Below are 144,179 nucleotides of genomic sequence, written 5' to 3'. Positions count from 1 at the left end.
TCCGGGTCCTGCGTTATCATTATCAGTTAATTCCATACAGAAAATTCTATAAATTAATAATTGGCGAAAGACAGCGTTAACATTTTTCCAGACATACACTTTTCAGTGGGAAAAAAAATAAGAATGTATCGAAGGGTTATAATTTTACGTCTGATGACTGATGCCATGTTAATCTCTAATTTGCGACCAATATGGGTCATGTGCAGCAATTTGATGAGTTTGGGACAGGCGATTGTACGGCATAAATGAAAGTTCCATTTTATTGGTGTATCACCTTAGTTAGCAACACTAGCAGGTCGAAATTTTGTCAAGTGGGGCACGGGCCCATCCGACTCCTTGGTTTCGGCGCCCATGCACACAACCTGAAACGCGCACATCACCACGCCTGTTCCAAGAACTCAGATTTCTTCTTTTAGAATGACTTTTTTACGAGAGTCGATAAAAGGTTTGCAGAAATCTTAACGGTAACTTAAGACCTCGCCACGTCGCTACGTAGATTTCTTCATGCCAGAGAACTCAATACCAAAGCGCGGGAAAATCCACGTCTGGTTTCCATAGAAACTGACGCAACGCGCATGCGCGTACTAGAATGAACAAAGGACAGGGGGTGGGGCGAGCGTAGTAAACGATGACATCCTTGCGTTCCGACATCAGACGAGGAATGCCTACGTTGTTAGGTTTGGTTCTCTTAGCAAAAATACACTGTAAATGTATTATTTATGCTAAGCATTTAGCCAAATAATGAAAGTATACCCCGGTGGGTGACGTCAGAAGGAAAGGTTGTCCTCGCGTTGTGCGATAAGGGAGACCCAGTAAAACAGCACTTTATCTTTTCCGCCTTTTTCGACCAACGTTGCAAATCGGCTTCGTGTTTTTCATTCTCTGATAGGTTACTCGAGATTATTTTGGTCGGTCTCTGTGCCGGAGTGGCAGGCCCGTAGCTAGAGGGGGGCAACTGCTTTGCCCCCCTGTGAAAACTACAGAACACATTCCTACCTGGAATTCTCACTAATCTTTACAATTATATCATGTGCTACTCTAGCAACATAACAAGGACACTTATTGATTTTGTGATTTATTAGGGTGTATGGGATTCCGTATAATGTCGTATCAGGTTGAGAGAAAAATTCCCTTCTGGATTCAGACTTCGGGAAATGATTTCGCAATTTTCAGTATCTAGAACAGTTGTGACATTTTGAGTAGTCTTGTATTAAAGGTGCCTAATGTGTTCGGAAGTTTGTTGCTATGAACTTGGAACTGATTAAATTTTTGTTTCCCAAGTCTACCTTTTGGTAATACTGATTCATGTGGTAGAGAGAGGGAGTGGATATTTGATTTTTGTTACTTAGCGTTGCTTTTCTGCCACTTCTAGCTAATCGCAACAATGAGTGATGACGTGAAATTGATGAAGAGACACTCATAAACAGTGCCGCAACCACAGGGAGGCAAGGGGCATTGTCCCCCCGACCTAGACAGAAGTCCATTCTAGGGAAGCAAACATCGAAGTAAAAAAAACAAGACTAGGAGAATCGAAGAATAGCAGGACAATTGGATACTCATGATGGAATTAGTTTTCAAGTGTTCCTTGCATTTTTCTTCCAGACGGCCAAGGGCACTTGCAAGAGGCACAGAGGGGGCAATTGCGCCCCTCGATTTCAAATTTTATACAAATAAAAATATATTTCGTGAAATGTTCTTGCTCGCTCGCAATATCTGCTGTTCTTATAGTCCAAGTTCAGAGCCATACCTATGGGGCGGCGGGAGTCGGCCCTGGGAGCCAAACGATCTATATGAAAAAAAAATAAAGAGAATACCATAGCGCCCCGTAAAATTATTTGCGCCCTATTAAAACAATTTCTTTCTATGAAACGTAATATGAAATATTAATGATGACACTGTAATCCAAGAAGTCATTGATCAATCAAGGGGTTCCTAATTGATTGTCAGGTGTCAAACACATGTATTTCACCTATAATTCACACAATATTTTGCAAAATGGTTAACGTAACCAGTACGCAAACATTGTCTGTTGTGATGCAAGAGTCCCATCTCCCCTTTGAAGGATATACAGTCCGTGGTGGACTAATCTTTTAGCAAGTACAAAAAAAATGTATTACAATTTTTTACACAATTCATCAAAGTGTAGATAATATGTAACCGTTATTATTTAATTAATTCGATATTTCTTGCATAACACAACACAATGGTGTTGTTGGATTCTCGTTAGATTCCTTTGTGCGTAAAAATCTTGCATACTGGAAACTAGAGGGAAGAAGCATGATTTATAAAGGGCTCCCTTAATCAGTTCTACAGAGAGGCCCAAAGCTGGTGGTACAAATTAATCGTCTATCAACATTATCGACCTGTAAATATCAAGTAGATACAATCCCTATTAGCCTATTTATGTTAAACTTTATATTCTTTGGCAAACTGGAAATGTCACTATCGAAATATTGCTATTTGATGTTGCTCGAAGTTCTTTTTTTGTTCGTTGGAGTTTTAAGATATCATACCTTTTCTGTTACTTATCTCTTTTGGGGGAGGGAGCAAGTGCCTCTGTGTACCTCTAGGATTGACTTCGCCCCCACCCCTACAAAGAATTCCTGGCTACGGGCCTGAGTGGTTGGCACCAAGACCGCCCGCAAGATTTTTTCCAGAGGGGCAACAGTTCTTAAAGGGGGGAAATGTGGAGTGATGCTTTCCTGAGTTAACAGAATTCTCATAATGCATCCGCAGCACTAGGTTAATTTGCACATACTCTTAATCTGCTGTTTTCACTCTACAATTTCACAGTTTGAATTACATTAATTCTTTCCAGATATCTCAACGGGGATTCAAGTGTTCCCTTGGCCCCCTCTGCGCCAGAGGCCTGCACGAGACCCGGAAGAAACCCGTCTACAATCCATCAGCTTCCACCTCTTCCACCACAAACAGGGGCTGGTGCAAGCTGTGGATTTTTGGAATTGTGGGTAATTGTAGTCTGCTAACGATGAACTACAATGGCCTCGATGAGAACGATGGAAGTGAATTACAGAATCTACAGAATAAATGTGTGTGTTCTGCCATTGCACTTGTAAGTAGAAATAAATCTTCCTCTTCCTTCGTACTATTCTTAGTAGTTCTTTTAAATTAATTCAACAACAGTGTTTCCATAAAAACCGAAGCAACAGCCGAAACTGAAGAGAAAAGAGCAACTGTAGCCTCCATTTTGAAACAGTTTGAATTGAAAATTCGAACGTTAAGTGGTGGAATAGGCGATGACGTCAACTGAAGCTTCAGCGCTGAAAATCCGAAGGTACTGAATGTGTCGCGCTTAAAATAATATGCAACACACACGTACGTCTGGCCAGGCAGGGACGTCGGAACTTATTTCGGAGTGGGGGGGGGCAAGTTCTTAAATCCACCAACACTTTTTTCTAAATATATATATATATATATATATATATATATATATATATATATATATATATATATATATACACACACACACATACATATATACACATACATACATATATATATAACTAATTAATATAAATTATATTAATAATTATATATTTTATTTTTTTATATATTCATGTAATTTATATTGCATTTCATATGAAATTAGAGATGCTGCTCCCATCTTCCTCTCTGCTCTATGTAATTTAATTGCACAAACAAGCAGTGATAAATACATTAACCAGTCAATCGATACTCTTGACGTATTGAATTGCATTTATTCTTACTGTTAGCTAAACTGTGATAGTATGTATACATTGGGGCAATATCAGCTTCATTAAGGTCACATCACACGATCTAGAAGAGGTGCTCCTTAATATATAAAAGTTCGTAATTGTTCAAGACTTATTTTTAATCATATCATTTAAATATAGAAAATTACCAATGGCTAGAACAAAGTTAGAAGAACGTAATGACTGAGAATAGAAATAGACCTTTTGAGAAGCCCTTGCATTGCGGGTTTGCGGAGTCCTTATAAAATATTGATTTCTGATTTCGGAAAGGTGCAAGACCGTACTTGAAGCGAGCATCCTCCGAGTATGGTCTTGGAGTGCGGTCTTCAAGTCGTGGACTGGAAGTACAAGTCTTTCGAATTGCACTTCGACTGCAGCGCCAAATACGATCAGTAGATAAAACTGAGTACTCGTTGTTTTCGTCGCGTTTTAAGCACTTATTTTTCACCATAGAAACCACATAGCATTTTCAATGTTCGTACACATACATTTCCACAGATTAGAAGGACTATAACCAACAACTTGCTGGCCCATAACGTATATCTACCTGTGTCGTTGGCTTTCTACCTCCGTGATTATAAACAAACGAACAACGAATGTGGAAACCACGTGACCTAGTGTGTGACCTGCACTGCGAGGTGTGCACTTGCATGCTTCTGTTCTTGGCGCTTTCGAACTGTACTAGGTGACGTCACTTCCGCCAAGACCATACTTCAAGTCTGTACTTTGTACCTTTCGGACAGAGCCTAAGACCGATAAAACTTTCTTAGAATCTCCATGCCATTGCTAAAAGCTGAAGCACACGTAAGAACAAACATAATCCCACAGAGGATTATACTGGCTGTAGGTCCAGGCACCAGAGCCCTGATGGGAAACGTACAGTACACTGTAGAACCACAGGCAAAAGAGCCTGCGCAGACCCGAGTCTTGTGCATCGTACTCCCGTAATGTAATTAATTTTTATTATGAATAATTAATTACAACTAATTAATTAAAACAAGGTAAGGGACATTGTATCTCGTAAACATTTTATGTTGTAACACTAGTATATGTGCAACGGGGAACAAAAAATCTCGAGGTCGCAGATTCAAACCTAGTAACCAGCCATCCTATCACATTTTCTAGAGTTCTTATTCCTGTAAGGTTAGTGCTGATGTTGCACCTTTAATAATTAATAGACATTGAAAACTCCAGTAGTAAATAACCTGGTAGTGACATTTTGTCTGTAAAAGAGAAATTTGCATATTATGCAGGAATATGAACTACGTAAAATTGGAATCTCCACCCTCAAAATAGTCTCGCTCGTCTTCTATCACCTCCTCACTCGTATTGGAGTGCTTTCCAATCATCGTTGCGTTTAATCTAACTTTATAAAATTTTTAGATCCAAAGTTTTGCAAACTGAAAACAATATCGATTTAATATGGCACAAAAAATTTCATGGAGCACCATGGCATTCTCTTTTACAATTTTCTTCATTTAGTTCGTTCGGCGCCCAGGGCCAACTCCCGCCGCCCCCTAGCTACAGCTCTGAACTTGACAAGACTGTAAGATAAGCAGTGACTGCGAAAGAAGCGAGCAAGAAAATTTTACGAAATGTATTTTTATTTGTATAAAATTTGATATCGAAGGGGCAATTTTCCTTTGTACCACCCTGCAGGTGCTCTCGCCCGTCTGGAAGAAATAATGCAACAAAGACGTGAAAATTAATTCCATGTTGAGTGTCCTTTTGTCCTGCTACTCTTATATTTTATTAGTCTTGTTTTTCTTAACCCATTATTTGCCCTCCTGCCCCCTAGAAGTGATTTCCGTCCAATGTTGGCCATTGCCCCCCCCCCCCCCCGTGGTTGCGCTACTGCACCTTCTTCCCTCGTAGTTGCCCACCCAGCGTCGAATAACATGGGTACCTGGGGGAAACCCTGGGGGGTAAAGGCGGTCAGGGGCGTGATGCTGATCACATCACCCCCACTCACGACCGGATCAAGAAAGTGTGGGGCGTTACCCCCACACCCCCTATACGCCTTCGTGGCGTGGTGCTAAGCACAGGGGAGCACTTTACCTTTACCTTTTTATTTGTTTTTAGGATAACGTGTAATTTTGGGAAGATGTAATTTTGTGAGAAAGACGTCTGTGTCGGAATTAGAGAAGTCAGCGTGAAGTCTGCCTGGGTATTCGTGCCCCATGACAACAGGAGTGACCGAGGAGTTCGCAGAGTTATCCTGTCTTCAGCCGGCGCCCTCCTCTCCCTAGCACCCCGCCTCAGCCAACATCGGAAAAAGAAAGGGGAAAGCTAGTTCACGGGCCGCTTGCTTTATTGCACATGATGGAAACCCCCAGGCCTCCCAGTGCTCATTACTTATGCCAGCCCGATCGCTTTGGGTGTTCCATCCAACTTCCCCTGTTGATTCAGCCCATAGCCGCCCCTTGCCTAGCGTTTCCCGACTCTTCAGCGGGATGCAACCTCAAGGGCCGCGGACAGTGTAATTTTGTGGGTTCTTAGAGAGATAGCAAAGTAGATCTGGGATACCAACTCCAGGTTCCTCCGACGTATGTCCCTCCAATCACCCGGGGTGCTTCCGAGTCAGGTCATAGCTCGGCGTAGGGCGACAAGGACCTCCTCGATCGGGGTCCTTTTCAGGAACTTAAGACCTCCTCAGTTAGGCCTTAGCAAGATGACAAGTGTTGGTTTAGCTTCCCCCCAGGCTCCCAGAAGGACCGACCTCGGACAATCTTCCTCTGTGCGGCCCTTTTAAGGACCACCAACGCTCCCCGCCAGGACTGCAGCCCGGGGTACTCCGCCGATCCCCATCACCCGGTGTCATTCTGTATCAGAGTCGGTCATACTCAACTCGGGGTCCAGTCCCGAGCGGTTCCCCTACTCGTCAGCTTCCCTAGTCGGGAGTGGTCATTCAGCAATGAGCCCCAAGCCAGCGCACTGGAAAGTTTCCGGGGTTTCATCGACGAACGTGCAGGTTTGGTATAACACCACAAGGTATCCACCTGCACGTTTGGTCTCCACTCCATAGCGTCCCCTTGCGAGCTGCGAGGTTGCCCCTCCTATCTGCCTGGCAGTGGCGCAGGAACGGGGAGGTACAGGGGTACATTGTACCCCCTCAAATTTTTGAAGGAGGGTACTGTACCCCCTAAATCCGTAAATCGAGTTGTACCCCCTGTACCCCCCCCCTTTGGTAATTTGACAGCAGACGTAAGGTGCTACTGTTAAAGGAACTATTTTAAATTCGCCCAATAAAAAAGTGAATATTTTTTATAACTTATAAGCATTATCTTCCTTACCACAGAAATTCAAACCATTGTAAACTTATTCTACTACATTGCTCTTGATACTAGTTAGTTCATTGACCTATGTTCTTGAAAACATCTTTAAGGAGATGAAAATTGTTTAAAATGTGTGTGGAACGATGGAATCAGATTTGCTCTCAGAAAATCACGTTGCGGACGAATGCTCCTTTGCGTAAGGGGGGTACACTTTTCTAAATAGGTGGTCGCGTCGATTCGAAGATAAGATACAAATCTTCATCTGAAGAGTGTATGACTGACCCCATTTTCTTTTGAATATTTAAAATGGAATTTTCCGAAACAATGTACTTACTGCTACTGTACCTCACCCATATTTTTCATAACTTTGCAATAGGGTGTTCAGAAAAATATACTTAAACCTATATACTGTGTTAAGAGATTTTTTATAAAATAGAGTCCCTAGGCTATCTGAGCATGAAATGGATCAAGAATGTGTTTTTAATAACTTCAGAGTGGAAACCGAAAGAAAAATAAACACAAACAAGAACGAGAAGGACCTCACCACACATGAGAGGCTGTGACAATTGTACACTCATTGCATCGGGATATCATTCCTAGGTGAAATGAATTTTTCCCTAGACATTTATACAGGGTGCAATCTGCGATTTTATCAGAGGGGGGGACTTATGTTTACCTATGTATTAGTTATATTAATAATATAACAGTTGGGCTGAAAAGTTCGTAGGCTGACTCATAGATGGCGTTACTAGAATTAAATCCATGTGATTTTTACTTAGTACTAACCTTCAAAAGATACGTGTATAAATTTCACAGCTGCCGGATAATTAGTTCGTGAGATATAGCATTGTGAGTGAAGCAGCTTTTGTTATTGTGAAAAAATGGATAAAAACAGAATTTCGTGTGTTAATAAAGCATTGCTTTTTGGCGAAAAAAAATACTGTTGAAGCCAAGGCTTGGCTTGATAAACATTATTCGGACTCTGCACCAGGAAAATCAACCGTTGAGAAGTGGTTTGCTAAATTTAAACGAGGAGAAATGAGCATCGAAGACGATGCACGCAGTGGACGCCCCAAAGAGGCTGTTACCGACGAAAACATCAAAGAAGTCCACAAAATAATTTTAAATGATCGTAAAGTGAAGTTGATCGAGATAGCTGAGATTATTACATAGCGTTGTTGGAGCGTTTAAAGGATGAAATAACGAAAAAACGGCCCCATTTGAAGAAGAAAAAAGTGCTGTTTCATCAAGACAATGCACCGTGTCACAAATCAATGAAAACGATGGCAAAATTATATGAATTAGACTACGAATTGCTTCCCCATCCACCATATTCTCCAGATCTGGCCCCCAGTGACTTTTCCTGTTTGCAGACCTTAAAAGAATGCTCGCTGGAAAGAAATTTAGCACTGATGAAGAGGTAATCGCCGAAACTGAGGCCTATTTTGAGGCTAAAGAGAAATCGTACTATAAAAATGGCATCGAAAAATTGTATGACCGCTATAATCGTTGTATCGCAACTATATTGAATAATAAAATCGAATTTTGTCAAAAAAATATTTTTTACTATGTTAGCCTACGAACTTTTCAGCCCAACTGTTAATTGGACATTAATTGCTTAAAATCTGATTTTGGTATCGAATGCAACGCAAACACAACGCCATTTTAAGTTAAACCCTAAAGTCAAACTGTAAGAAAATTTCGTTAGTCAGATGAATGCACGAGATAAATGAGACACTGCAGGTTCTATTGGTAGATTTTGGATTGGATTCACAAAGTCATTGAGTGAGATGGGAATGTTTGATTGATACATTTGGTTTATTTTACTTCGCATTTCTGCCACTTTTAGCTAATCGCGAAGATGAGGATGAGTGATGATATGATGGACACTCACAAATAACATCCACGCTCAGGCTGGGATTCGAACCCGTGACCCCTGGCGTCATAGCGCGCTATGCTAACCCTTCCGTCACGGAGGCCGGCGAGGCGGATATGTGTTTTGGATTTTCTTTGTAGATTCAAAAATCTTTAACTGTGACGTGCATGCTTTAGTTTACATTAAAGTTTACATTTTCACATGCACTAGCAATTGACATGTTACCCTAAAACACACGCATGTATCTGCATTTAATACCACTCCATACGAAAAGAAGCCTTGGCCGGCTCTTCATATTGTCCACCAAATATTGATTGATTGATAAAAAAAAACTTTTGAGCGTATGGCTTTCATTGCTTTCTCAGAGATCTGAAGGATTTAGGTTTTGTATATGTAATGATAGTACTTTCAGTGCTTGAAGAGTGTCATTAGGTACAGCTAAATATATAACAAATAAATGCTTTGGCAAATGTTTCACAAATATTTCAAAGTTAGACTTCTTACGAGTTGATCGGGAACCATCTCAACTCAGTTTTTTTTCTTTTTCTAATACAACGCCCTATAGATGTCTGAGGAAATACGAAATACATGGCTTCTAAAGGGCATTGGATGTGGTACACATCTGCCATAAATTGTTTAAATATATTTTTATGCGTACCTATGGGACTTTAATATTAGAATGAACTGAACTGAAGTTTCAATAATGTGGTTTCTATATCCAGTGGGTGGAAGATGATTATTCCTGGTTGGGGTGGCTCAAGATCTTCCTCACTCCCTTTAATCTCAACATGCATTAAAATTAATAGATGTATCTTTTGTTCGCAATTTTCACATTTCGAACTCCTGATTTTCCGTTCCGTTAAATCCAAATAAGCCCAGAAAGAGGTGCAGAGCTTTATATGTTTCAGAATTGTTATCAGGTTTTAAAATCTATTATAAAAAAACAAACAAAAAAACATAAATTCCAGGAAAAACAAAGAAGTAATATATTTATGCAAATTTTGCATTAAATAAGAGGACATTCGTGTGTGTTGTTCTAAAATAGAATGTTTCCCATGGCTTCACATTATACCTAGGTATCAAGGATGTATTTGGGGGGGGGGTCCAAGGGATCTTACTCGAAATACTTACCAAGTAGTAAAAGTAAATAATCAAAATGTAATTGTTTAGCATTAGATATATAATCGATGATTATTTCCGCTGAACTTATTGGAAGGCAAGGGAATTGACTCATACGGCTTTGAATGGTTCCAAATATTTATGCACAGTACTACTGATAATATCCATAAAATATTGATCAGCAACTTTACTTTTCATTAATTAGATCTAACTCCGTTTTTGTTATTCAATAAATATTCAATTATTTTTCTATTTGACATGAAATCCTTGCCAGGGCAATTGTTTTTATGCAAATCTTGGTGATCTTAACTACACGAAAGCTAGATAATGAGTACGTGCTGTTCTGTATATCTATTATTTTACTATCTTTTACCTATTCATGTAATAATAAAAATGCAACATTAATTAATTTACATATTTAATTAATATTTTAATTGAATTAAATATAATTATTCTAATTATTATTATGTATTATTATTATTATTATTATTATTATTATTGCGACACTTTGTTGGACCCCCGAAATGTATTTCTACATACGTGCCTGCTAGGTATAGTAGTAGTAGGTTTGTGTGTGTGTGTGTGTGTGTGTGTGTATATATGGGAGGCATATATATATGGGAGGCTGAATTTTGTACCCCCCCAAATGAAAAACGTTCCTGCGCCACTGCTGCCTGGTCTGGCTAAGCAGCTCGTTGTCTTCTCGGTCTCGTATCCTGGGTGTCCGTGGTCCGTCCTTGATCTCGCCAGACTGCCATCCAGCCCTTGTGATGATCGCCGAAGATAAATCCACTGCTTACATCCCACGGACCTGGTGAAGAGAGTTGAGATCGTTCCGCTTTGCCATGTTGTCTGGTGCTCGTTCGGTCATGTTCCCTAGACAACCGTCTCATGAGAGACAGTTGCCGTAGACTATCGTACTTTCCAATATGGCGCCAGGCGTTCCGAGAAGAACACCCGGCCAGACCAGATGCTCTGAGAAGAACACCCAGTCAGACATTTTGTTCCTTAAGAATAGGAAACAGCGCATGCAGGCACGTATCCAGGAATTCCTTTCGGGGGGGGGCTCAACACCAATTTTTAAGGGTATAGTAAGAACCTCACAATTGTATGTTCAAGACCAGTGTTGGCAATTGGGTTCCAAAACCGGGGGGGGGGGGGGGGGTGCGGAGGGCGTTGCAAGGAAAGTTTACTTTCTCTTGGTAGACAAGGCTTAACATTGAGAGGCCATAATGTTGAGGCAAGAAAATAAAAAATTGGGAGCAACTATCCCTTAAATCGTCGACACTGTAAGGCTGTCATTTTAATCAGAACATGAAATCGGGACATTTTGTACCACTCGACTCTTCTGTTTCCATGCATTAACGTTGTGTGCCGGAACCATCTCAGTATGTATGTTTGTCCATTTCTTCTCATCAGGCATCAAAACATCTATGTACCAGAAGTGTTTTTACGAAGCTGTTACACATGCACGGGATGGACAATCCACTCGACAACGCGAGATTCAAATTCTGGGCTGCAAACTGGACGCAGACAGCTCTCGAATATTCCTCTCTGATTCGAGCCTGAACACCACTAACGTGTCTTGTCCTTCCATGTTTGCAGCTCTTATAAAAGCCGAAACCCACCAAATTGTTCAGATTCAGGCCTTAGCACTCACAAGTGTTAAAAAATGCCTGTCACAGCTTCTGCTGTCTTGTCATATATCGGCACGAAACAAAATAAATCTTCTCGAATACATGTGGATCACGAAACAATTAATGCACAGTGAAAACCCTTCCGTTCCCAACACATTTAATGTTTCGTCTCCCAGTATGATCAAATGCTTACTCATTTATCTCCAGTGACGTGCCCAAGGGAGGGTTGGTGAGGTCATAACCCCATTTGACCCAGTATTCTTTTTTTTTTTTAAAAAAAAAAAAGAGGAACGTCAAAGACAGGAAAAAAATCAAAATCAGGACTGACCACCAAAAATAGTATGCGTAACCCCTCTCCCTTCCGAAAATCCTGGACACGCCTCTCTTTATCTCGGACACATTTTTTAAAATCAACTCACCAGAAGTTTTTATTATTCCGTATTGGAGATTGAAGTAAGATGTGGTTTGGATATGATCCTTTAGGGTGCTGTCTGTCGTCTGCCTGCCTTCACACCTAACCTTAATAAGGCACTAATTTTACATCCTTGTGACTTAGGAAGGTTTCAGACCGAAGGGACATGCGATACATGACGATTGGAATGGGCCAATCAACAGCAACGTTTCACACCGTAGCGACACAAAAGGCCGCACAAACCTAATCTTTAGGCAACACGGTGTGAAATCTCCCTTATTAGACCACTGTCATTGTCACCTCGAAGTAATAGCTCTTGTTGACCACAGAAAAAAATTCTCCTCAACCGGTGGGAATGCTCCTCAGTTTTCTTCTCTCTCCTATATTTTCTGTGCTTGTTTACTATACAGGCAACACCTTACGATTTGATATACACAGGACATGTACTATATGTAGACATTTTAACGAATAATCGGCTGAAGTCAAGGATGGCTAGGTGGCTCAGTTGGTAGAGCCTGAACTTTCCGCCTAAAATGTCTACATATGCAACATCTTCTTGCTTTCTCTTCTCGACATTCATAAAATTTTCGGCTGTCTCTTTATGGTAGTTAAGTGTTTGAATGTGTTTCGAACCCAGTAGGCTTAAACAAAAGTATTTTTTTATACCATGAAATTCTCGGACTGCATATACGAAATTTGGTTCTAGCAAAACTAAATCATCACTCAAAACTTTGATTTTCAGTTGATCTATGCAGCTTATTTCTGTTTTAATAAACCACTCCAATTCTGGTACTGCTGAAATATTCACTTTAGAGAGAGAGAGAGAGGCCTTGATCTCTTCGGCCCTCGAACCGAACTAGCACTACACTGAGGCCCCGGAAGTTCTGCTGTCGTCAATGTCTTCATTTTCGAATCACTATATCTTATAAAGCAACCATGGGACGCTGACTGATCTGATCACCAATCGACTGTATGAATTGTCACACTTACCTCTGAAATCTCATTAACCGATTCTTTGTACAGATCAACCGAAAAATTGAATCCGCGTATTTATATCCTCATTATATTCAAGAACGTTCCACAGATAAAACGATTCGTTAATATTGCCAGTAGTTGACTCCTTCTCTCATTCAAGAACGTCTCTCTCCCGGCTTCCCGAGATTAGAAATTACAACGAATCGCCCTACGTGTGGTGCTACCTTTGTTGTGCAGCTTCCAAATGCTGACAAGTCTCTACATAGTGCTCAAGTGCGCTGCGTCAACACTGAAAGCGCAAGAAAAGTTTACGTGCAATATTATCAACAACAGGGTTATAGAACATTCTCCGTCTTGCCTCGATAATTGTCTATCTCCTTAAATCATCGTCACATTATTCAAAAAGCCAAAAAAAAATTTTATCTAGTGTAAAATAAAAAAAATCTGGGGGGGGGGCCCTCGAGCCACCTCAACCCCACCTTGGATACGTGCTATTAACAATAACAGGATTATAGAACACTCTCCGTCTTGTCTCGATAATTATTTCTATCAGATTTACAAATTTATTATCTTCACATTATTCAAGACGCCAAAAATCTAATTTTATCTAGTGTAAATTTTAAAAAATTCCTGAAGGGGGTGGGACTCGAGTCACCTCATCCCCACCTTGGATACGTGCTATTAACAATAACAGGGATACAAAACATGTTCCGTCTTGCCTCGTTAATTATTTCTCTCCTTATATTATTTTCACATTGTTCAAGAAGCCAAAAAACTAATTTTATCTAACGTAAACTGAAAAAATTCCTGGGGAGAGGGTCGAGACACCTGTGCCCCATCTTGGATACGTGCTATTATCAATAACAGGGTTACGGAACATTCTTCGTCTTGCCTCGATAATTATTTCTCTTCTTAAATTATTGTCACATTATTTTATTTCACACCACACGAAACCAAAAACCTAATTTTATCTAGTGTAAATCTAAAACTTTCTGGGGGGGCTCAAGCCCCCTAAGCCCCCCCTCTGAATACGTGCCTGAGCGCATGCTTGTAGCTAGTATGTCACAGTTTTTTGTGCGAAGCGAGTCCGAAAGCCCTTGATCCAAGCCATAAGTCTTTCTGCTTCCTCTAGCCACCGTCGAACACAGCGCCATTTTGATGTGAAGCTGTGTGCATTTCACAATTGTGTTCATGCCGCCCATTCGATGCAAGTTACTCAGATAGAAAAGCTAATGTAAGGAAGTAAATGGAAGGTTATGTGGCCCAGGAACATTTGCTGTTTTCAACAAATGGCTTTCAATTAATAAATATAATAAAAATAAATTACAACCTTTGTCAGAAAAGTTCCACGACTGAGCTCGTAAAAAATCATTTATTCAACTTAGGAACTAATGGTCCTAGGTTTTGTCAAAATAGTCCCCTCGGCTATCTATACACAGCTGCCACCGTTTCTGGAGGTCATGGAAGCAAGCAGGGAAAGCTTCGTCTAACACGCTTCTCAGCACATCTGTCACAAAACCGTTTGGATTGCTACCAATATCTTCATGACGCTTCCCCTTCAGTGGTGTTTGCACTCAGGGAGACAAAAAATAATTACACGGTAACTGGTCGGGTAAATATGGGGGAAGTGGTAGAGCAGAGATATGATGCTTAGCCACATATTCCTGGACTGACAAAGCAGTATGTTACCTTGCATTGTCGTGCAATAAGAACCACAGCCCAGATGCCAACAAATCAGGAAGGCTCCACAGAAATGCTTGATGCAAATGTTTCAGGACGTCAATATAAAGTTTTTTTTTTTTATCGTTTGTCCTTCAGGCAGATGATATTCATGGTGCACCAAACCTTTAGCATGAAAAAATGGGATCAACATTGTCTTTGGACCATCTTGCACTGAATCTCTGCTCTTCCAAAACTTTTTGTGCCATTCAAAGATACGGCTTCTCGATAATGCCTTGTCACCAAATGCTTGCTGTATCATATTCCATGTTTCACTAGGGGTTTCCCAGCTTAACACAAAACTTAATGTTAACTCTCTGCTTGGAATGCACGTCCATCATGACAATTGTGTAACTTCCAACTAAATGCACCAACAAGCCAAACAGTGGGGTGCTAAGCACAGCCCTGCCACCTAGTGTGTTTACATGAAACACTTCCAAGACCATTTCTATTCAGAACACGTATCAGGTGACTGAATAACACCCATTTCTTGTGTTCGAATATCACAGGTAAATAATAAAAAAATCAGTCCTGGAACTTTTCTGACAAAGGTTGTACATTGCACATTTATTTGGGTGTGCAAGTGCGAGTGCGCAAATAGGCAGCAGCCGCTACTGCCCCAATTTCAAATTGATAAAACGTGATGAACATTTCAAGTGCTCCTTTATTAGTTGGTTGGCAACAGTGACCACATGACACACGTATCTGGATATGGTGCATAACCAGAATGGGCATTGAAAATAAAACATTTTTGATGTACTATACAATTGTAACTTAAAATATTTCTTAGTCTCTGTAGCTGTATTTTGGCATTTTTTAAATTATAGTTTGCAAAATATCAGCTGTCATGTTTATTTACACTTTAATGATAATGACACTATTTGCAGTTTAATATGAATAGTATTTTGTATATTATTCTACACAAAATGTTTGCTATTTTTGACTATAAATATTATTGAATTCTAAATCAAGATAAATTTAAGTGTGTTTACAGTTTACACATTACATTTCCTTTCCTTTGACCTTCACCCCATCAGTACATATACAGGGTGTATCAAAAGTAATAGCTCAAACTGACACAGTTGAAAGTACACGATAATAGAAGCAAAAAAGTCTCAGTAAACATGGGTTCGCAAACGAGCCGTTTGAGATAATTGCGAATGTGTGGTTACAAGCTGCCACTGACTTCATTGTTTGTAAGTGCCCGTTTCAAGGGTTTCTCAGTATACTTTGATGAGCAAGGAATTTCAGAGAACAAATGGGAGGATGAAGCATCTGCTTCTAGTCTTCTTAAGGACTTGTTATTAATAAAATTGACTCGACACATGCGATGAAATTTTTCAGCAGATAAATCATGCATCTTTATTCTCAATCAAAATTTCTGCTCATGGCAGCACTGTACAAATCTGTCTGTCTTTTGGTGAATGCATTTTCCCCATTTTCTTCTGAACACTCCCAAATGTTAATCTCATTTCCACGTACTTTACCTCAGCAACTGCAGTCTTGGAGACCAACGAGGCTCTGGTGTCTGAACCTACGGCCAGCACAGTGGCGTATGCTGGGTTTAAAACCTGGGCTCTCTCTTTTTATCATAATGTTCAAATGGGATGCTCTTCTTCGTTCAATTTCTTGGATTTTAAGATGATGTTACATTGTGATTAAAATACATACATTACAATTTACTAATAATTAGGGCTAGGATTTTGATGAAATTGCATCTTTTTTTCTGGTCAATAAGAAACCCAAATCTTTTAATATTTATATGTTTCATGTCGTGCTGAAACTTTTAAGCACTATTTGTTGGGGCATTTTTTTGCACATTTTGCCATTATGGGTTGTATAAGTCATTTTTTTATTTTCTTAGTTTTCCAGAGCACTTGTACGCTGCGAGTGCATGGGCAGCATTAACGTGAAAGGATTAAGATGAATAAATATCCTATTTTTTCATATCTTTCCTAGACAATTTAAAATATATGAAACCGCAGCTACCTTCCATCCGTCTCAGAAGAAAATAAACAACATGAATATAACGATTTCCTTACAATGAAATTCAATTGTTAGAAGTTCAAAACAGCTCGCAATTTTGCCCCAGGAGAAGAAAGTCGTTGCCCTGCCTAATCTTATCTTCTAATCTGCTCAGACCAATTGTTGTGTTCCTTGAAAGTGAATGGATGGAACGTGTGATCTGGCCATTGTCGAAGTTCCTGTTCGTTACACACTGCAACTCAAAACTGAACAGTAACCTCTCATAATTTGTTAAAAGTTGCATACTAGAGTTGCTGTAATTTGAAGTGCAAATAACATTTTACTTTGGAATTTTTAACGGTTTTTAGGTCATTTTTAAAGTCATTTTTTTGGCAATTTTTAGGTCATAAATGCATCTTTTTAAGGGCATTTTTTACGAATTTTTAGGTCATCAAAATCCTAGCCCTACTAATAATTATAAAAATAACACTGTTTCATTAATATAAAAACAATAAGGAAAACATTTCAAATATTTCATGGTTATTTATAAAATATAGAGGCCCATATTGTGAAATATTTATGTAGGCCTACGTGCGAGAATAAAATATACGCGTATAATAAACTTCTTACCTTGAATATTTAATTTGGACAGGAACTCTATTCTTCTCTTGGCAACCTCTGTGGTAAAATGGTTATTAGCACAGTGCACTATGACACTAGGGGTCCCGGGCTCAAATCCAGGTATGGACATGGGTATTCTTTGTGAATGACCCTTCATGAATTTCATCGTATCGTCACTCATTCTCATCGTCGCGATTAGCTAAAGTGGCAAAAGAGCAACGCAAAATAACAAATCAAATCCATTATTCTCTTCTTTGCGATGCCAGAGGCCTGCATACCTTCACGATTTGAAGTTAATCCTCATGCAAAAGCAGAGTAAATTGTTTCGGCAATAGTTCGTTATTATGTCATTCATATTCGTTCACTACACGATGTAGCACAGATCATTCAAAACCTATATACGTAATTCACTAACTCAATACACTTAAGAAAATCCACACAGTAAGAAACCTAATTTTCTTAAACTTCCTTCAACGCGATTTCCACTCGCAAAATGCCCTTTGTCATCTCCGGCCAGTCAGTCTACCCCAGCCAGTCATAAACAAAGCAGCAGAGGGGTTGAAAACATCGTATAAAGCATGTTTGGTTGAAGGTCAACGGCCTGTGAGTTCTGCATGTGTTCGATGGGACAGTGTTGTTTTGGCCTAGAGGACAAACTCCCTATCACATGCCAGCCACTCTTTTCTCGTTTCTGTAATAGTAGTTTAGTTTCAAAATTTCCCTTACCTGAGAAAATCCCATGCTGGTTAAGGCATTGGCATCGCTGTAAGGTTTTACCACCGTTGTAAAACGAAGAGTTCCCTGTCTAAGAAGCCACTACAAATACGTCACCGACCGCCTCCAGGTGCTGGTCGGGGAAGAATTTAACCGCTGAAGCCTGGTGGCAGTTTTAACGGAAAGGAGTCCATCCCTGTGTATAGAGCGAGAACAAGGAAAACAAACCATGGACGAAAAATCCCGGAGCAGCCTTTTCTTCCGTTGAAAGAAGCATACGGAAGCATGATCTACAGGAGTCGCAGGTTTTATACTATCACTTATTCCCGCGGTCGTTGTTTGAGAGTGAAGCATCAGTCACATTTGATAGTCGATTAATTTCTGTATTTAATCTGGGCTTCGGCGATAGCCTAGGTAGCCTAGGATATACGTGCCTGGGCCAGCACAATCCTTTGTAGCATTGTTTGACTTGAGACTTTCTTTTTAAGTACACTTTATACAGACAGAAAAATCCAGAGTGGACCTACAGTTTAAAGTGGGATCCGAAGCACTTTGTGCCTCCACAGGGTATCGAACCCGGGTCCCCTTGACCACAAGGCGACTACGTTACACTAAGCCATTGAGGAGGCTACCTTTGTATGGTTGTATGTATGGTTTCCTGTGTATTGCTCATAGGAATACGAGATGTGCTGAGTACTCCAGTACCGCCTCGGTTTTTACCCTGGGTAAGGAGATTTTACACACATGCATGGTGATTTTTTATACATTATAAGGGGCTTGGCCTCATATAATATGATGGGTGAAAATAGCCTAAGTGCTGATGCATACAAAATTTTAATTTCAATCAATCAATAACATTCTTCCATGAACCTTGGTAACAATTAAACAACATTAATGGCTAGTTAATACTACAACAAAAACAACTATTATTATTATTATTATTAATAATAACAATACTAATATCAATTATTATGATTATTATTAAATGTTATTGCATGTATATAACAATACTATACTGTTCAATGGTCAATACCAGTTACAATATGTGTAATTAAATAGGACTAAGGACACATGCTGCTAGAAGAATTCGATGCACACACTACATAATTAATTTGTTTTATATGAATTCTAAGGTGAAAACCAACAAGTGTAATATGTCAAATTAAAGATAATCGTTTACGCTACAATGTTTGTTTGGAACATTTTTTTCTCAGATGCCTAGATTTTTAACAAATTAATGATAAATATAAAAACACAATTTTTTTTACTAATCCGTGATTAACTACTAAGCGGTTGCTCCTATCGAAAAAATAAAGATAACATTAAATATAGAACGTATATTAAGCTTTCATAAAAAAAAAGTTCGTTGAGATCGGGCCGTTGGTTTCAGAGATAGACCTGCAAATATTCACAGCACTCCCAACTCCACCATTTCAACTAAAATAGACAACCTCCAGTTGAGGCTGGTGGACCCTGTACTAAAATTGATGCAGAGCTTAAAAGTTCTGTTGCAAAAGTATGAGGACATTGCTTCCATGCACTTCCTGCAAAAAAGTATACTTTGGCAGTGTTTAGGACATCCATTAATCTGTGCCCTCAAGTATTCGGATAATATCATATGAATACTTGAAGAATTGTTTCAATAGCTGACCAATAGCTGTGTATACGCAGGAGGGATTTACTTTATAAACAGATAATAATCTTTAGTGGATGAGAGGCCTAAATTTAGACCACAATTCCACGTAGCAGAAATAAACACATCATTTCTACAAAACTACACACAATAATTCAGCAGTCTTTTTTGTTAATTTGTTCACATATCAGACTATTACATACTCAAATCACAAAACAATATATTATTACTGTTTTTAACAAATGCACTTTTTAAAATGTCAAATTTTTCCGTCCAAAAATTGTTACATAATTTATGAATGTCAGTAGCGTACGCAGGATTTCGTCAAAGGGGGGGGGGGGTTATTTCTAAAACTTTCTCCAAATTCACATTACCTTTTATTTATTATACTTTAATTAAATAATAATAATCACAATTAATTAATAATACTTATAATTAATTAATTAGCTGAATTACTACTAATAATACTACTAATACCACTACTACTATTATGTAGTTGAGATCTACATAAATATACCATTTATGAAAACAATAGAAAGAAATTACTTTCTAATCATTCAATTTTCATCAAATCCTGGGAGCATTTTTTTGTTTTTGTTTTTTGTCTGGTCAACGAGGTGAGACATTTTAGGGTGAAGAAAATCCATAAAACACGAAAATATATTAAAATAAATTGAAAAAATTAAAGTATGGAACTAATCCAAGAAGCTGCAGTGGTCTGGTCGGTAGAGTGCATGGGCGTCCGGAAGGGGGGGCAAGGGGGGGCCGTGGCCCCCCCCCCTGGAAAATGAAAGTCAACCAAAAATTACATATTTCACACATATAATTTAATTTCAGCCACAATAATGTGTGTTACTTATTGCACGAACATGATAAATTCAAATTTAAGCAATGTTTTTTGAAGGATGAACACTATTATTGTGGAAAATATGCCATGTTGGCCCCCCCCCTGGAAAAAAAATACCTTCCTTGCCCCTCCCTGGAAAAAATCCTGCGGACGCCCATGGTAGAGTGTCTGACAATCACGCGGGAGATCCGGATTCGATTCTCGAAATTGGTTGGAATTTTTCTGGCTTCTTCCACGCATAAATGTCCCCGATAATTCACATCTGGATTGTCTCACTGTTCTTACCAACAAAACATTTTCCAATAGTTAAGCTTATTGTCGTTTGAATAATTGTCTAGTCAACAAGGTGAGACATTTTAAAGAGAGACATTCAAACGTGCTGCGGTAAATAATACAATGGGAAGGCAGACTGGTGACTGTATTCTTGTCCGCCTAGCCTTTGTCTATACATTAGCCTCTTACAACGAACCAAGAACTTTCTTTAGTTAATTCTCATTGTTCACACAAAAAAAATACATGTTCGTTGAACACTGGCGTACGTAGAGGGGTGGCCGATGGTTAGAGGCACATACTTTTGGTAAATAAAAAAGCAAAATTTCAGTATAAAAACAGAGTCAATTTCGGGTTCAAAAGCTGTAAATGAAATGAAATTTCGCTGTTATAGCGGTGAAAAAGCGGTATATAAAATTACATTTTGGTTTTAAAAATGTGAATATAATCGCACTATTACACAAAATAAACATATCCCTTCTAGTAGCACATTAAATCATTACCAGAATATTAAGTTTATTCCTGTATAGAGGAGTCCATTTTTGTTTTTCAAATATTTACAGCAAAATTAATCAATTTTCCTTGAATTGCATAATACACAGGATACTTCAGACTTCAGAAAGTGTCGCGTCGGTATATAAACGGTAAATTTCGTGTTTAAGAGTCTATTTCGCATTTTGCAGTTCATTTCGCATCATTTCGTGACAAAACAGGGTAGGAAAATGCACCTCACACCTTTCAGAAACCTTAAAAATTAACATTGCAATGTGTTATTTCAAATTTCGTTTTCTTTTTGTCAAAAACGAAATATGCATGCCTCTACCGATGATGCTACAGCCCCTACCAAAATTTTGAGAAAATCAGAATTTTCAAATAAAAATCCGTTAAGAACTTTAAAAAATCAAAATGTGTAAATAGTAAACCTCTTTTAAAGTGAGTCCCGATTACCATTTTTGTCTTTGAATACAATTTTAATAGACTGAAAAGCTCCAAAAATACGAAATATTTTATTATGCATCCTGCCCTCCAAAACGAAGCCATGTGTTATCCACATTTACTATTGCGGCCCCTCCCCCCCCAAAAAAAACTGCGTATGCCAGAGTATTGAACATTGTTGCAACTGAAATACAAAACATTTTATTTCTTTTTTAAATCATAGTTACCCTCATATTTCACTTTCAAGAACTTGTGCTTATTTTCAAGGCATCACTCTGAAAGATGCGTGTGATTGGAATGCTGTGCTTTTCTCCATGCAACATGGAAATAATAATTCAAATTATTATTATTATTATTATTAGTGGTAGTAGTAGTAGATGTAGTAATAGTAATAATATTGTCCCAGATCTTTGACTGTGGTAAAATGGCCATTTAAATTTTTTTCCACAGCATTTTTCATAATATTTTACAAGCTCAAGGGGGGGGGGTTAAACCCCGTAACCGCCCCTTCCCCCCTTGCGTACGCCACTGATGAATGTGTATTAGTCCTAAATCACAGATTTTTTGCTGATAGGTTTTACTTTTACATATAATTATGAAAAAGAAATCTTGTTCAGAACATGTGGAAATTACAGGTCCAGCAAGAGACATTAATTTATAAAATTACGGTTTCCTAAAATTTTGATTTCTTAATTTTTTAAAAACATTTGGGGGATGGGGATTATATATTCTCAAAGTGTGGTCTTTTGTCATGCCTCCCTGCAAATTTGGTCCATACAGTGTCCATATGGATGATGCTAGTAGCGATTTTTCAGGCTTTTTAATGTAAGATGGCAACACTGTTTTCCTTATACATTATTATTTTCCCCCTCCTATTTCAACATGACTTTGCATGTTCTCTGAATATACCACTACTGCATACTACATATTTACCTTCACTTTGGTTTACTATGGGGCATGTTGAACAAATTTTTGTGTAAAATTTTGATTTTACACTTTTTCATTTAATTTTCCTTGTTGGGAGCTAAAATGTACAGGGTGTACACAAATGTCTTGACACATTTTAAATATTAATAAATCAGGAATTAATGACGATACAAATAAACTAGTGGCAATGATACATAGATAAGCTCAAAAAGTTTTATGTCCTATATCAGTACACTTCTATATGTACTCCTTTTGTCACACGAAGAATGTCAAGACGATAATAGATTTCTTCCCAAGTTTGGGTCAGCATGCCAACATCCACAATGGCTATTCCATTGTTTATTCTGGCTTTCAGTTCATTAATGTTCATCACTTTTGTAAGGTTCGTCATCGTTTCTCGTCGTAGTTTGAACGAACACTTTCCGGGAAGATGAATTGGACTTGGTGATCCGATTCCTTGGCCCCCGACGTCACTTGACACAACCCCATTGGACTATTTTTCTCTGGGTATATGTGGCACAAAAGTGATGAATACATATATGAACTGAAAGCCAGAATAAACAATGAGATAGCAACCATGGATGTCGGCATGCTGACCCGAATGTGGATTATCGTCTTGACATTCTCTGTGCAACAAAAGGAGCACGTATAGAAATGTACTGATACAGGACATAAAACTTCTTGAGTTTATCTATCTATCAATGCCACCAGTTTATTTGTTTCTTTGTTAGTCTATGATTTATTAATAATTGAAATGTGTCAGACACTTCGTGTACAACCAGTGTAAATTTCATTTCCGATTATAGTTCTGTCATTCCAGAGTGAAAAAAATGATCTCTATATGACAATTATTTCTCTTGATTAGATTTTTTTTTAGATTGTAGCAAGTTTGAAAAGCTTGCACGTAATAACTTCACACCTGAAGAAGCTAACATGAGAGGGGTATTCATCTGCTAAAGGTTAATTTTTTTTATCCTTTTCATATGATGACTACTCTCTTATTAATTAATTGTCGGACTGTGTGAATTATCTTGATTGCTTGGTTTGTTCAGAAATTATACTCAATAAATTGTCCATTCCAGTTTATGTTAACTAGACCCACTTCAACAGGTTGTACAAATGCATATAGTTAGATGATTATTCAATAAATTTTCTTGTGTCCGTGATATTTCATTGGTAGACACAAATTTTTAATCAAAGTCAGAAATAATTAACTATTAAAGGATTAGATCACATTTTCCAAGATTAGGTTACAGTATCAAGAATATCTGGCATTATTAGTGTTTTTTAGCTTCCTTAAATGGATCACATCACACATGAACAATGCATTCCACAATGGATCGCACTAAACATTGGCGTATTTATTTTTTGTTTTAGTTGCAGGCCTGGATTGGTATTCTTTCTATTATATCAAATAATACACAATGTTTCAAAATGATTTGAACAATTCCAACATGTTATATTTTATTCATAAATTGCCAAAATAAGATGCAATTTCACACATATGTAATGTAACTGTCCAAGTTTAAGTGCCAATGGTTATCGCGAAGACAACTCACAAATGCTCAATGTGAGCACCCTTCGTTACTCTGCACATGTCAATACAGTAATTGTTAGCTGTACACCCAATTCATTGATATGATGTAACAATCTCTCATTAAGGAACTTCCTTACATTAGGGTGGAAGTGGCATTGGGCTACATTGAGCTGATAGATAAAAGTCTGCAGTGTCATGTGTCAGCTGTGGCATAAGCCACATAGTCTGCATGTTCAAGAATGTTTCGCCAGTTATGACAGCCATTTTACAACTGGTCAGCCTGACACCTGGCGGCAGAATTTAGAACTACTGGAACCATTAGAAAAACATAAGGATGTCTTGAAGTGCATTTCACAGCATACTTGATTGGTGATTATGTTGTATTACTCATGGAACATGTTTTAATCGTTCAAATCATTTTGAACACATCCTGTATATACAATAAATAAGAATTGTTGCAGTAAATTAGATCAAATTGACACTATTTTTTCACTGATCTACTTCCTGTTTCTTCTGCCATGATTACAATCTTACGCTCCACCGTTATTAATGAATCACATGATCTGAGGTTTCCCAGTGAACAAATGTGAAGTAAGCCCAGCTTTCTGCTCCTTTTACAATGGTACAGCACTGATGCTTGCCCTGCAGTACACACATGCATATGAGAGAAATCTTCCAAAAATATGGCAGATTGATTAAACTTGGTATGTACAAGGGTTGATCAAATGAAAAGGTACGAAACGTCGTAACAACGGAATCGTATATATAATACCGATGCCGCGATGGGAGAACGTAGCGTGATATGTAGGGGTGGAATTGGAGTCACCACGCGGCATCGGAGCATGCAGGGGAATGCACATGCGCAGGAGAGAGCAGAGGCTCCGATACAGAGCACCGTCCAAGTGACGCGGCACTGCGTGTTCGGACAGGATGGCGTTAACATTGGCAAATTCGACTGTTGAGGAGCAGCGAGGCGTTATCCATTTTCTGACAGCAGAAGGTGTTAAACCGGCCGATATTCATCGCCGGATGGTGAACGTTTCCGGGGAAGACAAACGACCGGGGCTGCTCACGGAGGGTGTGGTTCTGCTCCATGATAACGCACGTCCACACGTCTCCAGGGTCACACACGCGGAACTGGCCAGGTTCAAGTGGGAGCAGCTAGTCCATCCGCCCTACAGTCCAGACTTATCCCCCTGTAACTTCCATGTGTTTGGTCCCCTGAAAAAGAATCTCAAAGGAAAGCGCTTCTCCTCGGACGATGAACTCAAGGACGCTGTGAAGGACTGGGTCGCGTCACGGCCAAAGGAATTCTGGGAAAAAGGAATCATTCGGCTCGTTCATCAATGGGATCAATGTGCTCAGGCCTATGGAGGATACTTTGAATAAAGTATTCATTTACACCGACAGTGTCGTTTTGTACCTTTTCATTTGATCAACCCTTGTACATTTTGTGTATGCACAAAGCACCCCAAAAATTGGTATGTGGGCTTTGCAACAAATGAAATAGGTGTGTGGAATGTTAAGTTTTACCAAATAATCAATGTACACTTCATAAATATAGCTAAAGTGAATAATATTCAACAATCAGTACAAAACAATTGTATAACAGTAACAAATACATGTATAACAAAATATTTTTTCAAAAGGCAACATAGTAACATGTACAATTTTAACTACATATTTACAAATACCCACAATTAGCATTAAACTCCCCCCTGTATTGTACAATTACTGTTAAACTTTCCCATGTTGCTACATCTTATGAAACACTTTATGGAAAGGCACTGAGGAGACTATAGTAAGTACAATAACATCATTAAAAATATACATATATACACGTTAGTAGAGTTCGGATGCTCCATTTTCTGCAATATCCAAACTGAAAATAAAAATGCACATTATATTAACGATAGCACTGAAACATTATCCTGGCATTTGATAACTAGGGAAAGGATTTTAAGGTGCAAAATCATGGTTAGGAAAGGGGGGGGTCTGAAAATGTTTTAAAAAAGGTGCTAATAAAATGTCTTTATTCAATACTCTCTTTTTCTGCACCTTCTGTATAATATGCGTGGACCGAATAGAGAACTGTGGCTCTGCCAAAGAGGTTTTGTTAAAGTTCGTGTTTTCTTTTGCAGGTTTTGCTACATTATCTTGGGAACTATTGGGACTGCAATGATTATGCTATACCATTTTATAGCCCTCGTTCTGCTCTACAAAATGAGACTACAGGATTTTATGTAGCTGATCAAGAGTGAAAATAATTTATTTTTCTGTCCATGTTTTTAACAAAACATAAAGAAAAGGAAGAGAAAAGGTGCTGAAGCATCAAAGAGGGGGTAAAAAGGGGATAAATGCACAAATCTCACAAAAAAAGTGGAAAAAAGGTGCAACAAAGTGTGTTCATTTTACTTGATTTCATGTCCTAAAATACATATCTCAAACGATCAGCATGAAAACAGCTATATTTATGGAATGGTGCTGCACCTTAAAATCCATTCTCTATTGACAACTGACACATACCAGTTGCATGTTACAGTAAAAAAAATTACGGGACATAAAATTCGCATTATGTATGTGGGTGTATATGTACATATGGGATTCCTCCTGTTAGGCTTGCCAACTTCAAAGAATAAATTCTGGGAGATTTCTTTTCCATTTAAATTAAAATGTTCTGGAAAACTAATGTCCTAAAATCAACTGTTGTCTGACAACTGCAACATACTATGAATTAAACCTGCATCATTAAGCAAAATTGGGTGTAAGGAAATAAAGAAGTCTCGAGACTTTGATGCAACAATGCCTTTCTTTTTGTTTTCTGCAGCTCGTGTAGACAATTTGGTGCAAAAATGTATTTAAACGTTGTCTCCTCCCACTTAATTCAACAATGACTCATTATTCACAATTACAAGTCTTCAAAATATTATTGTGAGGTTTAATTGTTTGGTTTCAAATAACTTTTTTTTTTCGCTTGGCAAATGCATACCAGATGAAACTGAAAAGATAATATTACAAAATATAATAATATAATTGAATCTCGTAATTCTGAGAGATAACAAAGTTTGTCCGAGAGACTGGGTTTGATTTTGGGAGACTCCCAGCCATTCCAGGAGGCTTGGAAAGCCTACTCTGATGCTGGTCATACTGGAATTTTTCAACTACTTGCCAGGAATGAAAATGCAAGCCCACTTGAACCAAATGTGAGACATCGACCCATTTACTAAGCAGATACAGTGAAACCCTAATTTATGTTACTGTATTTTACATTTTCCTGCATTATACGTGGGTCGTTCAATATATACGTTTCCGTATGCTGTAAAAAAATTTATTTTTAAGATACATTAGAAAACTATACATACATGTGTAGGAGGATCCTTCCTCACTTCTCCACATAATCCTCATAGAGATTCAGGCATTTGTCACACCGTTGCACCAATTTGTCCATCCCCTTTGCAAGAAAATCAGGGCTCTGGCTATTGAGCACTATTCTCACATTACGCTTCACTTCTTCATCTGTTTCGAAACGGTAACCTTGCAATTCAGACTTTAACACCGGAAAAAGATGGAAATCACTGGGTGCTAAATTGGGGCTGTATGGAGGGTGGGGGCGAGCATTATCGTCAAGAAGAAGGACACCAGCTGACAGACCTGGTCGCTTATGTCGAATTGCGTTTTTCAGTTTATCCAATGTTTGACAATAACAGTCAGCATTAATTGTTCTTCCTCACTCCAAAAGTTCCATAAGCAGACTTAGCATCCATGCTTCTGAACTCCTTACGACGCGAGCCCGCGTTTTCCGAACAAGCATTTACTTTTCGCCCTTGAGCGCATGCGCCTTCACGTCTGATAACGAATCAATTATTGTTCCTTGTAGACGAAGGATGACGCTTGTCAACCATGTGCTTCATCTTAACAGCATTGCTTTATACAATATTTTATAGCACAGGGAAACATATATATTGAACGTCCCTAGTACATTCAATCTTGATACTCCCAACATAGCCAAATGTTATCAAACTTACTTCAATTTTACACTTTCCTGCATTTTAATTTTTTTTTCATTTTGGTCCCCTGAAAAATGTAAAATCGAGGTTCCACTATACAGGGTACCCGAGACGTCCTCATCCACCCAGATTACATTACATAGCACATATTATATATAAAGGACTTATTTATTACAACAAATTTTTTCCATCATAACATACTTAACTTGACGTTACAGTACATTTTCCCCATGTGTCATTGTTCGTGCACCCACCCAAATGTCACTAGCCGATCCTCAGCACTCTAACTAGGTCTGCTCACATCAGACATGGTGCAACAAGTGACATGAATTTGAGCGAGCGTTCCACGTGGCCTTCAAAGCAGGGATACAAAACATGAAAACGAAATCATTTCCAAGCAACCGAATACCTGCCAATTTTCAACACAGTTGAAACAGGATGCATGCAAGTAGGGGTATGGGGACTTCTCAGACATACTGTATACTCGAACCTTGATGCTATATTTCTCAGATACTTTTAGACTATCCGTCCACACTGTGACCGTGAGGTCTAAGGTGTTGGGCTCCGGCTAAGGGACGTGAGCAGGTTTGAGTATCCTGAGGGAAGCATAACAACTTTTCTCCTGAGATTTCAGCCTGCGTATGGGACCAGTGACCACCCACCACCGTGAGGAAATTGGGTAGCTACGAATGAGAAGTATAACCCAGTCTTGAAAACCTACAACGATGACTAGGGGCTCGTAGTGCTGATCACATGTCAGTGAGTGAGTAGAATCAGGTGGGAGTGAGGACGGCAGTCAGTAGGTTATGGACTGTTGTGCCACAGTTATTATTCATTTAGACTGTACCTATATTTTTTAATGTGTTGTGCAGGTCCCTTTACAACTTGCATTTTTAACGATTCTTAAGGGATTCTTTACATTCCTTTTTTAATTTTAAGGTGAGGATTTTAGATAAGAGATTTTTCCCCGTATACATTAAGGGGTGCAAAAGAGCCACACAAGCAATTTTCTTTAATCAATCAACCAACTAACCAGTCAAAAACTTAAAATGTGAGAAAATTTAAAAGTTCTAGAAATTTTATAATGTTCTGGTCCATTGGGACGATGAAAATTGAATGTAAAGTGTGATTCAGGAAGAACACCTCATTTTAATTGATGACGAACAATTTATTACAACAGCTGATTGAAATTTACAAATATAACATTGTCAGGCAGTCTTGGGAATTTGACTGAGTATATTTGGACATGATCTTGCACACTCCACCTCTCTATGGCAACTGAAGTAGCCAATAGATAGGGTTGTCTTTATGAATCACCTTATACATTGCAGGAAAATGTAAAATCAGGTTTCCACTATACACACAGAGGATGACACAGTATTTGCCATGACTAGACCTCGGAGCTTTAAGTTCTAAAAAGCAGGCTCCTAGGTTCCTAAAATAGGCTATAAAAATCCTAAAATAGGCTCGAAAAATATTGAAGTAGGTTCGAAATAACTTAAAATAGTTCAAAATTCCTGAAACATGCTGATTAGGTATAATAACCGGCAATGAAAATGGGACACCTATATCCTGAAATACGCACTATCTTGTGTTGTGTGTGTTGCCTAACCCTACGGCGATGGCAGAACTTAACATTGAAATTTTGCTATTAAAATCCACTCTTCGCCGTATAGTTAGGCAACAATCTTTTTTAATGTTATCCACAGTCAAACTCCGCAATTTTGTCTTATATGCTGAAAATAATATTTCAACAAAAGCATAGTCAGTGGTGCAAACTTCAACGTTGGAATGTTAGTTTGCAAGGTGTGAATGCCACAAAGCACCGAGGTGACACGAAAGTGAGCAAGACCACACAGATCAGACCACATTGGATTATACAGGCAACAGTGGCACCAGACAATTTGCTTCGTTTAGAGCTTTGAAATATCACCATGGACTTGGAGGAAGGGAAATCGACAGAGAGTACGTTTCAAACACGTTCGTCATTGAACTTTTTCGTGACCAAACAAATCAAATGTCTCTGTGCGACGTAAAAATCTGGTAAAAACTTTAAAAATATATAAAAACTTTAAAAAAAAGGCTTGATTTAGGCGCATAAACCTAAACTAGGTTCTAAGAAGCAAAATAGGTATTTTTAGGCACTATAAAACTTCATCAGTTGTTGCATTTTTTAACGAAACACTGACGAAACTTATTATTTCTTGCATACCTGTAAAGGAAAAAATAGGTTAAAAACATAAAATCCGACGTCTAGTCATGACACATGCTTTCTTTTATGTTACTTTAGGCTAATCCCAACAATTAGAATGAATGCATACTGATTAAATGGATGAACTAGCAATCACAAAAATACATGAACCAACACAGAACACTAGGAATTATACTGACAACGGAGACTCCCTGGTCTGCAAGAATGCATTTTTCAGGGTGTAATAAGTGGAAGAGCGGTTGATAGTTGAGCCTTCTGAACAAGATTGCTTCCAATTGATAACAAGGGACAAAACATTTGTTACAGTTGAAGTTTTCTTTATGCACAGAAAGACAATCAGAACTGTATAGTTTCAAGAGGGATGTGAACAAACAAAATACGCCTAGGAATTTTGGATTACGAAGTGATAATAGCAATGCTATAAAGAAGATGAGAAAATTACAATGTGAAGATGATTTTACCTTCATTTTCAATGGACTGCTTGACCTGGTTTATTTTACTTTGCCTTTGTGACAATTTTGGCTAATCGTGAAGATAAGCGAGTAATAATATGATGAAATTGATGAAGGAACACTCGCAAAGAACACATACCCAGGTTTTGAACCTGGGACCTTTGGTGTCGTGGCATGCTGTGCTAACCACTCCACCACAGAGGTCAGACCCCTCATTTTTAAGTGTGTTACCCTTTTTTTTTTTTTATAAACAAGGGAGTAAATGACTAGAAATCATGCATGCATACTCATCAATGTTATACAAAGTCAAAAATAACTTGATCAAAAAGTGATCATAAGATTTAAATTACTTACCTAGCATTTTCTATGCACAGAACTTTTCTCTTGTTACAAAAGATGTTCATACCGGAAAGTAAGTAGCTTCATACCTACAAAAAATAATTGTAACATGTTAGATATTACTACCCTTCTTATTGAACCATCAAAAAATGAACCTGATGGAACTATAAGGGGTTTAAGGTTGAATTATTCCTTTAACCTTTCTATTAACATCTTCATATCTCAAGAGTCATAAGCTGTGTGTAACATAAGGCTACAAGATGCCCTAATTTAGTTGGGACAATCCTCCTTTTAATCTCTGTTCTCGAGTATGTTTGAGCTTGAGTTTTTGTATCAATTCCACTTCATGCACAGATAGGCTAATCGAGACTGGACCTTTGGTTTAGAGTGGGATCTGAACCACTAAGTACCTGCATGAGGTATCAAACCTGGGACCCTTCGATCATGAGGCGACAATGTTACCACCCTGCAATCAAGGAGACTCTTAAGGAGATTTCTGACCAAAGTGAGAAGTGACAAATGTTGCTTGGAAGCGAACCCTCAGTGACCATTGAAACTTTTCAAATCGAAGAGATACAACAAGTTGCATGTGTTGCTTGTATCTTGCATGTCGTTTTTGTATGCAGGGTGAATATTTTGCTTTAGACTGAAGGGGCTCAGGTTGCTTGTTGCTTCGGTTTGAAAGCTCACTTAATCTCTGTTCGAACGTGTTTCTGACTACAGTAGGGACATGAAAATCCTCCACTTTTATTTTCAGTTTGGATACTGTGAAGAATGAAGCATCCAAACTGTAACATGTATAATTGTTTTCTAAATTAATGTCATTGTATTTATTATGAGTCACCTTAGTGCCTTTCCATAAATTGATCCATGAGATGTAGCAACGTGACCTAGTTTTTCGGTAACACGATGTCTAAAATTTCGTAAAAACAAAATTCCCTGACTTTTCCAGACCAAGGAGTGTACGAAGATCACTATACAGGTCATAACCAGGTTTTAGAATATTGACTTCATCCAATTTCCTAGAGTATTAACTACAAAATTTCTACTCTTATCAGTGGTACTCAGTAAATCAAACTGAAGCATAGTTTGCCCTCAACAAATTTGCAACATAGGTTCTATAGTTATAAAGCCAACCTCCATAGATGAGTGGTTAGCACAGTGTGCTACGATGATAGAGGTACTGGGTTTGAATCCCGCCATGGCCATAGGTGTTCTTTGAGAATGTCCCTTCATCAATTTCATAATATCATCATTCATCCTCATTGTTGCAATTAGCCAAAAGTGGCAGAAAAGGAACGCTACATAACAAAAATAAAATATCATAGTTATAGAAAATTTCTCACTGTTACAGGAATAAAAAGTAAAATGGCCAAAACATTATTAATTAAGAACTAAGGCTTCACAGTAATCTAAATCCAGTATATTTTGCAGGGTTCAAACCTGGTGATAAGCCAAGGTTCGGCAGTAAGATAACACTTGCTGTAGTCAGAGACCTCTTGTTTAATGCTAGGTGGTAGAGCAGAACCTCGTTCTGTAGTAAATAAAAATAAATTTCTAATCTATTCTATTCCAATGTGGATACCAGAAAACACATATTTCATATGTAAGAAACACCACTCCTTTCAGCTGTTCCTCATTTGATACATAACAACTGCTGTAGTGAATTTATCAATTGTTGCTACAGACTTTTAAGCATCCATTATTATGAGGGTTCTCACACTACAGAAACAATGACTTTTCCATGATTTATCGAGAAAAGTGCAATTCCCTGACTATTTCAGGATTTCCAGACTGGTAGACATTTGGAGTAATTGTACAAAATGGGAGGAGTTTGTAGTTTGTTAAAATAATTTGAATTCCCTATTTCGTTTCTCTGATGGTGTAGTGGTAATGTTGTCACCTTGTAACCAAGAGGTCCCAGGTTTGATAGCAGGTGGAGGGACTTCTTTGATGCAGTACAATTTGGAGTAAATTCGGATTATTGCTATATTTCAATTATTGCAAAAAGTTGAAGAGTACTTCTAGAATTTTTCTGACTGTTCGACCAATACATAATGTATGAATATGCAATACTTATTGTTTCTACTAATCAAAAGAGCTAGAATCTTCTAGTTATGCAATGTAATACATTCTTAATAAGTACACATGTATTAAATTTTGAATGAACTAAAGTTAATGTTTCTTATTATTATTATACAAAGTAACCAAAAAAGTTCTTGCACTTTGTGATGTCCCATTAATCATGCGCTCACAGAGAGGAAACGAAATGACGCACATGCCAGCCAAGCGATCGGGAGTTAGTCTGATCATCAACTGTCAGTAATACAGGCACGTTGCGCACACAGAGCAGTCATAGCTCGTCCAGTGTCGAAGAGAAATGGAGGTATCGAAGCAGCTTGTTCGCGTGTGTTTGTTGTATGACTTTAAAGTGGGCCCGTCAGCTGCCGCATTTACCAGGCATTGGGGAGAATGCCGTGAATGAACACACTGTCAGGCATTGGTTCCAGAAATTCCGTTCTGGAGATGTGAGCCTTTCGGATGAACCTCGCAGTGGACGACCACATGTGTTGGATGACGATGCCCTGAAAGCAGCCATCGAGGAGGACAGTGGTCTAACGTGTGATGAACTTGCAGAAAGGTTCCATGTTTCTGCTGAAACAGTCAGACTGCACCTGCATGGGATAGGGAAGTCATACAAGTTAAGCAAGTGGGTACCCCACACATTGTCGGCAGCCAACAAGGAACAACGAGTGACAGCCTTTTTGCCCTTGCTCACTTGGCACCTGAACACACCCATATTTGATCGCTTGCTCACTGGTGACGAAAAGTGGGTCCTCTATGACACTCCCAAGCGTACCAGACATTGGTTGTCGCCACGTGACCCTGTTCCTCACACCCCAAGACCACCTCTGCACCCACGAAAGGTTATGCTCTCTGTATGGTGGAATTGTCGGCAAGTGGTGCATTACGAGCTCCTTCCACCTGGTCAGACCATCACTGCTGACCTCTACTCTCAGCAGTTGCAAAGGGTGCACCATGCATTGCGGCAGAAGGAACCGGCATTGGTGAATCGCAAGGGTGTGCTGTTCCTGCATGACAATGCCACGCCACATGTGGCAAAGAGAACCCGGGAGACCCTTCAGCAACTTGGCTGGGAGACAGTGCCATCCACCATATTCACCGGACCTTGCACCAACAGATTACCACCTGTTTCATTCCCTCGACAACTACCTTGTTTTATGTCCATTATAGGCCCTTTTTGTTTGCGTGCCTTTCTGCCTGTCTATTTTGGCTGCTTTTAGTGTCTAAAACTCCAGGCTCTAAAGATAAGATGTTATCACAGGAACCTATTATCAGTGTCCCATCATCATATCGTCACTCATCCTCATAATGAAGAGTAGCCAATTGGCAGAAAAGCGACATAAAATAACTTAATTCAATCGATCAATTATAATGACTGCATAGTTGTAATTTCAAACTAAAAATTTCAGTCACATTTTGAAATTTATGACTGCTAATTATGAAATAATAATGCTGCATATATGCCTAATTACAAAGAAACAGCTGAAACAATTGAAAAAACATTCTCCCTCAATTTTTCAAAAATAGTTCTTCAGGGATGGAGTAGTATGTTAACAATGTAAAGTCATAAATGTGCTTCCTCTTTAACCTATTAATCCTTGTTTAAAAGTCTAGGGCTACTACAACAGAAATACAGTGGAACCTCGATTTTACGTTTTCCCGCATTTTAAGCTTTTTGTCTTGGTCCCCTGAAAAACGTAACATCGAGGTTCCACTGTAGACACTTTCAATGTTTTATAAATCAAAAACTATTCGTAATATCGACATGAATTTTTTGCTGGTAGGTTGAGGAACTGTGGAAGTTTCGATAGAACACATTGTTGGTGTTTGTTGTTGCGCTGAGTGTTGTTCTGGTGCAACGATTGCTAAGATGGCTGAAAATGCTTTTTAAATTTCATATTGTGTTCTTGAACTAGCCAAAACAAGCTCCGTTACTGTCGTACAACATTTTCGAACATGATTCAGAAAACCAGCACCTACTAGACAGTCGATCTATGATTGATACAGAAAATTTGAAAGAACAGTGTGTTTATGTAAAGGCAAAAGTTCGGAAAGACCCACCGCGTCAGAAGAATAAGTGGATCGTGTCCATGCTGTTTTCCAGCAAAGTCCACAGCAAGGGCGAGTTTGGAACTACAAATACCACCACAAATTATTATCTAGGTATGTGTGCTCAACATTCAGATAACGTTTTATTTTATTTATTTTATTCCACAACCTTCCAACATTGTAGACGCAGGTATCTTACACCAGGTTTGAGATAAATTTGATTATCATCTTGATGTGTGCATTGTGACACAAGGAGCACATATTGAACATCTGTGAGTTCCCGAAACAAAACTTAAAGAATTACTTTATAACACACTGAAAATGTTTCCTGATAACATAAATAGTTTTTTTATTTATAAAGCACTGAAAGTGTCTATTTCTTTTGTAGTAGCCCTGTGTTATCTTCTAATATGGGTAACTCTTAACTTGTTCTTCCACTCTTGAGGAACCCAGTAGTTTTTTGAAAATCCAAGCAAATATCTTTCAGGCATGCATCTAGTTTATTCATAAAAAAAATAAATAAAGATACTTATAGCACAGACGTGTAAGTCCGAATGAAGTTAAATATCTGGATACACTTCATCAGTACAAGCATACACACACTCTGGAAGAAATCAAATTCATTTTATGTCCACTTTATTTACGGTCATTAGCAGTGCTCGAAAATACTTCTTCAGAGCTTGGCGCCAGCTCTGAAAATCAGGAGCCAGGAAACCACCTACTAGCAATTGTACATACTATAAGAAGGTGAGCCGGCCCTAGTGGCGAAGTGGTTAGCACATTGCGCTAACCTGGCATGATGCCAGGGGTCCCAGGTTTAAATCCCGCCCTGAGCATGGATGTTTGTGTGTTCATTCATCATATCATCACTCATCCCCATCTTCGCAAATAAGTCAAAAGTGGCAAAAAAAGCAAAGTAAAATAAAGCAAATCAATCAATCTATAAGAAGCTGAGCATCACTGTATTCAAAACATCGCTAAATCATGTGAGAAAGCGGGAAATGGGGGGGGGGGGGGGGACAAAGAACCTGGCGAACTGGCGACTATAATTTTTCCTGGTCATTACACTAATTGGGAATAGAACTTACTTTAAAGTTAATTCCAAACCAAGAATCATACCACAACCCCCTTATTGCAAGCTGACAACTTTAGTCAGAATGTTCTTCATGTTGGGCAGGTAAAAAAAAAAAAAAAGATTACAGTCTTCAAAGCTAGTTTTAACTTAGCAAACTAAAATGCAAGCTCTAAATAAGAGCATGCATGTTACTGTACTGCTAACTACATTTGACATGTGTTTCCAAGCAGTCTACTCAACATAAAAGAACTACAGAACATTGACATTACCACTGAATCAGTTATATAATAAATACCAGTAAGCAAACCGGAATCTACTACTTTGATTCACTGTCTATACATATGAAGAAAAATAAAAATGCTAACTAATGCAGTATACTTTAAAATCATGTTGCCAATCTTTACAAATGCACATTGCGTGACGAACAAAGAAAAATGCTTTTTACCATCTGAATAAGGACCTCAATGAATCATATGAACTTCTAACTGGATAAATCTCATAACTGGGAACACACTCCAAAGTTTTCATTCTAGAAAGTGAAACACTGATATGTTTTAGATTATCTTGAAACTGACCAGTTGATATGATAGGATGATAAAGCCACTGTACAACAATTCAGAATCAATGTACTTCAGTGCACTCCCAGTTCTGAATATACAAAATAAGGCAAGAAATCGTTTTGACGTTTAACTGAACTGGCCAACCAAGAATATTTATGTATTACGTTAAGTTCACATTGTACAGGGTGAGCCAAAAGTCATGATCAGATATTGATGTAATCTTATTATTGTGAAAGAACATGTGGTCATCAATGCAGAAACTTTTTCATGTCAATTTTTCTTGTGAATAATACATTCTTACACTATAAATAGTATTCAATCATGACTTTTGACCCATAATGTACATGTCTTTCATGTACCATCAAATTACATATTTATACAGTACGTTTATTTTAAAATTGGCCTGAGGTACATATTTGTTTGCCCATTTTCCACCTTCATTGTTTTGTCAGTCTTGTATGTACGTATACTTGTAGCAGGGAGTGAGGGAATCCAAAGAATCCTGGGGGAGGGGGAGGCAGCCAGAGTATGGTGCTGATCACATCACGTCAAAAAATGGCCAAGATTGAGATTGTGGAGGGCCCTACCCCCCACATCCTCTAAATGTGCCTTCATGGCAAGGTGCTAAATGCATGGTGAATTTTTAACTTTTTCATTTTAACATTACATGAAAAAATCACTTTTGAATGTAAGATATCACACCTCATATATAGCAGAAAAATCATGTTTTAAATGTCTCTGACTTACCCACAAGCTATTGCATCATATAACCATGAAAATTCAATTACTCATGACGCACTTTAAAGTCTATGTATCAATACAATCATAAATCTCCAGAACAATAACTGATTCAGGCCTCCCCGATGGCGCAGTGGTAGCGCCATTGCCTTGTAATCAAGGGGTCCTGAGTTCGAACCCGGTGGAGGCACATAGTGGTTCGGATCCCACTTTAAACTGTAGGCCCAGTCCCGATTAGACTTACTGTGCATAAAGTGGACTTAAAACACCAAATCAATCAATCAATCAATCAATAATTGAATCATACAGGATGCAGCAGAAATATTGAAACAATTTTAAAATCAGGCCACCAGAATCTCTCAACAGATGGAGCACAAATTTATGTGTCCTTGTGTACAGCAGTGCATAGCCTTCAGTAGCCATGGAGTGTTGGTCGAGTGAGCATCGTGCATTAGCAGTTGAATGTTACTTTAAGAATAACGATTCTGCCACTATAACGCAACGTAAGTTCAGGTGCCAGTTCAACGTTGGGAGAAATGGGGAAGTGATGACACGACAGACAATTCTGAATTGGATAAGAAACTTCAGAATGACTATATCAGCCAAAATCAAGGAGAGTCCAGGACGTCCACGAACTGTTGAACTCCGGAAGCTGTGGGGAGTGTCAGGAAAACTTTGCTGCACAGAGATTTGTTTGAGGGAGAATGGTGTCCAACTGACTGACATTATTTTCAAGGCATAGTAATCATATGAAATGCTTTTGTATGTACCTTCCAGTTATGTAAGTGTTTTCATTATTATTCTGAAGTATAATATAGATTTTGCAAATTGAAATTGTCTCAATATTCCTGCCGCACCCTGTAGTATGTTCCAAAAGTCAACTTTAACCTTTAGGGGTAGGAAGCTTCTCCAGATGGGAACTTTTCAAACTTGTGATGTGCAAAAAAAATTGTAGCAAGAGAACCAATTATTACAGAGAAGTGAAATCTTCCTGCCCGAATACAGGATTCTTAGCAGAGGTGATAGATTTTACCTCGCAATAAAGAAGGAAGAAGAAAATAAGAATTGCATTCAGCAACCCTCTTTTGCCAACACAAGATACCAAAGTGAACGAAAAAAATGTAGTATGTGGCAGCAGTACATTCCTACAACCAAGCCAAGTCACACTGTAAATAGGTAGATACTTCTTGGAAAAAAATTATAACAATGTATAAGAAAAGCAGTGTTGCCATCTATCTCATATACATATATTACTTTCTTAGTATATTCTTACCTTTTTAATGTGTTGTGCTTGTCATGTGCAGGTCCCTTTACAACTTTTAACTTTTACCAAGAGGCTTTTTACATACCTTTTTAAACTCTTAGGTAAGAATTTTAGATAAAGGGCTATTTCCCCGCATACACTGAAGCGTGCAATATGGCTTTATTTGCCGAAGCACTCAAGAATTCTAATTCATTCATTCATTCCTTTCTAATAGCAGATTTATGTGGTTATCAGAGTATTAAGTTTATTTCTGTGTAAAGAAATTAATTTTCACTTCTCAAATTTTTATAGCACAATTAATTTTTTTTCTGTGATTTTGATAACTCATAGGATAATCGAGACTTCACAAAGTGTTGTGTTGGCAAGCGAACTCTAAACTTTATAATTCTTGAAGCTTTCCTGGCGGCGAATAATGAAGAGGGATGGATTGAAGATGAGAGTGACGTTAGCTCTCGAAAGCTCAGAAGCCTATTCGGAAATCTAAACTTCACGTTTAAGACTTCATTTCACATTTTGCAGTTTCTTTCACATGACAAAGGTTGTTAGGAAAACATACTTCACATGTGAAAAATAAACATTACAGCATGGTATTCCACATTTCATGTTTCTAAACAAAATATGCATGCTTCTAGACATGGCACATGAAACAAATTTTAGAAGCAAAATCAATCCAAACAAAACCAGTATAAGTCTTATGAGGGAAGGGTGTTGCGATATGACACTAACATCACCATTTCAATCCATGGCCAAGATCAAGATTGTGCAAAGCTAAACCCAAGCATCTTTCTTACATGGTTTCATAAGCAGCATTAAGCAAAGAAGCTGAGAAAGCATTTCATGTGACCCAATGCTAATTCCTTTAGTCTTTCAAAGGATAGAAAATAATTCCTGCCAAGACATGTCATACAGATTATAAACAATTTAAAAATAAGGAAAATAAAATCACGTGCACCTACCTTCCGCAAGCATCATCAAGAAGCTCTGTCCTCAAAACTTGTTCGCTGCTTACAGAAGAAGGAAATGGCCTGGAAAAATAAAATAAATATTAGGGCCAAAGCAGATTTGATATTTCATTTTACATCGCATAATGGCCATCTTGCACACTACGAAAATTAAGAGCCTGGAGCTTAAAGAAAGAACCACAAGTCCCATCTCCCAAATTAGCCACTGGGAGCATTGAATTGAAACATGCATTCAAGCAGATGGTGCACTTGTAACTGTGACCATGTGTATGTTTGTACCCACGTATTTGTTTTCCTATATGACTTTACTTTAGTCTCACCCTGTATATGTACTGACACTTTGCATTCCAAAGTGCTTAATTAAATTAAATTGATAAAAAAATAACATCATGAATTATTACTTACTCTTCACATACGCAATCTTCTTGGAGATCATAGCAATCATGGATATTATAAACTCTACTAGTACATTTCTGTCTGGTTTCTTCCAGGTACTCTTCCAACCTAGAAAAATATAAAAAAATATACAAAAATTAAATTACTGTACCTTTCAGTGGGTACACAAACACACAAATCACAATTTACCACATTTTTGCCCCTCAAAATGGCACTTTTTAAAAACTACATCCATGAAGAAATGAAAATAACACAAAATGAAACAAAATAACTGAAACAGCACAACATACAATGTACGAGGGCATGCTGAAAAGTAATGCCTCCTATTTTCTTGTTATGGTTTAAACGCATTTTGGATTTCGAACAACTGTGCATTGTGTTCATCAGACTTTCCCCCTTCTCCATAGCAGGTTTTAAACTTCTATCACCAAGGGGTGCTGAACTACAACAAGGAAAATGGCAGCATACTATAACGGTGCTCCTGAATCAGAGTGCAGTGATCGAGTTTCTAACCGTAGAAAAAGTGCCCCAAATTGACATTCATCGGAGAATGAAGGCTCTTAATGGGGATGAATGTGCAAACGTCAGTACTGTACGATGTTGGGCTGTTCGGGCTCGTAATGAAAACACCAGCAGAGGAAACTCTAAACGTATGTAGCAAAGAACGAAGTTGAAGGCCACGTACTGCAACTGAAGGTCATCGGAATCATGTCGATGAACTAATTAGAGAGAACTGCTGTATTACTCAGGCAGAGCTTGCATTCAAGTGTGGCATATCACTGGAGCAAGTGCAGGCAGATCTGGGATACCAGACACTTTGTGCATGGTTGGTGCCTCGGAAGCTCACACTTTAACATGAAACAGAAGAAACTGGACATTAGCCAACTGATTAAGCGCTACAAACTTGAAGGTGATAGGTTCCATAAGCGCTATGAACTTGAAGGTGATAGGTTCCATAAGCGCTACGAACTTAAAGGTGATAGGTTCCATAAGTACTATGAACTTGAAGGTGATAGGTTCCATAAGCGCTACGAATTTGAAGGTGATAGGTTCCATAAGCGCTACGAACTTGAAGGTGATAAGTTCCAAAGCTCAAGGAACACTTGAGAGTTCACTTTGATTCTGATGATGCGGTTCAAACAGAAGAGAGGTTGTTACTCCATCGTTAAAATCAAGAATTCTACAGTGACAGCATTAAGAAACTGGTCTCTCGTTGGCAAATGTGTGTTGATCGCTAGAGCGATTATGTGGAAAACTAGTTGTGTAGGCATGGATAATAAAGCTCTAGAAAGATACATGCATTTCCTTTAGTCAAATAAATTCAACCATTTTTCAATAAAAAAAAATAGGCATTCATTACTTTTCAGCATGCCCTCATAATCAAGTACACATAAGTGACACAATATGTATAACAGAAAGAGATATTTTACACCATAGAATGACACAATTAAAATCATAATATATGATCCCCTAGCACAATTATACCATGCAGAGCTCTTTGATAGCTTAGTGGTTAATGTTGCTGCCTTGAAATCGAGATGTTGGGGTTTGATACTTGGTTGAGCCACATTACACGGTGATTCAGATCACATACTACTTTAGTTTTAGTCCCAATTAGCCAATCTAAGTGAACTTGAACATAAAAACAAACTTAATACCACGCAAAGTTCCATTGAAAATAGACTGATACTTCTTGGGTAAAAAAAAAAAAAGGAAAAAGAAATATTAATAAGGAAAGCAGTGCTGGCACCTTACGGGGGGAAAATCCAGTATTTCACTTCTAGTGTTGGCCCTATGGATGCTGGATAGACCAAACAGGGAAGCACAACAAAATACCACTTCTCTAATGTCGGTCTCCCCCCCACCCAAAGAAAAATGGAAAATATGCAAAGTTTTGGGAAATTGCAATTTTCGGGAAATTTTGAAACCTGGACATTTCCCGCTGGACCCTTAATTGTTGCATGTTGTGAGCATGTTCTTTTGTTTTCATTATTACATGTAAAATTAAAACATAGCAGCTAAAAAGCAGTAGTTGAAGAGTAAATACTCTATTTAAAAAATCTAGTATGTTGAGAATTTGTCAATAATAGTAAAAACTGTAAATATTGTTTTGAGATAAGAGTATGTCATACTTTCATATGTACACAAATGAACGAAAAAGACAAAACTGAATAGGCATACAGTTTAAAGTGTGATCTGTATTGCTGAAATGTGTTCCCGCAGAGAATCGACCCTGAAAGCTGTTGATTAAAAGGCAAAGAAAGGAGAAGATTGTGGTAGCATGCATATGATGAACTTGATTGAAACTCAAAGTGTACCTAGGTTGCTAAGAGAATGCCGACTGTGTTGTTTATTTAACGTCGCTTCTCCGCCAATTTTGACTAATTGTAGAGATGAGGGTGGGTGATCAAACTGATGAAGTGACACTCACAAAGAACATCCATGGTCTTGGTGGGATTTGAACATGGATCAACACACACATATTGCAATAGAAATTACTGCATGCAATAATCTGTACTTGTCAAAATACAATGTAGCAAGTTTAGTTTTGATCCCCCCCCCCCCCCCCCTTTATGTACATGGTGTTCGGGCTAAAGGTATACAAAAATTACTGCTTATAATGCAAAAAGTACCCCTTATATTGTCTTGGAGTGAAGCTCAGTCGATAGACCATCAAACCCAGATTTCAGTAGTCCACTTGTACGTCAGTCATGCTGTTGAGTCACGCTTGGGCAGAAACTGCCTAGCCTTCTAGATCCCCAGATTTGACACCATTAGACTTTTTGCATGGAGCTTTATTAAAGATGTTGAGTACAAGAGGAAAGTTCACGATCTGGGTGATTTGAGACAGCGTATCATTGTGCTAATAACGCCTCAAATACTGGTCAACACTTGGCATGAACTTGAGTATCATTTGGATATCTGTCGAGCTAGAAGTGGTGTTCACATTGAGGTTTACCAGCGTACATAAAAACTTTCCGAATTACTTTGTACAAAACTGGGACAAGAAAGTCAATAAACTTTGCAGATGCAAAAGTATATGTGTGTATTTTTGTACACCTCTAGCCCGGACACCCTGTATTATGATATTAAATTTCACATTGAAAGCACAGCAGAGGTAACATGTATGACATTTTTTCATGAATGCACACACATATTGCCAAGTGAGAACCACACGGACTTAACTACAATTTATCAAATTTACAGGAGAGAGCAAAAGTATGTCTGACTTAAAAATATTATTTAGTAAATTGTATATACATGACTCCACCTTCCTACTAAGGATTAGAAGTGGAGATACGTTGATCTGACTTCAGAAGAGATATAGCCTATTAAACAGAAGAGAAAAGTGCACCTTTGGAGTTTACGTTCCTCTGGTTCTAGTATGATGATGTAGTCTATTCGGTTCTTCATTTAAAATAATAAATCTTTCATGAATAAAAGCGTTATGTGTACCTACCGTTTACACAAGTCCGTTATAGAAGACAATCTGCAGCAATCGTTTATGTTGGCATTTGTTTCTGACTGGCTATCTTGGACATCTTCACCTCTAAAAGAAGAAAACAAAGAAGATACAGAAGGAAAACTAATGTAATTAATATTACATTTATAATGACATTATTTAAGTTTGTATAGAAGTCTGAACTGACCCCAATTTGAACTTCTAATTGTGTTCCTATATGACACTGTTACGAGTCTGTACGCTAATCTTTATAACAAAGATGAAATGAAATGGTGATCACAAGAAATTGATGAAAGGGTACTCACAAAGACATACACGTAAGAACAGGAGTTGACCACTTTAACATGATTGGCCACCAAGGTGGCTAACTGATACCAATCTATCAGATTGGCCAAAAGTTATCAGGTTATCCTACATTTTGGCAATTGTAATTTCTTTATGCAGAAAAAAATACATTAAGAATACTTGCAAATGACTACAAACGAGAGATGGGGCCAATTTACCAGTACACTGTTGCTATCAGTCGAAATAGGCACATTGGTGTACTAGTTTATCAGCAAAATTACTGACAATTTTACCAATATATAAATAACGTATAATTTATCTTAAAATTCTGTCATTTTGTTGTTATTTAATAAAATTTTCCTTTAAAATATTAAAAATTCACATCAAAATATAAGATTAACATAATGACCTGTACTGCAACAGCCCATGAGGTCCAGGGTCTACCTACTGACTCACTCCCACTTGCTGAGGTGGGAGGTGATCCAACCATGAATAGGGCGACATGTGGTCAGCAAGACGAATTCCCAGTTGTTGTAGTAGGTTTCCGTGACCATTCGTAGCTCCCCAATTTCTTCACAATTGTGGGTGAACAATGATCCCACACACAGGCCAAAATCTCCGGAGAATGCCCATCCCCATGAGACAAGCGTGATGCCATAGACCTCATGGCCATGGTGAAGGACAGAATATAAAAATACCTGTTGTCATGCCATCACAAAATACTGATTTTTTTATACCTAATATTGGTATAAATTCAATGGAAACTTCAAATTTTGGACAACTTCGAGGATAATTAGACTGCGAAAGTGTCACACTGCAGTTTTGTTGACCATGGAAACAATCAAAATACAGGAAAATTGTCGGCTGGTATTGAAAAATAAAATCCAACTGATACTATCCAATACTGATATTGCTGGTATTGGCTGAAACCGATTCATTGGCATCTGTATCGGCTCAGCTCTAATATAAATGTATACATACATAACAGGCTTGTGAGATAACTGTACGAGTTGACTCTAGGGGTCCCGGTCGAATCCTGGCCTAGGCATGGGTAGTCAAGTGGGTGTCCTTTCATCAATTTCATCATAACATCCTCATCTTCACGATTAGTCAAAAGTGGCAGAAAAGTGAAGAAAAATAAATCAAATCATACTCACAGTGGCCGATACTTCTTTGAGATTTGGTGTATCACAGGCAGTGTTGCCACATGAAGGGAAATTCAAACCAAATTTTAAACGAAATGGAATGAAAGATAACAAAATTCCATGGAAATTTTAAGACACCAAACTCAAAAATAGTACAGATTATGTACTATTTATTACTATTATTTTTAAAGGTTTTTAGTGAAGGGAATAACTTAGTGCAAAAAGGGAAATTAAGCCCTCAGATTGTGCCAACACTGATCACGGGGTCTGTAAAAATGCCACACAATACTTTCGGGAGGCTAATTATCCTGAAAACTATGCAAAATCTGGTTTCTTTTTACTCTGCACCAAAAGGTAAAGGTAAAGTGCTCCCCTGTGCTAGGTCGTGAAGGCATATAGGGGGTGTGGGATTAGGGCACCACACTTTCTTGATCACGGCTGAAGGTGGGGGTGATGTGATCAGCACCATGCCCCCTAGCTGTCTTTACCCCCTAGTTTCCTCCCGGTACTCACTTTATACGACGCTGGGTGGGTGCAAGAGCCACTCGAACAGGTGGAAAAAATCCCGGTTCTCCCACACTGGGGACCGAACCCAGGTCTCTCGTATGTTAGTCAGATGCCCTAACAACTGAGATAGCACAGCTTATTTTTACTCTGCGCCATATTTAATTAATATTCTGCTGTAATTCTTGGATTTTTTAAAGAAAAACTCTTGGCAAATTGGTGCAATAATTAGTGTGGAATACTTACAAAGATTAATAAACATTTTTAACAACTATTAATTGTTAACAAGCATCCGTAGTAATTGGTAATAGTATCATCATTGGTAAGGGTATCAGTTCAGTCCTAATAATAAACCAAGGTCAATACTTGAAAGTCCAAACAATTCAACATGAATCACCCACCACTTATCAGCTAGAAAGGAGATGACTATATCTAACGATTATTTGTTACAATGATTGCAAACTATTTGAGTTGTCACCTCTCTTACCTTCGGTTTGCATCTGCAGGAAGTGATGATGCATAATTGCATGGAAAATCGTGAAGTTCCCCATGTTGAGAAAACTCTCTGATTTCTTTCAACCTGAAATTAAAGTGCTGGATCAAATAACATTGAACAGAAAAATAAAATACACAGAAATGTATTACTGCAAAATTCTTAATGTAATTGACAAAAACATAAAATAAAGTAAAACTGAGATAAATCAATGTGAAGTTTTTAATGATACTTGAATAACAGTGATGTAAAATTCAAATCAGCAACTACATATTTGACATTAATTAACACAACAAAGAAAATGTTTCAAGAAGTAAGTGAACTGACCTCTTTAATGTACGATCTTGTTAGTCTAGTGTTGGATAAATAAGCAACCCCCAATTTACATTCTTGACTTTTACCAATATCAATGCTTGAATATTGTAACAGTTACGAAACGTTCAGAAAATTATAAATTCTGCCTTAATACCTTGGCTTTGCTGTAAAATATTCACAGCTGTATGAATAAGATAATCAGAACAATAAATAAATAAATAGCTGCTATGCACACATGTCACTTTACACACACAAAATTTCAGTTTGATGCACCTACGTGATTCTGTGAAAACTATAAGCCAGTACTGAAATTCATACACAGTGGCGGCGATTGGGTTCCAAAACTAGGTAGGGCAAGGTGTCAAACCTGGGGGGGGGGGGGGGCAAAAGTGGCAAAAAAGTGTGAGGGAGGCCACCCATTGCCGCCACTGTTCATACATCATGTCATTATTGATTCTAAATATTATGCACCCCTCCTACCCACTGGCATAAGTTGGGGCCTGATTTTGAGGGGGCAGAATCGATCTTGCGGCTTAACTTCAGAGGAACAAACTAATAGTTTGCCATCACATAAAAATAGCACCCAGAATTATTTGCTAAATAAAGTTACAATTTCTAAATCACTAATATTACGCTTTATTACCTTGCTCCTCAGGTCCTATGAGATGGCCCTAATTTGTAAATTGTTAAAAACCTGATTTTTTTTTTGGGGGGGGGGCAAGTGACCATCCATGCACCCACCAAGTTATGCCTATGCCCCCAAATGAAGATATTTTCTTGCAAAATATGCATACTATATAACTTCCCCAAATGTGAGAATGGATGGAATTCCCTGGGCAGACTTACAATTTGGTTTCTTTCATTTTTAGAGTTTAATTTTGCAAGCGTTGTTATCAAGCTATAAGCCCAGAACGATGTATTTTGAACTCCCACATGCATAATAGCCCGGCACCTCCACCATGTGCAATAATAATTAGGACAGCCTTGGCTGAATGACCAACCTAATTAACACCGTTCATAGAAAACTAGACAAAATCCTTTTAACTGATTTATTGGACTTATATACAGGACCCCTGAAGAGTCACACCTGATGTATTGACATACCTGCCTAGGGGTGTTACACACTCACAACACACACACATGTTCACTGAACTGTATCACAAAAAAACTGCCTTTTTCCTCTCTCCCGACTGCAATATACATATATCCTAGGGGAATCGAAATAAAAAAATTCGAATTTAATTTCACATAGTTGCTAATTTTGTTCCTTTTCCATGAACATATTATACATGCAAAAAATCTGCCTAATTGAATAAAATTTAGAGGTCGCTCAAGTGACGAAGTTTTGCCATAAGGATGCATATGTAACGTATATGGGATATATGGGACATTTACAGCATTCAATAATTCTTAACAAAATTGTACTATTTACACTATATGATTTTTTATCACTATGTTACAATTATTTATTACCCAATTGCAATTTATTACAAAAATAAATTGAGATAATTTAGTTGGTGTTCATTTCAATATCAACTTCTTTAAAATTCAATGATAATCTTATTAAGGAAATTGGTAAATTTTTAAAATAGCCTTTCAAGCATCTGAAACATGACTTCCATGTTCCCCGACAACCTGAATTAGAACCTGCATTTCACTTTATTTCCTTGTTATTGACTCATTAAAGTTGGATATAAGAGGCACTGAACGTTCAACAGGATCATTGGCAACCTTCAGTGACTGAACAATTGCTTTGACGTTTTGGAATTTGTGCAAGTTACTCCAGCTCTTGGGTTCATTTTGGAACCTGAAATCAACATAACTTGGAAGCAAACCTCAAGTGCAAAGGGAGGCTGAATTTATCAAATCAAATTAACGTTTTATATCTAAGCTTGATGCATATTGAACTTCAGTTTTCATCACAAGTCTTAAGATGGGTTGTCATTTCTTGCTTTTCCTTGGAAGATACTTTCTTTCTAACCAGTTGAGTTCCCAAGATACTGCAAGTGGGCCTCAACCTTGTTCCTTGCAGATTAAGAAACTGTCCTATAGTCATCAGTCAATCTGAATATAAGTAAGTCATTGATTGAGGCATCTTGTAGATGTTCTTGCACATAACAAAGATAATATCTGTATCTACCTCATCTCAGCTTTCGTGCATGTGGCACGTTAAGTCATTCGTATTCCAGCACCTTACAATTATATTGACTACGTTTTGGCCAAAACTTTTAAAACAAAATTGAAAAACAAATCTTGCAATACATTTTTCCAACAGAATGCAGACACTTCTCATTGTTCATGTCTTAAAAGCTATTATATCGAAAATCATGCCCACAATATCATACAGTACCTCTAAAAAGAGCAGCAAGTTGCTGCATGGTTTCTCCTTGTTTGTACCTCTCCTGTTCCAGATGTGGTAGATTTACAACACTTAGTATTTTGTAAAGTTCATAAGTTGAAACAGGTACATGCTGGAAGTCTATCCACAGTTGCTTTCAGATTCGTTTGTTTTGTTCGATCTTCTGTCAACTTACTATCCCGGTGCAAGACTAAGGGAAGTTTTTTGGTGTTACAAAATTCCTCACAAACTTGTTTTATCAATGATTTCTTGATGCACAACTCGCTTGTGCTCCGCTATGGAACAAATAGTGTTCCGCTGTCAAGATTCTGTCTATTAGCTGTGGCCATAACAGCTGCAGTGAGCATCGTGAACATCTGTCAGAATGCTTGATACAGTGTAAGGTTTGAAAAAAATCAACACTTCACCCCCCACCCCCACCCCATCACTTGTACAAGAAAATAATACACACATCTGAACCAATGAACTGGATGGTAGATGAAGTTCATTAAAAATATTTACTTATATTTCAGTACACAGGAACCTTCACCTTTCTCCTTCATAATCAATCCCCTTTGTTTGCTCTCCTGGAAGCTTTGCTCAAACTGAGAAAATGACATCAATACTGCTGTTGCAGGACTTTTTATTCAGTGCTGTTTTGCTTCATACACTTGTTTCATGTTAGTAAAAGGTAAAGGAAAGTAAAGTGTTCCCCTGTGCATAGCACCACGCCATGAAGGCATGTAGGGGGTGTGGTGGTAACACCCGACACTTTCTTGATCCGGTCGTGAGTGGGGGTGATGTGATCAGCATCACGCCCCTGACCACCTTTACCCCCCAGGGTTTCCCCCAGGTACCCATGTTATTCGACGCTGGGTAGGCGCCGGGGCCGCTTCCACCGTTAGAAAAGTTCCCGGATTTGAACCGGCCGGGGATCGAACCCGGGTAGACTAAATAAATTTATTTCAACACTAAGAAATAATACAAAATAACCTATTTATTTTAATTTTTTTAACAACATGATATTAACATATGATACTTCATATAGACAGCATGGAACATTTTTGAGGGCTTTGAGCGACCCCTAAATATTTTTCTATTGTTACAAAATTTGCAGAGTATGTTTAGACGTAATGGAACAAAATTATGAACTATGCATTGAAAATGGAGAAATCTTTTTTTTTTTGCCATGTTATGATGGACCACCCTAATATATCCCTTACCAATATCCTGTCGGCAGCTAACTGCTGAGTTATCCCTAGACAGGAAACGAACTCGACAGAGCTTTGGCAGGCCATATACACCACAATTCCATCAATGATGCATAACCTACTGAACCACACACACACACACAACAAATTGCAAGATATATTTTTTCCCTGTCATGCTATTTTAAATATTTGCAAGTGGTGAAGTATACAGATGCTACTTACTATATACAAAGTGTCAAGAAGAGCTATATTGTTGCCTTACTTTGCTGCATTTTGGGAAATGTCGCTCTCGAATTTGTCTAACAGAGTACGCACTTCCCTCAGCTCTTTCTGAAGCCTATGCTTCTCCTTTCTGAATTTACTGTTTTCACCCACTAGCTCTTTTATCCTCCTTTCAAACGTCTCTGTAATGGATTTCACTTCCTGCTTCCACCTAAAAATTACAAAAGAATAAACATAACTAAAATATGCATTCCAATACAGGGCTACTATAAATGATTCATCAGATTTAAAAACACTGTTCAGAAGTATAGAAATACAATAATGATAGATACATGAAAAGAACTGGAAATTCACCAAATTTTTCTGACACTACAAATGTTCTGTGTGTGCCCCTTTGGTGGCATGGCATACATCCATCATGGATGTATTTAAATTGTTAAATGAATCACATCGTCGCATAAAATTCACTTGTGAACCCATGAATAACAATGGAATTTCTTTTCTTGATATGAAAATTAAGACAAATGACACAACAATTCAAACATCAGTCCATAGGAAAAAATTAGAAGGGGAAAAATACATCCTTGCCAATTCAGAACATTCTCGTATAACAATGGATAATATACTTTTATTTTTTTTTCCTGAGAGCACAGACTATGTTCTAATAATAAAGATATCAAAATTGAAGAAGAAAAGCTTTTTAATATAGCAAAAGAAAGTGACTTTCAGACTAACAGAATAAACCAAATAAAGAAACAAGTCGCAAGAAAACTAAAGGAAAAGAGAAATACAGACAAGATGAGAAATCTGTTGAAAAGAAATTTGTGTGCATTCCATTCCACAAGGGACTCTCACATAAAATTGCCAAAATTTTTAGATGATTTAATTTCAAAATTGTTTTTAGATCACCAAGAAGTTTAGAATGTACATTTAATGAATTCAAAATGAGGAAATCTCTACCAGATGTGGAAATATATAACAGGAATATATAATATAAGTTGTTCATGTTCAAAGGATTATGTAGGACAAACAGCAAGGAAAATGGCAATAAGATGGCATGAACACGATTTGGACATTATAAATCTAAACCCAAGAACAGGTTTTGTCAGCTCACATCATCGAAGAGAAGCATTTGATTAAAAGGAGTAGGGTTTTAAAAAGAGTGCTGGGAAACATAGATTTGAATGTGTGGGTCATTCATTGCAGAAGAACACTGGAATAAATTAAATAATGAAAATGGTTAACATAGACCCACTATGGAGTTTTCTTTTTCACAAATGGAGTAAGCCACCATCTTTAAAATTTAAAGTAACAGAAAACATCAAGAAACTTTGTGAATGATGACTTTAAATTACCTGATGATATTTGGGGTTCATAATTTTTAAATAAAAAATAATGTGATCAAAAATTTATTATCTGAAATAAAAATAGAACAGACTGCTCATTTTCACAATTAAGTTGCTACATTACAACAAATGTAACGTTGACAACGTCCATTGTATAAGGGATTCTTTTTGTTTAAAATATTGGTAACCATTGTTATAACTGTATCTTTAGTCAAACTTAAAATATATGTCTGATGAAGGGAGCATTTGTTCTCCTGAAACGTCACAACGAAAAACTGTGTTCTAATGCTTGTAATAACTGTAAACTACAAGAGAAATAATTCATGAAAGAAAAACTGGAAACTTCCACACAACTGCTTTAGGAAACAGTGAAGGACGTTAGTGCAGTTGAAAGTGAATTTAAATTAACTCTCTATCAAGGACATGCTTTGAAGTATGTTCGAAAAAAAAAAACACAGAGTACCAAAACTGCGTAAAGTTGCTCAGGTTATGGATATTGAACGTGTACATGAAACAGATAATGTAAGTGTGCATGACATGCTGTATTTCATATATGCATGCCTGACTATGTGTGATGTTAACGGGTCATTTTCACAACACAAGTCGTTGTTCAGAGATAATCGACGTGCATATTCAATGAACAATTTGGAAATGTGCATTCATTGTAATCAACAGTATGCAACAAGCAACTTACGTCCTGCTGTCACTGGTTGGTTGGTTGAGTTGGTGTTTTAAGTCCACTTTATGCACAGTAAGGTTAATCGGGACTGGACCTACAGTTTAAAGTGAGATCTGAATCACTATGTGCCTCCAATGGATATCGAACCCGGGAACCCATACTTCTTCATTCAGAAAAAGATAAGGAACATCTATACAAAGTATGGACTAAGAGCAGCCTTCAAGCCACCAAAGAGCATCAAAAAATGGTTTAATGAATACAAAGGAGAGAAAGAGAGCATTGAATTGGCAACGGTAGGTAGGGGTACATGAAGTAGAATGTAGTGGATGTACAAGCAAATACATAGGAGAGACAGGGAGAAGCATCAACGAGAGAATTAAAGAACATAGGAGAGACATTAAAGAGGAAGATCCAAAAACAGCATTGAGTGAGCATATGTTGACATATGGGCACAGGATTAAAAAAGTACAAATGAAGAAGAGGGAAATGAAAGAGAAAAGTGGCAGAGACAAAGCAAATATGTATAAACAGGGGAGAGAAAATGAACAAGAATGAAGGGGAAATTGGAATGGAATTAATAAAAAAGCATGTGGAAAGCAAGTTGGTTAAGTTTCCTGAGCCACGTTCAATTTTCTGCACAAAAATGGAAGATTGCAACTTGCCAGATGAGTTTAAAGAAGAAACGGAACGTGACTGCCACCAGAAGGAGGAGGGGAGGGAAGACAGAAAGAGTAGGTTACAGGATGGAGGGGAGGGAAGAAACAGCTAGCTATGACACCTGCAAGGTGGAAAAACCAGTTTACCTAGGAGGAAATAAGGACACAAGTTATTCATTCCTTAGAAGCGTAGAGTGACTAGCCATGTGAGGTTGTGTTGTTGTATGCATATTTTGGTGTAGCTTGAAAAAGTTCTGGGAAACCAGAAAGAAATGTCAGAGATAAATAAAATAAAAACCACTAAAAATAACTGTGTTAGATTATTTTGCATATTGTCATGATATTTTAGCGATATATATCATGATGGTGATATATCATCACTAGGGCTTGGAAGTTGAGGAAAAATCCTTTTTTTTCCTAGCCCAACATAATATATGTTCATTTTGGGTCATTGTAGGCCAGAAAAGGGTGGGTTTTATTTGTCCTTTTTTGCCTTTTTCGGCTTATTGGTTTTTTTTAGCCTTTTTTAGGTCTTAACGGCTTTTTTTGCGACTTCACCTTCTTTCGACTACGTTTTTACTGACCATTCTCAATTCGAATCATGATCAGTTCATCACCTCTTAAACATCCTTTCTGTAGTAAAGAAATAATAAAAACAGAAATAAATAAATATATTTGAACCATCCCTGAAACAAGAGAAAAACATTCTTGGACGACTGAAGCAGTACGGAACAAGGTCCTTTAACCGTAACTTGTCTGGAAGGTCGCTCTGTAAGTGGCAACTTTGTTTCTCTTGTTTTGAAGCTTTCAGCATGGTGTATACGACCAGACAGCACGTGCCTGCAAAGATCTGAAGTCAGATGAGGAGGTGCCGCGCATATTCATTAAATATGTAATTAAAACTGAAGTTATTAATTAATTTGGATCACATTTATACGTCCTTTTTTCCATTTTTAGGTCATTTTTTTGATATTTTTAGATTTTTTTTTCAGATATATCACAACATCAAATTTCCTATATTGTCCATCCCTAGAGTAAGATAGAGATGAAGGAACAATCACAAACACACAAAGACAGCATACAACACAAGCCTCATGGAGGATTATACTGACCATGAATTCACATGCCAGATCCTTGTCTTCGGAAAGGGTCACCCCAATAAAGTACTTGTGTTGCACACATTAATGTCTTAGTGCATTTTTCATTCATCGAACCATTAACACTTACTTCTTAGTAATTTTTTGTTGTGCCTCTAGTAATTGTTGAAATTCTGCTGCAGTCTTCTGATCAGCCTGTAAAATGGCCTGCTGCTGGGCTGCGAACTCCTCCTGCTGCAGTCGGACTTCTTGAGTTTTCACACTACGAGGAATTCAAAGAAATTAATTTAAAATACACATTTAAAAATCTCCAAATTGTGACTGTGGTAATTTAAGGGGTGATGCTCAACATATTATTTTGGAATGTCCAATACACTCAGAGAAACAAAAGACTTTATACAAAACATAATCGAAAATTAATGTTCCTTTTCTCATTAATTTGACTTCAATGTTGTATGCACCAGATATTAGAATTGCTTTTTTGAGACAAGCTGATATAAAATTGTAATTTATTTTTGTTAATGGATGACTGAATGTAGTTATATAAAAAGGTATTTAAGAGCATATTGAAACTTTGTGTGTAAAATTTGTTAAAATGTATGATGGGCGAAAACTATTCTTGCATTATGTTTATTTGGTTTGAGTTGCTGTTTTAAGTCCACTTTATGCACAGTAAGGCTAATCGGGACTGGACCTGCAGTTTAAAGTGGGATCCGAACCACTTGTGCCTCCACCGGGACCCCTTGATTACAAGGCAATGATGCTACCATTACACCATGGGGGAGGCCCCGCATTATGTTTACATTTGTATGTTTTACTATTCTTGATTCCTATTAAAAATATTACCTTTCTGATTTTTCAAAAACTTGTAACTTTAAACATATTTGTTGGACATGTCTAATATTACATATTTGTCATATTGGACCAAGTATCTATCAGTAAATAAAATTGGAAGCATATCCATGATTATGAAGCAACCTGCTCTGGGTGATTTCGCATGGAATGACCCACATGTGAACATTGACATCGGGAGGGGGGTCGAACGGGCCATTGTACCCCCCCTGGAAATTGACATTTTTCATTTAAAGATACAAGAAAGCTATATCATCTCAACTTTTAAAATTCGTAACATCCAGTGAACATGTGAATAAATCATTTCAACTAGTGTAACTATTATGATGCAATAAATTTGTAATCAAAGGGGGTTGGAGAGTAGAAGGTCAGGTATAAATACCCAGAAATTTCAATGACAGAGAAGGTTTTTTGGACAAAATGGCTCCTGGGTGGACTAGGAAGGAAACTACTCTAGGTGGACCAGGTATAATTAGACATGTACGAAATTTGCTTATAACCCCATTTAGTTAAACCTAACAATGACTAAATTACCTCATCTGTGATCTCCCACTCTTACACCAAAGTGACTGTTTGGTTCTTCCTACAATAAACTGTTTGAAATGATAATCCAGTGTTCATGTTTCCATGATGCTGGGGTGGCTTCAGTGTAGGCCTAGAAAGAGTTAGTGCTACCGGCAGTAAGAGGAAAGGGTCAACTAACTGTACAAGGGAAGCGTAGCAGACTCAGCCCTGTAAAGAAGGGAAAGCTGCCAGCCAATACAATCAAAAATTTGCACAAAGAAAAAACATTACCTCAGTTCCGTTTCCAGAGCTTTCTTTGTCGTCTCGAGGTCCTGCTCCTTTACTTTGAGGTGATTTCTTACAACATCCAATTCACCTCTGCACTCTATGTTCTCTCGTTTCGTCTGTCCCAGTTCAACTTTCAAAGATTCAAGCTGTTGTTCAAGAATTGCGATTCTTTTATTCCTTTCACTTAATTCAAGTTTCGACCTGGAAGAATAAAAATATGAAGCTATTTAGATCTGTACCAATGCAGTGGAGATTCGTTTAATGTGTATACACCATACTTATGCGTGTATAATGCGCACACTAGTTTTTAATGGGAAAAAGTGACAAAAAATTATATATAATGTGCAGTACAATTCAGGTTCAAGGAATGGCTTTCTTAGTTGTAGGTCGTGTCCTGCACCATGGCCATGCGGTCTAAGGCATCATGCTTTGGGTTCCGACTACAGGACACAAGCAGGTTTGGGTCTCCTGGGAGAAGTGTAACAACTTTTCTCCAGAATTTATTATTTGGAATAAACAACATTTTCATTTCAATACAATTTCAAAAACTGAAATATTATATTACCATCTGTTGCTTGAACTTCCTCTGTAATTACGTTATATCACAAGCCATTAATCATCAATATTCCCTCATTGGCCACCATCCTCACACAGTTTTTCACTTCTACGAGATCAAAATACAAAAATTATATATTCTGTGGTGAGCAAGGTTCAAGTTTGCTCAGCGATCAAGTGAGCAGCACTCGCCGTGCAACAGTTATTTGGCCGTCAATTAGCTGAGCGATCACGTTGCTTGCTGAACGTTCAGATACTTGACATGCCCCTGGAGCTGCATGATCGAATCTGACCAGAATGGCGCTGCTTTTCTCATTGTCTCAAAATGCACTGAAACAAAATGAGAAATCAAGGGAAACTACCATTTCTCTTTTATAGTTGTTCTTTAAAATTATTATTACTAAAGAAACCAAATCTGGTAATTTTAATTTGCACCTGTTGTTATATGCAGTTACATAGTGAAAACATGCATGGTTTCATGTTGGCTGTCTGAATTATTCCATGCATAAGAAAAAAAGTGCACATTATACATGAGTAAATACAGTAATAATTAGAGCCCGGAAGTTTGGCAAAATGCCTCTTTTTATCTACTGCATATATTGATAAATTTTTTCCGGATATACGTTTCTTATGTTGTTTCGAATGTTTTGGAAGCCTTTTCATTTTGCCAATTTTGCCTATTTGGGACCCCATTGCCTATTTTTAATTATAATGCCTTTTCTTGCCTTTTTCAATGAAATTTGACATTTTTTTTTAAAAAAATGTGTATATATATATATATATTATTTTTCTCCCAAAAAACGTTGTTGGCATTTATTTTTCTTCCGTTTATTATGTGAATAATTTTCACCTTATTTAAGTAATATTGAACTCACGCATGTTTCAACATTGCTGAAGGAGAAAAGTGTGAGAAAAAAGTATTTCATGCTGAGTCAGGATATTGCCTTTCGGTTAACATTTCTTGTACATGATTGACTGCTGAAGTGGACAGGTTGATTTCGAACACAAAGAAAATATTTCTGAAATCTCCCTCTCGAACCCGAAAATTTCAGGAAGTTGCGATTGGGGCTTAGTTTACCTCAGCAACCAGTCTTGACGAGATAGGATATCAGCAGCTATATATTATGCTAACAACCTTCAAAAAATCAGTGAGGTGCTCGATGCTCTTCCAGAAAATGAAGCGGCTTCAATTCGTGAAGTGAAAAAACTCCTGTCCTATTAAAGTTTACTTTTGCACATTATGGTGCATTGCCAGAGACAATTACAATTATAGCATCCATGAAAACCTTCGAGGAATCTATGCAGCAGATGATGGAAGTGCCAGGAGAAAAGGGGTCAGCTGTTGCGGAAAAGTGCTAACGGGTAGTGAGTGCAAATGAGGACTTGAAACAATTGAAAACAATTTGTGATATTCTAAAAGGTGAAAATGCTGTTACCAAAATGAGTCCAGCTACATTAGCTTGTTATATGTATGCTCCAATAACTTCTGTCGAAGTAGAAAGATCATTTTCTATTACGAAAAACATTCTCTCTGACAGCCGACTATCAATGAATGTTGAGAACTTCAAAAGCACCTTGGAGTTATGTGCAATCAAGACGGAGAAAATTGAAATGCTCTTCCCAATGTAGATTTTAATATTTTGCCAGAAATTATAGATGAAAGTAAGCGACTTCTAAATGTGCCTTTTTTCGGTTTATTTTGCCTTTTTTTTCATTTTAGTGCCTATTTGCCACATTATAAATGCCTTTTTGGCTGCCTATTTTAATGAAAATAAATGCCTGAACTTCCGGGCTCTAGTAATAATCTATTATAGTTATATGTTTCATTATTGCCTTAGTCTAATAGTTGTGAATCTTCATACCATTACAGTAAACGACAATGATTTTTAAAGCAGCACTCCTACAGACAGGACAGTAGGTGTAATAACTAATAAACACGGTGGAACCTCAATTTTATGTTCTTTAGGAAAATGGTAAAAATTATGGGAAAATTTAAAATCTGTGAAAATTTTATCAGATTTTGCTATATTGAGACCACACATATTACATTTTCTTTCATTCTCCTTGGTCTATTGTGGTGACCACAGGAGCATGCCAAATACCAATTTTTATATGAAATTTTGATTATTTTTTTTTCTGTTCTTCTTCCTTAATTAATTGCTGGGTATATTTTGTTTCTCTGCCACTTTTGGCTAATTGCGAAGATCAGGATGAGTGATGAAACTGATGAAGGGATACTCACTCACAAAGAACACCCATGCCGGGATACAAACCCGAGACCCCTAGCATTCTATGAGCGTATATCAAAAAGTAATTGAGTAAATTTTTTACAGCCAAACGGAAATGTATTCACAAAAACTGAAATATACATTTGGAAGTACATGTATTTCACCACCTTTCCACGAGATAGCACGTGTGTGCACCTCAAGCACGCCGAGAGGCAGTTGTTCCAAAATGGCAGCTACGCTTGAGACGTTCGACACAGTTAAGCTGCGGAGTGGTGATTCGGTTTCTGTGATCAAAGGGACAGAAACCACCTGAAATCTATCGAGAGTTGTGTGCAGTGTATGGTGACATGTGAATGACATTCACAAATGTATGTAACTGGTGTGCAAAGTTCAATGCAGGGCGTGTAAATGTCTTCGATGAACCCCGTTCTGGACAGCCTCGCACATCCCACAACACAAGGCAATGTTGACACACTGGAGGCTTTGATTCAGGAGGACTGGCAGTCAACAATCCAAACAACAGAGGATGCAGTGGGCATTTCATATACCAGTGCATACTCCATCATCCATTAAGAACTTGGGTATAGCAAAGTGTCAGTGAGATGGGTCCCCAGACAGCTCACACCACAGCATATGGAGAACCGTATGGGATGCAGTCTTGAGCATTTGCTCCAGTACCATAGGGCTGGAAACGCATTCATTAACCGCATTGTTGCTGGAGGCGAATTGTGGGTTTTTGATTACACCCCTGAACGAACGTGACAGAGTATGGTATAGAAACACACAAACACGCCCCCACCCAAAAAATTCAGGACAACCCCATCTGCAGGAAAGATTTTGCTTACTGTTTTCTGAGACATTCAGGGTGTCATTCTTGCTGAATTTTGGGGTAAAAGGAGCAACTGTAAATGCTGCTGCATATTGTGCCACACTGGATCGTCTACGAGCTGCTCTGCGCCGTAAATGTTCAACATAATCTCTGGAGGAGGTAATCATTCTCCATGACAATGCTCATCCCCATGTGGTTGCATCAGTGACGCAAAAAGTCAATTCCTGGCATTGGGAAATTCTCAAGCATCCAGCATACAGTCCAGACCTGGCCCTGTCAGACTTTCACCTCTTCGGCACACTGAAGGAACACCTTACTGGCAAACACTTCAGCACGGAAGTTGTGACAGCTGTGCGTCATTGGTTACGCATCCAGCTGAACGATTCCCACCGCATGAGCATCGAAAAATTGGTGTCACAGTGGGACAAATGCATAAATGTGAATGGATGTATGTGGAAAAGTAGAGTAAAGTTCAACCTTCAAAATCTATATTTCAGTTTTTGTGAATACATTTCCGTTTGGCTGTACAAAATTTACTCAAGTACTTTTTGATATCCCCTTGTAATATGTTGTGCTAACCACTTCTCCATGGAGGGATTCTTCCTTAAACTTTCATCATTGGGAGGTACAAAGTATACATTTCATCTCTGCTAAAACCCTATTCATTAAAAAAAAGAAATAAAAAATCTATGACAATTAGTTCATGAGGTTCTGTCTGCAAAGGTTATCCAGGAGCACGAGACTGTTCGCTAAAGGTTAACCTTTAGTAAATGAGGGCCTCTGAGTGGGCACTGTTGCCAGCTTAGGGAAACAATAGTCACAATGGATATATTGTTTTGTAATTTGAGTATGTCATACCTTCATATGTACACTAATGAACAAAAAACACAGAACTGAAATATCGTGTGTAGTTTTCAAGAAATTGCACGTTAATTGCTAAATCTTATGTACTCAATAGGTTTACGTGTGGTGTGATATATATATCCCATGCTAATGCTAAAAGTTCAGTAAATTGGAAACTTACTTTTCTCTGGCTTCTTTAGCATCGTTGGCTGCTGAGTCCACTTGTTTAGCTAGTTGGAAGTTCTTCCGTTCCATGTCCGTCAGCTGGGTGTACAGCAGTTGAAGCTTCTGCTCCAGACCGACCACTCTGGCTTCCAAGGCGGTTCTCACGGCAGAATCCTCTTGGAGTTTCTGCAACTCTTCCTCAGACTCACGTTTCTCTCTCAATGTTCTTTCCAGTATTTCACGGATTTCGTTGTACTGCTGTAATATTAAACCACACCACGTAAGGAAAATTGAAATCAAAGGAGTCCAAAACATTAGTTAAGAACACCTATGACTATGTAGCCGAGGCCATCCCACATTGCTTCTTAATCAAGTTTCCCAGGTTTGATACCTGGTGGAAGCACAAAGTGGTTCATATCAAATTTTAAACTGTAGATCCAGTCCCAATTATCTTAGGGCTAAGCCGATGCCGGTGTATCGGTATAGGAAAGTATTGGTTGAGATTCTATTTATCGATACCGGCCGATATTTTTCTAGTGTTTTCATCAGTCACAGAGTCTGCAAAAATAGAGTGCAATACTTTTGCAGTCTAGTTATCCTGGAAATTATGCAAAATTCTAAGTTTCCATTGATTTTGTACCAATATTACGTGAAAAAACAGTACTTTGTAATTAAATAACATGTATATTCATATTGTATCTAGAGATATCTGTTGGCGGTTACGCGGAGATAGATAATTAACTCTGATAAACTTACTTTTCATTTTTCCGCACAAATTTCTTTCGCGATCAATTTCGCCACCCGTCTGGTGGCTTCGTCAGGCATGTACTGTCTTGCTGCACTTGTGCTCATAGCGGCGCTTGTTGATGCAGTCCTTTCACTTTCTGCCATTCCCGTGCGGACGTAGTGCTTCCTTCTTTTACCATGCAATGGGGGTTTTGGCGCTGTAAGCGGCAGTTCCAGCTCTCGTCGTCTGCTTTCGTGGAGCGGCGCTTGTTTGTAAGTGCAGGCAGGCTTTTTTGTGAACGCTTGACAAAGCCACCAGACGGGTGGCGAAATCGATTGTGAAAGAAATTTGCGTGGAAAAATGGAAAGTAAGTTTATCAGAGTTAATTGTATATTCATGTTCGAGGAATAAAAGACACGGTTGATCTGAACGGTGACAGCGGTCAGGCACATCACATTTGGCTCCCGCTATTGCAACAACTAAACCCAGCGCATGCAGCAGACGAATTGGCCACACTAGCACTCCAAGCGGCACACACGTAAATGACGAACTGAAAGCCAGCTTAGCAGTAATGCAACAAGTTCCTAAGCGGAGAGTGGCAGAGGCCACCAAAATTAATAAAACCTCTACAAATAAGTTTTGTGGAAGAAATTAGTAACTCTCTTATGTCTAATTATGACATGTATATTTTATATTCAGGCATAATTTTTAATATTTTACAACAAAACTCCGGTAAATTTATGCTTATAATTGGAACGGAATACTCACTCACTAATATTCATCAACACTTTAAACAAATTTTAATTATTACAATTTTCAATCATTGGTATTGGTGTCGGTGGGAATTAGTAAGACTATCGGTTCAAAGTGATGTCGGCTCAGCCCTAATGAAAAACAACAGGTTTAAAGTTTTGATAGTTAACATAGCACTATAAATAAATTCTAACCTTTTCCATTGTTTTCAGATTGGAAGTGAGTTCATGCACTTCTTTCTGATAGTCTTCTTTAATACGATCCACTTCATGTTTCACTCGTAGGCCTGCTTCATCAATAAGATCCACCAAGGCATTCTGAAGTCTGGCTACTTCCTCTGGAAACAAGAAAGGGTGAATGAAATTTGTCTACAGCACATAGAAAAACTGTATAGTTCTTTAGCAGACAGGAGTCTCTCCCACGTGTTATCCTCTCCAGACGTGAACTTTTCACATGTGAGCTTTTCAAACTTGATGTGACGTAAAAAAAATCATAGCAAGAGAGATGATGAGATGTCATAGACAGATGAAATTGGTTTTCTTTTTATTTTCAGGGTGGCAGGACTCTTGACGGAGCTGAAATTTATACATTTTACCTCACAATAATGAACGTTACCAAAAGAAGAAGAAAATTGAAATTTTGCACAAAAAATTCGTATTCTGCATGCCACTGCGGCCACCACTATAGAACAAAGTGAACGAAAAGATGTAATATGTAGCAGTGGCATATTCTTACAACCATGCAAGGGATTCCACATTCCATACCTGGTAAAGGCACGTTCCTCTTTAACCTTTTGAGTCCCAAGGCCATTTTCACATGTAACCCCTTTGGTCCCGAGCCGATTTTGAGCAAAATGCAGAGTTTCAATTAAATGAGTGTAGATCGGAGGCTAATTGCCCTAGAGAGATGAGTGATATACCGTTGTATGCGGAATGAACAAGATTTTCAGACTATATAAAATTTATGCAAATTTGGCATATATGTGGTGGGGGGAGGGGGCTAACTCTCAAAATTCCAAAATTTCGAGGAAAAAATGGGGGCCTCTCTCCCCCCCCCAAAGAAAAAAGGTCAAAAAAGCCCATTTTGCCACCTGAATGCTGGCAACCACACGCAACATTTGATCGCAACTCTGACATTATTTCCTGCAGCAAAACAGTGCACGGCAGTGTTGCAAGAAACACCCAAATTATCTGAAAAAATTACAGACTACCAACTACATTATGAGCTGTAAAACATAGATAGGAACGCGTCCAGTAGACCGAACATCTAGGGAAACATGGTCTACAAGCCAGAAGACCAGCAGTAATTCCAGGGAAAGGGGAAAGTGAACTAACAATACAAAAAATGGTAGAAAAACAACGAATTCAAAATGAAGTGCCAATACCGAATTTTGTCCTTTAGCCTACATATCAAATATAATCATCATCAACAACAAATTTTATTGGACTTACAGTTTACATTTGGCTGTTTACGCCCAACTATATGTCAAATATTTGCAAATCTCGTTGCAAGGTTGATATCTAATCTACAGGTTTGTATATCCATTTGTCCTGACACATGCGTTGTGGTATTTTTGTGCCGATAACAAAAGTATCCGAGGTTCAAGTTGTTACATTATGGCTAAAACACGTAGAACCACAGCAACAACCCAATCATGAATCAGCAGGGAATATACTGCTATATTCACAAATGCAAACTATTGCATGTGTATCCGGTACGTAGATAAACACAATCATCAGAGAGCTTGTTTTACTTCTACTTATATCCCTGTATTTTCAACCATTTTTGTCCCTTGCCACATAATGCCCTGAATATACATTACATTACATGTTACTTACCTTTGGAATTTTGAGTTCTTTCATTTCTATTTTGTCAACTGTTCAGTGTCACAGACGAGTATCAGGAAGAAGTGGATAGACTAAACTGTAAATGCTAACTTGGCAACAAGATTTGCAAATATTTGAGATGTACGCTGAGACAAAATTTGATATGACCACTTCCATTTGAATTCCTTCTTTTTCTACCATTTTCTACCGCTTCCTGTTGGGTTACGGAACATGTTTTCTCGCTTTTTTACAGTACATAATGTGGCTGTTTGTAGCTATGTAATTCTTCACAGAATATGTGTGTTCCTGGCAACCCTGGAAAGCATCGCTTCATGACAGGAAATGACATCACAAATGCAATCAAATGTTGTGTGTGGTTGCCAGCATACAGGCAGCAAAATGGGCTTTTTTGAACGACTGCAGCACCGAAACAACACACCAACGAGGAAAATGTTACTGAGAAAGGTTTGTTTTGAAGCCCTCTATACATTTGTGAGGTCCGTGGGCGTCATTAAAATGACACCCTGTATATGCAGTTTAATTTTCCTTACATTAAGCAGAGAGGTAGATTAAAGACAGAATCTTCACCCTTTATATCAAATTGGTAGAATTTCATTGTTCGGTATTGTTTAATTTTACTGCATTGGTATTGGCAAAAATGTACTATTTGTCAGCCCCTATCAAGCAGTAAATCAAATTAATGAACTTTATTTACCTCGTACTTCCTGCTCTCGTATCAAAGCATGATCCTTCTCCATAATAGCTACTTCGATCACCTTAAGGGACTCCCGCACGTGGTCCCTAGCATCCTCGTCTCTTTTCAGAAGCTCCTCAATCTTCCTATGGCACTCAGATAGAGCTTGATCCAAGTCATTCCTCGATGATTCCATTAGTTTCAATTCGTTTTTACATGCCTTGTTGTCTTCTTCAAGCACTTGTATTTCCCTCTTGAGCCTTTCGATTTCAACAAGTAAATTCTTCTTCTCTTCGAACAAGTTTTCGATTTCCTTATTCTTATCCTCGATATCAAGTTCTGCTTTATGGGAAGACACTTGTGTCGCTTTGAGTTTCTCCTCGGCATCTTCTCGCTTTTGCCTCTCCTGCTTCAGCTGGGTCTTCAAAGTTTCTAGTTTCTCTTGTAGCAAGGTGATGGCTTTAGAATAATCCAGTTTTACCTGTAATAACAATAAAACAATTAGGATTTGATTTGATTTTTGTTATTTAGCATCACTGCCACTTTTGGCAATTTAAGATGATTAGGATGAGTGATATGTAGAGGCATGCACAGTGCTCGAAAAATCTTCTTCAGAGCTAGGTGCCAGCTCTGAAAATCAGGCGCCAGGAAACCACCCACTAGCAATTGTGGATACTATAAGAAGCTGAGCCAGCCCCTGTGGCGGAGTGGTAAGCACATCGCGCTACGACACTAGGGGTCCCGGTTTCGAATCCTGGACTGGGCTTGAGTGTTTCTGAGTTTTTGTTCATCAATTTCATCATATCATCATTCATTACCATCTTCGCAAATTATCCAAAAGTGGCACAAAAAGCGAAGTAAAATAAAGCAAATCAATTAATATATAAGAATCTGAGCATAATCCTATTCAAAACATCGCTAAATCATGTGAGAAAGCGGGAAGTGGGGGGTTGGGGATGAAGTGTAAGAAATTGTTACTGATTCTATGGAATGTTCACAACGTTGATAAAAAAAAAAAATCACTTGCTAGCTTACGCTGTACTGCAATTTGAACTTAGAATCTTCGAAGTTTCGTACATTGAAACTAAAAAAAAATGGCAATATTACAGCAAAAGATCACAGTCGCCAAGATGAAATTTTTAGTTGCCATGGCGACCAGAATTTTTCGAGCCCTGGGCATGCATATTTCGTTTATGATGAAAACACGAAATGTGAAATAACATGCTGTAATGTTCATATTTCATGTTTCTGAAAGGTGTGAGGTGCATTTTCCTACCCTGTTTTGTCATGAAATGATGCAAAATGAACTGCAAAATGCAAAATAGACTCTTCAACACGAAATTTAGAGTTAATTTACCAAAGTGAAACTTTCAGAGTTTGAATTATCCTGTGAGTTATGCAATTCACGGAAAATTGATTAACTGTGCTGTAAATATTTGAGAAGCAAAAATGGAACCCCTTTATACAAGAATAAACTTAATACTCTGGTAACTACATAAATGTGCTATTAGAAGGGATATGTTTACTTTGAGTAATAGGTGCAGTTTCTAAATCAAATTTAGGATTCACAATTTTAAAACGACAATGTCATTTTTATATTCCACTTTTGACCAGATTTTTCACCGCTATAACACCGAAATATTATTTTATTTACCACTTTTGAACCCAAAATTGACTATTTTTGTACCAAAATTTTGCTTTTTTATTTACCAAAAATATGTGCATCTAGTGATATGATGAAGGGACACTCAAAAAGAATACCCATGCTCAGTCAGGATTCAGATCTGGGACTCCTAGCACCTTAGCACGCTGTGATAACCACTTCACCACAGAGGTTGACAAAACAATTAGGAACAGGGCAGATTAATCAGTAATCTACTGGCCAAAATTTAAGGGGAGGCTACAGCTCTGGGCTTTCATCTGCAAAAACTTCCTCACAAAAAATCAGATAATGAAAAATCCCAGTACAAGGAATAATCGGAAAAATTCCATTAGGTATTTATTAGGTGAATACAAACTTGCCCACGTTAAAGGATAATTCACACGCTACTTCTCGAAACAGTCTCCCTTCTGGTTCAGGCATGTATCCAGTACTTCACAAGGTTCATATGTTTGAGTTTTGTTTTAAATCCACTTTTATGCACAGATAGGCTAATTGGGACTGGACCTACAGTTTAAAGTGGAATTCGAACCACTATGTACTTCCACCAGGTCTCGAACGATGGGACCCCTTAATTACAAGGTGACAACATTACTACTACAGACATGGGGAGTCCCTTCACAAGGCTTACGATAACAGTCTCATAGAAATTGGGTTCCTGTTTTCAAAACCAGCCCTTACTTCAAGCTGCACAATTCCATCATTGCAATAAGTTCCATTCTTGATATCATGCCTCACTCCAAGCGAGTGCCATCTCTTTGGTCCTCTAAAACATCTCTGAGGTCTCTGGTTTCACTTGGATGAGGATGCGTAACTCAAAGTAAGGGTTTGACTTTGACAAGAGCATCCCAAATTTTGAGACAGGCATCATGAACCTTGTGAAGTGCTGGGATACATGCCTGAACTAGTTGGGAGACTACGTATCCTTTCATATAAGTCAGTTTATTTACCTAATACATAAATACCTACTGGAATTTACAGGCTTTGTATTCTTTTTTCCTCATATTTGAAATGTGGTAAAAACATAAACACTATAACTAGTGCTCGGAAGTTGATGACCAATAGAATGACCTTAAATAACAAAAAAATGACCTAAAAATTTTCGCTCTTAAAATCAAAGCTTGATTTTTGCATAATTACAAAAGAGAATGGTTGAATACTTCGATAAAACCAATTGCCTGCTGGTTTAAACTACCGAACTGAAGAAGGGGGAGGGGGGGGGGAGGGTCAATCAAGGTTACATAAAATTGATGGTATTTTCACACAACAACAGGGGAAGAGGAAAATTTACCTCAAAATTGAACAAAAATGCAATAAAAATGCCAAAATGACCTAAAAGTTGAAAAATGCAAAGTAAAAATAATGTTTCTTGTTCTAACTGAAGAGAAATGGACTGATTTCAACTTCCGACCCCTAACTATAACACTATAACTATCAACCATAATGGACCTTAAAGTTATAACTATGGCTGAGTCAATAACACTTTGAACAGATATCCACACTAAAGCAGATAATATTACAGATTCAGATGCTTGAAAATTCTAACAATTAAAAGTTGTTCAAAATATTGATCAATATTAGTATGTAAGAATTCTACTCCAATTATAGGTGTCAATTTACCAAGTATTTTGCTTGAACTTTTGCAAGAATAACATCAGAATATTAAAACACATGTTAGGCAATCACAAAATCTAGTTTTTCACACAAAATTGGAGCAAAATAATGAGAAAGTTAGAATATCCAGGCTAATAAGGCTCAGCAAAAGTGTTTTAGTGTAACCCATGACAGACTAAAAAGGTGGGAAAAGTATTGGTTGGTATCGATAAATAAATTCTTAACTATACTTTCCAATACTGGTATCGACCAATACTGATCCATCGGTATAGGCTCAGCCCTAACAACGACCACATGACTTCACAATACTCATATCATTTTCAATCCAATGCTCACCTCCTCCATTTGTTTGTGCACTATTTCAGAGCTTTGATTCTCATGCTGAACCCTCATGGCTTCCTCAAAACTATCAATTTGCTTCAATGCCATCTGCCACATCTGAACAACTAGCTTGTTTTCCTGTTACATAAATTAAAAGAGAAATTTTAGGAAAAGGGGTGACACATAAAGTTCATGAAAAAAGGCAAAAAACAAAACTCACAAGTATGTCAAATACGAGGGTTATCTAGAAAGTAAGTTCAGTTAGCAAATATTGCAGTCACAATTACATTCACGGATGCCAAGAAGCGTCTATGCATTGTGCTGAGTGTTATAAGTTTTAAAAGAATCAAGAAGCCCTTGCAGATGTAATGTGATCAGTAATCAACTTGTTCAATGCTAGGAAGATGAACTCAAATGTAGCAAGCAGGTTTTCCAGGGGGTCAAACTAGGCACATTTTCCCCATAGTAGTGCTGCCTCCTCAATATTACTTCTTCAATCTGAAACTATAATGTTCCTGCAATGCTTTTATAATAACTAAGGTAAAGGTAAAGTTACCTGTGCATACAGCATCATACCATGGAGGGTGTAGAGCCCCACACATTCTCAATCTCGCTTTTTTTATATATTTTTTTAAGGTGATGTGATCAGCATCATGCTCTGATTACCTTTGCCACCCAGGTACCCTTTTATTTGAGGCTAGGTGAACCCCAGTGCCACTTTATGCAGGGACAAGGCTAGAAAAATTTCGACCTTAGATCATCTAGCCTGGAAATCGAACCTGGGTCTCCTGCATGACACCCTATCAACAAAACCAGCTTGGTTCCAATAATAATTAACATAAATTACTGTGAATGAAAAGGAATTACATGTGTGAAATGCATAATTTTACGTAAGGTAAAGCTCCCCACACAAATAGCACCCTTCCATGAAGCCACATTTAGGATTGATAGAGCTGATGATTTACCACATTTAGGGAAGTGAGGGTAGGGCCCCCCACATTCTCAAGCTTGGCCATTTTGGAGGTGATGTGATCAGCATCACATTCTGGCCACCCTTACCTGCCCAAGCTGACTCCAGATACCCATTGATTTGAGGCTGGGTGAGCCTTGGAGCCACTTTATGCAGGGATAAGGCTGGAAAACTTCCAACCTTAGATCAGCCACCTTGGGAATTGAACCCAGATCTCCCATGTGGCAGTCAGATGCCCTACCGAATAGACTACCACGGCAAACATGAATGATTCAATGGTACAGAGGTGGTTGTGACTCTTCAATAAAGGATGCAGAAATGTGCATGAGGATCTGCGAAGTGGCTGATTGTCTGTAGTGATTTGGTACATGTAGTTGATGAGAAAATTTGATAGAGCTGATGATTTACCATTGTCACTTGCCCTGCATTTTCGACAAATTTCAAGGTCATTTGTTCATGAAATTGTGTGCATGCTGGGTGCTGAAGATGCTTACATAAGAACACAGTGTAAAAAGGTATGCCAGTGCCTTGGCCTTTCTGACACGATACAGTGGGCAAGATGTCAACTTCTTGAGCCACACAGTCACAGGGTATAAGACATATGTGTTATTTCTATGTGTTCTTGCATCTGAAAATCTTCCTTACTGGCTTGCAGTTCAACAATAACAAGGTTAAGAAGCTGTTACCACATGGTTTGCATCGCAGGTTTCATCTTTCTACGATAAAGAGATACAAAAACTGGTATGCCAAGTGCCTCAGCAATGGCGGTAACTATGCCGAAAAGTATGGTAAAATGGCATTAAAAAAAATTTGTAAATATATTGTCTCTCATCTGAACTTACTTTCTGGATAACACCTGCACACTACAGCACCTGTACTCATGCAGGAAGTTACGATATTTTAAGCTACGACAAAGAATGATACAAAGATTGGTATAATAATATAGTGGAACCTCGATTCCGTGCAGGAAAATGTAAAATCGAGGAAAATGTTATGACTTTTGCTATATTGGGACCATCATTGTGTAATGTGGGAAAATGTATAATCTATTTTACAGTACGTTTGGCAACATGCTGTGTATCCGACGCTCATTTGTTTTGTCCCATCAGCAACTTTCAGTGCCTTGTGACATGAAAATGCCCGATGTCAGTTGAAGAGAATTCAACTGATGGCTGATCCATTGTCTCCCAGCTGCCAGCTGAAAATGAGACCACTATATTTCTAACACTGTTTCCCTAATTATTATATCCAACAATTAGTCCTGCAGAGCATGCATCCTTTGACATAAAAATAGAAGCTGGTTCGAAACTTGAGGTAAAAATAGAAAGTCCTGTTTTAAAGATGCTTACTAAAGCAATCAAGATGAATAAATTTTCTCGGGCTATTGGCCAGGTCAATTCTGGAAAAGTTTCTGAGCTTTCGAGAGCTAACGTCACTCTCATTTTCAGGGTACAAGTCGATAAGAGTGATGTTATCTCTCGGAAATTTGGAAACTTTTCCAGAATAGACCTGGTCGGTAGCCCAAGAGAATTTATTCATAATTCGTCGCCAGGAAAGCTTCAAGACTTACTTTAAAGTAGAGATGGGACGATACGAAATTTTGGCCGATACCGATAAAGTACCGATATAAAATTTACAGATACCGATAACCGATATTCTACCGATCCGATATAAAATTAGAAATGGTCCTGGAAGAACCTGAAAGGTTCATTGACCTCCTTAAAAAATGTGTGTTTCAAAATGACTGCAGTGCAAGAGAAATTTCATATTTAGACATTTAATTTTTAAAAAAGTACGGCATGGAGATTATCCATAAAAATTACAACAAAAAAGGTAGAATTTTGCACTAAACTATCAGATCGGTAAAATAATCGGTAATTTTACCGATAAACCGATATGCCTATATCGGCCGATACCGATAGAGTACCAATTAATCGGTCTCATCCCTACTTTAAAGCAATTAAGTCGACAAAAATCTAGGAACCATGGATTTCACCCCTCCACTTTATCACCTCCTCAAGTTTCAATACAACAAAGGACCCACTAACCTGCTGGCTGGGCAAGTACCAAAAAATTCCCTACATGAGAAATGGTTTTCAAAATCGAATTTTGATTTTGGTTTTAGATATGATTTTTTTTAGTTTCGAAGAAGTCAGTTTTGGCGAAAACCGAGTGTCAAAAAATTTCATCCACACTAGTATCGACAGGTTTTAAAATTTTCCCAATACAAGTTAACAGATAGAAGCAAAGCTCGTAGCATTCAGAATATCCCACCATTACATATCATTAGTTTCTCATGTTTACGATAGGAAACCAAAGCATACCTGAGATTTAAGAGCAAGTTGGCGCTGAAGATTTAAAACCATATCAGCTTCCTTCCGATGCTGCGGTGACAGTAGACTCTCACGACTAAGTTTGGTTCCGAGTGCCTCTCTCATTTGTTTGGAAAGTTCATGGTTTTCGGAGATGACGTTCACCAACTCAGATCTCAGACTTTCGTGTTCTTTCTGAGAAAGTGAAAATTGTTTACAATTGATTACAAGTGAAATATGATGTTTAAAACAAAATTTGAACAACTTTCATTTTTATGCATTGTGGTTGTAACACAAAGAATGTTTGTATTGTTAATAGAATATTAGCAACAAATGAGAGTTCATTTCAGATGAATGTTACCGTATTTACTCATGTGTAATGTGCACTTTATAAAATTTTTGCCCCTTAAAAACTGTGGTGCATATTACACACAGAATACTTAGGATAGCCCAAAATCAAAACTATGCATGTTTTCTCTTTGTCACTGTGTATAACACATATATATCAACAGGCACAAATACAAATTACCAGGTTGGATTAATAATAATAATAATTAAAGAAAAAAACACTATGGAAGTGAAAAGGCCATTTCCCACGATATTTCATTTTGAAATGGAACGATTTGCGACACCGAGACAAATGGCGCCTTTTTGGCAGAATTTGAGTATGCACCTCCCATCACACAGGATGTGTATCAGTTGTATTTGTTGGGCGAGAAATAACAGAAAATAACTTCCTGAGGGTTGCAAATCCTAACATAATTTTGATCTCGCTTCTGCTACAGAATGAACAAGATGTTTACAGAAGTGAAAATTTTGGGAAGCTGAACGCAGTGGAGCAAGAGGGGAAGGTGGTGACTTATCATATACACAAGACGATATTCTCATCTTGATCAGCATAGCAACAGCTTTACGACCTGCATCTAAGAAAGCCATTTCTTGAACCTGAATTGTACTGGTGAAATAATTGTTTGTTGTTTTTCCCCAGCAAAAACTAGGGTGCGCATCATTTAGCATGAGCATTATACACACATAAATTTGGTAGTTGAATTAGAAGCTACTTATGGAATGCAAGAGAAATCAGAATACATGCTAAAATAGCAAGTATAAACTTTTAGTTTTACAAAATTGAAACCATCGTTGAGTTACAAATATCAATTATTCTTTCACTTAGTTGATGTGTCAAGTTGGAAATTAGGACCTTCAGGATAACATAGTGATAATGCTTGATTCTTGGAAGGGAGATCCCATTTTAAACTGTAGGTCCAGTTTTAATTAGCCTATCTGTTCATAAAGAGGACATTTGGATATTAGTGCTAAAAAAATTGGCTACAATGTTTGTATGTAGAACTCTGGACTTCTACACATAGCCCCTTGGTTCAATGTACCAATCAATTTGCACTGTGCCCAGTCATAAACTAAACCAGGAGGCTTCTAATTTCAAGGTGTCAGAATTGGCTACTATACCATCAGGGAGGCCACATATGCACTTCGAATAAAGCAGAGGCTGTATGGAAGGTTATAAACTCACCTTATAGAATTCGACTTGGTTTTGCAGCGTACCAATGAAAGATTCATATTCAGCTACCGGGAAGGATCTGTAAAGAACAATGCACAGTTACCTACAGAAACAGAAACACAGCCAGGAGGAGCGTTAAGGGGCTGAAGACCTTCACTTCACCAAAAAATCCTACAAATGAGACATTTGTTACAATCATGCAGGCATAACATTTTACTGGTTAAAGATACGAGGTTTGGCTAGAAAAAAACAGGACTGATGCTATGAAATCTTTTATTCGGCATTTTGTACAACAGGAACTTTATCTCCTTCAAAGTACTCCCCTGCACGATCTGTACACCGCTCCATACGAATTTTCCATTGCTGGAAGCAGTGTTGCCAGTCATTTTCGGAGATCATGTTCATTACATCCGTCGCTTTTCTTTGCACAGCTTCTACTGTCTCAAATCTGGTTCCTTTTAGGGCGGACTTCACTCTGGGGAATAAAAAGAAGTCACAGGGAGCAAGGTCCGGCGAATATGGCGGATGTTCTAACACTGGGATGCCATATTTAGCCAAAAATGTCTTCACTGACAGGGCCGTATGGACAGGAGCATTGTCATGGTGCAGAATCCATGACTTCCGTTGCCACAAATCAGGTCGTCGTCTTCTTACTCGCTCACGAAGGGTTTTCAGCACATTAATGTAATGATGTTGGTTTACAGTTTGACCCTCGGGTACCCAATGAACGTACACAATGCCTCGAATGTCGAAAAAGACAATCATCATGGCTTTGAATTTGGACTTGCTCATGCGAGCTTTCTTGTGACGTGGCGAACTCGGGGTCTTCCAATGAATTGATTGGCGCTTTGTAGCAGGGGTCGTACGTGAAATGCCACGATTCATCACAGGTTATCACTCTCTCTAAGAATGTAGGGTCTGTTTCAATGTTCTTCAAAGTGTCCGTACAAATGTTCACTCGAGCTTCCTTCTGTTCCAATGTCAGGTTCCTTGGCACGAGTTTTGAACACACTTACTCATGTTCAAATTCTCGTGTAAAATTTGTCGAACACTTTCTTTGTCTATTCCTGTGATTTCAGCAACTGCTCTAATGGTCAATCGACAATCTTTTCGAATCACATCACTCACTTTTTGAATGTTTGTTTCCGTTTTCGACATGCATGGTCGTCCTGAACGTGGGTTGTCTTGGATCATTTCCTGTCCTTCTTTAAACCATTTAAACCACTCAAACACTTGTGTGCGTGATAAACACTCATCCCCGTACACAGATTTTAACATGCCGTACGCTTCTGTTGCAGATTTCCCCAGTTTGTAAAGGAACTTCACATTGACACGCTGTTCCATTTTAATACTCAGCATTTTTCTGATGGAGCACAGACACACGTTCCGCTTTGTCCAAGTGCCACAGCGAAACTGAGAGGCCTGCACCCAGGGCAATTAGTCATTCTGTAGACAGGGTATGGTAGTATAGAATCATGCATTGCTCAACCTTCGTGCATTCGTTGTTTGCCAATAGCAACATCAATCTGGTTTTTTTCTAGCCAAACCTCGTAAGTCGAAAATCTTTCACCATTGCATTTCTCGTGAAATTCTAGCTTAATTTGATATTCACATCACCCCTTCCCATTTAAAAATTTTGAGTTGAACTCAATATGGCGATCGTCTGCTTGGAACACATCAATATGGTTCCCCGTAGGCCTAACCTGTTTCTAACCTGGCCATTTGTAACTAGCCTAACTCCTTTATATTTTATAAGGGGCGTTAAAGAACTTTCGAATCACCCTGTATAAAAAGTTGTAATATACAGATAAATTCATCTTCAGAGCTTCTATTCTCCACTTTTTCACCTTGAAAAATGACACTTTTCAGTTTTAAAAAAATGAATTCTTTATGAATGTTTAAATGCAAAATTTCAAAACTTGCAATCATACTAATCAATGCACCTCTTACTACATGATTTTAATGATACTTCTCAGAGGAGACAATTTTTATCAAAATTTCAGGTTAGTCAAACTATATTTATGTTACATTGGACAGTCAAACTCTTTGAAATTATAGGGACCAGTACCAAACAAACATTTTACAGACTTTATGAAAAAATAATTTCTCTCGTGAGTCTGTTGTGCTGATGGTAATAAAAGTACTCTGAACATTTGAATTATGACCTGTAATGGCAAACAAATATTCAGCAATTACCGTAATTTAAAATGGTTCGAGAAGTTTCATCTTGGGTAGTCTTTAGTTCAATAACAGGGTGTCCACCAAAAGAACACATCCAGAATTCTTGACTTTTTTCAGTCTTTCTTAACGTTTATTTATTCGACCCCCACTTAGGTAAAGTTGGAAATTAGTAATTAAGAAAATAAATATTTATTTAATGAAAACCCCTACCAAAGGGCCAGTAAAGATGAAAACTGAAGCTGAATTTAAGAAGAGAATTAGATCTGCTTTCTCCTATTAATGCATCCTGAACTGTTTGGCAGACGAGCGAGGCTTTGGCGTCTGGACTCAAGCCAGTACCTATAAACTTATGTGGGGCTTGTGTAGGTTGTCCCTATATGTTTGTGACTGTCCCTTCATCCATCTTACCTTACCGCCATTCTTTATCATTTTCGCAATTAACTAAAGGGACAGGAAAAAGTGAAATAAAATAAACTAAATCAACCAATCGGTCATTATGATAGCAAAAATTCTTGACCACAAGAATAATTTATTGCCTTTTTATTGACTTGACCTACTTGTTGATTTCTTTACTTTTTCTTGACTTCCATGACTTTCTTGACTGGCAGACACCTGAATAACTTTGTTCTCTATACCCCTGCTTTACAATCAAATTATATTGAATAAGAATGGGCAACATCTTGTTCCATCTGTATAAACCCTAAGACAAGAAATTCTGCTCAGGCATTGAACAGTGATATTATCAGAAAGTGGTCCCAAAACTTTGTTTATTAAGTGCCTCTGTTTTTCCGTATGTTTAATAGCAGGACAAGCTTTTTTCTTTTTGGGCAATGACTGAATCAAAATAAAATTTCACCACTGAGTTTGGAAGCACAGTCCATAGACTTGTAACTTGTATGATTTTTTTCTGTTACCTACTTTGCTAATTAATATTGTGAAGCTCAAAATGTAGGGCATTTATGATATTTTTCAAATTCCTCCCGGATGCCGGACATAAGGCTAAAATGTAGGACATGTCCGGGAAAAACTGGACATCTGGTAACCCTAGCTATGTGCCTCCACCAGGAATCAAATCCAGAACCCCTTGATTACAAGGCGATGGCGAATGGGCGATAGCCAGGGTGGCATATGTCGGCAAAAGAACGAGAACGTCCAGCAGATTCCATGTGTTGTTGAATTCCAAGATCTTGCCTATCACCTATTGCCTAATATAACAATATTCCAAACTTTTTTCAGCAGTGTATTTTAGTTTTTTGATATACAACAGCAGAATAATAGTTTTCTTTTAATGGCTTACAATACCTAAAGTGTTCAGCTTTATTGTTTAAAATTACTCCAATATATTATCACACAAGACAAAATTATACAATAAATCTTATTTTTGAAGTAGGGATGTTTCATTTCCAGAACTTTATCAACCTGACACTACAAATATACACATACCCTTACATGGCCATTCACTGTACACTCTGTACATTATTACTGCAACCTTGAACTAAAAAGAAACATAGTTAGAATAATAAAAACATTTTATCTTAAGATGCCCTAAGATTGGAATACAACTAAAGACTAAAAATTACAATATCTAATAATTAATTGGTAGTAACATTTTATGGCAACAAGTCCTTGTGCATCTTACAAAGTATGTTTGGCAAGAAAAAAATATACAAAAGAATATCAAAGGAAATTAAAAGAAATAGTTATTTAAATTGATTTTTTTGCCTGAAAGTGCATATTTACATTTCAAAGTTTTAAAATTCATCTGGCACCATCATATTCCTTGCTACATCTACTAGGTACTATAAATCTTCTGCTCTTCAAGTAATCTAAATCAAAATCTTTACAAATGTCTAAATTTTATATTATTGTGAGTTGTGCTCCACCCCCAGCTGTACAATAATGGTGCAACATATGCCTTGGTTCCTATGGGTAAAACCCAGGGCATTATATCAGCAATTATTGGATTCTTTTGGGAATTGTCTATGTAGCAGCAACAACTTTATTATGTCCATCACACAAGCACAGTATACTGAACATGGGCAGGGGTATAAAAATATAATGTGCCTGGAAATTTTCAATTTCAGTTCTAAAAAGTATATATATTTAATATTTTGAGGTTGCATAGAAATTCCCATTAGTTTTTTTTAATAACAAGTACAATATTTTTTTTTAATGTTTGTGTTTTCTGTATCATGTGTATCATTAGATCAGAATAATAAACATGCCTTTATAAATTTTTGCACCGTTTGGATTCATGGCATTCTTAGACCGTATTTGAAAAAAGAAGCTTGCACCTGACAAAATAAAAGGTCTTGCGCCTGAATTATTATTATTATAGAATTTTGTTTAGTAAATTTTTCAATTGGATTTGCAATTTTTCACACTATACAATTCTAAGAATTCTCAACATATTTAATATTTCCCAACCTTTCCACATTTTCCAAAACTTTTATGAAGTTTCCTGACTTTTTCATTGTTCCAGGATTTTCAGGACAGTGCAAGGTTGATTGCTATCCTACTTACATTGTAACTATTGCTGGTTCCGATTCATCTGATGAGAACATGATGCAAAGGTTAAAGCTAGGGATTTCATACAGATCTATATAGGTTATTTAAAGATCTTTGTAGAAATAGTAAACAGAAATCCTAATGTTTCCCAGTGGCAATCTTACAATATATTTAATGTTACACATCATATAAATGCAGAATTAACACTTACTGTTTGCCGTCAATAGATAATCCAATATTAACCTTCTCCTGTTGTCTATGGCAACAAGCTTCTGGTGGACAGTTGCATTCCTTACCCATCTTCCGTATTCGAACTACTAAGATTGCAAATGTCATGAAAGAACTTCGCAGAGATATTTATCTGCAATACAAGGAAAATATCAAATTAGAACTAATGCAAAGAAAATGTTAATTAGTCATTTACAAAATCATTGTGCATTGTGACTTTGTAACCAAGGGGTCCCAGGTTCAATACTCAATGGAGGCACAAAGTGTAAACTGTAGGTCCAGTCCAAATTACCATGCTGTGCATAAAGTAGACTTAAAAACAAATTTAATTGTGATTTAGAGATGGTGAGAGCCACAGAAAAACACATGCAGGGATAATGATAGAAAATCCCATCCTGAAATCACTATAGAATGGAAGAAGTGGATATCCCACTGGATAGTCAGGCACCCTACCAAAAAAACCCACTGTTTACAAATCACCAATATGATAACAGACGTACAGTAATTTTGAATAATATTAGTTCTGACAGTTGCCAGATACATCTATTCAGCCCCCCCAATTTTAGATGTTTTAGGATTAAGATAGGAAAATGATGGAATTTTATGTTCAAATCTCCTCCATTTTCTATACCAATTTCTGTGTATTCATGGTCAAGTTCAGTCATGTATCAGGGACCCAAGTGAAATTTTCAGTTTCCTATGTAATTCCAGACTTATTTAATATAGTATTTTTGCAACCTGAAATGTTAAAGAAGGCTACAAGAACAAATGTATGTTTGGAACAAGAAAAAACCTGTCACAAAGGTATATATATATATATATATATATATATACATTTTTTCTCTGTATTTTGTATTGTTATCAGAATATAGATCCGCATTTTACTATATCCTCTTGGCTATAAAACGCTTTTTTATTTGGAATTCTCGAACAAAGAACCTATCCCCCTGAGATAAAGATATCTGTAGCCATGGTAAATAACATTTTTATATGCATCCCCAAGGGGTGTAGCAACGCTTCTCCCGATCTCTCGGCTGAAGATCGAAATGAACGCACGGTAGTAAGTGTAATTTTGTGTGTGTATATATATATATATATATATATATATATATATATATATATATATATATATATATATATTATATATATATATATATATATATATATAATCGTAAAGGTATTCTTTTCTTGTATCTATTTCTTCTATAGGAAAAAGACTTCTTCTTCTTTTATTGTCAAAAGGCTTCTTCTTCTTTTGATTATCGAAAAGGCATCTTCTTCTATTATCATCAAAAGGCTTCTTCTTCTTTTATTGTCAAAAGGCTTCTTCTTCTTTTGATTATCGAAAAGGCATCTTCTTCTTTTATCATCAAAAGGCTTCTTCTTCTTTTGATTATCGAAAGGGCTTCTTCTTCTTTTATTATTTCTTCTATATACAAGAAGTCCAATTGCGTTGTCTAGCTTCCTTTTCTTTATACCTTATATATGTTTTCTTTCTTTTCTCCGTGGGTCTTTATCATTACTTCCCTGGCAATTCTCATAACTACATTTACTAGATGGCGGTAAGTCTATGACCTTTGGATGATAGTTATTTTCTTATTTTGAAATGTCATATCGTAAACCCAATGGATCATTACTTATAACTGGAGGTTGGATAGTTTCCCCACCCTCTTGTCTTCTTCGTTTTAATACATATTCCTTTACTCTCTTTCCTGCTCGCTTGCCCTGCTTCTTTGGCATTATCCAGCAACCAAGCTATACTTATATAAAGGAGTAGGGTCGACTAAATTGACACTAGCACCACCTCCTATGTAACGACCAAAGGTGATAACCAGGATCGCTGATAACAAGCGCCGCCAATGGCCCAGTGCGACTAAAAAGGAGCGCAACCGTAAAGTGCTTCGGGGCGTCTAATTTGACAACAGCGCCACCGGGGACAAAACCAAAATACTGACGATGTTCTCCTCGTCAGAAAAATAAAAAGAGATAGATTTCTGAATCCGTTCGCTTAGTTAATAACTTTCCTAAACGTTTCATATGCGGCCATATTCTTAATTATTTTAATTTACTATATACAACATTCTATTTATTTCTTTTATAGTATTTGAACTCTTCTTTTATATATTTCTCAATTTACTATAATATATATAAAACCTCTTCTCCGCTCTAAGTTTTTTATAATTTCCTTTGCTCCTCTTTATATAGCGTGCTGCCATCTCTCGTCGATTCCGAGAAACCATTCCTCCTTGCAACTCTCATTGTGTCATCGAAACTGGCACGTGACACAATATCCCCTCCTTGAGGATGAAAAATTTATATATTGGAAAGTTCATTTGTAAATTTATAAATTTTTCCCTCGTTCTATGTGACTTCTCTTACTGTTTCTTTTATTCATTAACTAAGCTCTCTTTTACTTCCTCCGTGCAGTTGTACCTCCTGATATTTTCCAGGTTCTCCCTTCTTTCTATATTTGTTTCTGTATGCTTTACTACCGCTGTGTTCCGAAATAAATTCATGACCTCGTATGGCCCTTCATATATGAAAAACAATTTCTTGATTGCTTTCTCTGATGCTTTGCTCATTGGGTGTGTTTTGCAAAATACTAAGTCTCCCTTTTTTAATATTGCAAAACGAGCATTAACATGTGTTATAACACGCAAAAGTTCCTCTGTAATTCACCCAAGTTCTGCCCTTATATACACAAATAAATACGCTTTAGAAATGATGTTAAGAGCCACAGATAATAGAACATTTTAATCATAGTTTTGACCAGTAACGTCCTGCTTAAGTTTATATCCTTGAAAGAGTTTTGTGTCGATGGGGATGGTTTGGAGGTTTTGAATGCGCAACACTGTATCAAGATTACGCTGCAGACGAAACCGTTAAAAGTCAATGGTGTTCGTGAGCTTCCTTGCAATCCGAAATCTCCGAGCTCGAGTTTTTGTTCCTTCGCGACTAGATGAAGACAGAGCTGTGAATATAGTGGCGAGCAGATGTAAACCAAGAGCACGAGCAGATGTAAACCAAGAGCAAATTAATTTAGTACTGTGCGCAGGAGTGTTATTCTTGGTTACTTGTTTGTGTTATTGCAGTGTGTATGTGTGTTGTATCAGTGAGACGATTGGAATGCCAGCCGTAAGGTTCACGTTACGAGGGGGGTGCTGATACGTTCTCGGACCGACCCAGAAGGACTTTAACTAGAGACACGAAAGTTTCAGGCTATTCCACGTATGCTCCCCAAAGGTCTACACACTTGGCACTTTGTTGCTTCAACTTCTCTAACCCCTCCAAAAAAAAAAAGAAAACGATTTCTCCTGGTCTGCAAAAAACTGTTCGGTAGCTGCTATAACCTCGTTATCACTTCTAAATTTCTGTCCTTTCAGAACTCTTTTCAGTCTAGGGAAGATATAATAATCAGAGGGTGCAAGATCTGGTGAGTAAGGTGGGTGGTCAATGCATTGAAACCCTAGGTCCATCAGAAAATCCATTGTTCTTCCAGAGCCTTGTGAACGGGAGTATTGTCCTGCAGAAACAACACACTTCTTCTCAATTTTCTCCGGTGCTTTTCTTTAATAGCCTCCTTTAACTTAGCCAGAAGACTGCAGTAATACTCTGCTGTTATGGTTTGTCCCTTTGGAAGGTAGTCTGATAACAAAACACCATCCTTATTCCAAAATATTGAGGCAAGCAGACCTGCGGACCTATGTGCTTTGAATTTCTTTGGCCTGGGAGATCCTGAGTGGCGCCACTCGCATGATTGCTGTTTGGTCTCAGGATCAAAGTAGTGGAACCAACTTTCATTCTGGGTAACAACCCGATTCAAAAAATCGTCCTAAGAGTTCGCAAAATACCGCAAAATCACCTGAGAAGATGCCACACGTTTGCGTTTCTCATCGGCGTTCAAATGTTTGGGCACCCATTTCGGGAAAGCTTGTGCATGTCCAACTGATCATGGATTATTGACCAGACACGTTCTTTGGATATGTGCAAGGTGTCAGCTATCGCTTGAAGTCAAATTTGTCTGTTACTCAAAATCAGGTCATGAACCTCATCCACTTTTTCCAGAGTTGACACTGACACTGGCCTCCCACACCTTTCACCATATTCTGTGGAAAAATCACCACGCTTACAGTTTGAGCACCATTTCTTCGCAGTGGAGTGTGAAGGGCAATGTGTCTAGCATGCAACCATGGATTTCCTTCGGCGACTTCTGTTACAGGATGAAGAACTTCATGACACCTCGCAACTCCTCCTTGGTAAATTCCACATTTGGCTGCGCCATGCTTCAATCAATGGCCTGTAAAGGAAAAACCGTTAGTGATACGATCATCCCAGCTGGCACCTAAACTTCCAAAAGATCAATGGTTCAAATGCAATGCATGATTTCAGGATGACATGTGCAGAAGGGGGTCAGGCCGAGAACTTATCAGTCCCCCCCCCCCTCGTAGAACAAAGATTTTTTTATGTATGACACTTACGTGAAAACAGACTCGTGTCGACACGTGTGTAGGCAATTTGTACAGAAATTCCCAGGCGTTTCACCTCCACATAGATATACGGTTATACATCTTGTCCTTAAATTACGAGAAACTGGATCGTTAAATTGCAAAACACCTAGCAAAAACGATGGTTTCTAACCGAAGCAAAACTCGATGAAATTGGTGCAGCATTAGAACGTTCTCCAAACAAACCTCTACGCCGTGTTTCACAGGAGATGGGCGTGTCAAAATCATCAGCACATACAGCCACTAAGCCACTAAAATTAAAACCGTACAGAGTTTCTATAGTGCAAGAATTACGGCCCCCTGACAACGTAAGTAGAGTAAATTTTTGTAATTGGGCTTTGCAGAATATTGTAGATGGTATTGTTGATCCACAGTTAATATTTTTTTTGGATGAGGCATGGTTTCACTTGCGTGGTCATGTTTGTTCACAGAACAATAGATACTGGAGCTCTGAAACTCCCCGAATAATACACGAAGTTCCGTTACATGATGCAAAAATTGGTGTGTGGTGTGTGTAAGTGCAAAAAGAATAATAGGGCCTACATTTTTTGAAGACAATAAATTCAAAGAGGTACCGCACACAAATACTCGCGCCGTTCTTTCAGTTGTTATCAGATAATGAGAGACAATATGGGTATTTTCAACAACATACGGCCACAGCCCATACCGCCACTGATTCTTTGGACGCTATAAGGGAGGTGTTTGATGACAGAATAATTTCTAGAGGTTTATGGCCTTCACGTTCGCCAGATCTTACCGTATGTGACTATTATTTGTGGGAAACCTTAAAAAATAGAGTCTACCAAAAAAAACCTCATAGCATCGACGAACTAAAAGACAATATAAGGGCAGAACTTGGAAGAATTATGGAAGAAGAACTTTTGAGTTTGTATCAAAATTTCATCAAACGATGCCAGGAATATGTGAATGTAGGTGGACATCACTTTGAACAACTCTTATAACACAGGTTAGTGCTCGTTTTGCAATATTTATATAAATGTCTGCATATGTCCATAAAAACAAGCGGGCATTGCAGGCCGCAAGTGTCGGCATCTCCATCAGCGCCGCCTGCCATGCTTCTCCCGATCTCTCGGCTGAAGATTGAAATGAACGCACGGTACCTATTACACACATAATTCTGCACTTAAGCTGGCCCTCGTGACGGACTGGTTAGCAAATTGTGCTGCGATGCCAGGGATCCCGGGTTCAAATACTGGCCTGGGCATGGATGTTTGTGATTGTCCTTCATCCATTTCCTCATATCATCACCCATCTCCATCTTTGCAAATTAGTCAAAAGTGGCACAAAGGGCGAAGTAAAATAGGTATAAATTTACAATACCGGAAGTATCTCCAATTTGTTTGAAATTCGGCATACTCACTAATTTAGGCCTCGTAATCACGAATCTGCAGTTAAAATTTGGCGGTCATGTCTACAAATTGCAAAATAACGGGCAGAAATTACCCTTCTGATTGTCCATACACTAACATGGTAACCATGTTTGATGATATGAACAAGTGACATGTGAAGTGCTCAAGTGTTGTGCAATAAGTGAGACCCGTTGATTTGCATGTGAGAAAATGGAGTCTCGCGTAAAAAAGAAAAAAATGTTTGGCCCACTAACCATTCACGGTAAGGTTAGGTTAGGCAAGCATAGTTAAAATTCAGGATCATCATGAACATAGTTTTTAAATGCTAACCATTGCAAAAAATATGTTTCCTTCATAAATCAAGGGTGTTTACTCAGTTCACAGACACGTTTATTTCGGGTTATTTTGCAATTTCTAGATGTGACCGCCAAATTTTAACTGCAGATTCGTGTTTACGAGGCCAAAATGAGTGAGTATGCCGAATTTCAAACAAATTGTATATACTTCCGGTATTGTAAATTTGCTCCGTAAAATAAAGCAAATTAATCAACTCTGCACTTGAAATGATGGTAAAAGTTCGGTATATCGGAGACACATTAAAATTGGATATTTTGTGTTTCGCATAGTTCGTACACCAATTGTGTATTGCGGAACATAGTTCAAGGTGCCATTATGCCTTTTAGCCTACACGAAAAAAAAGACAATTTTTCACATACAGAGTGATTTTTTCTATTCATTTCTTCGCTTCTGTAACACACGTAATGGCAGGCACATTTTGACTCATGATGTGGGTATGCAGTGTTTCCAACCTTCTTCACCGAAAAATACCCACTATTGTGTTCATCACCAGTGAAAATTGCACATTATGCACGGGTAGCTGACAGATAGCTCCAGGAACTATTATGCACGGTAGCTGATGGAGAACCCCACGAACCATTTCCGATAAGGTTAGGTTAGGTTTTGTTCGGTTAGGCAAGCTAAGTGAAAAAAAAAAAGGTTGGAAACACTGACAGGGGCTTACGTCATCAAACGTACGCAGCATGCAGTTCATGTAGTGAAAGCAATGGCAATTGTGCGTTGGTGAGTTATTTCTCTTGAAAAATACATGATTTCCCGTTCAAATAAATTCCACGATGAAAGAAAATACCTCAACGAATGTTGCAGAAACTCATTTCCGTAAGTAGTTTATTGTGTAAAAATGAAGAAATGTGTCTCCGATATACCGAAATGATCCAAGTGCTAGAACATAACTTTGGTCTAGTTAGGGTTACAAGATGTCCACTTTTTCGGGCCCTAAAAATGGTCCTGGTAGGTTTTTGACATATATAGACAACTGCTTCAACTTCAACATTCGTAACAAAATTTTATGGTAACACTTTACTATACCTGAGACAGATTTCTTCAAATTTACAGGAGAAAGTACTTACGCAAATCATTTTCTGTAGCGTTGTTGATGTTCGGGAATGTAATTTTGATTCATTTTAATGCGAATGCATGGTTTTGTACGAAAATCTATTTCCGACGTGCTATTGCTGCTGCCGCCATTTGCTTCCTGCATGAGAGCACAATACGCTCTCGTATTGTCCGTATATGCTAAATTGAACGAAAGGAGTGCTAATGGAACCAAACCTAACAGGGCTAACCTAACCTAGTAGGCATACCTCGTCCCCGTGATGGTTTGTGGGGCTATCGTGAATTTTTGGGCTAACGTCAATCGTTTTTCTGGCTCAAGGAACGATCAACGGTAAGCTATCGCCATGTTGTGTGTGGAAATAAACAAGAACAGTAAGTACTCATAAATGTAAGAAATATACATTACTTTCCTAACAAAATCAATTATTTCACCTAAATAAGTGTTCCGGAATGCAGAATAGTACGTTAGCAATGTAAAAAAGTGCGAAAGAAATGATTCCCAGGTGTCTCAGGTATAGTAAAGTAGTACCAATTTTATATTTGTAAATAATTGAAGGGCCAGGGGGAAAAATGATGAATGTCGATTTTTCGCACATTTTGAGATCGCAAAGCCATCTGATAGTTCAGAAGCTGTACTATAAGAATGAGAACGGCCTTGGTTGGGAAACGATGAAAAGTGCCTGAAAAATGCATTTTTATTTTGGCATATATTAACGTACTTATGAAAAGAAATACTTTGTTTTTCATTTCCTGGCAAATCGTCTCGAATGAACATTCATCGTTTTCCCCCATGGCCCTTCAATTGTTAATGTTGTTTCCTTGTTCAATTTCAAAGTAAGGAAATATAACACTCCCAGTTGCAAGCACAAAGACATGAAACTTATCTTCCAACAAAGAATGAATGGTAATAGTTTGTTATATTGGAGACATATTTAAATCGTATATTTTGTGTTTTGCATAGTTCGTACTTACCAATTGTGTATTGCAGAACATAGTTCAAAGTGCCATTATGCTTTTTACACTAAAACAAACACAATTTCTCACATACAGAGTGATTTTTTTTATTCCTTTCTTCGCTTCTGGAACACACAATATGGCGGGCACATCTTGACTCACGTTGTGGGTTTGCAGTGTTTCAACCTTCTTCACCCAAAAATACCTACTATCGTGTTTGTCACCGGTGGAAATTATACATTATGCACGGGTAGCTGACGGATAGCCCCCCGAACCATTGACGGATAGTCCCCCGAACCATTGACGGATAGCCCCATGAACCATTCACACAGATAGCCTCACGAACCATTCATGGATAGCTCCACGAACCATTATGCATGGTAGCTAACAGATAGCCCCACGAACCATTCATGGATAGCCCCACAGACCATTCACGGATAGCCCCACGAACCATTTCCATAAGGTTAGGTTACGTTTGGTTGGGTTAGGCAAGCATAGTAAAAAAAAAAAGAGGAGTTTGAAACACTGAAAGTGGGTTACGTCATCGAACGTGTGGAGCACGCAGTTCACATACGGGAAGCATGGCAATTGTGCGTCGGTGGGATATTTCTCTTGAAAAATATATGATTTGCCGGTCAAATAGATTCCACGATGAAAGAAAATACCTCCACGAAAGTTGGAAAGCTTGGAGAAACTAATTTCCGTAAGTAGTTTCATTAAATGTTAAGTATCCCAGAAACGTCTGAAATTCCATTATTTTCTTCTTTTTCATATTGGTGCTTACATATTCTGCATTCCTAAGGATTCTTGAAGGTGTCATTTCGTTTTCGCAAATAATCTCAATTTTCGACATATCGAGTAATTCTTGTTTGTTCGTTTTCACTTGCGTTACACGCAATATGGCAGAGAAATCTTGACTAGCGTTGTCGATGATCAGTGGTTATGCAGTGGTGCAACCTTCTTCATCGAAAAGTACCTACTTTCGTGTTACTGATTTTCTATTTTTTTCCAGGTTCAAAAAACCCACGAACCATGCACGGCAAGGTTAGGTTAGGTTCGGTTACGTTAGACAAACATAGTTAAAATTGTCATCTTCAAAATTGTTAAAAACTTCATAAATAGCCCCACGAACCATGTACGGCAAGGTTAGGTTAGGTAAACATAGTTAAAATTGTCATGTTCTTGCAAAAAAATGGCGTGGCTGGAAACACTGACCGGGGGTTACATCATCGAGCCCACACAGCATTTGGTTCACGTAGTAGGACATAGAGGCAACAGCTTTCGTGAGGAGAGACATTAATCTTCTAAAATACATGATTTACCAGCAATATAAATTAAGCGACCTTTCAAAAGTGTACGGAAAGTCAGTTCGGTAAGTACTTACTGTACTTTCTCCTGTAAAATTGAAGAACTAAGTTTTTGGGAATACTTAAATTTTACCGGTCCAAATAATCTCCTAAGTACTTTATTTTCAAAAACTCAATTTTTTTTCTTCCTTTAAACTTAAGAGACCAAGTTTCACAACCTTACATACTACCGGCATAATAAATAAATATTAGAATATTCAGACATTTACCTCTAATGAGGCCTATTGATAGTTGCACTGGGTAACACTTTACTATACCGGAGACGGATTTCTTCAAATTTACAGGAGAAAGTACGGAGCGAATTTACAATATAGAGAAAGTCTCCAATTTTGTTAATTTTTGGTATAATAACTAATTTTGACCTCCTAATCACGAATCTGTTGAAAAAAACCAGGGGTCACGTCTGAAAATTTGAAAAAAAAAGCCGATTGATTTTTTTTATATATGTGTATATGCGTAGTTTTACGAACAAAAATGTAATCTCCTGTCATTGTGTCCAACCACGCCATTGTTTTACAAGAAAATGATTTATGATGTTCAATTCTAGTACGATCCCTATTTTTTTCGATGAATTTAGGGGTGAAATGAGTGCTAATGAAACCTAACCTAACAGGCCTAACCTAACCTCATGTGAATGGTTTGTGGGACTACCCATGGATGGTTTTTTTGGCTAACGTCACTGGTTTGTGGGGCTACCCGTGGATGGTTTTTGGCGCTAACGAACAATTTTTCATCACAATGTACAATTTCCAGATGTGACCCCCGGTTTTTTACAACAGATTCGTGATTAGGAGGCCAAAATTAGTTAGTATACCAAAAATTAACGACATTGGAGACTTTCTCTATATTGTACATTCTTACCGAAAGTACTTACGCAAATCATTTTGGGTCGGGTACCCTATTCTACACCCTCGAATTTTGAATTTTTTTTTTTCATTATGAACATTATTTGATCCTATTTGTGAATATAAAAAAATTGGAGCGCAGAAAGAAGTATTTACGACTGTACAGCCGTTTAAAGTTGAAATTTTGTCGTTTGAAATGGTTCGCAATTATTTCCAATTTCTAGATCGTGATACTAACACAATGGTTCGTTGGGCTAGCGCCAATGGTTCGTGGGGCTAGCATCAATGGTTCGTGGGGCTAGCGCCAATGGTTCGTGGGGCTAGCGCCAATGGTTCGTGGGGCTAGCGTCAATGGTTCGTGGGGCTAGCGTCAATGGTTCGTGGGGCTAGCACCAATGGTTCGTGGGGCTAGCATCAATGGTTCGTGGGGCTAGCGTCAATGGTTCGTGGGGCTAGCGTCAATGGTTCCTGGGGCTAGCGTCAATGGTTCCTGGGGCTAGCATCAATGGTTTGTGGGGCTAGCGTCAATGGTTCGTGGGGCTAGCACCAATGGTTCATGGGGCTAGCACCAATGGTTCGTAGGGCTAGCGCCAATGGTTCGTGGGGCTAGCGCCAATGGTTCGTGGGCCTAGAGCCAATGGTTCGTGGGGCTAGCGCCAATGGTTCGTGGGGCAACAGACCATCTCCCTGTAAGTCAAGTACAATGTCCCGTATGTCTCGTCGAACAAAGTCCTCTATGTCCTTCATCCGTTGAACGTGTGTCAATCTCATATTTAGTCCTTTTGTCTTAATTCAATGTCACACAAATCAATTCCAATGTCTAAAGTCGCACAAAACAATTGCAATGTCTCAAATATCCAATCTGCCAATAAATTACATAAATAATATATTGAAATCGCAAATTATCCCATTGCACAAGTCATTCATAACAAGAAAAAATTGCAAATTATCCCATTGCACAAGTCAAAGATAAGAAGAAAAAGAAAATGTTCAGACGTGCACCTGGGACATGAATCCAAGATGCGCCATGATCAAATCCCTGCAAAACCGTTTCGACGTTACATAAGTTTTCTTAGCACGTAGATCTAAAAAAATTACTTTCCGCGCTATTTAGAAACATCGTTTCTTATGAAGAACTAATTTTCGTAACGAGAATATTTGAAATGTGCGAAAAATCGAGGGTGTAGAAAAGGGTACCCGAGCCATCATTTTCTGTAGTGTTGTTGATGTTCGGGAATGTAGTTTTGATCCATTTTAATGCGAATGGATGTGGTTTTCTACGAAAATCTATTTCCGATGCGCTATTGCTACTGCCGCCATGATGTTGTCCGTATATGCTAAATTGAACGAAAGGAGTGCTAATGGAACCTAACCTAACCAAGTAGGCATACCTCGTCCCCGTGATGGTTCGTGGGGCTATCGTGAATTTTTGGGCTAACGTCAATGGATTTTGGGGCTATCCGTGGATGGTTTGTGGGAAATAAGGAACAACAGTAAGTACTCGTTAATGTATGAAATAGACATTATTTTCGTTATAAATTCATTATTTCACCTAAAGAAATGTTCCGCAATGCAGAAGAATACGTTAGCAATGTAAAAAATTGCGAATAAATCATTGATAAGTGTCTCCGGTATAGTAAAGTAGTACCGTTGCACTGAAACGGTGTATTATTTTACAGGGGTGTGTGATCTACACGCTCACCAAAATAGTAGTAAACAAACTTGTGTTCGAAGTGCTGCATCTAAAGAGTCCTAGTCCTAGTCCTATTTTTTCGATTATGAAATCTAAAAATGTCCTCTTTTCTAAAGTTTGTCATCTGGTATCCCTAGTTAAAATCGAAGAAATTCAGAGCCCAGAGCTACAGTGCAAGGAACTTGCAATATGCTGTTCAAGTATTAAACTTATAATCCTTAGTTAAAAATTACAGGTGTACACATACCTACACTCTTGTAGCGAAAATAGCCAGTCCTTTCTATTATAGAAAACATAACGTTAAAATTTAAATACGTGCATTTCAAGAAAAAGCCACATAATTAATTTCCTTTTATCAACAAATTTCATTTCAAACAAGCCAAAACGAATCACGATCGCGGCACGCAATGACAGTGTTTGAAAATTCAACATTTTCTCCCGATTACAGCAAACACCTCAAATGTTGACAAACATCTTCCGCCATGTTTTCCATCACAATTTCGTTAGGTGGTCTGGATATTTCTCTAGGTTTGAGCCGGACAGAATTTTTTTGGTCGGGTCGGTAGGACCACTACAGCGCCTTAGTAGGACCTTAAAATTCCTAGATGTGGGACGGAAACATTTTACCATTTCCAGACTAAATAGGGAAATCCTTGGACAGGAAACAGGCACGCAGCCATGGGGCTATGGGCGATAAAGCCCTTCCTGAAATATCCTTCAAATATCAAATTTAAATAGCGTATAGTGATTAGTGGTAATAAATTTTACTTCCTTATGACGGTTAAAAATCATGTATGATAAGTTGAAGTTGAAGATGTATATTTCATGGCTTTTTAGTCTGTGTATATGTCCCATTGAGTTCAGGAAAGAGTAGCAAGCTTATTACTGGGAAACTAAAATACTTTATAGGAAATGGAAGCCGAAAAAGTAATTTCATCCGAGTGCGTCATAAATTAGTATAAATAAAATGACATGAAACATAATGCGCACAATTATGTAGTCTTATGTAGTCATGTCACTTGTTTCATTGCACTGGTGGACTAATCGTAATACCTCAAAGAAAATCGCCGTCTGTTCAGGCAATTTCTTGACAGTTTTTGAATATGATTTTGATTAATTTGCTGTTGTAATAACGGAAAATGTAATCTGAATTAAATATGTGACTTCATGGTTCGTAAATCACTAGAGTAAGTAAAGTAATCATGGTGACTTAAATTGTGCATGCTATTCATATAATTTTGTCTATTCAACTCAACCAAGATTTATTTCCTTGTACTAGTTGCATCTTGCACTTATTACACGAATGGGTATTCATTTTCGGCTCAAGTTCCGATTGTTTAATTCTGAATTTTCTTTTTCATAGTCGTATTTTACTTGGTTCAATTTATATTTTGTCTGTTAACACGAATTTCAGTGACTTGTTAATTACTCGCTGCGTGTTTTCTGGAGAACGTTTTTTACCTTCTGTAGACTCTTGTATGATTCTTTGGTTGCGAGCAACCATTCGTTTACTGTCGTCGTGGTTACGCACTGTTGCTGCTATTTACTTCACGTGCGTGAGTTGGGAAAAGGTATTAATGTCACTTAAATTTTTCGTTGTTAGATTAGGCAGTAATTACAAGCTTAGGCCCCTAAGTATTAAAGTAATGGTAAAAATGTCATATGCGGGAATGGATTTCTTCAAATTTACAGGAGAAAGTACTGTTTCTGTGTAATTTCGGAAATTCGTAGAAGTGTTTTCTCGCTTTTTTCAAACTATTTTGCCGGTAAATCATGTATTTTTGGTAAATATGCGATAACGCCCGGACACCTTTCACTCATTTATTTTCTTAATTTTACCACTGGTACTTACCTATTTTGCCTTGCGGAACATTCTTTAAGATGAAGTTATGCCTTTTTCCATAAAATACTGTCAACTTTTCATATTACGATTGATTATTTGTCTTACTTGTTCCGCTTCTGTAATAGACAATATGGCGTGCACTCGTAATGTGTTTTGTCGATTTTCAGTGTGCAAGCAGTGTTTCAAACCTTCGTGACGGAAAATTACGTACTATTTCGATTTTTTTTTCATGTTTACCTCCACAAACCATGCACGTTAGCCCCAAAAACCATCCACGGCTAGCCCCCACAAACCATTCACACAAGGTTAGGTTAGGCCTGTTAGGTTAGGTTCCATTAGCACTCATTTCACCCCTAAATTCATCGAAAAAAGAAAGTGCGGCGAACATAGTTAAAAATAGAAATTTTCGTAAAAAGACGGCACGTATGGAAACACTGCAGAGATCGCGTGACTTTCAACGCTCTTGCCATCTGCACGCACACAATGGAAACAACGGCATAATGTGGCAGGCAATGCCAATTTCTTACATAAAAAGTGATTAATTCTTGTTCGGCAGCATTAAACTACGAAGTTTTTACTTTCCGTGAAAGAAAATACCTCCAAAAACGTCCAGAATGCTAAAGAAACTCATTTCAGTAAGTACTTTCTCCTCTAAATTTGAAGAAATCCGTCCGGGCGATATCGCATATTTACCGTATTTTTCTATAATTATGTCCGTCTGATGCACGAAAGTTGTTGTTTGCATTTCCATCCATGTACTTGAACCGGATGTTGCGAGCATCTGATGATGCAATCCCCGGTAAGTGTTTCCAAACACACAGTTGTTCACTATATTGCCCAACCTAAAGCAACCTAACCTAACCTTACCGTGATGGTGTGTGGGGCTATAGTGAATGGTTTTTGGGGCTATTCGTGGATGTTTATACGATCCAGAATGGCTTTTGGGGCTATGTGGGAATGGTTTTTGGGGCTATTCGTGGATGGTCATACTCTCCAGAATGGTTTTTGGAGCTATGCGTGAATGGTTTTCGGTCTATGCGGGAATTTTTCTGTTAAGAAGGTTGAAACACTGCTTTGCTGTTTGAAACACAACACTAGTCAAGATTTGCCCGCCATTTTGCGTGTTCAGGAAGCGATTAAAGAACGAACAATAATTACTCGATATGTCGACAATAGATACTAATTTAGTTGAAAAAAACTAAAACCGTTGTTAAACAATCTTTCACAATGCAGAATAGGTAAGTACGAATGTAAAAAAGTAGAGAATAAACGAGTTAGAGCGATTTCCCGCATATGACAGTTTTACCAAAGTAATTATCGTTTTAAAGTATTCCGTAGAATTTTAACAATCATTGTCACACGAAATTTGAACCTTCCTCAAAATAATGGACACTGTTTGGATTTCGAAGAATTTAGGACACACAAATATCCATGTCTTACCTGGGATTCGAAATTCGGAACCCCTGGCACTGTATTGCGATGTGCTAACCATACCACCATGTAGGTCGGCATCTAGTGAGCTACCGTGGCTCTTATATTTCTGAATTGGGTCATTTCACGTCAGTTCAACCAGGCCAGGGAACCCACCATCTCAGATTTTTATGAAACTTGGTACATTAAATCTTTCCATGGTGGTAAGAAACCACATACAATTTTTCGCCTCTAACTCATCTGGTTTCAGAGTTATGGCTTCTCAAACTTTCAGCCAACTCTAGTTTTCCTTCATTTCCGAAGCCCTCATTGAAACCTGCAGTGCTTTACAAAAAAAATTCTATCTCGCTCACACATGATTCAATCCTTTTGAAATTTCACAACAATATTAACCAAACAATAGGCATTTCAGAAAAAATATGACATCACATGATATCAATATTTTAGTAAAACAAAAAATTAATAAAAAAAATATTAGCAGGATTTTGTTGCCGAAAATGTGCCTTGCTAAAATTTCAATTATCATTAAAAGGGAATGAATTAATATCAGCATAAGTATTTTTAAAATTAACCTGGATATGTATTCTAACTTACCCAGCAATAAAAGTTATGGTTATTTTATTCCTTCTCTAAAATATAATATACTTATGTCTGATATTTGGATGAAATGGCTTCAGGAGTATTAAAATATTTTGGTTAACTCAAAATCAATCAATTAATGTGTTAGGCTATAAATTAATCAGTGAAGCAAACTCTAAATTCTACACTTTTGTTTATTCTTTGAGCACTGTTGTCTTATTATTTCCTTACTTATTTATAAAATAATTTATCCATATATAAGCAAAATATATATATGGTTCAAAAAAATTTTTGTTTAATGTTGTGTTCTTTGTAAGCAGCAGTTTGATGATATGTCAACATTACCTAGACAGAATAGCAATGATGATGACAATAATGATAATAATAATAATAATGTATATTATTTTATTAATATGAAATCATCATTGAACAATATCAGTTATTATGGTATCCCCTCCTGCTTCAACATTTCGTGTTTGATGATTTATCCATATAGATATTTAAATGTGATTGACCAAAACACAGGTTTAAAAATTACTGAATATTCCATATATTGCCTATATATATATTTTTACCTTTCCATATATGTGCATGCAACATATACAAAAATTTACTTTGTACACAAGTTCCCAAACCTCTTTTTTTGGGTTGAATTTATATGGAATGACCCAATTCTGATGTCATCAAACTAAAATGAAAGGAAACCATGGTCTCTTGCATATTCTTACCTACTGCTAGAAAACTTGCAGCTCACTGCTAGCCACTGTAGATGTCGTAAATGTTTTCAAATCAAAACAATGGCGACAACAGAAGAGACGCAAAAGTCTAAACAATTTTCTTTGTTGGAAGAAAAGTTTCTTGTCTTTGTGCTTGCAACTAAGAGTGTTGTATTTCCTTACTTTGAAATTAAACACTGAAACAATATTGACAATTATTTACAAATATAAAATTTTGTTATGAATCTAGAAGTTGAATCAGTTGTCTATACCCCAAAAAAGATGACATTTGCCCATTTTTGTAGAAAACACATCCGAACCATTTTTAGGACCCCAAAAAGAGGGCTGGTTCGGGTAAAAGAGCACATCTGGTAACCCTAAGGGCTTGTGAATTAAGTATTTAGGTTTTTCAAACATTTCTGTCGTTGAGGAAGCAATGCATTTCAACACAATTTGAATGAAGAATTTGCAGATGTATATGTCACTTATATAAATTAGCAGTGATCAGAACGCTACATTTTAAAAGTAGCTTCGCTACAACTACAGCTACTCTTCCAAAATGTAGCTTCGCTACAGCTACAGCTACATTTACCAAAAAGTAGCTCGCTACGCTACTCATGTTCGCTACTCGCTACTTCGCTACTTTTTGCGCTACTTCTGCATAAAAAACCACTTAAAAACAACGATATGGGTATTAAAAAAACTCCCCTACTACTGGTAAATAGATTCTGTTATTCATTATAATGATTCCAGTCATTTGATAATTTTGATAGCAATGTTACTTCAGTTACTTATTTTTACTATAGTTTTTGAGAATACCATACCTATGCAAGTGGCATATCAATTCAAATTTGATATATGAATATTGCAATTAGGGTGTTACCCAAATTACATAATTATTACAATTATACACATAAAATTTCATAGAATTAAGTATTTATGTTCACATCAACATATTTTTCTTGAGAATAAATATTTCATTATCATTCTTCCTCGTTCTCACAATTAGCCGAAAGTGGCAGAAAGCAACTATAGATAAGAGAATAATTAAATAAACCATTTATCCTCATTGTCATGATTGAGAGAAGTGGAAGAATAGATGAGGAGGTAAACAAAGGAGGACAAATGAATGGTGGTGGACTATATCAAAGCGTTCGAAGATTAATATGGAATAGGGATGTACCTATGAAATGCAAGAAGGTAATATGTAACACATACTATGTGCCAATAATTACGTATGGAGCATAGACTTGGACAATGACATAGAGAGACAAAGAAAAGATTCAGGCAGTGGAGATTAATTATTTAAGGAGTCTTGTGAGGAAGACTAGAAGGGATAGAATGAGAAATGAGGAGACTTGACAGACAGTGGGTGTAGTGAAGCTTCAGGACAGAATAGATCAGGCACAGATGAGATGGTTCGGACACATGAAGAGGATGGATGCAGAAAGACTACCAGTAAGAGCTTACAATGCACAAGGAGTGGGAATAAGGCCAAGGGGGAGACCAAGATGTCGGTGGAAAGAGCAGATAGTGGAGAGTTGGTTGGTTGATTTGGTGTTTTAAGTCCACTTTATGCACAGTAAGGCTAATCGGGACTGGACCTACAGTTTAAAGTGGAATCCGAACCACTTGTGCCTCCACCGGGTATCGAACCCGGGACCCCTTGATTACAAGGCGACGACGCTACCACTGCGCCATCAGGGAGGCTCAGATAGTGGAGAGTGTTAGGAGACAAGATTGGAACACCTTGGAAAGAGAGGAGTTGTGAAAGACCAGGAAAAAAAATGGAGAGGCTTGACTTCTATGCCAACCCAGCCAGAGACAGGAAAGAGCGAAGGATGATGATGATGATGTCATGATTAGCAAAAGTTACAGAAAAGTGACGCAAAAGTAGGAGAAATACATAAATTTGAAAACTATGTATATTAACTAAAGAAAATTGTCGTTTCTGCAGGAAAGTCAATAACTTGTACATACTTTTTGCAATATGATAAAATTATTGAGGAAACTGTCGTGTAAACCTGAGTGTTCTAAACGTATTGTAATTTTAAAATTTGTGAACAAATACTATCTCGAAAATAACTGTAATTCCAGAAACTCTATCATTCTTGTAACAATAATTTCTTGCTGGTGAGATCTTATATACTGACGATGATCAATGCTGTTAACGTACTGAGCCATTTATTGCTGGCACTATTCCCTTGTCAGTGCAGTGGAAATTCCATCGCTCGTTTTTGCACTGCAATTTGTGTCTTACACAGCAATTAATGACATTTTGGTGTCTCTTACACCATGAATATCCACAGGATTTGTTCCGGGGGTGACGCAAACGAGGCACTTTTTTCCAGTGGTGCAGCAAACGAGGCATGTTTCTCCCCAAAATAGCGATGCAGCTAAAAAAACGTAGCTGTTAGCAGGAATATATTCATATATGTCACTTAGTTATCTGGATATCTGAATTCTTCAGATACTAATTAAATAAACTACGCAGATATATATAATCTACAATCTAGATAATCAGTATCTCCATGTAATAGACTGTCTTTATGAACCTCCTGCAACATTAAGGGTTATTGTCGATTTTTTCTGACACTGTTGCCACATTCAAAATTCACCTCAAAATGCCAAGAAAAATGTAGCTGTAGCGAAATTTTCGCTACAACTACAGGAATTTTGTAGCTTCGCTACCGCTACAACTACAACTTTCAAAATGTAGCGTCGCTACAGCTACAGCTACAGCTACAAATTTTGTAGCTAGCTACAGTAGCGACGCTACAAGTAGCTCGCTACTTCTGACCACTGTAAATTAGTTCCACATAAATGCCGAACTACAGGATGGGATAAATATTTATGTGTTGCATTTGGAGCAAGACATGATTTCTGTATCTTTTTCATTACAAATCCAGCAATATTGTAGGCATTATTAAACTATGTAGGTGCATAAGGATGGGCATGTTCCATTTGTACAGTTATATATACTTACTTTCAGTTATTCATTATTCAAAACTCATCCCCCATTCTCTTGTTCTAATTGCAAGAGATCATGACATGATTGGAACGGGTTCAAATTCCATCCTGCGCATTTGTGTTCTTTTTGTGTACCTTCATCAATTTCATCGTAAACACACTAAAGTAGCTGACCAAGGCAGTTTATTAAGATTTAAAAACACTTTACATGTAACGTTTCTATCTGGGTCTTCCTCAGACTAAGAATTAAACTATCATCATATCATTATTCATCTTCATCTTCGTGAGAAGCCAAAAATGGCTGAAATACGAAGTAAGATATACAAAATCAATCAATCAGTGATTGGAATGGTACCAGTATAACAAAATTTGCCAGCTTTGGATATTGTAACATCAATCTTCAATAACATTTCTTTTTTCCTTTCAGGTTTTTTGGCGAGAGTTGACAGTAACGTTAACGTGAAACAATGGGAAAACCAAAAGACAGACGCTCTTCAGGGTAAATATATGATTGTATCTTATGTACAGGATGCGGCAGAGGGAACGTATGATTTTAAACAGTAATAAGTTGGTTGATTGTCAAGTTACACAAGGTTTATTTACTGAAAAGGAAGGCTCTACTCGAAATTCTGCATTGCTCCTTACAATATTTTTTCCTCCACAATAATGATTTCTTGATGAATGGAATTTTCCAGCTCCTCAGTGTTGCATTTTTTGTTTATGTAAACCTTTGCTTTCATATAACCCCACAAAAAAGTCACAAAGTGACAAGTCAAGGGAAGAAGACACTCCACATTGGTGTCTGCGAAAAGGTTCCAAGTGGTAATTGTGGATTCATTACATTTGAAATAATTCTCAACAACCAACACCCAATGATGCAGGTCCACACTGCCATGCCTATTAACATTGAATTGTCTAATTTGCCTATTGGCAAGGAGCAGAGTTTAACCACCTTTTTACTTGCTGAGTACTAGCCATTCCAAAGTCATATTACCTCTACCACACCCTGTATAAAAGGAAGAGGGAAATACTTTTTCATTTTAGCATAAGTTCCAATTGCTGTATTTCCATATCCTCATTATGCACAGTTCAATTGTAAGCACATGTTAAATAAACTTACTTTGTTAACTCGAGAAAGTGAAATGTTGTGCAGGTTTATGAAGATGATGCTGTTTATGAATTTTTCCAATTTTTTTAGCTCACAAAAATGTGTTGTTGTGAAGTAAAGTACATCTGTAACCTTAGTGTGAAGCAGTACAGCCTGAAGCCTTCGCGCTGTGAATATAGCACCCAACAGGACATTACTAACAGCAGCAAATGGGACGTTGCCTACAGTTTCATAAATCTATCTTCTACAGAATATATAAAAATGAATGTATGTGTGTGTTTGTTTGTTCCGGTATAACTCTCGAACTCCTGGAGCGATTTCAACCAAACTTGGTACTCGTATGACTTACAATCTAGAAAGAAATACTGTGGGGGTGAGACACCCCTACGGGTGTGGGTAGGAGGGGGTGACGTAAAAATAATCGAAAACGACCGATATTAGTGTGGTGGAATAAGTAGTTTTCGGGGTCACTAAGATGAATAGTGACACTCCCAATGCCGTTCAACTCCAAGTTCATCACCTATCGGGATGGGGGGTGAGAGGAGGTGAAATAAAATGTCAAAAATGATCTACATTAGTGTTGAATCCATAATTTTTTGAATCTCTAAGCTAATTGGTGACATTCACGATGACCAAACTTGGTACACATATGACTTACAATCTGGAAAGAAATACTGTGCGGGTAAGACACTCCTGGCACCCCTAAGGGTTAGGGTGGGAAGGGGGTGACATGTAAAAATAATTGAAAACGACCGATATTAGTGTGGAATCCATTGTTGTCGGGGCCGCTGAGATGAATAGTGACGCTCCCAATGCCGTTCAACTCCAAGTTCATTTTACACTATAGTTAGAATTTATTATATTCCTGTCTAATAGAAGATTATTGGGATAAATAAATACCCAGGCAATCAGCTAGTGTATTATAAAATAAAGTAAATCAAACTTGGACTGAAAATTTAAGAAACCAAAATAGAAGTGAAATTATTGGTAAGAGTGTTAGATTTGGTGCTGATAGTAGGTTTCAACATTTTCATTAAGTTCGGAGTGCTAAGTTTGATGGTGTGCTCTCTTGCACATGTTCTTTAGGTATTTGAGGGTGCATACAACTGGTTTTTACTAATGAAAAGCAGAGAAAAAACTCTGAAATGGTAGATATTTACTTATCAAATATCTGCATTATTTGTGTTTTTTGCATGCTGGAACCAATTTTATATTACATGAAACATCGAAATCTGTAGATTAATTCTCAAGAGGGTAAAGTGGGTCAACGGCCCCCTGCATCTGTTGTGTAGAATATTTTTTTCTGTCTATACTTTCATTCCATTGTTTCCAAGAAACCTGGCACATTCAGTTCTTCTTTATATTCGTTTTAATATAATTAAAGTTAACTTATATTTTCATGTGAAATTACATCTCCAGTGTTTTATATGCTCACATGAGTAAGTTAGTTAAATTTTGTGGTGTTACTATTAAATTAGGCTAGAGTTTTGAAATGTTTCCAATGAGTACATCTGAGTTAAGTTTTAGGTATTTTAGTTCAGTGTGCTTAGTGGAAGCTTTGCTTACATTTTTTCTCACTTTTTAATCTAGGAAGAGTCGTGCTTCAAACCTTTACATTAAGATTGAGCCTCACCAGTGGCCAATAGTTTACAGACCAGAATATAATGTCCGTTTCTTGGGTCTGGAGAAGCTTCATCCCTTTGATGCAGCCAAATGGCAAAATATATTTCAGGTATGTTCAGTAGTGGGTGTGTGTGAATATTTGATGATGATAATTTAGAAAGAAATTGCCCTTTTCTCAAAACACTAACAATTTCATCTAACCGTTATTAATAATTTATTATCCTTAATTACCAGCCTCTATGGTGGTGCTTAGTAAAGAGTGCTACGATGCCAGGTTTGAATCCCGACCTGGGTGTTCTTTGTGAGCATCTCTTTCAATTTCATCACATCACTCATCCGCATCTTTCTGATTAGCCAAAATTTGCAGAAAAGCTAAGTAAAATAAAACAAAACAATCAATTATCCTAAAACCTTTAGCGGGTGGCTGGTTTCGATATAAACCACCTCCACATGGGAGTAACGTGTCATCTCAAAAACTACACACGATAATTCAGTGTCTTTTTTGTTCATTAGTATACATGAGAAGATATGACATACTCGAATTACAAAACAATATGTAAATTGTTACTGTTATTAACATTGAAAAATGCCTTTGTTTCGCCTGTAATATGTTTATACATTTATAAAATGTCTGTAACTCCTCAACCTGTGCATTTTTTAAAAGATTAAAATTTTACATGGAATAATGAGTAAAAAAAAGCAACCCTTTGAGCAATGTGTGGCAATTAAGGGTCCAGGGGGGGATATTAGGGGGCAAAGGCATATTTTCGATTTTCAAAATTTTCCTGGGCCACATGAATGAATTAACTTGCCATTTCTTGAAAACTATAAACGATATTTCAGATCAATATTTTTGTTCATTAGTATGCCTCTAAAGGTATTACATATTGAAATTGCAAAACAATATATCCATTCTTACTATGGAATAAGTTTTAGATAAAGGGCTATAACCCTTTTACCACTGCATTTTTTGAAATATTTAAAATGTACATGTAATAATGAGTAAAAAGCAACACTTTTTTTAAGCAATGTGCAACAATTAAGGGTTCAGGTGGAAAGTGGAGGCAAAATCCCAAAGTTCGGAATTTTCCAAAATTACGCAAAATTTCCAAATGCCGTAATTTCAATTTTTAAAAAATTGGCATGGCACAAACATTACACATCCTCAAAGACTGGTCTTTTGTCATGCTTCCCTTCAAATCTGGCCCATCCAGTGGCAGTAGGGCCGATGCTAAAAGCGAAATTCCAAAAATTGTTTCGTAAGTTGGCAACGCTGCACAATTATACATTCTTAATTATTTTTTTTAGCCAAGAAGTATCAGTCTGTTTTCAGTGAAACTTTGCATGGTTGGAGGAATGTACCACTGCTACATACTGCATTTTTTTTCATTCAGTTCGGTCTATTGTTGGGGTCAAAGAGGCATGCCCCTCGCATTTTTTTTAAAAAATCAATTTTCTTCCTCCTCTTCTTCCTTCAACACTAATTTTTGCAAGGGACAATGTTTAAATTTTACCTTCGCTAAAAGCCCTGTCTTTAAGAAAGAAAACAAAACTGATTTCATCTCCCTGCAATTTGTTCTTGAGCTACATTATTTTTTGTTCTCCATGGCAAGTTTGAAAAGAGAGCCCTTGAAAAGTTACCCTCTGCAGAGACTTACCCTCTCCCAACGCTCTATCCACACACACATGCAAATACCTTGTGAACTCTTGCAGTTCCACCCACTTATTAGTGGGAATTAGAACTCCACATTTTATAAGTAGCTTTGCTACAGCTCTTCCAAAAATATATATATATATATCTTCGCTACAGCTGCGCTTCCAAAAATGTAACTTTACCAAAGGTACTCATGTGTCCTACTTGCTTCAGTTATATGGCACCATTTTTTTCTTTTTCTGCTGATCAAAAAGAAACTATCACTAAATACTCTTGCCATGTACAAAATTTACAAAACCATGTGTTCTGGGTTTGAATCCCAGCCTGGGCATGAGTGTTCTTTGTAGGGATGGGACCAATTAATCGGTACTCTATCGGTATCGGCCGATATAGGCATATCGGTGTTTCGGTTTATCGGTAAAATTACCGATTATTTTACCGATCCGATATATCAATAAATATCTGGTAATTTAGTGGAAAATTCTGCCATTTTGTTTTAATTTTTATGGATAATCTCCATGCCCTAATTTCTAAAAAAGTAAATGTCTAAATATGCAATTTCTTTTTCACTGCAGTCACCTCAAAACACACATTTATTAAGGAGGTCAATGAATCTTTCAGGTTCTTCAAGGACCATTTCTAATTTTATATCGGATCGGTAGAATATCGGTTATCGGTATCAGTAAATTTTATATCGTTACTTTATCGGTATCGGCCAAAATTTCATATCGGCCCATCCCTAGTTCTTTGTGAGTGTCCCTTCATCAATTTCATCGTATCATCACTCATCCTCATCTTTGCAATAGCAAAATAAAATAAACCAAATTAAAATGCACCATGAAAATCACACTGCAAGAATTAAATATGTTCAGTTTAGTTGGTCATATTCCTTATTTCCTTCCAGGACCCTTAAATGTATGTAACGCTATAGTTAGGGACAGTTGCAGTTGCCAACAATATTTAAGCTGGAAGCGGCCATAGGCAACAGCAACTGGGAGCGAACAAGACCCGTCCTATAGATTACAAATTATTAATTTGCGTCGTACTCCTCACTTAATAATGCGAGATTTCATGGGCAAAAATCAGCGAGAAGCACGAGGCAAAGGCCCTGTAAAAATATATATATATATATATATATATGTATCAAAGGGTCCGGCAATGAATGGCACTTTTATGCTTTCTCCATTGCAATTGTTGTTTATGTAGTTAAGTTAATGTTTTTCCCTCTCCAGAAAACATCGCCGCTATACCCCAATGACAACCTTAAGTTTAACTTGCTGTTCACCAGTACATGTACGTATCTTACAATGGCATAAGGACGAGAATGCAGGTCTATCAAAGATACTATTTCAAAATATCAATTTTAACAATGTATCGTGCAATTTATTGCGTATATCATCAAACAGGACGACTCATAAAAAGGTGCAAAAATTAGCAATTAATCTGTACATTGCAGAAAGAGACAAACGCTCAATGCGTGGAACCACACTTATTAATTTACCACACGCCCAGCTCGTATTATCTCAAAAATCATTGATAATTAATCACATGCCAATCACAGATCAGAAGTTCATACATGCATATATTTGGCAACGAACATTAACTGATATTACCACGTAAACCAAAGATAATCAAACTTCTACTCTCTCTAGTACTTGATTAATCTACACTATACATTCACTTTTATTTGACTAGAAACCTTTAAATGTACTCTCATTGTTTGTGCTGATTCTAGCGTATTTAATGCTACCGTTAGGGGTAATGAGGGTAAACGATTCTACTAGAATTAAGTGGGTTCGGTCAAGCAGTATCCGTTATTTTTATAAGTTCTTGTTCGATTTGTCGCAATTTTACATTATGAAGCAAGGGTTGAATTAACACGCTAACGTGGCACTATTAGATCCAAGAACACGACCTGCGTGTCTGTTAATTTCGCCTCCACATGCTCAGCGGTTATTTAAGCTCGTGCGCCTGGCTTCAAACAAGAATATACGTTGCACAGAGGAGCACCAAACGTGATTTAACTTTAAGTTCAGTTGGTTATATCTACATGGGTTCTTTTCCTTTTCACGTAGAAACTGATATTGGTTTACTTTTACCTGTTCTTGAGACAAAAAGAAAGTGGGGGGGGGAGAGATAAAAAAAAAAGAAAAGTATCGTCGCCTTAATGTGGGATAAAACAGGACGTTAAGCGCAGCAAATGTATGATACTGTATTTTACATTCCTATTGTCACAGTGGAGCATTTACTTACCTAGCAAAAATGTTCAGGCAAAAGCCCAAAAACACCATGCTCAATTTACAGTCCTTTTTACCTTTTTGTAGTGTCCTATTGCACGTGTAGAGCAAATGGTTGGCTTCTATTTGATTCGGGCCATGGCCAGGCACGTCTCTAGCTGGACGAGGAAGTAGATGTAGCTGCTGCAAAAACTGGTCGTGTACGCTTGGGTTCCTGCCGATGAAGTGTGTCAGACTATGTGCGGAGATTTTACGGCAAGCCAGCTAGTGCGGAAACCCCCACTAGAGGCAGCACAGGGAGAGTATCAGGTGGCGATGCCATCTGATGGCCGAAAATTGAACTTTTGAACATTATTATAATTCAAATTTTTCCTATGGAAGGGTTACGAATATATAATATTTGGAAACGTTACGTGTAGCACGGACTACAACTAATATTATTTTATTACACATTTTAATATACAGGGTGTCCGGGCTAGAGGTATACAAAAATATATGCTTATAAAGAAAGAACTATACATTTTATGTTGTTGGGTCAATGCTCAATCGATAGAAAATCTCCCTGAGATTTGATCGTCACCATTTCAAGGTCAGCACCGAGTCTTATAGATCGCGCATGCGCACAAATGTTCAATGTGACACGCTCTGGCAAGTCTAGCAGTGTACGCCTGGCAGTTAACATGTTGACAAACGTGAAAGGTAGATTCATCACGTTCCATTCTCTTCTTGCACGCCGCTGAAAACGTGTTACTGATTTGAACTCTGCTAACCATAGCACACACTACACACACTGCTCCTTTCGTGTTTTACGTACCAGGTGGAAAGAATTAAAGTTATCCAACTCAAAGCCCTCTGTAGCCTGTTTGAGGCATCGTAGAACTCTGAAATTTGGTGATTCCATTATGCAGACCATGGGGAAGAGGATGGCGATAAAAAAGAAAAAAAATAGTTCAATTTTCTGCCACCATGTTGAAATGTGGCACTGTACTACCATGATGGGTTGTAATAATGACGTAAACTGCTCCAATTGGTTATGGATTTGCCTTTACCTTGCAATCTTGCAATAATGGGGGAACCCCCGAATGTATCCTAACCTCCACCCGCATACATTCGAGGGTATGCGCATGTCCCAGTGCCTCTGATATAAACTGGGACGGCAGTTGCTCGTATTACGGTTCACCCATTATTGTTGCACACACTACCTTTATTTAAATTATCCTTTACTACAGTACACATATATATATATAAAACAAATATAAGAAGAGAAAGAAAAAAAAATATATATATATAAGACACATACATATACATGGTTCCCAATACAGTGATTTGATTATTATATGTAAATTACAAGTCACAATTTACACATTACAGTATTGTTAGTGGTCTTCACAGATACCAGCACATAGTTATATTTTAGTATAATTGTGTCATTTTTATTTAGTTATGTTTATTTTATTTCTTTTCACATTCTTTTTCTTGTTTTATGTATGCACTGTGATCCGGATTCCGGACTCCCGGAATCTATAGTATATTTAATCCATGCCGCAAGACGAACCGCCAAGGACAGATCGCAATAGGTTGAGGACCTTTAGTTATTTGAATTTATTGTTTGGGAGATTGCTCACCCCAGAGGCTAGGTGTTCTTATCCCTGTCGGTTCGTCCTACTCCTCCTATTTCAGTCCATGACTTATGTAGCTTGAGTTGCGTTTGAAATATTTTAAAGTTAATATTAATTGTACAAAAGAGTAAATAAGGTATGACAACAATAAAATAAAATAAAAAATAAAATAAAACAATATTGAAATGCTAAGTTGTCGATCAAAATGGGTACACTCTGATCTTCATTATATGACATACAGTGAATTAAGTTTTTTTTTTTTTTGAATTTGTTAGAATTTGAATAAAAATAATTTAAATGAATAATAATATAGTGCTTGTTTAATTTGATGTTAATTAGTTTGGGGTTTAGATTAGACATTGGAATGCCAATGTCACCGGGTGCTGGAATACCAGCATACCATATTTCTTTAAATTTTTATTTTTATTTTATTTAATTACTATATATTTTAACCTAGCTTCCGCCACTCTCAACAAATAATCTTTGTGCTTTTCCCCTAGCATCCGAACAGGACGAATTCTTCTTCTTTCTGCGGCTTCCCGTCTTCCAGTTGATACCACGTAGTGCCTTCTTCTTGATACAGTTGGTGGTGCCTCATTGTTCTTCATCATTCTCTTCCTCCTGCTCGAGGGCCGGGGTGATCCTTTGCCTTTGTATTCTCGCACTTCTCCTAGGTTCTTCCGGTGTTTGTTGGCTGTTTGTGGGGGCCGTGTAACGGTGTCGTGTGTTGAATTTCTTCTTTTCTTCTTTTGAGACTTCGTCAGCCAAGATCTTCAGATTTTGAATTTGCTGCCCGCATAGAAGTGTTCTAATATCAAACGTAGGAAGTTCTCTTCGCAAAGTTTTGATCCTGTCAGTTGTTTCCGGGCAGAAGAAGACTCTGTGCTCGGGAGAATCCTCCGTAGCTCCGCAGTAGGTACATTTCGGTTCCAGGGCACTGCCAATTCGGTGAAGATATTTGCCATACGGTCCATGTCCTGTTAGAAGATGCAACAGGCCCCCTGTATGAAATATTTTTGTCTGTGTACTGCTTCGGACATCCGGGACAAAGGTATATGTCCGTCTCCCATTTTCGGCATTGTTCCATTCCTCTTGCCATCTGTCCAACAGGGATTTTCTCATTTCATGCAGGGTTGGGTGAAGTTTCCTATACAGGAGATCATTTTGTCTTCATTTCCTTTCTTAAAAAAGTATCTACCCGCCCTCCATTTTACTTCTAAATCTAAAGGGAGATGTCCAGTCAGGGTTAGCAATGCTTCTGTGGAAGTTGTTCCAAACGTGCCTGTTGTTCTTAGCAATATTCTTCGTTGAGAAGCCCTGAGAACTCTCACGTTCTTTTTCAAAGCTAGACTCTCAAACCAGGTAGAGGCTGCGTAAGTCACAATGGAGTAGTATATTGCTCGGATATATGCTTCGATTGTGCTTGGTTTCAGGCCAAACTGTTGGGATGCCACTCTGGTGAGTTTACCCATCGCCATTTCCGCCTTTGCTGTAATGTTTTTGATATGTTCTCCGAATTTTATACCCTCTCCCATGGTCACGCCGAGGTATTTAAAGTTGACCGATCTCTGTATAGCTGATCCCAGTATCCTAATGGATGGATTCCTGCTGGTGCTAAGATGGCCTTTAGCGATAAGATATTTAGTCTTCTCTGCCGACAGTTCTAGTTTAGCGTCTCTGCACCAGTCTCCCAAGGTTTTTAAAGCATTGTTTGCCTTGCGTTCCACCTTAACTCTAGAGTCGTCAGCGCAGACCAGGACGATATCATCCGCGTAGGCTATAATTCTGACCACGTCCGGATTCTCACCCAGGGTACGAAGACAAGGTTCTAAGTTGATATTCCACAGGTGAGGACCCAACACTGAGCCCTGTGGGCATCCCTTCGTCGTGGTTTTTGTTAGTTTGTTATCGCCTATCCTCAGGGAGACTCTGCGATTTCTAAAATAGTCCTCCAAAATTTGAAACAGTGTGCCTGGACAATTTATTTTCTTTAAAGTCTGAAACAGGTTAGGCCACCAGAGGTTGTCAAAGGCGCCGCTGATATCAGCGAAGATAGCTACAACTATTTTCTTGTTTGATCTTGTAACTTCCTCCTTCAGGGCGTTTATTGCATCTTCCGTCGATCGGCCCTTTGTGAAACCGAACTGGCTACCTGTGTTGCCACACATGGTTAGAAAGTCTTGCAATCTTTTGTTTAACATTTTCTCGAATAATTTCCCTATAGTATTGAGGAGGCAGATGGGCCTATACGACTTCAAACTTTTTTCGTCGTTCTTGGTTTCCTTTTTAATTACGGCAAGTTTTCCCTCTTTCCATGATGCAGGGAATTCCTTGCGAATCAAACACAAATTAAACAGGGCCGTTATGAAGTTAATTGTTTCGGGGGCGGATAGTTTAAGAATTTCTGCAGGAATTCCGTCTGGCCCTGGTACTTTACCATTTTTCATAGTTGCCAATTCTCCAATGACCTCCTCCGGCTCGAACGGTACAATGGGTATGGAATTTGGACATTGTCTGCAGCTTGTTCTAACCTCCTTGTTCTTTTCGTTGTCGGTTTCCTCCTCGTCATCCGGCAGCAATCCATGTAGTAGCAATTCTCCTGTCTCCTTCATATCTCTTGTAAAAGAGCCATCCGGTTTTCTTAGTGTTGTAATACTTTCTTCTACTTTTATTTTATTTGTCATTATTTTATAGGGTAATCCCCACTTGTCCCGTTCCAGGTTGTTTTTTACGAACTTGCACCAGTTTTTGTATTTAAAATCCTTCAGCTCCGCTGCGTAGCGGGCTTTATCCCTGCGATATGCCTCTAAATATACTCCTGTGTTGTGAATATTTGTTTTCTGGTATTGCCTTCTGGAGTTTCGCATTTTGGCTCTAAGCTTGGTGAGATTTGTAGACTAGGGTTTTTTCCGGGTATTGTGTAATCTTCTCGGTGTTGAAGCCGCTATTCCGACCTGAAGATTTTTTGTTAGAATTTTCGCCCATTCATCTGTACTCTTCCATGGTCCGGGATTTTTTGGTAAGTTGATGTTAACGAGTAAGATCTCCTTATCGGTCTTATTCCAATTGTACGCCGGAGCTGGTTGGTCAATTTCTGCTTGTGGTGATTCTAATCTCACATTGAAGGAGATCACATTATGATCACTGGTTGTGATCATATCATGCACCATCCAATTTTCTATTAATTTCGACATTCTGTTATTTGTCAATGTTAAGTCAATATTGCTACTTGCTCCCGCTCGTCCTCTATATGTAGGTGGATTTCCCTGAATATTTTCTATTATTAAATTTAGTTCTGCTATTAAATTCATCATTTTTTCTCCATTATTATTTATTTTCTTTCCAAACCATAGGGGAGAGGAAGCGTTGCTGTCCAGTGTTAAGAGCAGTTTTTGATTTGGATACGCTAGGCAGGCATTCCTGATTCGGGCAGTATACACTTCAATATTGTGGCTGTATTGGCAGTAGCAATTTACTATTATAAAATTTAGTTTGCCATGATTTACTTCTATACAATTTATATGCGTGTCGGAAAAGAGTGCAATTTTCAAAATGGTTGTAGCCTTGTTAAGTGACACTATTGCAGATTTCGTATTTTGGTCTTGATTGTATATTACCCTTGCTCCAATAGGGGCATGGATCATCTTCCCGTTTAGGAAATATGGCTCCTGGAGTAATAGCATGTCCACATTATTGTTTCTAGCGTATGTAAAGATTTCTTCAGTCGCTAACACCGCACCGTTCAGGTTTACCTGCAGCATCTTCAGTTTGTTTTCGTGTTCCTTAATTAATGACGTACTACCGAGGTCCATAAAGGCCATGGGTTCGCCGAATTCTGTACAACTCTTCCGTGACTCCTAGCAAAATCTGCATATACTTCTTCCAAATTTAATTCTAGGTCTCGTCGTCCAAATGCTATTTTTAATAATTCATGCAGTTTATCAGGGTCCACCGGGATATTGCTGCATCTTAGGAGCATTTTGTCCACGACTTCCGGATGCGGGAAGGCAATCTGCTTTCCTCCATCTTGTTTCAGACGGACGAGCAGGCGGAGAGCGGTTATTAGATTTTCCTTTTCTTCAAGTCGACTTAATTGGAGATTTAGTTCGAACTTTTGATATATTCGGGTGGGATCAATCGGGGAAATTGGGAGATCCGGTGGGTCCGGGTTCTTTATTTCCATCATAATAGGCTTTGTGAAGTTTGGGTACCTTACTTTTGTATCTTCTTCGGGTTGAAGAGAATCTGGGTTATTTGACGTTCGAAGTTGGATATTGTCGGGTTTGTTTCCAGTTGGTGATTTAGATTTTGGACAGAAGGGAGTTGCTTCCGGGTTCATTGTTGAATTCGAATGGACTTCTAGTGTGTCTGGTGGGGAGGGGGGTTGAAGGAGGTGGATATGTGTCTCCATTTGAGAGTCTGTGGGGAAATGGACATAGCTAGCTGGTGTGTCTGGTGGGGAGGGGGGTTGGAGGGGGTGGATATGTGTCTCCATTTGGGAGTCTGTGGGGAAATGGTCATAGCTATCTGGCGTGTCTGGTGGGGAGGGGGGTTGAAGGGGGTGGATATGTGTCTCCATTTGGGAGTCTGTGGGGAAATGGTCATAGCTATCCGGGGATCCTAGACAAGTCATTGACGAGGCAATCGAGGGTGTTTCTGGAGGGGTGGGTGGTGGTGAGGGGAGAATTGACTCAGGGGGCGAGGCTGGATCGACTAGACACGTGGATCCCTTAAAGGGAGGTGGAACAACAAAAGCACATAATTTCAGACCAGGGATTTTTTCGCTCAATAAAGGTTGGTAATGAACAGTATTAGAGCCCCGCATCATGGAGGTGGGAAAAAGAAGGAAGAAGTTAATGAATTGGTAGGTTGGGGGGGAGGATATTTCGCCTATTGGGTTTGAGTTAGACAGTTGAAGTGAGAGTGGGATTCTAAACGTATGATTTATTTCATGGTGGTTGCGGTAAACGCGGTTTAAAATTACTTACGTGAAATTTAAAAGATTTCGTAATTCCGCGTTGCACAATTTAATGGTTCAATCCTATTAATTTCGAAGATCCACTGTCTTCATTCACAAAAGGGTACGGCGTTTGAAGCGGAGATGGTACCGCGTCAGTACATTGTTTGTTCCCGGGCGGCGGTGGTTGCGATTTTTCCCGTTCGGCAGCACTGGCACGCGCATCTTGGTTTGCGTCGTCTGCTTCCTGTTGTCCGGTGGCGTTGCAAGTTGGGGGTTGGGGGGCTGGGCCGTGTTGCTCGGTAATGTGCCGTTCCTGTTCCCCGCGTGGCTGGAGGGGGGTCGAGTATGCGTATAGCATCTTTTCTTTTTCAGGTCGGGGATCTTCACATCCGTATACAGGAAACCAGGTTCGGGCACCCAGTATATCCATGCAAAATCCAACCACCCACCAAAACAGAAAGCTGGAGTATGGATGAACTTTTACAGAAGAGCCTTCACACACAGCTGCACAGAAGATGACCTGCAAGATGAAATAGCGTGCGTAACGGAAATAGGCCTAAACAACGGTTACACCGAGCGCCAACTATCCATGTGGTGCGCAAAAACAGAAACCCAGTTCAGACATCCAAGAAACAGAGATAACCCGAACCAAAATCCTAAACCCAAATGGATCGCCTTTCCATACCACCCCACCACATCTGGAAAATTTGCCAAGGCCCTCAAACCCTTCAACATCCGAGTAGCACACAAACCCATATCCCAAATCGGAAGGGCACTACCCAACTTCAAGAGATACTACCTACCCAAACTTTCATCCCCCGGTGTCTACAAGACCACATGCCAATGCCACAACACCTACATTGGCAGAACCATCCGCACCGTCCAAGAACGGATTAACGAACATGTAAAAGATTCCAAAAACGACACACCTAAATCAGGCCTCTCCCAACACCTCCACTCCACTAACCACACCATCTCCTCCATATCCATACTTCACCCAACCGGCTCTGTCATAGAAAACACCATCAAAGAAACCCATGCTATCATCCAGCAGAAACCAGCACTAAACCTAGACAATGGACAAGCACACCCAACTTGGCACCCTGTCCTCAGAAAGATCCCCGACCTGAAAAAGAAAAGATGCTATACGCATACTCGACCCCCCTCCAGCCACGCGGGGAACAGGAACGGCACATTACCGAGCAACACGGCCCAGCCCCCCAACCCCCAACTTGCAACGCCACCGGACAACAGGAAGCAGACGACGCAAACCAAGATGCGCGTGCCAGTGCTGCCGAACGGGAAAAATCGCAACCACCGCCGCCCGGGAACAAACAATGTACTGACGCGGTACCATCTCCGCTTCAAACGCCGTACCCTTTTGTGAATGAAGACAGTGGATCTTCGAAATTAATAGGATTGAACCATTAAATTGTGCAACGCGGAATTACGAAATCTTTTAAATTTCACGTAAGTATGATTTATTATATTCCTAAGTTCTTGTCTTATTCGGAGTTCGTAGGCCGCCGCTCTTGCCGCATTTCGACGTCGGCGGCTGGGGGTGTTTTTGCTTTTTCTTTTTTCTTCTATTATTATCATTACCCTCCATAGTTCGTTTTTTCGATCAGCCTTTGTAAAAAGAACTTCATTGTCGGGCATTCCTTAGGATTTTCGTTGCAGTTTCTTTTTCTTTTAGTGCAGGGTATACATATCCTTTGCTGTCCCTCCCTCCTGCATTGTTCCCTCTCGTGTCCCACCTCACCACACCTGTCGCAGCACCTCTCCCCCCTGCAATGCCTTGCAACATGTCCATAGTCCCTGCACGTTGCGCAGGTTGGGACTACAAGGTAGTCCTTAATGGACAAGGACACGTATGCAAGGTGGATTTTGTCTAAGGTAAGTATTAATTTTCTGATTTTGGGGTCCAGTTCATACACCCTGTGCGAAACAGTCTTATTTCGTGGGCCGGTTTTGAATCTGAATTTGAATTTTTTTTTAAATTCCTGGTATGGCATCCCTAGTTTGCTTTCAATTTCATTGAGCACATAAAATTCTTCTGTGATGCTCGCTTCCTCCTTGCTTGTAGGAACGTCATACATAATCATCAAGGGATTACGTTTTTTAGGGAGTTCCGCGTTTAGGTGTTTGTTCTTAAGATTTGGGTTTTTTAAAATTTTTTCTACATCTTCCTTTGTGGATGTTTCAATAATTAGGGTTTTGGGGGTTGATCTCATGGCCTTTATCCTTACTCCCTCCCTAACTGGATCCACAGAGGCAGTAAAGTTGTCCCAGATTGCTCTGGTGTTTTGATTATCCGTGGCAGTAATAAATACTGTATGGCTTGCCTTATCAGTCACTTTCTGAATTTGGTTTACCTTAGCGCTTTGTTGTGCTGGTTTAGAAAGGGATTCGGCATAGGTAGGTTTGATCATTGTTGAATTAGGCTTTGCCTCCAGAATTTGGCATGCTGTTCTTAGGGATCGGCTATCTGCAACCTTTTCCATGTATAGCTGGTTTTGCTTGGCAAGTAGTTCCAAGAATTGGGCCCTTTTATTCGCTGATATACTTTTTTCTTTAAAAATCATTGTTGTTAGCTCTAATTGTATTTTCTGAAATGCTCCTAATTGTATTTCTGTCGAATCCGGCAGGATTTCCGCCATTCGACTTCCTGAGGGGGTGGGGGTGGGTAAGGGGTTTGGGTTGGTGTTGTCTTCATTGAGCCGCGAGGCTACAGCCAGTTCCTCATTACTGGATTGGTGTCTCCTCTTAGAGTGAGGGGGGGTGGATTCGGGGGGTGAGTGGGCCAAACCACCCCTTCTGAAGGGGTCGAATGGTTGTTCGGGGGGTTGATCCGATTTGGATCCCACTCTGTTCCTCGGGGTGGCTCCGGGAGGAGCCGGCATTCTTCTTATTTAACTATACGGCACTTGTAATGTCATTTATCGGCTCCGAAAAAGTTCCCGCGCGAAAGGAGACGCACGTGGTCCAACTGTCACTTCAAAGCAACAATAACAAATCCACGTGCTCAGCCACCTCAGATGATTTCCTGCCACACACACTGTGACGTCAAAAAGTCACACGTATCCTGCAGACTCCACGTAGCTGGTTGACACGCTATCGAGTCGCAACACTAGCACTTTGCACCACTTCACTAAAACAGTTGCAGAAAAACCACCCCTTGGAGATAAGGGTTGGGGGCTGTTTTGTTAAACAGGGGACGAAGTTATCTACCTTGTGGTATGTGTCCCATTCCTTAGCGGGGCTTAGTTTTAAAGTTGCAAGAATGTGAACACAGAGTTTGATTATATCAGAATTAAGCCTAAAGCGACCATAAGATTAACATGGGGTAGGTATTTTCACAACAACTTTTCTAGAAGGGATGGTATTCACACGTGGTATTTTTTATCGTCTTCCCTGATCCTTCTTGTATGGGTTTAGGCCCATTCAAAGGATAAGGATTAATATCCACTGTTTCTTTTTTACTGTTTTTCCCTAGCACTTGTAATATGTCAATTTCTCCATATGTTTAACATGGGGGTGGTTTTTCATGGATATCGCAAAAAGTACTTACCCCCTATCGTCGGTCAGGGTGTCCAAAGATTCCTTGGAGTCTCCCTCACCCGGCTGAACTGGTCTCCAAGGAATATCGGGTCAGGGGCGGGATCCAGGGGGGGTATACTTCCCCGGGACGTGCACTTTTCTTCTTTTCACTGCACACACACCTCACCCGAAAATGATACTGCACTTAAACTGGCCACAATTCAAAACCGATTCTCTCAGTTTTTTCACAAAATGCGCACGAAGTGTTTATGAACACGGCTATCAACAGTGGCGAATCGCACTCGAAAGTTTTCCCGATTTTTTGGCTCGCGTCCCGGACTACCGCGACGCGTGACGCTGTGTAAACAACTGTCCCTCTCCTCTCTGTGTAAACAACTGTCCAACTCAAAGCCCTCTGTAGCCTGTTTGAGGCATCGTAGAACTCTGAAATTTGGTGATTCCATTATGCAGACCATGGGGAAGAGGATGGCGATAAAAAAGAAAAAAAATAGTTCAATTTTCTGCCACCATGTTGAAATGTGGCACTGTACTACCATGATGGGTTGTAATAATGACGTAAACTGCTCCAATTGGTTATGGATTTGCCTTTACCTTGCAATCTTGCAATAAACGAGAGATTATTTTCTCGCAACTTCCAGCCACTAACAAATGTCTTTCTAATTAATAACTCAGCTAAATTACTTAACGTGAGGGCTGAGCAAAAGTTATCACCATGCCATTAAATAAGAAAGAACGTGCATTGCTGGTGAAGTTGTTTTATCAGAACGGTAGTAATATTGCTGGCATGCATATTGAACACTGCTGTACTGGCAGAAACCAACAATAAAGATTTGTACACCTGACTTGTTTTTCAATATTCATTATTACAGCACCACATTTCAACCTGGTGGTGGAAAATTGAACTATTTTTTTTAATCACCATGCTCTTCCCCATGGTCTGCATAGTGGATTCACCAAATTTCAGAGTTCTACGATGCCTCAAACAGGCTACAGGAGGCTCTGAGTTGGGTAACTTTAATTCTGGCCACCCGATATTTCAGTGATTTTTTCCTACATATGTATGTACATATTTTCTGAGTTTTGGCTACATAAAAATCCATGCCTATCTATTTGTAAGTTAATCATAATGTTAAAAGTACAACCAGTATGTATTCAATGTACACACTTTTTTATTCTTAACAGTACCTCAAGGATGCATTACTCGTGAATGAGAACACAATTGTACAGCCAAATGAAGCCACAGAGGATGACTTGAAGGTTGTTCATACGCCCGAATACCTTAAGAGCCTAAGAGTAAGTGAATCTAGATATGTTACTTTTTCTAAATTGTATCTTTTAATACATTTACTGCCACATTAGATTTTTTTCCTTTGGACCATGATGTGTTATTACAAGAATGTAATAAAATGTTGAGAGCAATATGCTACTTGATGATTACATGAAAAATAGTTATTGTTAATTATTTTATGTGCATGAGTCATATGGAACTCGTGCAGTGCCAGAATCTATGCCTCACGCCAATTAGTTACGTATATTTGGCTCACAGCATACTTATGGTATTTTTATCCTGAGCATTTTTTTTTTTTTTTTTTTTGAGCTTGAATCTTTTGTTGTTTGCAACGTGACTCTACTGAATTCTATAATTTACCACACTGTTGACTTTTGAGATATGCAAAATTCCAGAACATAGGTTAATTCTGCTGCGAAATTTGGGAAGAGAAAGGGACCTCAGAATAAACTTAGGCCAGTTTTACAACACAGTTTCCTGCAGTGTTATACCCAGCACATTTTATATATTTCAACAAACACATGTGACTGTTCAGTTCAAAATATTAATATGTTACTGTGAAAATAAAATATTAATATGGCAATTGGAAATTAGGACACTTGGACTATCTAAATTAATTAGCATTCTTAATCAGTAGAAAATGTTTTTCTCTCAATCATTATGTAGTTGTATAAGATAAGTTGCTTAAAATAAAGAAACATCTATTGTGCTGCTTCTTCTTTTTCCCTTCTGCAGTTGACCAATTTGGTCCTCAATTTTGATTGGTAGTTGAATGGACTAGATGTTCTAAAGATATTTTTTTAAATTATTTCGTGAACTGTTACACCTAATGTTTTTCCAGTTGCCTTATGGTCCACCCTCATCAAAAATTCCAATATGCATCCACATAAACAAGAAAGTGAAATATGTATTGTTCTTCTTTAACAGCATTGCGTTCCTTTTGACTTATTTATTTACCAGAGAATTCTAAATACAGCATTGGCCATTTTACATTGGAATGTAAAAACAATGGAAAAATAAAAGTATAAATAACAACATAAACTAAAATACATATATGTGATAAAGTGATTTACATATTGTTACACAATGTGTAAGAAAAGTCAAAACGTACCTGGTTTTCAAAAATGTCTATTCGGTTTGCTAAAGTGTTGTATTGGCCAGGTAGTCTGTGGAAGAGAGAACGCTGGATGAGTCATAATCTTGGTTTCTGATTTGTGAAAAGCTGAGTGCTCGTTGTGGTGCGAGACTGCACTCGAAATTGAATTTCCTGGAGAAGTCAATCACTTGTAATGTTCCCATTGGTTATTTTATGGAAGAATATATGGTCTGCAAGATTGTGTCTATCGTGAGGAGTATGGATATTTGGCATTTTCAGAAGGATGGACTTATGCAAGTGTTTTGTGGATGGAATTCGGTGGCAAACAACAAGATTTAATATATCTAAATTTGAGGCGCATACCATAGATCAGATTGAAAAACACTATCCAATTTTTGGTGAAACGAAATATTAGGAATACCCTCCCCCCACCCATGCTCCTTTTATTTGAATTAATTTTCAATTAAATTTTTTTGGGTGCATCAGCACTGAGGCTATTTTGCACCCGTCACACTATACGGGGTCCAGCCCCTTATCATAACAAAAATAAAAGCGTGTCTGAAAACTAAAATTTCCTTACCTTCGTTAAAAGTGGAGGTTAAAAAGGGCACTCGGCACAAATAGGGATAAGACACAGTATTATACTGCCCATCGGGCCAGTCGCCAGAGCCTCGTTAGTTTGCAGTCCAGGGTTCACTACGTGGAACGAGCACCCCTTACACCCCCATGCTCTTTTTATGTATTAAAATTTATTTTTATTTAGGTCACCCTAATGGTGCAGTGGTAAGGTCGTCCCCTTGCACTGGTGGCAATTAGGGAGGGCAGTTGCCCCCCACTTTTCACCATTTTGCCACCGCACTATGCTAAACCTTATCTACAATGTATTTGCCCCCCCTCCCGATTTGGCACCTTGCTCCCCTGGTTTTGGAACCCTATCGCTGCCACTGTCCCCTTGTAATCAAGGGGTCCTGGGTTTCATACCCATTGGAGGCATGTAATGGTTTGGATCCCAAATTGAAATGTAGGTTTGCATAAAGTGTACTTAAAAACAAAAACTCGAACTCAGTTTTATTTTTATGTATGTTAATAGGATTGTATAGTTTAACAATCCTTGTTTGTTTTCTATTCAAGTACATATCTCATAGTTAGGGACGTGAAGTTTTTGTTTTAACGATAACACCGTAAAGTTGAGGGAAGCAAAATAAAGTTTTTAAAATGTATTTGAGAAGGTAAAAGAGACAAGCTTTTGGTTTTTCGAAATATCAAAATAACGTGATTTATGCCATTTTTCAGAATAATACCGAATTTTACACTTTAGCGTGAAAAATGCTGCGTAATATGCAATATAAACTATGGATAATACGTACTTATTCTGTTTAAAAAGAACTATCTGAAGCGGTATGAGTTCTGTTATTTCTAGTCTAGCTAGTGAAAGTTCGATTCAAAAGAGATTGTCATGCTTCATTTATTGCAGTTTGGTGCAGACTTGACTGACAGCATTTAACCTCGTCCTGAAATAGAATTCGCTGGGCGAAAGGGGGAGAGGATCTTCTCCGAAGGGAAAGTACGTAGGAACGGGAAAATTTTTAGGAAGAAGCACCTGTTGTGTTTTGGGGGTGTGGGGGCATGTATGTTTGTGTACACAAAACTGTATTTTGAGGTCGCAGAGGGATTTTTTGGCATTGTTAGGGAAATGTGATGTGTATGATTGTGTTCAAATATTTCAGTGTTATCATTCAATAAATATTTAATCAGCCACTATTTATTTAGTGGTTGATGAGATGAAATAGTTTTCCAAATGGAAGAAATTTGGTGATTTCTCACAAAGGTAAGCCATAATTTTTTTTCTTTGTCAATGGAACTAAAAGTTGTCTCAATTTTCCAGAACTAAAACAATGTGAAAATCTGAAGCATAGAAGAAACAGTAAAAATGCATGTGAAAATAACACCGAATTTTGCACTAAACCATGAAAAATAACCGAATTGCAGTAAAAAAAATAACATTGAAATTTAGGGGAAAATAAATCAAAAACTTCACGTCCCTACTCATAGTGCATTTTTACTAAGTTCTTTGGGGATAATAACCAAATATTAATTTCCATTACAGTGGAGCTGGAATGTTGCAAGAATAGCAGAAATCCCCCCTCTTGCTATTGTGCCAAATTTCTTAGTACAAAATAGCTATTTGCAGCCAATGAGGTAAGATTCCAGTAATTCTCTGCATGCCATTTGCATTTGGTAAATTCAGTTTAATTGAAGTCTAGAAGCAAACATTGTTAAATTAATGTGAAACTTTATGATTTTAAAATTTAGAAATTATGTATTCAAACATTTACTTTCTAAAAGCAGGAACAAATTTAGTTTAAGCAATATTTTTAAGCAAACCAACATTTTTTTTTTATTTCTGTAACTTGTTCACAAGCAGTGACCAATTTTTTTCTTGTATGTACGTATTGTTGCATTCTAGAATTATTCCTCTTGTGGTTTATTGTTCTTCAAACCTATAAACAATGTTTGAAATAATGTTTTGGGAGAACACACTAGATTGTTGGAACTGTAATGTTAATCAAACTAAGAATAAATATCTGATGAAGGGAGAGTGTGTTCTCCAAAAACATTACATCAAAAATTATGTTCATGTGCTTGGAAGAACCGTAAATACAAGAGAAATAGACCTGGCTAAAATACATGCTGAAAAAGATGGTTGCACTGAAAGGAAGACTTACCAAAGCATAGAAAGCTGAAATAACAATGAATGACAAACTCTTTATGTACGCACACTATCATATGAACTGCATTTTTTCATAGTTCATGAATCAGAAAATTCCTAACATTTCCAACATATGTGGTGTTTTTGATATTCTTTGCATTTTTTTTACAATGTTTCACGATTTTGGACAGGCTCGGAAACTGATTCAAATTATTTCTATAGTAACCTATGGGAAACTGCTTCCACCATAATCAACAGCATCCTGGAACGTTATACCAGACAACACTGAATTTTTTTGAACATATTTTGGTGCATATTGAAAATATCTTCTGCTTGACCTAAAATTGTCAAACCTATCAAATGATTTCCTTCCAGATATCAGACTGGTGGCAGCATTCTTGCGGGCAAGCTGGCTCTTGAGCGAGGCTGGTCCATAAACATTGGAGGTGGATTCCACCATTGTAGTAAGGGAAGTGGAGGAGGTTTTTGTCCATATGCTGATATTACTTTGCTCATTCAGTTTCTCTTCAAAAACTATGAAGTAGTGAAGAAAGCTATGATAGTTGATCTAGATGCTCATCAGGTATTTATTTTAAGTAGTTTAAGTAGTTTTTAAGCATACATTTGGAGTAAGACAGTATGTATAATGACATATCTTGTAAAGGTTGTGACGTCCAGGTAGGTTGCAGCACAGGTATCACCCAGGGAATTTGGAAAGGAAGCATGTTATAGGGCGTAAGATGTTATAGCACTCGTAAACCTAACTGGACAATCCAAATTATTGGACTTCCTTAGACAACGAAATTAAAAATAAAGTCAAGTCACAAAAAGGATGTCGACGTGCGGGTAAGCGCAAAGTAGACTTTAAAACGGTTACTCGTAGATATATTGAATTAAATTAATTTAGGTGATCTCCATACTATTCTTTTTTGTCTAATATGATGACAAACAAATAGGATGCATCATCAATTACAAGAAACATGCGTAATTTTAATGATGCACTAACACGGAGGGCGTAAGCAAGAAAGCCGTGACAATAATTGGTTCACTTCGTCAAACAAAATGTTAAATAACAGATATTTTCTGAAGTGACGCAAACACCACATTCGTTATTTCCCTAATAAGAGAACGAATGGTGTGTGTGTTCCTTCTGTTAAATAAACACAAGAATTCGTTGAAAATATGAACACTAAACTGGTGCATGAAACTAATACTACCTTCACCATTAGCTAGGAACCGTCTTAACTTAATTGTTCTTCAATTACAGACAAAACAAAAATACGTCACTTTTATTCGTGAGTTAAATAACAGTTACAATTGCTTATTCACAATTCAATTGTGTTCCAATAGTAGATTGATAAATAACAGTCTTTCAATTCTAGCACGCAAACTAACAGTACTTCGTATGTCATTATATAATTCATTAAACGCATGCCCATTTAATTGCATACGCATGCATATAGATTTGGTATATTTACACAACAAATGAACAATGGATAATTTATGTACAACTCCATAATTCATTCTACTATAAGGGAATTTGATCTCAATCATAATTATTGTTTAAACTACTGTACATCGTAAAAACATAGCTTGGCTCGTGTAAGATATTTAATTAAAGAACCTTATTTATTTCTTGAAACAGACCTTATTGCATGAATTACGTCTTTCTTTAATGCTACTGTATTTTCGGAAGGTTACGAGGGATAAAGTGGGCACGTTGCAAAGTTATGGTTGTCTTTTTGTTTCTGGTTGTAGAACATTTGTTATTTTTACAAATTTGCTAAACGACTGTTCCGTTAACAAAGGTGGTACGGACAAGGTCTCTCTTCTCAACGTTACTTTCAACGGATGATAACTCGTTTCTGCCTTATTAAATTGATTGTGTTGCGACAAATCGTTCTTTATAAGTGCTGCACTAAAAATTGTGTTGTGTAAAGATTAATTGAATGCAATGTAACTCATGCTGCCAGTATCTCAAGAAAACATAGTTAAGTCCAAGGAGAGAGAATATTCACTGTTCGATACTGTCACTAAAGTTTGCATTAACGTACTACTTTAACAAATAGAAAAAAAGGTTCTAACTGTGGCCGCGTAATTTTAAAGATCACTGTTCTGAGATTAACCTGGATTTTGATTGCACTGTTCACCAAAAACATAGAGGTCCTAACATACCTGTCTATCCGGCATATTTTGGTATAAACTCACGACGAGCAAACCTGCCATTTTGCGATTGTAATCCACTTATTGTTCCTGCAATACATGTGCTTTTGTAAAGAGCAAAATGGCCTCCTTCTTCCTTGTCTTACATTTCGACCAAATAGGTCACATACGCCAAGCAACTCAATACTGTGGGAAACCGCAGCAAATATGCAGTAGCTGTTCTCTCTCTCGTCGGCCAGCGAAGAAGCAACAGCTTTAGGGTTTGAGATTGGGCAGACAAACGATGCACGGATTTTAGTTACAGAAAGCACCGTGAGGCGGTAACTGTCAAAATAGAAGACAGTAAGAACAGAGCCATCTAGTGACAAACAAATGAACTAGATGTGTCGAGAAGCATCACTAGAGCTATGTAGCGGATTTTTGGTAATACGTAGGAGGACGAGAAAATATGCTACAAGGTAATGGATAGTTTTTTTGGGAGAGATACATGGGAGTACAGTAGAGTATTGATAATTCGATGTTCTGTGTCATACAAGGCAGGAAAATCCTAGTTTTCTTCAGATAAGTGCTCAGATAGTCCCGCACCATGCCTGTCTGGTCTCAGGCGTCATGCTTTAGGCTCCGGCTACGGGATGCATAGAGATTCAGGTCTCCTGGTGGGGAAGAGGTACAAATTTTCTCTTGAAATTTCGGCCTGTGTATGGGACCGTTGGCCACCCACCATAGTGAGGTAATTGGGGAGCTACGAATGAGTATGTAACCCGGGCATGGAAACCTACAACAACCCTCACAGGCTGTTGCACCATGGGTTATATGTGCCCAGATAAGTGGGTTTCATGAAGCAGAAGACACATGGCCATTTTTTAAGTGTAAGTTCAATATTGTTTAACTATTTTGTTTCTTGTAGTTAGCGTTACTACTACTGTACTGAGCGATGTAAGTACAATATTCATAACAACATCCATTTTCCACATGCTGTAGTTTTTCATTTCATTCTTTTTTCTTCGCCTCTTTCACTTTTCTCTAGGTATTACATATAGTCCGAATGTTTTTGTAATTCAAGATAGTCAGTCCCATCAGTTTGAAATTATTGAGACACTACTGTATATGGAGAAAGTTCTCGTCAACAATGGACATACTGAATAATGGACAGTGTGAGAAAAAAAAATGGTGTCCTTGTTGTATTAATGGGTAGAATGTCTGTTGTTGCACAGTGGTTCTTGATGATTTGGTCAAACAAAAATGGCTGCCATTTTTAAACAAATTCAAATAAAAATAAAATAATGCTCGTTTTGAACTAGTTTTGAATTACACTTGCATAATTACAACAACGAAAAAATTAAATTTTCTAAAAAATGGTCGGGTAACCAGTGCTGCATCATTGGGTATGGATTGCCCCTTATACCTTTCTAAAAATAAATATCCGTTGAACTTAAGGGCACGAGGAACATTTCCATGTCCAGCCCATCATAAGAAGCCGAAACTGCTTCTCCCTCACCAACTTTTCCCTGCGGAAAGAGAGGTCTGTGTGCTTGATGGTTGTAGGACATAGAGAAAACTTAGCATTACTGTTATTGGAATATTGTTTTACTACTTGTTCTCTTGGGAATATGAAACTTCTGATGCTGTAGCAAAACACATCCATGGGAACAGGACAGGTTCAAGATTTTGCTTGTGTATTGAAAAGTCGAAACTTCCATTTGATTATCTGTAACTTGAATTTGTTTTTCCATAAGGAATATGTGAGAACAGATCATATCTAGCTTAATAATCAATCAACTTAGAAAACCACTTCCACTTGCAACATGGAGAGAAATTCATACTCTTTTGTCCAGCCATTTTTTTAAAAGTAGCCCATTCCAACGATATGGATATAATTGCACACCTGGTGAAACTGTCACACTTTGCCTTAAATGTAAGACTGTACTTTTATCTTTGTATGTCCTTATAATGTTTTATAAAATTATTTATGTATTTTCAGGGTAATGGACATGAGAGAGATTTCTACAACCATCCAAATGTGTACATTTTCGACATGTACAACAGAGAAATTTACCCAAAAGATCATTCTGCCAAAGAGGCCATCAAACGCAGGGTGGAGCTGTATCATTTCACAGAAGATGATGAGTATCTCACCAAGGTTGAAATGTTAGTATAATTCTTGTTTCCATAGACATGGTGTATGTGAAGAGTTCATGAAATACAGATACAGCAGTCAGCCCATGAGAAGATCCTCAAATGAGGGGAGGCAGGGTGAAGGGAAAAACCGGTCCATTTGCAGATTTTAGGGTTAGCAGGAAGTCTTCTGCTGGGGTCAGTGTTCTTTTGGTATGTCAGAGTTGATTTATGTTTCAGCTCTTTTTACAAGGTTATTTGATGTTCCAGGAGTTATGGTATGTGTAAGGAGGAAAGGTGTTACTGTACATAGTAAAGCACGTGAGATTGAAAGAAATGTAATTGATTTATGTAATCTTGAATGTGCAGAAAAGCATTATTTGGTACAAATTACACAAGCATGATGTGTGAGTGGCAACAGAAGAATTTTTCCTTTCTTCAGTGTACCAAATATTTTTGTATTCCGTATCTTGTGCATTATTTAGTCTGTATGTCATTGTCAAAGAAGTTCAAAGAAAATATACGGCAACAACTTGCGTTGCTTCACCTGTTTCAATGATGCCAGTGTGTTTTTGACGCAGGGTGCACTTCACTTCGTCACTACACTTCCATTCCATTGGGAAATCTTCTTGTGAGCTGTTAGCTGTACCTCTGTATTAATTATGATACTGACCATCATTGTGAACTTTTGGTGTGTGTGTATGTGTGTATATATCTTGGATTAGAATTTAAGTTGATACTGAAGATATTCAATGTTGACCCTGCATCTGGTTATTCATATTATGTGAATATTTGGATATTCAGGCATCAAGATTACCTTAGTTATTTGAATATCTGTCTTATCAAGATATTTGGATATGTGGATTATCTGAATGTTCAAATGTTCCACTTAGTTGGTTAATCTGCACTGTCAATATTTGAACCTTATAGATTTTCAAGATAGCCATTATCCAGACTGTTCATTGCAGGTGTTCTGCAGATATTCTTCATTTATGCATATTTGAATATGCTGGGTATTTGCATATTCAGTAACTTGAATGAACAAATATTAAGGATATATATGTGGGTTGGAGATTTAATAGTGGCAACACTGCTGTATATGCGCTGGTAACGGAATGGAATGAAATGGAACCGGTTCTTCTCGCTTATACCACATGTTATTTTGATACCTAAACTACCTCCCAGAAGATGGACTCTTCCTTCCAACACTAAGCGCACACGCAGTGACGAGAGGAATACAGTATCGTTGGAGTTGGTGGTCTGAAATTGTGTAGTCACAACAATGTTTTTGAATCAGGAACAGCGGAGTTGGATAAAGATTGAATGTGCCCATAGCCATACAAAACGACAGTGACATCAAGGTCTTAGTGGTGTGTGCGGGGAATCTGCATTGCTGGTGACCTGTGTTGCGAAACAACAGGCGACACTTTCTGCAGAATCCTTCCATCATTTTGTAGGACAATGCTCGGGCTCTTGTAGGGCAACCTGTGGCTGATTTATTAGCTCGAGGGACTAGCAGGTGCTGTATCATCCCCATACTTCCTGGACTCAAGCCTCTGTGACTTTGATTGACATCCAAACTGTTCCAGAGATTCTTCACGCAATAGACCGCTCCATTCGAACCACGACCCACATTGCTGGCAATGCGTTGTACGGATGCTGGTGGCTACATCGAAGGGCTGAAAAAGTTTCATAGTACCTTTCTTTTGTATAATTTCTAAATGAATTGCCACTATTAAATCTCCAACCCACATATGTATGATCTGGGCATCTGAATACTCAGATTATCTGTATATAGGGAAGGACCAAATTAACCAGCACTCTTCTTGGCGTTAGTCAATGCAGACAAAATTGGTAATAGTGCTGGTAATTGTACTGATTTTATATTATTATGAAGCTTATAATTTATTCTGAAATTCTGCCATTTTGTTGTTTTCTTTAATGAATTATGAGAATTTTGCGTGATTGTTGTTTGGCAGTGGGGAATTTTGCATTGATTTTCTTCACAGACTGAAGAACTGAATATTTAATTAAAAAACATTTTTCCTGGTCTTGGCAATCGTCTTTAGTACTTATATAAATTAATTTTTGTTAGTTTTAAACAACCAAGGTGAGGTGATTGCGTAATCGTATTCGTCAAAGGGGAAGCGTTGTCAATTGTCATATACTCTTATGGTAGTTGACAACTTGTTAGTTTTCAACATCTCATACTTAGTAAGATGTACAAATTAATTTTATATGGTAATTGTTACTATTTCTCACCTAGAATTTTTGGAAAATTTACCTTGAAAACCTTGTTATGGCCTGCCTGAATTTTACCTGAATCGTAGATAAAGATATACAGTGGAACCCCAATTTTATTTTCCCATATTTTACATTTTCCCGTATTATTCATTCAGTCTTGGTGGTCTCAAAACAACAAAATGTTATATCATTTTAATTTTTTTGGCATGGTCCCCTGAAAAACGTAAAGTCGAGGTTCCACTGTATTTTATATATGTATACTAGTTCTGTAAAATAAATGTCTAAATATGTTGTTTCTTTTTTCAAAGCACTCGTCAGGTTACATACAGTAATTAAAGAGGTCCTGCTTACCTCCCAATAATAGAATTTGCTCCACAACACAACAAATTATTGCATTACAAACACTTTATAGTTAATATTTGCATATCCTCATAAATGTATTTATATTATGTTATCTTTCTTTTTTCCTAAAAGGCTTGCTTGTTTATTGCAGAAACATGGAAGAAGCTCTGAGTGAATTTCATCCAAACATACTAGTTTACAATGCAGGCACTGATGTTCTAGAAGGAGATTGCCTTGGTTTAATGTCCATTACTGCGCAGGTATGATGTTTTAAGTTTTTGTAGCCTTAAAATGAAATGAATCAAAGAAATTCATGATAATATATGTTTTTAATCCTGGGTTTTGAAGCTGTTGTTTTTGATCTATTCTACAGAGCATTCCCTGACATTTGCTATGAGACTCGGCGGCAAGCAGCCCGGCATCAGCGCTTGTCTTTCCCGGTGAACGGAGTCCGCAACAGTCGCACGCTACAGTCTGTTTTTTTTTTCGCTCTCCCTGCCTTCTCTCTCTTTTAATTTATGGGAAAATCTAAAAAATAAAGTATACAAAGACTATCCGCAAACCATCCATGAGTTAAAAGAGAGTATTGTATGATAAATCAGGAGAATTACAGTAGATGAACTTGCACGTGTAAATGCCAATTTCCTTCGGAGATGCCAAGAATGTGCTGCAGAAGAGGGACATAATTTTCAACACCTTCTGTAGTCAAGGTTAGTACACAATATGAAAACTGTAATTTTAATAGCAGACTCTACCGACTGTCGCGGACCCTGTTTGCCGGGAAAGACAAGCGCTGACGCCGGGCCTTTTGTCGTCAAGTCTCGTAGTGAATGTCAGGAAATGCTCTGTGATAAATGGCTGGCATGGACCGATATGACATTTATCTGATATCGAGAACTGATATTGGAGTTCTCATGCAGCATTCTTAACCTTGGTTCAAGCAGTTCCAGGTTCCTGATAGGAACTCCAAAGTTTCGGTGTAGCCAAGTGGCCTCTTTCACTAATGCACTTTGGGTTTGCAACCAGCGAGTTATTAGCCAATCAATGGGCAGGAGTGAAAGTGATGTCATGACGAACTGTAGCAGTATCACTATCTTCCTTTCCGACGTCCATTACACTTCCCTTGTGAAGATCTACATCATGTAACATCGATTAAGGAGAAGAGATCTTAAATACCTTCTGTACAAAACACAAGAAAATACTTTACTCTTTCATCTGAAAAAAAAAAACTGCTCCCACAAACACACAAAGTTGTGAGATTTGTTCTTTTTTGAAGTTTTTCATTTTTCTGGTCTTGGAAAGGCTTATACCGGGTGTCCCAGAAGTCTTTCCCTGATTACAAACTTTATTCATATCCGCTATATGCAATGGAGAGATGTGAAAGTGGGGCCAAAATGTTGGAAAACTAACCAAGTTTATTTGTTGCAGGTTTCATTAATGTGGCTGAAGTGTAGCAGTGTCAGTGCCAAGGAATCCGGAATTAATGCTCTTGACATCAGGTGGCATCTTTCCATACAGTGTTTCTTGGACTTGACAGGATTTGGGAATGAAGATAAATTCCATTTGTTAAATACCAACTTATTGATGGCAGATATTCTAGGCAAAAGAAAGTTCCTCTGCACTGTTATTGGTGACCGGGTCTCGTGATACCAGAGGACATGCTGAGCTTTTTCCTGATTTGTGAACATTTCTGGTTTTCTGGGCACTGACACTGCTACACTACAGCCACGTTACTCAAACCTGCAACAAAACAACTTGGTTAGTTTTCCAACATTTTGGCACCACTTTCACATCTCTAACTTACATATAGCGGATATGAATAAAGTTTGTAATCAGGGAAAGACTTCTGGGACACCCGGTATTTCTAAGTCGCTCAAAAGTTACCATTTTAAATGACTTAAGAAACTCAGGGTGCCCCTGTAGAGGTTTTTTAATAATGAGAAATATGTTCACTAAAGATTATTTGAATCAATGAATGTAATTCCATGTTGTTTCCGAGAAACTTTTTACAGTAAAGATATTTTGATCTGTTATGGCGTGAATAATTTATGGACACCCTGTACATTGAATAAAACAATCCATATGCAAAATAACATGTTATAATTGGCGTACCCGTATTCTTTTCTTTACAGGGAATAATCCGAAGAGATGAAATTGTATTCATGATGGCACGAGCACGTCAAATTCCAATAGTAATGCTGACAAGTGGTGGTTACCAAAAGAAGACTGCCAAAATCATTGCAGACTCAATAATTAATCTTAACAACAAAGGCTTGATTTCAGGGTTGTAGATCAACAGGTATACGAGTCACCCAAGTGCTTCTTGATACTCTTTATTATGTTTTTGATATATTTTAATTGTACAGAATGGAAATGATTTTTTAAATCTTCATTATAGCCTCCAGTATTGTTGCTTCTGGAGAATTTTCCATGACAGTATTTCCAGCTCGTGTATGTGCCTTTGTCTCAATATTGATCTGTATATTATTGAGCTGCATTTGTACTTAATATTGTGTATGACGGTCTTGTTGATATTTTGTGTGAGTGGTGTTTTTTTTTATTATGCATTGTTTTGTAATATGTACTCTGCTGCATTAGTTGTTGTGGGAGGTGTTTGTGTCATATGTAAGGTTGAATCGATACAGATACCAGTACTTGGATATTGCAACAATCAAAATTTGTTCAAAATATTGATCAATTTGTAAATGTTCTCCAATTATGTGCATCAATTTACCAAGAAATTTGCTTTAGAATATTCAAGTATTAAAACAGAATATTAAAATACGAGGACAAATCAATAAGTCGGTTCCACAATTTTTTTTCACAGCAATTTATTGGTTAAACAAGACTACAATAGGTGTGCAGGAGTAGCAGTTCGTTACTTATTTTTCTACATATCCACCACCGACGGCAATGCCCACCGTGACACCAATTTGGATATGCCTGTGGCATAGAAAGTCGTCGGCTGCTGCTGCAACCACTGCCGCACAGCATGTTGCACTTCACGATCAGACGAGAAGTGCTGGCCAGACAATGCCTTTTTCAAAGGGCCGAAGAGGTGATAATCAGAGGGTGCCAGATCTGGACTGTATGGTGGATGTTCCATGATTTCCCAGCCGTACCGAGCGATTTTTTCCTTGACCTCCATGCCGACGTGTGGCCTTGCGTTGTCGTGAAGGAGGCAGACATGGTCACTGTTGCTCGTCACACAAGGCACGGCATAGCTTGGTAAACATTGTCCCCATACACCAGCTTCATCTTCGCGTGAATCTCCATCGGTGTCTTGCCTTCAGCCCAGAAGAACCGCACCACGGAAAGCTGCTCCTCGACCGTTGATGATGTCAGGCAGGTAGTCATGTTTGTCACTGCTGTCATCTGTGGAAGAGACAAAGGAACATTACAAAATCACTCATTATGACCTCGGGTTGGATGACATTTTCAGTACCCAAACGTTCACCTTGGTGTGATTATCCAATCCTCTGCAAAAAAAAATCATGGAACCGACTTACTGATTTGCCCTCGTAGATGCTATGTAATGACAAAATGCAGTTTTTCATGGAATATTGATGCAAATTAAAAGAAAGTTTGAATTTTGCATAATTGCCAGGATAATTAATCTCTGTGAAAGTGTCATGCAGCATTTTGTGCAGACCCCGTGAAAAATCTATATGCTGGAAAAGTATCAGCAGATGAATTCCAACCAATACTTTCCAATACCGATACTACTGGTATTGCCCAGTACCGATAAATCGGCATCAGTCAGCCCTAGTCATATGTGAATTATGGATGCTATTTGAATTTCTGTCAGAAATGTTTGCCAATCTCAATAAAATATGTAGACATTTCAGCAAAAAATTGCAGACTCAAACCTGGGTCTGTGGCATACCGTGCCCTTGCTCTACCAACTGAGCTAGTTAGCCAGTTCAGGTTTTGCCAGATTTTTTTGCTACTGCTGTTTTACTTGTGTGAAATTTCCTCTGCCAGTGCTACCACAGTGGGACCTATCCCCTTTGAAATACATGGGGAAGTCCAAAATTATCCGCACTTTCACCGTAACTTTCTTTAGGTTGGTCACAATGCCTTAAATGCCATTCTGCTGGCAGTGAGTGTGCAGCAAGGAAGAATATGGATCAGTGATCTGATTTCTATGGTCCGAAGGTGTGTCAGGGGCTGAAATGAATCGCAGGCTTTCAGTACAATGCGAGGACAGTGCTATATCGCATAGAAGTGTGTATGAGTGAATACAGAGGTTTAAGAATGACCAGACAACCATTAAGCACGAAGCAAGAGCGGGACACCCATCTACCTCCACCACTGACAGGAAGATTCAACAAGCTTGAGAGATGATTCTGACAAAGTGACCAGGTCACAGTCAATGAGGTGGCTTGTTCTCTGCAAATTAGTCATCGGGGGGCTGGGGTAGGGTTATAAATCATTCCCTCTTTGCCACAGTTTTCCTAAAAAAAAGAAAGTCAAAGGCAGGATAAGATGATAAAATGAGGACAGACTACTAAAAAAAAGTATACATAATCACTCCTCTCTTTCGAAAATTCTGGGCATGATTCTGCATGCGAAATCATCCACGACAAGCTTCAGATCACTGAGCTCTGTTATCCTTTGGCGCTGCCAGTGGAGTGGTCAGGTTACTCTGGCACAAAAGAAAGAAAAAAGGAGCTATTAAGAAAAAAACCATGGCCATGTAACCACAAGAGTATCAGCATTCGAGTGCTGAAGGCAGTGTGACAAACCTAAAGAAAGTTACGGTGAAAGTGGCAAAAAAATTTGACTTGCTCTAGTACTGATGACATCAACATTGCAATGGCACAGTGTGCCAGAGACTTGGGCTTGAGTCCTGAACGAGCCTGTATTTTTCGCTGAAAATGCCTCCTGTGAGTACCAAATCGCAAGAGTACTCGCATACAATATGTTGATAAGAACATGCCCATTTTACTCTTGTGGTTATCAGAGAGTTATGTATGATTGTACTTTTCACCTTTTTAACCAGAACGTTTTTACCCTTCTTAACACCAAGTGACTTTACATGATGTATATTTGAACTGCTTCCTGAGAAAAAGTAATCTTTAGAAGTTGAAACATCAAGCGACTGCAAAACACGCTATTATTATGTGTTTTTTTTTTTTTTAATCTCCTTGTTTGCAAATACATGGCGAACGTGATAACATGTAAGAACCTCAAAATTTACTAATGAACACTTTAAAACTTAATGAAATACTCAGGTGAATACAGCATATATAATTTGTTCAAGGTTTATGCTATTTAAGTAATACATTTTATGATACTAGTGTAAAAACTATCTCTGGTGATCACAAGATAATGTGGATATGCTCATATCTGATCCAATATAGTGCAAGAGTTCCAAAAAATTCTCACATTAACATCCTAAATTAATGTATATAACTAACAATGATTTTTTGCCTTTCATAAAAAAACTGCATATTTGGGTATTTATTTTAGTACATCACGCTACATGAATTAATTTTTTATATTCATAAAAATTATAACAAAATGGCATAATTTTGCACTAAATTACAGACTGCAGAAATGTTGGATCTGTAAATCTGCCCCATATCTAATGTTTAATTCCTTCTTTTTGAACTACATTATAATTAGGAAACGGATGTATATGTAAATACATTTTTACGTATGATGCTGAAATCAGTTGTATTTTGTATATCTTTGCACATCATGGGATGTAGACTTGAAAAATACAGTTTTTATTTTACATATTTTTACATATATTAGATTTTGGCTCATATTTTAGTTATTTTTACATATTATTTCCATATTTCAGAACATTTCTCAACATATACTCCATATTCGCTCAATAACCATATGCCCCCGTGTGACCAAAAGAGTTGGGTGAATTTCTTGTGAATAACCAACGAACTCTGAAGAAATGTTAAACAAACTAAAGTTTATGACCTTTTTATACCCTACAATTGCGTTAATTACTAGTTTTCTGGCATCCAAACAAATAATGTTTATTTTTTTTTCAATTTTACACCCAACTGTTTGATTTTGCTATTGTAAAACACTTGAAATTCCTGTTTATTTACAATTGTAGAATGAGGGCTCAAGCATCAGTTACTGATTGTTACAAACATTATTTCGGAACGTTGGAAGAGAGTCCCCAGTCTAACTGCCCATTGACACTTGCTATTAGTAGTGTGCCCGTGTGACACACGTACGGGATTCACTTCTTGTTTCTCTTCAAGACGGTCATGGTAATAGTTACAATGCCGAGAGAAGCACAATCAATTGTATTAAAATTGGTTACGTATGTCGTGTCTTATATTATTAAAAAGGTAATTTTTTACATTTAAGCCTATATTTAGCTCCATATTTTGGTGAAAATAACTAAATATGTATTTACATATTTAGCACATTTTTACTACATATATATCCGTTCCCTGATTATAACTATACATTGGAACCTCGATTAGACATTTTTAGGGAACTAGTTGAAGAATTTAAAATGCAGGAAAGCATATATTTATAATTCATTTGGGAAAAGAACGAAAAAATGTATAAAGAGGAAAAATTTAAAGTCCGGAAACTTGCTCTCTAGGTTCCAGTGTATTTATAATTGATAGATAATCTTCGCTTTATGGAACAGTAACAGGTACTAGTGAAGCCAATAATTATATTTTTTTCTGCTCCTATGTTGTACACTTTGTTAATGAACCAAGAGGTTTGAAATTAGTATTGAAATGTATTGAAGTACACTTTCGTATAGCAAGTAAACAAACACCAACTTGCAGCAGCGCTGTGAAATATGGAAATTACTTTGTCTTGATATTTGTGTGTATGTCTGTGTGATATATGATCTCATTTGATACATCTATTGCTCATTTTATGTATGTAAACGGTTGGTACCAATTGACGTGTGGTATGTACTATGTTCCTTTTCAGCATTGTGTTTGTAGGTAACTGTAGCGTGTGACCTATTGTAGGATATCAGCTGACCTTAAAACTAGAGTTGATTATGTTACTAAAAAAACAATGTTTTATAGTTACTGTTACTTTGCATCATGAGGTAATGCATTACTGTTAGTTCGTAATACAAGAAGGATATTTAACTGTTTACACAAATATCACATCTGTCCTCCATAGGAAATGTTTCCCCAGAGTAACTTATGTGCAAAAGTTTTGAACAGCACAACAAAGCATATTTCATCCTGGAGCCAGCCCCCGTGGCGGAGTGGTTAGCACATTGCGCTACAACGCCAGGAGTCCTGGGCTCGAATCCTAGCCTGGGCATGGATGTTTGTGAGTGTCCATTCATCAATTTCATCATATAATCACTTATCCCCATCTTTGCAAATTAGCCAAAAGTGACACAAGAAGCGAAGTAAAATAAAGCAAATCAATCAATCAATCAATTTCATCCTGGAAATTAAGTTTACAGTTCTTAATTTATGAAGGTACTGCAAGTAAAGTAATGAAGTACTGTTACAATTACTCATTTAATTTTGGTAGTACATTACTAGTGTAAAATGCTGAACATAACAACACATTACTAAGACAAGTAATGTAAATTAATAATGCATTACTTTGGTTATATTCATTCCTAATTCTACTTACAACACTAAATTAATTATATTTCCCAATGCAATCCCAATGAATAAATATTTTTTTTTTTTATGTATAATGTACCATTTTAGAAATTTTCTTCTTCCATGACCATATTGTGACAAAATAAATTGGAAAAATATTTGTATAAAAGATGTACTACTTGGTTCATATTGTAATTCATGTACATAGCAAAGACCAGTTCTTCATTTTCATATAATTTTCCCACTAATTGGCAACCAGTGAGGAATGTAGAAGCAATACTTTTTCATATGTCAGTATGTATTTATGGTTATGCAAATAGTAATTCTCAATATTTTTCTTAAAAGAATTACAAAAAAATAGAATAAATGTAACTATCAAAGTGGTTTTTATTTTTGTGCCTGCATTTCATCCTGGTTTTTCAGAACTTTTTCAAGCTTACATGGCCAAGATATATACACCATGTTGCAAAATGATTATTGGGGTTTCATAGTCCTTTAATTTCCCTTCTAAGGACAAAGCTTATATGGAAGTAAACAACTCAACAAGTTTTCATAGTGTACCTTATAAATGTACCTTTCGAGAGACCACACATTCATCCGGTAGTCCAACACTTCTCAAAGCTTTTGTTTGACACACCTGGATGTCCAGAACTCTTCCCTTTGCAGACGCATCCAGTTGTTTGAAACTTATTAAAACCACCGACGAATGTTGTTATTGAACGGAGGATCACTTCCAAATCACCATCGAAAAGCTTGCTGAAGTGAAACAGCAGAAACACACCTTGCAAATTCAATGACACAAAAGGACTTCTGCACGGGAGTCGCCATCTTGTAATACACCTACACTGCTGCGACAAATGATAAGCGCTGAGAGTAGCAAACTTCCACAGCCGTTCTTGTACATGTATGATAAACATTCATTTTCGTCTGTTGCAATATACCAACTACTTGAAACCCCGATATTCATTTTGGGACATGGTGTACGTACAGGGTGGGAAATAACCTTTTGCTAGGGGTCCACAGTAAAAAGTAACAACAATTAAGAAATTATGGTAATACCAAATGTTTACTACGCCAATTGTGGCTCCAAAAACAAAATTAAAAGTTAGTATGTCCGCCGTTAGCTTCTCTCACAGCACGAAGACGATCAGGGTAGGAGCTCAGTAGATTCGCAAACAGTCCGTATTCCATTCCATGTCACGGAGGACTTGTTCCAGATGTGCAAGGAGTGTTGGCCGGGAATAGCGGTCCGGTCCACGTTCCACTATCATCAAGGACTCAACTGCGTCCTTCAGAATAGCCCCAAAGTGCTCTGCTGCATTCCGGTCCGGTGATGCACCCGGCCATTCAGAACTGCTGAAGAAGTCAATGCCACTTTGCCGAAGAAGGTCTTGGTTTTAGCATTTGCCTTGAAGCAAGGTGCTTTGTCGTGAACTAACTTTTAATTTTGTTTTTGTAACCACAATTGTCGTAGTAAACATTTGGCATTACCATAATTTCTTAATTGTTGTTACTTTTTCCTGCAGACCCCTAGCAAAATGTTATTTCCCACCCTGTACATGCACACAAACTTAGCATATTTTGTTAGTGTGGAATGACTAGTGATGTAAAGTTGTGTGCATGTGTATATCTTGGTTGAGTAAGCTTCAGAATGATCACAAAAATAAAAACCACTTTAATAATAACATTTACTATGTCATTTTATAACAAATATTTATTTAAAAAAATCTTTCAATAGTTTTGTTATTGAAAGCAAGTGTAGATCGTTGTGCATGTTGCCAGTCATTTGTGTTGTTGCTGTGACAATTGGCGATAGTTATAACCAGATCTGAGCTGATATCAGTAACATTAGTATCCGAAGGTAGCAACAGTTAAATATCATTGATAAGATTCATGCATCTGGGTCTTATATGAGGCAAGAATGTGTAAAGAATTCATTAAATATTCCATAACAAAGCACCTGACAAAATTTCACTTCACTTTGTGTACTATTTGCAGTAAATTGTTATATAAATTTATGAATATATTAGAATGCAAAAGTCTGTTTCATTGATGATTGCTGTTTGAACATTATGTACTCATGGTGTATTTTTGTAGGTGTTCTCTATTTTTCTTCATGAAAATTTATATCTGCTTTTAAGGTGCAGGGATAAGCATAACATGCTACAAATCCAGGTCGCAGGTTTGAATCCTGTGTGTAAGTGTATCATTGTGTTGGTCCTATCATCCATTCATCAGTTCATCATTGCTGCGATTAAGTCAAAAAGGTATAAAAACGATGTAAAATAACTGAAAAGGAAATTTACTGTATAGTTTAAACATATAGATTTGTTTCAATGTATTTGGACCATCTTTTTAAAAGCTGTATACTACAAGGTGATTCAAAAGTAGCCATACATAGCATACAAAGCAGTTTTCTGGTTATGCAACATGTTCAATATGATTCCCATTGTTGAGAATGCACATGTCAATGTGTTTGACCCACTCATCTTACATAGGAAAACAAATTTGTGTATCCAATCATACATACTACTTGAAATAGAGAACAGTGAGTGTGCTATGTATGTATGGCAACTTTTGAATCACCCTGTACATGTAAATTAATTTTGAGGGATTAATGTACATTTTAGGTTAATGTCCACACTATTGCAGCCAATGTTTACACAAGCATTACGGTACCGGTGCAGAAAGTGTTATGTAGGGGTCTTGACATCAAGCCCAGGTATCCGAACTTACCCTGAAAAGAATCCCTGACAATATTGCAGTTGTTTCCACGCATCCCTCTGCTTCCTCCAACCTCAGGTTTACCACAAACTGAAAATAATCTTTTGTAGGGAGTAATTACACAAAGTTTGAAACTCCAAGAATTAGTTTTTTGCTGTTCACATGTTAAAAATTCACATCAAAACTTAAGTGTGGTGCTCATAATTACTGATGAATTTGCATAATACAACTTCAATGATATTAACATTAAATGTGTATTGCTTCATAATTTACTTGTTATTTCTTTGTTTTATTATGGTGCATATTCATTTTAAGTATGTCTGAGCCAATACCAGAACTAATGTTTCTGAATCAGCTGATATCGGCGGTGTCGGTACCAGAAAGTATCAATGGACTGGCTAAGTGTGACGTCACCAGAGCCAGTGTCCTGAATGTGTTTCCAAAGAAACTTTCACGCGTTGAAGCCCCTATGCTTCGGCATGGCAAAGTGATGGCAAAGGTGTGACTTTTCTTACACTGACAGCAGTCAGGAAACCGAGAGATGATGTGTATCATACATCAACTTTAAAGACTGGATTCTGGAGAATGCTTGGTTATTTTACTCATTCCTTGCAGATAAGAGGTCAGTGAAGATATAATGTAAGAAAATTTAGAAGATTTTCAAGATTTGATTGATTGATTTGCTTTATTTCAATTTTTGTGCCACTTTTTGCCTAATTTATGAAGATGGGGATGAGTGATGTGATGAAGTTGATGAATGGACACTCAATGACATCAATTCCCATGCCGGGATTCAAACCCGGGACCTCTGGGGTCGTAGCACAATGTGCTAACCACTCTGCCATGGAGGCCGGCTAGATTTTCAAGGAACACATCAGCAACTTACTGTAGGAACATCGATATATTCTTTACACTGGTATATGATAGACATCAGTATTTTGTTTCCTAATTGCTGTCACAGTAACAAATGATATAACCTTCTATGATCAGTTATCACAGTTTCAATATATTGTTTTAAAATATGGGCTAAAACTGCCAATATCCAAGGGCTTTAATTTTTCATGCATTTCTTCAAAAAATACCCAACTTTCTCATGTTATTTCTTAATTAATCTTTCATCTGTAAGAAATTAGTAAAATATCATTCACCAGAATCAAATCTTTACACTGATATGTGATATACCTAACTATTTTGCTTGCTAACTGCTGTCACTATAACAAAAGTTATCCTTTTCCAATACATTTTCAATGCAAAACAGTAGGGGCAACCATGGTTGAAAGTTTTGTTTGGGAACTTGCATCCAGGTCATCGGCTGCTAATGATGTTCCCACCGATCTATTGAAATTTAATAACCTATGCTGGCCAATACTTTTCCAGAGTCCAGTGTCTTGCTGAGTCCAGATAAATGGTGTGCGACACTTTCGCAAAATCAAAATATCATGGAAATTATGCAAAATGCACAATTTTATGATTTTCACAACACATTCTTCTAGAAGATTGATATGGTAAATTTACAGTAGGAAATTTGTATATTGAAAGTTGTAAATATTCTGGACTGCATTAAAATTTTTGTGTTATTGGTATCAATATTGGTTCAGAGTGGTATTGGGTCAGCCTGTAGTGCATATGAATTCACCCTCAATTTGTTACTTTGTAGAGTAATTTCAACCGTAGAATGCATACACAAACTGTCGTTTTCTCGTGAAGTTAACGTTAGGCCAGCTGCACACTGGATCCGACACGACAACATGCGAAGCAACGCAACATGATGAGTTACAAAGGCACATGACCTGAGTTATTTTGTTTGTTAGCTAAAATCTGATTGCAGATTTCATCCTATTTTGTTAGCTAAAATGTGATTGCAGATTTCGTTCATGTGCGTAATTGGTGTCGGTCTGTCACCAGAATCAATGTGTAGAATTACTGTATCAATTTATTTTGAATTGAGGCTATATTATATTGCTACTACCTTTGAACTGCAACGATGTACATTACCGTGACACAAAAGGCTATTCAAGTATGATCTTTTATGCACCCGTTTCCTGTCTGTAATGAGAGGTCTGTGACAAGTGAATGAACTCACATGCCCAGATTGTTTTTGTCGCAAGCAGCTCAATGCGATACCATATTCCACGGACCATTGTTTTGTTGCAAACCATCGCAACATGACGTGAGTCAAAAGTTTCACCCTGTGTGCGGCCACCCAGAAGAGACTAATATTGAACCTTTCCTGCAAGGTTTTGCAAAAAAAAAATTACTCGTCACATCGTATCAGATACGGTGTGGGGCTGGCCTTTATCAAAGAAACTTTAAAATGGCAGCTTTTATTGTAATATTGAATGTGATAACAAATTGCAGTTGGTAAAATCAAGGTATCAGGCCAGTTGCAATAATCTCTAAATAAGCTTTTCTCTTTTAATGATGCTTATAGTTCTGTGTTTTTTTTAGCACAATTTTGTGCTTGCGTGCGTGTTTGAAGAATCCTCTCTAATACCTGTTTTAGTTTAATTATTTATTTGTGAAAGGAATTATTTTTTGTGTACTCTCACATGAATCATGAACAATCACAATAAAATGCTCATATTTAGATTTGCATTTAAAACATTTTTTTATTGTAAAATATTGTGAAATACATATGTGTACTCTGAACAGACTTATTTGGGCATTACTTTTAACCAGCAACTTCTTATTTTGTACATATTTTTCTGGTTAGTTTGAAATTTGTTTATTATATTATGATATTTGTCAAGTATTATATTTGCACCTTGTTTATCATGAAGTATTATACATATATATGGGTGTGGTTATTATGTGAAAAAATAGTTGTAAATATGTTACATTGTACAGACTGCTTGTTGGAGTAATATATCCTGGATATAGGAACCTATAGGTGCTAAAAAATACCCTGTAAATGTCATGAACTATATTACAGTTATTTGTAAAAATAAAATTTGTAAATTTGTGCAGATGAGATGTTCATATCTTTGGATTTTTTCTTTAGTGTGCACACCAATTGTTTTTAAGGAAAGAGTGTGTTAATATATCCATAATTGTGATAGAATTCAACTGGTGAAATTTTGCAGAGAATTGTTTTTTATTATCTGTTTTTAGTATTTTTTATCTGTGAAAGTCTGACTTTTGATACCGTTCCAGGCTTGATTTGTGTACAGAAATATACACTTACAACTAAAGTATGAGTTTTTCATTTATCGCAATACATTATGATTTATGTATGATCACTACTTGGGCAATTGTTGCATGAATGTGCAGACAAAATTCTTTGGTTCTAGTGTTACCTACTAAGATTGTCTCCCACTGAAATGCTACTGTTTTCACTGCATCCATAAAACTATTTTCAAATACATCAAGTGATACACATGATCCCTATTTGTCACAAAGGACATACTGTATTAATGACACCAGTTGCAAAACTTCTAATTTTAACCCCGCTATAATTTCTTATCTCTTTTTCTTCCCCAATCCTGGCATTCTGAGAGGAAAAAAATGTTGTGTGAGCCATTTATTTGTGGAATTTCCTCTCTGGAGTAAACTGGCAATAAAAAAATAAGAATTTTAAAATTTGCCCTCTCCAGTGGCATAGCGGTAATGCTGTTGCCTTGTAATCATTGGATACCAGGTTCAATCCCCCAATGGAGGCATGTTGCACAGTGGTTTGGATCCCACTTTAAAGAACTATAGATTTAGTCCAAAGAAACAAGGTCCAAAACACCCTACTTGAATTCCAGAAGTGCAATGGTCACATTCACAGTATGGACACGGGCATTGTTGTGAAGTGGGCAAATGCCACATGTCAACATTCCCTCCTCTTGTTTTGAATGGCCCATTGAAGTAGATCCAGGCTCAGCTTTAATTGTTGTGTCAGGAGTTATGAAGTCAACCAGGAGAATGCCATGTCTGTCCCAGAAAACTGAAGCCATGATTTTTTTTTCTTTGGCTGAAATTGAAGTTTTGATATTTTTTTTTGGGGGGGGGGAATGTGTATGGCATCATTGGAGTGACTGTTGCTTGGATTACGCATGGGGCGGTAAACCCATGTTTCACCCCCAGTGATATGAGAAAGTTGAGCATGAAACACATATTGGGCACCTATTTTCTGGAGCATATTTTCAGTCGCAAGCCCATGGATCATGGTTATGACGACAAACAAATGAAAAATTTTAAAAATGTTCGAGTGACCAGTGCAGGACCATTTGGTACGGATTGACCCTGAAATTTTACACAATGTCCAAAAACCGTAAAATTTTTATTAGGAGTAAAAAAACAAACATTTTATTTTTTGTAGAGAAAGATCATGTCTTTGCAATGATTTTCAACATCAAAAGCTTTTCGTTCCATCATACCCACATGATGAAAATTCAGATTTTCATAACCTAGTTTTTTCACAACAAAAATTTGGCTAAAAGTCCATTATTAGTCTTTTTATAGCCATTTGTAAAATTTTTTGAGTGTTGATGTATTTTTTTCTGAAATCCTAATTATTCTATTGAACTTTGTGTAAAATTTCAAAGAGATCTGATCATTGGTTAAGGAGAAAAGAAATAAAATGTAAGCAAGGGTATCTTGTGTCGAGGGTCTCAAGAGTGACGGACAACACTGATTTATATACCAAATTTCATCGAAAATTGAGTCTGTGAGTGACATGACCTCGTTGAAATGGCGTGGAATGACCCAAATGCCAATTTGCACTAATTTCTTTTTCAATTTTCATGAAGACAGTCATCAGAAATAAAAAAAAGACTGACTGCCTCTTTCTTCGTGATGAACATCAGTCTTGCCTCCTGAGAATTTATTGCATCACTTTGTCACATTTTGTTGATTCATAATGTTCTCATAAACAGCGTGAGTGTGAATTTCTTGTAGATGTTCACCTTTTGCATTGAAAAAAATCGTGTGACAGAAAACTAACCTCGCATTTGGCAGGATTCAAGATTGTTACTGCCATTTCAATCAAACACATGTTACTCAAAGCTCAGTGAAGAAGCACTGTCGAATGAACATAAGGAGAAAGCATAAGAATCAAGATCAAAGCCAGTGTAGCCACCTACACACAACAAAATTTCCCTTCAGGTAAACATGATTTTTTTTTTCATTCTGGATACAACTCATAAGTAAAGTACTGCATGTCTTGAACATACCTTTCATCACAATTGGGTAACTATCATGTACTCTTGAAGCTAATTTTAAAAGGATATGGTAATAAATACAAATAAGTTTGAAAAATTCATGAATGTTTCTCTTCATTATAATACAAAATATATAAAAGAGGCTGTGATTATCACACGTACAAAAATTGTTAAAAAAAATATACAAATTACAATCAGAAAGCATGGAAAATAAATTTTGCCTTTGAATTTTTCCACATATTTTGCTAATGGCTTCTGAATAACATGTATATGAAAAAATAGACGTGTTGCAACCATCATATTTATCTTGTAGTTGTGTTGAATAAATCAAAGAAGTCATTTGGAACTGATGTCGTGTAAACAGTTTTTTCCAAATATTCTAATTTTGCTCTTTGTTCTTCTGAAAGAGCCTTGTTTTGCTGCAGGATTTTCTTGTTAAGCTCCCTGTAATCATAAACAAGAATTACAGATTGGTTATATCAGTAATCTACTAGTATACAAAATTAATTAGCCTTAGTTCAACTCTTTGGGAATTAAATCAGGCTCTATGAGGACTCCACAATATTCCAGATATAACTAAAAAATCTAAATTCCTCAACTCGATATTACACTCGCTAACTGCTCTAGGAAAGACAGCATATCGCTGTTTTGTCGTATCTCTACATTTCATTGGAAATGATCTGATGACGTTACCATGTTCTGTACATGTTAATGTGTCACATTTTGATTTCAAATGGTGTATTCAAAATCCACATACATCCAACTTCAATCAGTTCTGAAACGTTAGTGCAGGTATACATAAGACAACATATATAGTATTCAGCCAGCGATATTGGATTAAAATTGTTGGGTGCGTCGACATGTGTGGCCATTTTGCACCCTTCAATATACAGGGTGTTCATAAAGTCCCGATACCATTACAAAAAACATAGTTCTGAAACTACATGCAATAGAAGAATGCTGTTGATTGCAAAGTGACTGTTTGTTTGTTTACTTTTGTTGCAGGTTGAAGCAAGCCTTTTACTTGAACTTCAACGAAGCATTCTAGTATTCACTTTACGAAATATCAATTAGGATTTTGATAACTTCAATGAAACTCAGACGTCACTATTTAAAATGTCCATATATTTTTTTCACTTATTGATCTACTATCTTTTGTTTTACGTTGCTATGCTCAAAATATGTATAGAAATTTATACATCGCAATTTCACATTATCAATAATTAATTATACATCTTATTAATTCAACAACGTTTTGGAACATAACAAAATAGTAATTGATAACAACATAAATATCATAATACATGTTAAACACAAAATTAAACAATAAATAATAAATGAAATAAATCAACATCTTTGGGTCAGTCACAAGGTGTGATCGACCAAAATGACAACACTACAGAAAGCACAATGCATGCTGTGGTATGCTGAGTACAAACACCAGCATCTGTTCAGCAAGAATTTCGCTATCGATACGGAAGAGATCCTCCATCCTAATCAAGCTTTGTGAGAAGGCTGCAGAACTTCAGAGACTGGTAGTGTTAAGGACTTGCCTCGCAGTGGACAACCAAGTGTATCTGATGAAACTGTTGACAAAATCCTAACCGTTACTGGTGATATGCTGGGGCATGTATGGGCAGAAGTGGATTACCACCTTGATGTTCTGAGAGCAACTAGAGGGGCGCACATTGAGGTGTATGACATATAAACATGGAGAGTTGTAGCATATTTTGCAATCAACAGCATTGTTCTATTGCATATAGTTTCCGAGCTATGTTTCTTTGTAATGGTACCGGGACTTTATGAACACACTGTATATGGATAGCTGTCCCCTTATCTAAGATTCTTACTTAAAATGTTAAAACGAGGTGTAAAAAGCCCCTTGAGAAAAGTTAAGTGCAAGGTTGTTAAAGGACCTGCACAAGACAAACCCAACACATTAAAAAGTCAGAATACACTAAAAGCACTATATTACAACAACGTAACATTGACAACATCCATTATATAATGGATTCTTTTTGTTTAAAAAATTGCTAACCATTGTTATCACTGTATCTTTAGTGAAAATGAAAATAAATGTCTGATGAAGGGAGCGTGTGTTCTCCTGAAACGTCACAACGAAAAACTGTTTTCTTATGCTTGTAATAACCATAAACTACAGGGAAATAATTCTACAATGCAAGCAATGCGTACATACAAGAAAAACTATTACTTCTTCACAGACAGTGGAAGCAACCAGTTGCTCTCAAAAAACTAAAAACATTGGTTGTATACTGTCATGGAGAAGAGACACAGACTATTGAAGATGGCGTCAGTACATAGCAGTGTAGCAAGAAAGTACAGATAGAAGATGGGTTGACGGAAAAGGTGCTTATGCCAGTGTTTACTGCATTTTGGTTGTGGTTCGGGAAGGCATGGAAGAGGTTGGGGGCACTTATTGAGTGGGGGGGGGGGGTATAGTGGTGTGCATGCCTGATATGTAGGCCCTTTCCCATCGCTTGCAGGAAGAGGTGTCTGTTCATATAGGACATATTTATTTATTATAACATGTGTATATTTATTTATATACATTGTAACATAACCTGAAATGGGTTTAATTTTCAGTTTCAAAATTTTGTGTCATTATTTTGTTGTGAAGTTTGTGATGTTATTTAACTTAGA

General features: G+C 37.7%; 3 protein-coding genes across 8 annotated transcripts in view; 1 reads left to right on the top strand and 2 right to left on the bottom strand.

Moving 5' to 3' along the window:
• Window positions 1–25,449: 25,449 nt before the first annotated feature.
• On the bottom strand, window positions 25,450–90,207 carry LOC145994238 (sodium channel and clathrin linker 1-like). 6 transcript variants are annotated; one of them, XM_083130340.1, is made up of 19 exons: window positions 90,062–90,207; window positions 77,651–77,800; window positions 76,375–76,426; window positions 72,763–72,829; window positions 71,244–71,426; window positions 67,965–68,087; window positions 64,376–64,835; window positions 62,029–62,171; window positions 60,371–60,612; window positions 55,738–55,935; window positions 54,221–54,352; window positions 50,353–50,523; window positions 46,221–46,313; window positions 43,797–43,886; window positions 40,346–40,444; window positions 39,935–40,003; window positions 36,862–36,945; window positions 31,223–31,296; window positions 25,450–26,079 (listed from the first exon to the last, which is right to left on the bottom strand). In XM_083130340.1, the coding sequence occupies exons 5-18, from the start codon at window positions 71,355–71,357 to the stop codon at window positions 31,269–31,271; spliced, it is 2,046 nt and encodes a 681-aa protein (XP_082986466.1). In that variant the 5' UTR covers window positions 71,358–71,426; window positions 72,763–72,829; window positions 76,375–76,426; window positions 77,651–77,800; window positions 90,062–90,207; the 3' UTR covers window positions 25,450–26,079; window positions 31,223–31,268. The 6 variants fall into 6 exon arrangements, 5 of the variants coding, with proteins under 5 accessions (XP_082986466.1, XP_082986461.1, XP_082986463.1 ...); XM_083130335.1 differs by lacking the exon at window positions 76,375–76,426; XM_083130337.1 differs by lacking the exon at window positions 76,375–76,426 and having other exon boundaries at window positions 90,066–90,207.
• Window positions 90,208–90,873: 666 nt separating this feature from the next.
• On the top strand, window positions 90,874–129,828 carry HDAC11 (Histone deacetylase 11). The gene is made up of 9 exons (XM_083129612.1): window positions 90,874–91,001; window positions 97,781–97,852; window positions 100,052–100,193; window positions 115,298–115,408; window positions 118,607–118,698; window positions 119,585–119,792; window positions 123,354–123,520; window positions 126,225–126,333; window positions 128,206–129,828. Exons 2-9 carry the CDS (start codon window positions 97,821–97,823, stop codon window positions 128,362–128,364), a joined length of 1,020 nt encoding a protein of 339 aa, XP_082985738.1. The 5' UTR covers window positions 90,874–91,001; window positions 97,781–97,820; the 3' UTR covers window positions 128,365–129,828.
• An 11,805-nt stretch (window positions 129,829–141,633) lies between these two features.
• Window positions 141,634–144,179, bottom strand: part of LOC145994237 (RIB43A-like with coiled-coils protein 2) — a 23,702-nt gene continuing 21,156 nt past the window's right edge. The window contains exon 7 of the mRNA XM_083130334.1: window positions 141,634–141,962. Coding sequence (XP_082986460.1) covers window positions 141,821–141,962 — 142 coding nt within the window. The 3' untranslated portion in view covers window positions 141,634–141,820. The remainder of the gene's footprint in view (window positions 141,963–144,179) is intronic.

This window comes from Lepisma saccharinum, chromosome 10 (assembly GCF_977018435.1).
Source record: "Lepisma saccharinum chromosome 10, izLepSacc3.1, whole genome shotgun sequence".
In the NCBI taxonomy this organism is placed as follows: domain Eukaryota; kingdom Metazoa; phylum Arthropoda; class Insecta; order Zygentoma; family Lepismatidae; genus Lepisma; species Lepisma saccharinum.
The sequence above is the reverse complement of the archived record's forward strand: the minus strand, read 5'-3'. Positions and strand labels throughout refer to the sequence as shown.

Coding starts and splice junctions, on each gene's coding strand:
- LOC145994238 (XM_083130335.1), bottom strand. CDS start 77,775: ATGACATTTGCAATCTTAGTAGTTCGAATACGGAAGATGGGTAAGGAA. Junction 71,427..72,762: donor ACCAAGTCGAATTCTATAAG/GTGAGTTTATAA, acceptor TCACTTTCTCAG/AAAGAACACGAAAGTCTGAG. Junction 68,088..71,243: donor AACTTGCTCTTAAATCTCAG/GTATGCTTTGGT, acceptor TTTATGTAACAG/GAAAACAAGCTAGTTGTTCA.
- HDAC11 (XM_083129612.1), top strand. CDS start 97,821: ATGGGAAAACCAAAAGACAGACGCTCTTCAGG. Junction 100,194..115,297: donor AATGGCAAAATATATTTCAG/GTATGTTCAGTA, acceptor TATTCTTAACAG/TACCTCAAGGATGCATTACT. Junction 115,409..118,606: donor AATACCTTAAGAGCCTAAGA/GTAAGTGAATCT, acceptor TTTCCATTACAG/TGGAGCTGGAATGTTGCAAG.